The sequence below is a fragment of the Lytechinus variegatus genome, chromosome 2 (genome assembly GCF_018143015.1).
Source record: "Lytechinus variegatus isolate NC3 chromosome 2, Lvar_3.0, whole genome shotgun sequence".
NCBI lineage: Eukaryota > Metazoa > Echinodermata > Echinoidea > Temnopleuroida > Toxopneustidae > Lytechinus > Lytechinus variegatus.
This window is the reverse complement of record NC_054741.1, coordinates 4,898,749-5,021,884: the sequence shown is the minus strand read 5'-3', so window position 1 is coordinate 5,021,884 and position 123,136 is coordinate 4,898,749. Positions and strand designations below refer to the sequence as shown.

The following is a 123,136-nucleotide window of genomic DNA, read 5'->3' as shown; positions in this document are numbered from 1 at the left end:
ATCATATGCACACTTGGATCTTTAACTCCTTTCAGCCAATCAATAATCCCGGTCAATAGCATCAACTCATGAATATTCAACAATGAAATCGTGTCGGATGAGCTCTCTTGTTTTGGGAGAATCGGGAAAGATGGGGATGGACTAAATAAATTTCAGAGGACACAGGGAAGAATATTTTTAGTACTGCATATGTTAGACACCTGAGGAAGCACCCTCTCGAAATCAGGTTGGTGGGGGTAATTAAAATGTAGAAATTTCCCCGGAAATTTTGCATTTTTTTATCGTGAACGCCCCCCATGTCATATGACCCACAGTATGCCACTAACCTCTAGTCATCTTGTTACTTGGTCGTACATCAAAGGCATGTAGATATATTTTATCTCGTGAAATAATCAGAAATCCACGAGCTTCCCCCTTTTTTGCAATTTTTTTCTTGATGCATGAACAAACCAAATAACTATTACCCCAATGATGCGAAATTCATAAAATCTCTACAAATTTATACCCCCCCCCTAAGCCAATTATAATTGTTCCAAGTGATTTAAATAGATGCCCTGGCCCGCTCGTGCGCAGTAACAGGATATGGTTCATTGCAGTCACAAGCTTATTTTATCTGACTTTACCCATCCCAGTTTAACTCAGAAGCCGTACGTGAGTTCCGTTTTAAAGTTCCTTTGTTATTAAAAAAAAATCACAAACATTGAAAGGTCAAGTCCATCTCAGAAAAAAATGTTGATTTGAAACAATAGAGAAAAAATGGCAGACAAGCATAATGCAGAAAATTCAGCAATTAAAGTCGGATGTATAATAAGAAAGTAATATGACATTTAAAAAATTTGCTTATTTTCATAAAATAGTTACATGCACAATTTAGCCACCTGTAAACGAGAGAATCAATGATGTCCCTCACTCCCTATTTCTTTTGTTTTTTAGTGTTTAAATTGTACAATATTAAAATTTTTACAGATTTGACAATAAGGGCCAATTTTATTGAAACATAAAATGTTCAACAATGGTAATTCAACCTGTCATGTTCAGGGAGGATAAAACATCGTTTCACAGGACAATGAGAGGAAAATTAGAATATTTCACATTTTATGTAATAAAATACAAAAGAAATTGAGTAATGTCATCAGTTCCCTCATTTGCATACTCACTGGGATGTACATATAACTGTTTTGTGAAATTAAGCGAAACTTTAAAATGTCATAACTTCCTTATTTTACATCCGATTCTGATGAAATTGTCAGTGTTATGCTTGTTGGATTTTTCTATTTTTATTTAAATCAACTTTTCGTTGGGGTAGACTTGCAACAAAAGCTCAAACTACTCAACAAGGAAGCATTTTCATGTGAGTGTTTTTTAAAGATCACATGACCTCTCCCTAAATGCGTTCCAGCTTGTAGGATCACTACAAGTCCCTGAAATCTTTAAGACGGAAAAAGACATAAATGCCACATTTTAGGACACTTGTCCTTAAATGTAACCACCCCCCCCCCCCATATTAAAATTGAACATTGCTTTCACTTTTTCATATTTCAAATGGAAATAGTCGAAACACTGCTAATATACACAAGTGTGTGACATATTTATGTGGGGCCTTTCAGATTTTTTTCTTTTTGAGGCCGGGAGGGTGAAAACTCTCAATTTTTTAATGACATTTTCAGTGTAATTGCATGTTTACCCTGTCACTGTTTATCAAGTTTATATGTTGAAATGATAAACAGGATACAAGGGCCTTATCCTCATATACTTTGTGAAATTAAAGTAAACAATAATGATGGAAGGGGAAAGTTATTCTAGAAGGTGGGCATAAACGTGTAAGCAGGAATTTCTCCCGGGTGAGAGAGGGGGGGGGGGGGGCAAGATTATGAAAAATGTTTGAAAGGTGTATCAAAACAAATGGGTCAAATACCTGGGCTGTCCATGAGTGTTTTGTATTTTTAAATGCAAGGATTTTGATATTTTGTTTAAGGGTGGGGGGGGTTGCTGGGGCCTACATTAAATCCAAAGCTGATCCGTAGACAAACCTAACGAGATGTTGAGCTACTAGTATCAATGCGTCTTGGATAATTTTTGTAACCTCAGGTCAGGTCAGTGGCGTATGCAGGGGGCAGTTACAAGGGTTCAAACCCCCTTAATTTTGTTGATACCCAACCCCCCCCTCCCAAAAATCATAGGGGGTAGGGAACAACCTAAAATTGGTAGTGAAGATCTTTCCCCCCTTTTTTGGTCAACATATCATTCAGCTTGACCCCCCCCCCCCTCTTAAAAACCCTGCGTATGATACAGGATTAAATATTGGAGCTATATCAGGCAATCTAACATGTGAATTCAAAATCAGCACCAGCATGAACACCCAACTTGAAATCTACAATTGTTCATCTCCCTTATGTCACTTAAAGACATGTAAATTTGAATACATTTCCTGAAATTCTTCATATCATTAACATACAAGTATATTATATTTTTTTTACAGATCTAGTCAATTACAAATTCATTTGTAGTCCCTAATTCACAAAGGTAGTTTCAATTGTACCATGGTAGAAAATTAGTGACTATGCAGATTTTTTGACATTGTGTGTCAATAGGAAAAGCCCAATTATAAATACGCGTTTTGGGAAGAGTGCGCTAAATTAATGCAATTATGAAAAAAATCCGCAATTTGAAACTGCCTTGAGATTTGGGACAAATTCTAACAAGAAACAACCAACCTCAATGAAACATATAGTAAAGCAGCAGAATATAAAGGTATATATATATTTTGCATTTATTTCAATTCATGAGCAGTCTTGATTCAAGAGCTGAAAATGGTAAAGGTTTGATTTTTGGGCCAGGTGACATAAAAAAGAGTGATTGAGCGATGGTCTAAATTTCTATCAACATTGATTAGTATAATCAATTGTAAAATCACCCTCATTATCAAACGCAAAGTTTTATGTTACAGAGCCCAGGTCATAAACTAAGGAGGCTTTCACTAGGTACAAATATCAAACATGTCTGTTAACCTTGAACCTTGATTTGAAAGAATCTGTCGAGTTACTTGATAAAAGGTGGGAATACTTCATTTCATAAATCATGAAATATATTTTTTTCATTAAATAATCAAGATGGAAAAATTATTGATGAAACACATGGGGGAAAGAGTTTTTCAATAGAAATCATACCAAAAAATATCATCGACAGCAAACAGACTTTTTACTAAAAGTGTTTAAGTCTAAAAATGCAAAATTTAGCAAAAAGGAAATACAGAATTTCTGGTTAAAAGGTTATTTTTACTTTAAGAATATTCTGAAAGGCTACAACTCTGTAATATGGTTAACAAACTATATTACAAAGTATTTGTACTGTGAGTTTTTTCTGGTAAAGATCATTAAATAATATATTCTTAAGTCTCTTTTTATGTGTCTTTGATATAAGAAAATAATTTAGTACAAAAAATACTTTTTATTATTACCGGTTATCAGTCTGAAAATGCATGAGTACAATTTTTCTTAAACAATAGCTTAATGACAATTCATTTTTCATGTGGATTTGGAAAACAAAAGTCAAATTACTTTTTACCTTCAGTTGCCTTCAAAATCAATATTATATTAAAATCAACATTCATGTAAAATATCTAGCAATTAAAATAGACCATCAGCATGTATTTCTTCATTTTTTTTTTGCATTATTCTGGTCTCACATGAATTTCATACACTTAAAACTATAGAACCTCATCCACAAGATTTTTGTTTTTCAAATTTCAATATCATTACAAAATGAAAGGATAAATATTTCATGGGAAACTGAATTTCTTTCTATTCTTTGCAACTTAACTTACACACATACCATCAGTTAATTTTTACTCTGTTATGTTAAAAATTTCTCTTGCAAAAGGCATTTCTTTCTTTAGAATCGAATAGTAAACCAAAATTTTGAGTAACTTGATGAAATATCTAGGACCGATTAAAGATCATGTACATGTATATCATGATGTATTTCAAAACAAGACGTGCACTAATGTCACAGCAAGAGTGTGATAAAGGCAGTGACATTACTGGGGAAAACAGAGCCAGCACAGGAAGGGGGCACTAAGCCATGACCCTTCCCAAACCTTACACCAATTAACATTTTCAATTTTCATGACAAATCCCTCCCAGGTTTAGTCTATTGGGTTTCTGTCAGAGCTTAAAAAATATACTTGTTTGGCCTTTTTAGAAACCTTGTAAGTGGCACCAAGGACATGTGTCACTCTTGCCTGTCATACAGATACACCACCGCATAAAGGACAATTACGAAATAAAGGCTTCCATACTTTTTTATGGGGAAGGGGAGGGGGGGGGGTAGGTTAGGGGTGTACAAGTTTAGAAACTTCTGTTTTACTTTTTATTACTTTATCTTGAGAGCACATATTTTATTAGATTAGGGAAATATGTGTTATTGCCAAAAAATAGCAGTTTTTTAAAAAACAAACAAATAGTGTAACATCACCGATTCCCTTATTTCTATATCACTGTGTTGTGCAATGTGCTTATAAAAACAGATTTACAATGTCATGGGAAAATAAAGCTAATGTTAAAGTTTAGACAGCTACCTGCTCCTGATCCCAACAGAGTACCGCAGTGATGTCACCAAAAAACTTTCTTTTAGCATTTCAGCGTTTTTAAAACCATATTTTGGTAGAGTTTGATAAAAAAATCCCACTACCAAAATTTGGTTGGAAGTGGTCAATGGGGGCCTTAGATATAACCTCATGAATACATAATTAGCCCCATTGAAGTCAGTGTATTATTGGCCAGGTTCAAAATGTTAGGAACCAGGCCAATAATACACTGGCTTCAATGTGGGCTAGTTATGTATTCATGAGGTCATATCTTGGGGCCCCCATGAACTGATTCCCACCAAATTTTTGTTGTGGGGGCTTTTCATCATGCTCTTCCAAAATAGGGTATCAAAAACACTGATATGCAAAAAGTGAAAATTGATGACGTCACACTTTGGTACTCTATTTCTCTACAGCAAAACAAACGCTGTACTTTTAATCACACAATGAAAACCATTTATAAGTTTCGGATAAGTGTCCCAACCATTCCAGCCCCTCCAGTTGGGTAGGGGGAGGGGTGGTCATATTTATAAAGCTTCTTGGCACAAGTTTCAGTGTTTGGTCAATAAACAATGATCAAAATAAAAATAACGAAAAGATATATTTCACTTTCACTTCAAAAGGGTTGATTTAATGCTTGAATCTATTTAAGATACTAAACCCTGAAAAAAAAATCAAATTCTATACCAACTTACAAAAATAAATACCACACATATGTTCCAGATTTACACGTATAATTTCATCAGCATAATCTCCATTGAAAATTCAAATGCCGGAATTACTTATGGGCTAAACAGAGGTCATAATTCATCATTATCTTTAATTATAAGCTGTCCATCATCGTCACTAGAATCACTGTCATCGCTCTCAATGTTATTCTGGCCATTGCCTTTGGGACTCTCTATTTCAGAGTGAGTTCTCTTGCGAGCTGCGTTGTCAGTCACGTTACTAACCACCTGAAGCTTGGGAGTGGCAATTCCTCCTTGGCTTGTAGCAGAGGCAGAGCTGGGAGTCGTTATGGTCACGGTGTTACCTGCAGCTTGTAGCACGCCCTGCTGAGCAAGAAACGGTGAGAAAAACACATTGCCGGTGTTTGGTAGAAGAAATGGCGATATACCTGCCAGCTGACCTGCAGCAGTGGCATCCACTGTTATAGTCCTAGGCAAGATGTTTTTCTTAACGTCTGTTGGACTCGAACTCGTCTTCTTCTTTTTCTTTTTTGGTGACGGGGAATGAGAGACATCGCTTGAAGGCACACCAAGCCCTGAAGCAGAGACAGTTATCCCAGTGGGAGACGTGATCTTCCCCATCCCAACCCCAGTAAAAGAAGCAGGAAAACCAATACCACCCATGGGACGTTGACCAATCTGACCAGTGATATTTGACCCAGAGAGGCCTCCTATCGTCAGCTTGGTGGGGGCTGGAGCGATGTTTGGCTTGATCAAAATGTGACGAGACTTGCTTGTGGCTACTCTGTTCTTCAACTCATCTCGTAGGTAACCCTAGTAACAAATATGAGGGAAAAAATCTATGATTAGCATAGACGGATTATCTACTCTTTACACACAAACTTATATATTTTGGGGGGGTTAATATTTCTCTTTAATTATCCTCAAATTCAGGACTGGACCATTATCCCAAAATACTCAATCCTGTTAAGATAAAACATGTTATCAAACAAAGTTACAATAACCGTTAAATGTGCTTAATAAAAATGTGTCCATAATAGGGGCCTGTTTCATAAAGAATTGTGATTATCATAACTTTGCCATTATGGTAATTGTCATGGAGCCTGATGCACCCAAAGTTTCCTAAGGCAGTTAATCAAAACACAGTTTCCATAATCCTCAGATGTTTGTAGGTTCATTACTGTGCTCACCTTAGTCTTGACAATGTTGCCCCATTCCATGGCCACGTTGTAAGATGGATGCTTGACCAGCCAGTCTGAGAGGTTGACCAAGGAGGGGCAATGCTTCCCAGCCAGTCTCTTACCAGACTCCCTTGAGATCATCCCAACCTTTTCTTCACCTGTGATGGCACCTTCATCCAGTCGGACAGGATTCTTCAAACGCTTTCTCTTCTTGACCGGTGTGGTTGAGCTGGGTGTGGCGGACGTTGTGACTGCACCAGAAGCTCCATCGTCCTGAGATTCCTGAGACTAAAGGCAACATAGGATAGATTCAACATGGGGTAAACTCATAGCAGTCTTTAAGTCAAGCCTAACAAGACTAGCACCGCAGTTTTATTGAGTGCTTGTTGCAACTCATTCACCAAGGTCAGGAGACCTTTTCACAAAAGTTGTTATCATACAAATCTTCAATAATTCGATTTGAATGGCTCAAAGAAAAAATGTTATAGAGATTGTTGATTTGTTATAACAAGTTCTTATGAAACTGGATATTCAACCTAGCATTACAAAGTGCTCAAAGGAATGATTTTGCGACCAAATGGGAAGAAAAGGTCTAAGTACAAAATGAACTCTGATTCTTTGGTATATTAGCTTTCTCATAAATAATGTGCCAAATTATTTTTAATCTAGACTCATAACCCAAGTCACATTAAGAGAATGATATCAGGAATGTTCTATATGGCACATACAAGTAGCCACTTGACATTTTCTCCTGTGACAACTGTTTCCATTTTGATTTCTAATAATAGTAATTGGCATTTATATAGCGCTTTATCAATCTACGACTCCATGACTTTTTCTCTAAAATGATACTTTTTCAGTCAAGGATTATGTGAGAATTAGGGTAGGGAACGTTAAGGTTAACATGCCTATTTTCAATAGAAATGATTGTCGCCATAGCAACTATGGATCTGAATCTATCCATACCTAAGTATGATTTTCACTTTAAAAAGAACAATTAAAACATTGCAAATTCAGCTCTTGCTGCTACTATAATAAACTGAATAACATGAAACTTAAAAAGACACACATTTAAATTTGTGCAACCTTTTAGGTTTTTTTTTAAACTATTGCCCTCTAGAATTAACATAATCAGAAGAACCAGCCTATATACAAACTTGTAACTTTCTTAGCAAGATATTATTTTTGTTGCAATGGTGGCTTTGACGACTCCCAACACAGATGGAAAAGATGGCTGTTTTTTTTTGTTTACAACAATTTTTAACACTGTTGAAGAACTACTTGACATTTATAAGCTAAATCAGGGTATTTTGTTTTCTCCAGAACACTTCCCGTGTGATACTTACTTCTGAAGCAGCAGTAGATGTGGTTTGCTCGGTCGACTGGCCACTTCCAGCACCAACTTTGTGTTTGTGTTTCTTCTTCTTTTTCTTCACCGCTTTCAGAGGATTGTTAGGATCCTGAAGAGAGGAGTTAAACAAGAAATGTAAATTCCACTCCTTTCACAATCTCACTAACATGGATTTCAATATACCTATTAAGTCATAACAGTTCTTAGTGAGTTCTAATGTTACTTGGGTCAATCAACTGTGAATGTAAGAAAAAGGGCATACATGTACAGTAGGATAGTCTAGGACTGATGGGCTTTGTTTTTGCATATTTTCATGGAACTTTTAAGCTCTTTACATCATTGGACCTCTCGGCAGAACAGACCCAATACATCTAAGGATCTGAATCAAGTGATCCAACTCTTTTTAAACACATATATTATATAACATTATCATTTGTTATGCTATTATTATCATAAAAATGTAGTTTTTATATTCATGTGAAAAATAAACCAAACAAAAACAAAATATATTTCTCTCCTTAGGGTAGTAAACTATTATATTTCTATTTTCATCCAAATCAACAAACATGAAACAGTGAGCTTTTGATTTCAGAGTCGATTATTTGCATCCCTGTACTCCAAATTGTGAATGTAATTGTTCAATGAAAGCAATGTAAAAAATGATGTGATTTTTTGGATTACTTTCGAATTAAAGGGGCAGTTCACCCTGACAAAAAGTTTATTGTAAAAGTAGCAAAAAAATAATAAAAATATTGCCAAAGTTTTGAGAAAAAGTTATTAGAATTTCAAGTATTTGATTTGTGACATCAAATGCTAGCAGCATTCCTACGTAGCGAATGGTAAAAAATCAATGAAATGTATTTTTCTCAGAAAATAGAAAATGTTTTTACTGTACCTTTTGTATATCAATAGACAAATCATTTCACACCCGATCATGAATAGAAAACAAAATCAAGTCATCAGGAACCATACAAAATTTGAAATTCATGCGTTTTATATAACATAACACATGGGACAGCTGCTGGTTTATGACGTCACAAATCCAAAACTTTGAACTCTAATAATTTTCTCACTCTTTAACAGATTTTCCTCAAACCTTTACCAATATTTTTTACTATTTTTTCAGCTATTTTTACAACAAAGTCTTCTTCATGGTGAACTTCCCCTTTAAGATGAATTCTGATCATTCATTCATTCTGAAATTTTATCTAGAACTCAGATGACCTACATAGAGTTTGCTTTTTATTAAGATTACTGAAATGATTTGTAAAGACTGCCCAGTCTTAGCTTTCTGAAAATAAACTACAATACAATGGAGACATCACAGACATTGTAAGCTAAGTAAGGTCACTTTAAAATAGACTATTCTCTTGTACATGAGTAGAGTCCATTCAATTTTCCTAAAGTGTGACTTCCCTATTCAACTACAACCAATAGGACACAGCAAACAATAGCATAGAACATAATGCAGTCCTGGATTAATCTGATATCAAACTAAGATGATGGAACAATGGATTAGCTAAACTATCAAAAGATAGTGCTCCTCAGTGTAAGCTTTTGTGTGTGAGTGTGTGGGGGGGGGGGGGGATGGCTAATTTTCTTTCAACATTGACTTTTGAATGGGTGCATAAAGTAAGATGTGGGCTTAATATATGATGGTATGTCTTTTTCTCTACTAAAAAGTAACATAAAATTCGCAAACTATGAAATAAAGTCCAGGAAAGAGCAATATTCTCATCAGAACTTCCAAATCCTTTTTTTTAGTTCTCCAATTTCTGACACAACTGCCAAAATGGCATGTGCTTGACCATGAATGAGCAACCAAAGTAAGGGTAAAATAGCTTTATAGATGAAATCCACATTGAGGTCACATTGATTTCAATGGAAAAAGTGAAATCAACAGCAATGACAATTTCTTAATTATATCAAATTCAAAATAAGAAGCATCAATTTGAAGTGTGCATTATTTAAAAAAAATAGTATGGACTAGGAAAATTCTTTTTTCCTTTTTTTGTTATTGAGTATGAACCACCCCCTAAGGGAGAGCCCTGCAGAGCTTAGAATGTTAATAACCCTCTTCTCTCAGTTTCTTATGCTCGGTTTCAGTAGAAATAAAAATGACCGACTATCACAAGTCAGGTACTACTTGACCAAGGAATGAAATCACAATCTTCAGACCATGAGAAAAATGATCTTGGCCATCTTGCCAAATCTCAACAAACATGATATGAAAGAAAAGTATTTACTACTAATTGACTGGAGCAGGAAAATCCAACAAGACAGAACAACACATAAAACTGTTATTAATGAAGAAATAGCCATTAACCCACTATATAAGACTAAAATTCCATTGTTGCTAGTGGTAAAGGAATATCTATGGTTCAAACAACAAAAATAAATTCATAAAACTAAAAAAGAAATCTTCTCACCACAGGTTTCTTGATCTTAACCAGCTTGCCATCCACCTTCACTGTATGAACCTTGACCTTCTTTTTCTTCTTCTTCACCATGCCCTTCCCACTCATGTCCAACACGCCCACCACACGCCCCTCCGCTGGTCCACGCCCTTCCCTCACAAAGTCTGGCACCGCTTTGAAGACTGTATCATGGATGTGATAGCTGGAGGATGGGGTGGCGCTGGGAGGGAGGGAGAGCATGGATGTAGACTGGGGTGGGGTGTTGTTGGCCAAATCTGCGATGGCTGAAGGGTCTTCTTCCATGGCTCCAGGAAGAGCACCTCCGCTTGTGAAGGCGGCCATCATGGCTTGGTTCTGTCGCATCAGAGCTGCAAACTGGGCGGCTATTTGCAAAACAAAACAAAAAGAAGCTTTTTTAATTCTTGGTGTAAAAGAAATAGGATAATACAGTAATTCGGAAATCAGAAATGACAGTTGTTTTTATAGCAGAACCATTTGACTGGTTGGAAAATGGAAAACCAAATAAGTGTCTGTATAATAAATGCATTGAGAAAGAGTTGTAATATGCATATGCAAAGTACTCTTCAAAGATACAGAAAGGAGTGCAAACCGATAGCTTAGGTAAACCACATGACATGATTAATCAAAAGCTATTAAAAGAAAATAAAATTAAAACTTAATTTTTAAAATCACATGTGCATTCTTCATCCTTTACAACATAAATTACATTATCCTGTTATGGGTGAGAAAAGCAATTTGGGGTAAACCAAAAAATGAATGATTAACAGTCTCGATATAAGGTTTGCTATTCATGGATACAAAGAATAGTGTGGAATTATGGATGAATTCAAAGTTCTGGAAAAATGATAAAAACAAACTTACCTCTTTGTGCATCTAACATGAGCTTCTTCTTCTTTTTCTTCTTCTTCACAGTACCATCAGGATTCTATAAAACAAAACATCAAAAACAAATGATAAAGGGTAACAGCATTCTCCCTCTTGTTGACATGATAATCATCACCATCATTAATCATTATCACCTTCATAAATATGCACATCATCAAGATCTAGAACTATGTCATCCCCATGACTGTCATCATGTCACCACCAGTGCAAACAGTAAGAGTAACCAAAGCTCAGTAGAGTATATTTATATAGTGGCTGCGCTATAAAAATTTATCATTTTATTCATCATTACAATTATCTTTTTTTTTATTGAACACAAAAGGTAGAATTCAAGCGAGATTAAGTAATGGAAAAAATACAACTCCTGTGAAACATTCTCTTTTCCAACATTGTTAAATGCTATTTCAAATGCATTCAATTTTTTTTCCAAAAAACATAATAGCATACAGATAGAAGTGAAAAAATTAATTTTTTAAAGTCAATTATACACTATTTATAGTCTGCTTGCCAGAGGTTACTTCATGGCACTAACCATAAACATTGTTAAGAATCCAATAATACTAACCAGTGCAGGCGCAGCTCTCTTGCGACCAGAGCTCATCCCTCCAGCATAGTTGTGCTCTAGCCCTCCCCTAGGACCAGGGGAATCATTGTCATCATAAGGGGGATCAAATAAGACTGGATGATGGTGACTCTTACGTCCTGGCCACTCATCCTTTAACACCAGGTGACTCAGCTGCTCAAGTCTATGGACAATCACACGATCCTGGAGAAAGAATAATCATTAGCAAGACGTTTTTGTATTGAAAAATTTGGAGACCCTCTCTGGGACGTGCATTTGAATTGGGTGGAAGGAGCCACTTAGAAAAGCAATACAGAATGACGAAAAAGAAAGATTCAACACATACATTTCAACACAGACACTGTCACAATGGTCACAAGGTAATGTGCCTTAATATCATACTAATGGTCATTTGATTAAGACAAGACTATCAAACTTTAAGGTTTCTAAAGATTATCTCAAGAGCCATATCAACAAGATTCTTGCTAACCACCAGTGTAGCTCTGAGAAAGACAAGCTGAGATACAAAGTATGATTACAGCTTGTCCTTTCTAACATCAACATATTGCTTTTCATATGACTTACCTTTGGCCATCTGAATGTTGGGACAACAACTTTAGGTACACCTTCCTTCTTCTTAGTACTGCTTGGTTTGGCACTCTTCCCTTGCGGCTTTCCTTTGCCTTCTCCACTCTCCTGTTTGACCAGGCCAAAGTGGTTCCCATCACCACCTTTCATGAGGACCTGCTGAAGCATAGATAGAGGTGGTGGCTGCATACCCATTGGCTGCTCAGGATCACCCAAATTGCTGTTGTCATCGGACATGTTTTCATACTTTGTTTCTGTCTTAATCAACTGATCACCCGCATTGCTATTGTCGTCAGACATATTTTCATACTTTACATCCGCCTTGGCAAACGGCTCACCCAAGTTGCTGTTGTCATCGGACATGTTTTCATACTTCACCTCTTCTTTAAGCAATTGCTCTCTTGATTCATAGTTGTCATCAAGGCTTTCCACTTTAACCCCAAACAAGTTTGACCCTTCATCATCTATCCCTGAGACTTTACTTGTAGTGTCTATGTTATCATAAGGAGAGTCGAGAGCTCTGGAGGAGTCATTGATCTTGTGCTCGTCATCGTCATCAGAGCCAAGTCCCTCATCGAGGTCATCATTGATACTGTTGGCATCCTGACTCATGTCTGCACTGTCAGGTCGTGATTCCAATTCATCCTTGATAAGCTTTGAGGTATCCAAGCTGTCCTCATTTGTTGCTTCCATCAATCCTTCCTCCTGGGCCCCCATAGTCCTTTCATCCTCACCCTCTAGAAATTTCAATGGACCCTCTGCTGCCTGAGGTGCAGAGTTCCCATTGTCCAAACCCCCTTTCCCTTGCTCACTTTCCAAAGGGTTGTTCTGACTGGTGCCCTGGGCAGCACCACTTGCTTCATCAGGTTTATCTGGTGGTGGTTTCTTCTTCCTGGGTACACCCTTCTTTGGACCAGGTTTCTTGAGACCAGGTCTCCTCTGGAAGGGACCCACTGCAGAGCCTGGAGTGGAAGGGTTGGTTACAGGGACAGGCATGGCTGCAGCTGCCTCTGGGAACTTCTCTTTGAGCTCTTTGAAGCACAGGTTTTCATCGTTCATCATAGCATGTTGGGATTCCTGCCTATTGATGCCATATCTGTAAAGAATGAGAATCAGTAATGCACCGGGTGTTAACAACTAAGAAAACACATTAACTTTAACAGCAGCATGGGATATCCAATAGTGTGAAACTAACATTCCTCTGGATGACCACCTTTATCTTTAAACAATGTCTCAAGCAGTCATCTTCAGCAGCATTACATGAATATCAAGGAATATGCGATCATCATATACTGTTGAATGACTATGGCATTCTAACACAGAATGAGGCTTTGGTGAATAGAGATTAACCTTCCTGGTGGCAAGAATTGCTATTTTAACCTGCATGTTGTGTATTTCCATCCATACAAGCTACTCTAGTATCACAACATTTTTCACAGACTTACCGGCAGACGCCTACTATGAGATCCTTGTCATGTCGACCAAGCTGCCACCAATCCGGAAGCTCCATGCTAGGACGACACTTCTTAAGCCTTTCATCAAGATCAGGGTGGGGCAGGATCTGGGTGCGGATCTTGTTGAGGAGGTCTATGCGAGAGAGGCACTTGCTGGCTCTCTCCTCTGTGATGTCCTCAATTGTGAAGTTATCAGGTAGGGGTGTGGCACCTGTACAGATCGAGATTTAAACAGTGTTACAATGCTTTCATTTATCTAGTGGAATATATCTGTTTAATAGAAGGCCTATATCTGTTCAATAGGAGGGTTCTTGGAATGAGATACAATAAATGAATTTTATTTCAGCATAGAGGAAGAAAAATCTACATCCTAGCCCAATAACACCATGCAGGATTATGACTGGCACCTTTAGGAGCTCTGAAAAAATTTAACCAAGTAAAAATACAACAAAAACAAGGAACTTACTAGCTTAAGGGGAACTAAGGTAACATTTTGCCACCTATCTCCATCATCAACAACACCATGACAATCATCATCAACCCCACTGTCCTTGTATTTATTGTCCTCCTCCCATCATGCCAATCATTATCATCATCGTAAATGGAAAAATAAACAGGTAGGGCATGAATGAAAGGACAGCCAAGAAAATCAACAAATTTCTTATAAGAGAGACAAGGCACGCAATATTTTATTTTTCTTTTTACATTGATTTCTAAACAAGTAAAATGAGCTGCAGTTCACACAAAATGAGCACTACTCGTCAATTACACTTATGCTATTAAATTCAAACTAAAGTGCCCCCATTCCCACCCCCCAAAAAAAATTGTCAAAGCCTAAGGCAACAAAATGTGGGCAAAAAAGCGGGGGGGGGGGGGGGGGGGATCAGAACTCACCATATCCTTCTGGAATTTCTTCAGCCTTCTTACACACCCTGAGACACATGGCATAGTAATGCTGATAGAACTCTGTCATCCTATCATCATACTTCCTATCTAGCTTGGCTAGTCTCTTGAAGCGCTCCCAGTTGAACTTTCCCGTCTCCTGGTCCTTGTCCACCCCAAAGGCCGTCAAGATGCGGTAGAAGTCAGCCTCCTCCCTCCTCGACCATCTAAAATTGGCAAATGGAATGTAGAAAGTTCATCATAAAATCTAGTGATATCGGGACTACTCATCTATACTGCAATAAAGTCAGTTAGCTAGAATATGATAAGTGTACAGCCCCAAATCCCAGAGTGCATATATCTTTAATGGGAAAGCTAGAATCCCATGATCAGGGTAACAATATATCTGTAAGGCACTTAGAAATTTAATGAGTGACTAAATGCATTTCAGAGTTTCATGTTAGAAATGTAGATCCTTTATTCGATGTCAATTTCAGTTGTTAAAATGCTTATCAGTTCAAGCAAATGAATCAAGAGCACATACCAATATTCATATCGCGTCTCTTCTTTTATTTGCATATTTTGTATGAAATATTACAAGCATTTTTATGTAACTATGAAATAATAAATGGGGGATAAAAATTAAAACTTTTAAACTGGTATGTATTTATGTCATCATGACTGTGTGATTCTCCACACAGAAGATTACATCTACAAATACACTAATACTCGCACTGGAGTTTCTATCCAACTTACTTTTGGGCATTTTCAATCTTTCTCAGCTCTCTCTGTCGCATCTGTTCTTGCAGTCTCACCATCTTAACCTGTTCTTTCTGTTTTATGAGATGAATAAAAACAAGACAATAAAACAAATGACAAATCTAACTGTACAGTTATAAATTCCAATGTCAAAACTGATCACGGAAAAGTAATAACAATTTCCATTATGAAATATATTTACAGCATGTGAATATAATTATTGAACCGTTTCATGCAACCAATTATAGGAAATATTTCAGAATGAAGCAACAATTTTTGTTAATACCACCATGCATTTCATTCATGAATTGTCTTACCTTTTCTCTCTTTTGTTCTTTGATTTGTCTTTTCTTGTGTTCTCTCTGGTAGGCAGCGACCAGTCTACGAAGTCTGGTGTTAAGGTCTGGTGCTGTAGGAAACAGGAGCTTACCAGGCACAGCAGCTAAAGGGGGGGGGGGTGATTTGAAGTTTAATATTGGTGTCGAATGCATGAAACAGGCTGTTGGGATGAGATCTGAAACTAACTTTGGGCATTTGGAAACACAAAGAATTACTTCAGGCTTAGTGTAAAGAGCTTTGAAACCGACTTAAATATAAGAGAAACAATACAACACCAAAGCTAACTTTTTAGTTGGTGTTAGTATTGAAGGTATGAATCAGACTGTTGAAATGAACTATAAGTGCCTGGACCTGAAATGAAGTATGTCTTTTGCTGGGACAGCGAGTCACTGGCTATACAACTGTAACTGCATTGGCATCAGCGAATAATCATTGACTCTCCATGAAAGTTGACATTCTATAAGGTTTCCAGTTAGGGTTTCCCCAATACCCTCATTGCCACTTAGTTTATCTGAATACAATGGGCTTACAATAGGCATGTTCTTACTTGGTATGATGATAGATGATATCTTTAGCTTTGGTACTGTCTTGGCGGTGGAGGTTGGTGAAGAAGGCCGGGTACTTGATGGTGATATAGAGTCATCCTGTAGAATGGTTAGTAAGAGATACATGTACATATATGTTGATATGAGACCTTTCTGGGTCTGACAAGGAATGAGGGGACTATTTCACAAATTATTAAATCATGGATTTTGGGGATATTGCAAGAACCTTGCAATCATTTACAAGTTGATTTTAGGTCACAAAATTAATGGTTAACTTCTAGCAAGTAAAATAATAAAATTGTTATTCTATAGTCAAAATTGATATCATCTGCTATTTGCAATATTACTTAATTGCACATTTATTTCTTGGAAGACACTTTATAAAGTTTGACATGTAATTTGTAATTGCATTGGTCAGATCAAGCCCAAGGTTTCCATGATAGAAGTCATTAATAAAATATGCTACTAAGCATGATTTGAATTCAAAGGAAACATTCTCCCCCCCCCCTTAACAAAACTCAGAATTTGAATGCTCTATCAAATATTTTTTACGTGGAAAGTTTATCTATCTACTAAGCTCTTGATCAGCATTGCAGAACACCATCATGTAGTCAGTAGGTTGAGATATATGTCATCATTTCAAGAGCTATTCTGTATAAGGGTAATAACATCCTTCCTTGAAGGGATAAAGAAAAAAAAATTGACGATGAGAGCGATGGTGGTGGTGTAGAAGCTGATGAATAAGTGAAAACGGAAGGTGGTGATGATAAAGACCATGAAGATGGTGAAGATGACAATGACGACGATGATAGTATTGATAATCAAAGAGTAGAGAATGAGATACTTACATCAGGATCTTCCTTGAGATGCTTTGGTATGGCCGATGGAGCAATCTCCATACCCTCATCCTTACTACCCTGAGAGTCACCTCCTCCTCCTTCTCCATCCCCTAAATCATCTCCTTCTCCATCATCTACATCTAAACCATCTCCTCCTTCAACGTCCAACTGACTGTACATGCAAGATAAAAATGATCCAAGTGAGATCTAAAGACATACACTTTCCAAATAACTACACCCAATTGTACCGATTTTGTTGAACAACAACAAAAAAACAGAAAATAAGAGTCACCCAATTGTATTGAAAAAAAATTAGCTGTAACTTCGAGTCAATGGTAACTACCATGAAAACATTGGTTTGGATTGACTGTTTGGTATGGTTACCATGGTAGATAGCATTGATTGTAGATTTGCAATTGATGGTTGGTTGTATGCAACTATGACCCAGGTGTGGCCCTTCATAAACACAGTATTCTCTTCTTAAGCCTCTAAGAAGCTCAGTTTTGGAGAGAAAACACCCCCAATATAATCTCAAGATTTGTGCAATCAAGTGTATTTACACAATTCTTGTGTCATTGTTCATGGGGAATACCGTAAGTAACGGTGTATTAACCGCACCTTTTTCTCAGCGGGATAGAAGCAAAAGTCGGGGGTGCGGTTTATACACGGTGACGGGTCCGAGCCAGCCCGCCGTAACCCCTCCCGTACATGTACGATGTCTGCCAGTTCACAACACATCGAGTGGCCGGGCGTAGCCGCCCAGGCAATGTCGTTTAGAGGGGTATGAGCCGCGGGTAATGGGAAGCGAACGATCTTAATTAAATGTTGTCCATAACAAACGCACCCACCTTCATGACACTAATTTTGACTTTATTCTCGATTCAAAGTTGTGAAGTTCCCTGGCTAATTTAAAAGAGACGCCAAGCATACTCGGTAATATTTTTGTCACCGATGAGCGAGAGTTGAGTGAGCTAGCGTAGAGATTGCGTTGGAATGTGGTTATAGTGCGACTCAAGCTGGCGCTATTCAAAGTCCCGTTTCGCGCCAGCTTTTTTTTTTGCCTTCCTGTTTGCTTTTCATAAGATACCATGTAAACCACGCACGAGAGAGACGGCACGAAGCCGTAAAAAACAACTGGGCAAAATGTCAATTTCTTTGTTTCTTTAACCTTCCTGTAATCCCGTATCCAAAATTCATGCTAAGACATCAAATTTCTGAAAGTGATTGTGAGGTTGTGATGCAAGAAATGTGAATGTTTCTTCCTCCTACGCTGGGAAAGACACAGATCATAATTTGATGTACTGGCATGACTGGTACTGTATCGTAGTTTGCAATGTAATGGCAGTGCTGTGTGTGTGCGTGTACACTGAGACTGTGAGCCCTGAGTGTGTAAGTTGCCAATATTGTCGGGACCGTTCTTTCTTTCTAACATTTGTAGATGAATTGATCAAGAACAGCAGATTTCCGCATACCGGTAATCTCTTTGGATACTTTGAAATCTTAAAAACTTAGATTTTGTTTCTTCGTACCTGAAATATACAAATGTAAGATTTTTTTTTTTTTTTTAGTCCAAAGTTGGGGGTGCGGTTAATACACGGGTGCGGTTAATACACCGTTACTTACGGTACCCCCTCATGTTCATTATCCATTTACAGGTGTTTTAATTACATAGTGGAATTGACTAGTACCACCACTTGACATGAGGTCAATGGCACTTTTTTTATTCTTGCCTAATAAGGTATAGTCATTATCTCCCAATCCCTGGTTCAAAACTTGTCAAAAGGAGCAGCAATGGGATGTTTGTGATCTGATTTAATAGTACAGAAGAAATAGCTGAATCGCAATTATGTAAGTGTGTTACAAACATTTAACACACATTGCTTTTCATCAATCTGATGTCATCAAATTGTATATCTCATCAACGGTCAAGACTGACCGATTATAACTATACCAAGAAATGGATGATGTGATTTGGAAGTTTTTAGATGGGAACGGAAGGAAATTTCATTGCCCTGAGAGTGCAAGGTTTCCTAATGCTAAATTGCAATTGTGTTCTGTGATCAGTGGGTCGGAGACTACACGCCTCCTTTGTTATGAAGAGCTTTCAACTCACAAAGTTCAATGAACCCTGGAAAGGGCAACAAACTTTCAGTATTAGCATGGCATATCATCATATCACAGAAATTCTAACACAGATACCAATATTGACAAATTCTAAAAACAATTGAATTTTGTATAAACAAAATTGAATTTTGTATAATCTCCATAAATTGTCAAATTTGATTATTATTTTGTAACATTCAGTTACTTCAAGTGATGTATTGTTGCAGTTATCCCCACATAAACATGAACTCGAAATCACCAATTGTAGTAGGTTCCATACCTTTCATTGAAGTCTTCATTCTCCTTGGCCTGAGCAGCCATGATTTCTCTGTGGTCAGGCACACCACATCTCTCCCTGAAGCACAGGCAGGGGTCAAGACGAATTCCTGGGTACTTTTCATAACCTAAACACATAGAGAGATACATAATGAAGTTACTACTGAGACTTTGTGGCTATAAAAAAGAGCAATTTAGTAAACCAAATCTGTGGACTTTTGCTATATTGTAAGTTTATACACCCGTTAGAGCTCTTATAATATGCCCTCTAACTGGCTAGGACTCGTGATTTTACCAATTATTTTAAATATGTTGTATGATTTGCACTTGATCAGCATTGCAGAACACCATCATTAAATCAGTGTGATACAAAACAATGTCATCATTTCAAGAGCTACATAAAGGACAGAAAAAACAAATGAAGACCAAAAATCAGAGAATGAGAGAAGTGAGGAGATGGTATGAAGAGGAAAATGTGAAGAAATGAGTGAGAGAGAAGAGAATAGAAAGCCTTTCCCACCCGTCCAAGATAAAGGAAGAAAATGGATTTAAAAGAATGTATTCTTTGAATAGATAAAAATGGAAAAGCTGATAAAAATGGAAGAGCAATTAAAGAGATCAATATAGATCAAAAGACAGCAGAGAGATAGAATAGAGATTGAGGAGACATACCATGTTTGTATACACCAATCAACAAGGAATGATCAGCTTCTTTATCCCACCAACCTACAGGTGGGTCACCTTCCGGTACAGGCACCTCCATTGGTAGCATCCTGCAAACATCAAAAATATATTCGTGACAACTCACTATTCTATCATTATTTTACATGAACAGATCATAACTTAATGTTATGTTACATTTATGTTAATGGAATTAGGTTTCAATGTATTAAACATGGTCATCAATTCCCATTTCTCTATTTGAAGTGCTTCATCGTCATTACTATCATCATCAGTGTGGTGAACACTATGAACGGTGCCAGTCTATACCCTCCATCACTAAAAATCCTGATCTACACTCAAAGCAAGATCAGTGTCACACCTTCCCGATCAGCACTACTTTAAAAACTGACAAAGAAAACGAATTGATATTTACATTGCTAATGTTAATACTTTGAAAACGACTAGTTTTTATCTCCCTCAACCCCAGTGGCAAGGCTTCATTAGCAACAGAACCACCATCATCACCAACACTATTACCGGGTGGGTGTTTCATAAAGCTGTTCATAAGACACAAAAGACTTTATGCACGACTGGTAACCCTTTCTCATGCCAAGTGATAACCCTATGTAATTGAGTTAGGACCTAAGATCATGTTCCAGTCGTGCGTAACTTTACGAACAGCTTTATGAAACACCCACCAGGACAGCCATCATCATCGCCACCATCACCACAAATCAATTTAAGTAGCGTGACTCTTGGATGGCATGCAATATCTGTTTGACTTACTTGGCATGAACCATGTTTTCAATCTGCTCAGCAAAATCTCCAATGACTTCTTGTTTCAGATAGTAAAGTAGTCGAACACGTAGCAGTACCCTGTAGAGAAACAATATAATTTCAGGTAAGGTCGAATACCACTGAATGATTCAATTCTGTACAAATTCAATTCTGTACTGATTTGAATGAACCTACAACTACTTCTCATTTACAGTTTTGTATCATGATATATAAATCTTTTATTTTGCACATGACACCATAGCAGGATAGCATTTTACGTGTAAATTTATGACAGATTTTGAAGTAGCTCCTGATCAGCATTGCAGAACACCATCATTGATTCAGAAGAATGTGTTAGGTACATGTCATCATTTCAAGAGCATACAAAGAAAGTAAATTTTTAATAAGAAGATATGAGGAAAAAGTCGCTTGGGCACTTAATAAATGACTGTGCCACATCTCTTAACAGGGATCCTACCAAGCATCTTTTAAAATGGCATTCCTGCATTATTGAATGTATTGTCTATGGTGAAGTACTAGGATTGACGAAAAAAAACACAATTGCACGATTTCTGCTGAAAGACCCCGCTTAAATTTCTCTTGGTGTCATTGTTGACTTCAATGACATTGCAAAATGTCCATCCAGGAATAAAAGTAGTCTGCGGGTCCAAGGTGACAACAAATCATACCCTACTCCTCTCCATGAAAGTTAAAGACAGACTGACTATACTCACTTGTTACAGTGTCTCTTGAGGTGATTCTTGTAGCCTTGGTCTGTCAGTAGGTTATCCAGGTTATGTTCCTTGGCTGTCATGTCATAGCTGATGTGAGCTGCCTGGGGATCCCTCTTAGGTTTCTTGCCCTTCCTGCCTCGAGGAACCGGTGCAGACAGTCCTAACAATAAAGGAATACATTCCAAGTAAAGAGATTGAATATACATCTTGGCAATCTCCATAGACATTGTATTTTCTTTTATTTTATCTTTTTAATTTCCTCTCCTACCAATAAACACACAAATCCTCTGTTTCTAAGCAAACTCAAAAGTACCAACAATTTTTTTTGTTGGCTTCAGAGTGTTCAGTAGATACAAATGAGTATTTAACTTGACTTCATTATTTTACTCATATACACATAATGTTACCTTACATCACAAATTGATGGTCAAGATTTGACTGTAGAAATGCTTCTGATCAGATAGAAGGTATCATCCAAATTGAATCAGATTTCAAATGTCTGCAAAAAATTACATCACTTCAGAAGCAGCCTACCAAACTATACCTTGACCTTCTTTCACAACTACATGTACATTAATGGTAGCTTTGCCACCAAACATACCATTGAAATATCACTTCGCATTCAAATAAAAAAAAACATTAACAAATGGGATAAAATATATGGGAACAAGAGTAACCATTTATATTGGTCAGAAATATTAACAACTTTTACTGAATCATGGGAGAATCTGTGATAAATGAAATGAATCTGTTGCTCACTTGATCTGTGTTGTACTTCACAGAGTGTATTCATGAAATGAGGCTACTGACCTTTGTGATTCCTGCAGTCTTTGACCGTTCCATCAGGTGAAGGAGTGACCAAGTCCCAGATAAAGCTCTTGATGTTCTCATCACCCTTGTAATGCTGCAGACAGTACATCAACTACATAGTGAATGGAAGAAAGAGATAAGCATCAATCAGATGTTTACCATGTAGAGTACATATAGGAGGGAATTTTAAAAAGATAGAAAAGTAACAAAACCTGACAAATAATGCCTGATCTTGCATATTTATCATAAATATCAGAAAATGCCAAGCACACACAAGACCAGGGTGAAATTACATAGTGATAATAAAACAATCATCAAGTCCACTCTGTAGAGTGCTCAAGGTGCACATGAAGCGGTATAGATACAAATTGAAAAGGAAATTCTTTCGGATGACTTTTAATAATACACATGAGAAAAGGGGTCTTCCAATCAGCCACCTGTCAACAAAGTTAAAGTTTTTCAGTTCCGACAAATCTGTCACAACAAGACAAACAAAAAGTATTCACATACAAAGGATGTATTTTCATTATTTTACAAGACAATAAATTACTCAAAAAACAAATGAAGGTTTCAGTTGGCTTACCATAGTTCTTGCAATGGATTCTACATCCTTCTCACCAAGTCTTCTCTTGAACCTTGTGGTTGCGAGGATATCGTCCCATCGACCCCAACTAGGTACAAATTCAAGAGAATGATAACATATCAAACATAAGCAATGGCTCATTGACGACCTTTCTTCACTTTTTCTTTTGCACAATGTATATATGGCACCTATTTCATGTCCTTGTGATAATAAGTTAAAGAATTTATTAATGTTGAGAGCCCAAATTTACAATTTACTATCTTGAATGTTGCCACTTGACGGTAACTGCCATGGCAACAATGTTCAACAGCCAATCAACATCAAGGATTCTATGAAAGATACCATTAGATGGCAAAGTTACCATTAGAAAATATATTAAGTTATAGGGCACAGTTTATATTTCATCCAAGTTCATTTCATATACTCTTGATGACACATCAAACAGAAAAAGTGCAATATCAAGTGAATGGAATACCAATGGAATATCACACAAACTGAAGGATGAAATATCAACATCTCTAGAAGTTTCTGATCAGAAAGAAGAAATCATCCAAGCAAAATCAGATTTCAAATGTCTGCAAAAAGTAGCATCATCTCAGAAACAAACCAGCTTTAGCAAAAAAAACCTTAACTCCCATACATTACCCCTTACTTTATACCCCATATCCCCTCTTATAATAATACGAGAATAATATAAGACCAGATCTTACCCAAATGTCAACAATCCCTTCTCCACTCTGAAGCACTCCAGACGAGTCCATCCACATGGCATCTGTTTCTTTGGTGGTCTCTGTGAGGGCTCCCTCTTTTCTTTGGTCTTCTTGGTTGTGTTTGTCTGAGGCTTGGTAGGACGCTCATCCTCACTCTCATCTGAGGTCATGTCAAGGACCTCGTCCATGCCTCCGAAGCGCTTGGTCTTTGTACGTTGGCGAGGGACATCGATAATGAAGTCCTCCTGGAGATGAACAATGTCAAAATTACAAAAATTTTATCCTTTACGTATTATAAAACAAAGGCATTTAGAAAAATGTCAAGACTGGTTGTCTTGAACTTCTTAACAACCTTCTTATGATTTTTGCTAAATTTCAGTTTGGAGATGTAAGCAGGTGTCTTAACTGCAATGGACTATAAAGACTACTTGCTCGTAAAGACAATCGTTCTTGCCTCAGTTGAGTGATCTTCATATACAGGTTTGACTAGTGATTGAAAATGGGTATGTTTGTCCAGATTTCTTGTAACCTAGATTGATTTGTTGAGGGGTAATAACTTTGAGTAAGCATATAAAGTACTTGACATACAATGTAAGTTGGTCTTTCTTTTAAACTGGGTTTCAAAAACGTGTTGTTGCATATGAGAACATTTGAATCCATCAAACATGAGTATCTTTCAACCAATCACTCACCTTGCCTGTTTCAGGATCAATGTCTGCTCTCTTTGCCCACTTATGCCAGAAATCAGGATCATCAATCTTGATGTCGGTATGATCAGAGTCTGTTGTGAAGCTTGCCTACCAGAGGAAACAAGATACATTATTGAATCATTTTTTTCCATAAAAGATATCAAAGGTTATATACAACATTTCATCAGCAATTCGATGAAGAAATTCTTTTATTGAGCACAAACTGCATCAATACCCAAAGGATGAAATTTGAATGCCAAAGTTCGTTGATTCGATTTTCAGTAACTACCTGTACATGCTTTTTTTTAGAATCACAACAAATAGAAAACTATACTAACCACTGTATCATTAAAATATTCCCTAAACAATAAATAATTTAAGGACCATGTTTTATATATCAGAATGCATCAACGCGTAAGGGGAAATTGCAAACAAAAGCATACTTCACATAGAAGAAAAAAGTTTTATGAACACAGTGACAATGTACATCTGTCACTGTAAAGAGACCTCTCTGATCCATCCAATGTTTATACATATCACAGATTTGAAAATTGAGCAGCTTATTTGCAGGCTTGTTTTCCTGTATGGTAAGAAATTCCCTTGCCAAGCAAGAGGTTTTACATAAAACAATATGCCCTAGTCAATATAAAAACTAGAGGGTGTGAACCCACTCACCTTGGCAAAAGATGATCCCTTCTGGCCAGGCTTGTGCTTGATGACCTGGGTACGCCTCTGCAGAATCATGTCAATGTCTTCAGCACAGAACTGTGATGATTGGTCGTCGTCGTCCATGATGGCCCCGTAAGCTCCTCGTCGTAGCAGATCCTCTATCTCCTTCTTGGACAGGGCCTGCTGCTGCTGTGTACAAGTTCAGAAAAACATTCTAATGAAAGGGTAAGTTTCAAATGGTGGTGAAGCTAACGCCATCAATCTAGTCCAACTCTTGCAACACTAAACATTAAAAAAGGTGGAGAATGCAGCACCTGCTTTTACGCCATATGCTTCTCCGCTAATTTCTCTGAAAACATAAAGTGAGGGTTAGGGCAGTGATAGGATTTTTTATTCAAAATGTAGAGTATTAGGATTAAAATTAGGATTAAGATGAAGGTGCTGCTGGGACTGAACTCACTAGGTGTTGAGCGATTGGTATTATTTCCATACACCCATGTTCAGTGTTCAGGCTCAATAAGACAACCCAATTCACGCTCTCAACACAATCACCAACACTCACACCTCATCACCAAACTTGAAATCGTGCAATGGTTTACTTACAGGGTTGTATGATGAAGCTTCTTTATCCCTCATGGATTGGAGCACAGCTTTATCAAGACCAAGTTTCATGCTAGCCTTATCAAACATCTCCCTCTCATAGGAGTTTCTTGTGATGAGGCGATAGACTTTGACAGCTTTCTGCTGGCCGATACGATGACATCTTGCTTGAGCCTGGAAAGGCAAAAGAAAGTCACTGAATTTGTAATAAGTGCATAATTAAAATAAGAATTATTATGGATAATACACAAAGAGAAAGATAGACTGAGGTGAAATAGAATACTCATCCTTCTGCTAATTTCTCCAAAAGTCTTTCAAGGGGTGTGCATATTTACACTCTCAGATGTACAAACTTGCCTATTTGTCTTTTAACAATTAAATATAAGGCCTTGTATACCTTTTCTTGACCAATTAATATGGAGAATGGCTCTGATGCAATATGTAAGCCCTCTGGTAAACCATAATATGAAATTTGACTTGGTCAAGGTAATACCATCATCCTCATAATCATCACCATCAACTTTTAGTCAAGTCATCACATTCATGTCATCACCATCATCATCACCATCAACATCAACATTTACAGTCATGTCATCATCGTCATCACCATCATCACCACCAACATCCCCATCATCGTCATCACCATCATCACCACCATCATCATCATCGCCATCATCACCACCATCATCATCATCACCATCAACATTTAGTCATGTCATCATCATCACCATTAAGATTTACATTCATGTCATCATGTATCGTCATCATCCTCACCACCAACCACTATCATCTCACCACAGCCATCATAATCATCAAGATCACCATCAATAATATAACACTTTTCATGGTTACTTGTCTTACCTGGATATCATTCTGAGGATTCCAATCTGAATCAAAGATGATACAGGTATCAGCAGCAGTCAGGTTGATGCCTAAACCACCGGCTCGGGTGCACAGTAAGAACACGAACCGATCTGAGTCTGCATGAAGAATAACACAACCGTTCCTTTCAATGCCAACTGATCTACTGCACTGGCTATAACTTTAGCCTGATTTCTATTTTGAAAACATTCAATAATGTGGGAACATAACAAGACTCAACAATAACTGCTTGCATGCTGTTTTAGAGTGTAATGCTGTAATCCTGTCTGGAGTATCCTGTCCATTACATTAAATTGCGTGTATACATTGGTCCAAAGAGTCAGTGATCAAGTGATCTTTGTATTCATCCTTTGCAAACCTCTGACAGTGCCTTAACCCAACATACAACAGTACTATATATGCATAATCAAACAACATTTATCTGATGTAAAGAAGGTAAATAATATTCTTGACTGTGCAATGAACACTGACCTGGTTTGCTGAATCTATCAATAGCAGCTTGCCTCATGTTGCCTCTTACCCTGCCATCAATCCTCTCAAAAAGATATCTGCCAAAAATGAACAAAATTGAAACAAATATTGATATGCTTGCTAAAACTATGCAAGCACGAGACCAATGATTTCATTTTTAAAAGAGGGGGGGGGGGCTGTATCATAAATCATCATGTACATTTTTTATGACAGACTGGAGTATACTATGCTATACCACAAGCCGATGCACAGGAAAATGTGGGAGGTGTGATTATTCACACTGAAGATACACTGAAAACACACCTACAATTTCTTTCGTTTGCAGTATTTGTTCTTGATCAGATTTGGTGGAGAGTCACCAGTCTTGAAAGTAAGAGCAATAAACATCATCATCTCAAGAGCAATATTCTGCACTGTACTAGATATTAAATTACAGATACAACCTGACACTTCACAATGTTCAATAGCTACAGATATGGACTTAAAATAAAAGTCGCACTTCTTCAGGATGTGGAAGTTTCTATGATGTTCCATTGAAAATAGAACCTCAGAATTTTCATTGAGGTACAAACCAATTCTGCAATCCCAACTTTTCTGCTTTTGTCGGGAAGACATTCAATATCTAGCCAGCTTACAGGCTAAAGCTATTGCCTTGCATACGTTTGTGATCTGCAGCTGGAGCATCTCTATTTTTGCATATTCCTATATCCTCTAGGGGAGGCAATTTGAGACTATGACGTCATACGCACAAGGTCCATACTTATTCAATACATATCTACTATTGCACTTGGAAAAATTAAATGATTTCCCATTTTTTTAATAAGGTAGTCTTAAAAGATATCCAGAATGACAGTTGATTATCTCGGAAAAGAGCAAGATCTTACACCCACCCACTATTACACTTAAAAGCTAAAACCATTCACCTTTTCTGGATGAGGTAGTCTTCGAGGATATCCAGACAGCGGATCATCTGGGAGAAGATCAAGACCTTATGGCCACCATCCTTGAGCTTTGGCAAAAGTTTGTCCAGGAGAACCATCTTACCAGCTGACTGGATCAGAACCTTCAAATGGAGCAGGGGATTCACATGAACACTGATGATGGTTTCATCTGGCATTCGTTCAGCCGTTCTGAACTCTTTGATGATCTGCTCTTCACCGCCTGTGAAACATATACAACCATGACATTAGATTTGATACAAACAAATGAATTCTGCATGAAAACCACATCTTCAGAAGTTAGAACCCTATCCAATATTGGAACAAGCTAGTCATGAAAGAAATGAAGACTCTACCTAACCCCTTCGTCAAACACCTGCCCAAAGTAATCTATTGTACAATTTTACCATATCAGCACCAATATCATAATTTACTTAAGTCAACATTTTCCCCACTATAAAGTGTACTATAAAGATTGTATGACAATAAATTGGTGTATTTAATCTTTATTGATCAAGAGTGTTTTAAACAACCACATAACCCCAACAACAACATACCTTATCCCTTTTTTTGATTTCAGGAACACCTTACCACATTCTTGATACATATTTCAAAATCCCTCTGACCTTGTTTTCTCATCTCATCTTCTTCTAGATCCCATGCTGTGCTCATCAGATCATCTTTTGCTTTTCTCAGGAAATAACCAATCTCAAATCAATCTCTCTTTACTTCTTCCATCTCAAATCCTTTTTTCGATCCATGACCTTATTTGTATCCTTCCAAATAGACACTTTTACACATTCTATTTATAACACGATTGCACGAAACTTATAAACTGAGCCACATCAACCGTCCTGTCAGCATGAACTTCACTCACCATTGATGAGGAATGGATGATTACAGCATTTCCTAAGCTCCATCATCGTATTCATGAGGTTGGGTAAGTTTGATGTTGACCCCGCCCCTTTAGTCAAGAAGCTGAAGTTCTTCTCCAAGATGGCTCGGTAGTAACGCTTCTGAATGCTCGTCATCTCAACCTACAGCCAAATATATGTGACACACATATTTTTTACTGTCTAGAGTATGTACATACAACAATATCTTCATACACTTGGTGTGTCTTTCCTATGAAAAGAAACTACATTTTATATAGAGATTATTTTCAACCTACTTTTGTCCATTCAACCCCCCCCCCTTTTTTAACAAAACTTTTGTAATGAAAATAAAAATTCACAATAGAAATCTGTGGATTCTTATGTCATTTACACACCATATATTTTAAACTTTGAGGGTGAATCACCCTTGGACATTAATCACACTTAACAAGCATAGCAACAGATTGTAATTTGTTGATTAGTTATTTCTGACAACCCCATAATACACATCATTTATTCTCGCACAAACTGGAAGCCAATTTGCAACATTGCATAAGCTGAAGAGTAAGTGGTTAAATTTTTTTTTAATACACACAATAAAAGCTAAACCCTTCTTTGAATGTTTCCATGTTGATAATGATAACTATTCATAGGTGTTTGATGGTATCACCATGTTGTTATTTTTCTTGAACAAGGAAGAAATAGAGACAGACCTAAAGGAACTGAGAATCTATCTTCCGTTGGATTTGTGGTCAATATATTCATAACCAATGCACTTGCCGTCATCAGAAGTCACATTCTCTAATACAGCTGCTAAATTTCTAAGCTTCTTACAATGATGTGCTACAAGACACTTTATGCTGGACGTCAAAAGGCCAACAGTCATTAGATCATTCGGTACTAGTGTACCTTTGTTCTTGATCAGATTTGGTGGAGAGTCACCAGACTTGAAAGTAAGGGCGATATAAATCATCATCATCTCAAGAACAGTGTACATGTTCAATGAAGTACTGCATAGAAGCATAGAGTTACAAGTTGGTCAGTATTCCAAAAATTTTCAATTCAGTACCGGTATTCACCTCACACTAACAGCATTTACCCACACCCCATCTGACAATGCTTGGCAAATGAAACCAATATTAATGAATATATTCTCACCTCAATGATTGTTTCTTCCTTAGGAGCCAGATTCTTCTCTACATCTTCCTTCAGACGACGAAGCATCATGGGTCTCAGCAGCTGTAGAGATAAACATGAATCAGATGTTTCATATTTGCTTACAACGTAAAATTAAAGTAGCTATAGAAACCAATACATCTACAGGTAGCTATCATCACGTAGATTTGACTATTAAGCAAACTGACTCATTTATAGGGACTTCATATAGAAAAAAAACTTTTTGAAATCATGAATTCCATGAATGTCATCAGTGATGACTCTCAAACATTATCAAACAGAAGATGAGTACAATTTTAGCATTTTTAAAATGTCAGATCATGAGCTTTTTGCAATTGCCTCAAATAGTTTTTCATTAACCCATTCTTTGTAATGATGTTGAAAAAGAGGGTATTTTATTCCATACCTGTTGCAGTTTCTCAACCTGCCCCTCTGTCTTGAGATCACCAAAGTCTTCAAGGAATTGAGAGCTAGAGCGGAACCTGCCAGGCTCCAGGAAATTTAGCAAGCTGAAGAGCTCATCTACATTATTCTGGAGTGGTGTGCCTGTCAAGAGAACACGATGCTCCTGGAAAATAAAGGAAAGGAATATGAATGGAAGAACAAATGAGGTTGTGTACAAGCCGTAGGTTAACCCTGCTTCATGCTTTGGAAACATGTTTACTATAAAGACATTTATGTTTAAAATTTAACATAATCATGATTGTAAATAGCATCCTCAAACAATGAAAAGGATTGATTGTGATATGTGATTGATCCTTTACAGTGTCTGGCCGTGCTTGAATGCCAGAGATCTCAATGATGTTTGAAATATATGCTGCATTGTCAAAATAATCTTGTACTAATGTGGTCAAACTTCCCAGTTTGCTGACCACACATACACAATATCACTTTTTCTTTCTGAAATCATCAATTTGTTCTCTATATTCTTAGCAATATGTACCACAAAGGCTGCCAGATAAACACATGTACCATATGGGAATCAAAACTTAAGATTTATTTATGTTCTTGATCAGATTTGGTGGAGAGTCACCAGGCTTGAAAGTAAGGGCGATATAAATCATCATCATCTCAAGAACAAAAGTAACGCTGAGTAACTGTAAAAGAAGGTACCCTAGTTCTAGGATCACCAAGTTACACTTGTCTAGGTTGAACCAAGATACACCTCTATACCATGGAGCAGAACAAGAAAATGATGCTGCATCAAACACAAATGAGAGGACTTCTTAGTTTTGAAGTTATGTTCTTCTTCATTCAGAGACAACTGTATTGTAGGGTTTGGAGCTCACTGGGTAAGTCTCTGGACTTTGAACCACAAGGCGCAGGGCTCAAATCCCACCATGGCGCTCACATCCTTTGTAAAGGCACTTTTCTACATTTGCCAATCTCCATCCATGTGTAGTAAATGGGTACCTGGTAGAAGAAATTCCTTGAATACTTCAGTACCCAATCAAGGTAACAATGCTAAAGCTGGGGTAATATTTTGCAGTGCTTAGAAATATTGTTAAGCGCTACATTGCATATTACTATTATTATAATTTTAAGCATTTCCCTCACCATATCTAGGATCTTGAGTCCCTCTAACAACTTGCAGTTCCTGTTCTTGAGTCGATGTGCCTCGTCAATGACCAGGACCCTCCATTCAATCTCACTCAGTTCCTGACAGTCCGCAAGCAGTATTTCGTAAGTGGTGATCAAGATCTGGAATTTGTAGACGTCTGGAATCCTCACACCCTGTTGTCAAAATGATTGAAAATGAAGATATCAGTGACTACATCTCATTTATTTCAGTTATAAATGTACTCATCTCTGTCGAGACAGAAATCTACATATTACAGAACAAGCAATTATGTTCCTAATTTGAGGTACTTTTGTTCACCACAGCCCATTGAATTCCTTTCTTACCAAAGTTGCAACTTCTCTTTGGCTACTAATTCTTATCATGATTTCATTTTCTGACCTCTTCACTGTTCCGACAAAAGAAAATTCACTATCATATACTGTAACCACTGTATATCAACGTCATACATGTACTCTAACCGACAACATAACCTGTAAGACCTTCCACAAAGTTGAATATTTGATCTTTGACCTACCGATGCATCTTTGAAGAACATTTCATACTCTGCAATCATATGCCTGCTCTGGGAACCACCATGGTACACAACACAGTTCATATCAGTCCAAGACTCCACCTCACGCTGCCAGTTAGCGATAGTAGAGAGTGGGGCCAGGACCAGGAACGGTCCTTTAATGCCAGTCTTCTCAATCTCTTGGAGGAAGCCAATGGTCTGGATGGTCTTGCCGAGACCCATCTCGTCAGCCAGGATGCAGCTTTGACTGTTACCGGGAGAAGGAATAAATACATAGGGAGTTGGTGAACAATTGGTTGAATAAGATGCGGTGCATCACTCAAAGAAGAAATTGCTGCATTTTCTGGGGGTAGAATTTGCAAATTCTCATCTGAATAGGCACCATGAATATTGCATATTTATTACATATCTAATAGAAGACATACTTATAATTGATTGTTAGGAATTGTCCCAAAGATTGAATGAAATGGCAGACATTCACTGATCATGTGTGCCAATAGTGAATACACATACTACTTTTTTTAGATTTCACTTGACATGTATGGCCACGGAAAGTGACCATTTACAGTATGGAAATCAAGGTTTATGCATTCGCGATTCCTGTATTCAATGAGGGAGAAAACATGCACTGAAATTACATCATTATACAGTAGTTTGCTGTATAATGATCATATATGAAAGTCAAATCATAGTCATATCATATATGAAAGTCAAACAATTGATTTCATATTCATAAATTTCAAATTAAATCTACCCCCCCCAAAAAAAAAAAAAATTAGCTTAGATATTTACTTACCCTGTACACCAACTAAATGTGAGCCAATTGACACCTTCTAACTGGTATTCACGCAGTACATTGTCATCTTTGTAATTGGGTGACTTGCTAAGCTTCTTCCATTCACTCTTACCAGGCCTGGATTTGCGCTGTGCAGGAAATAAGGAGGAAAACAATATGAGAATGGGCAGTCTAACTTGCCAAACAACTTTTAAATAGATGAATGCTATGACTGTAGAGCAATCCGAGTACACATTTTCTCTGAGGGACCTATATCTAGTTGCACAAACAGAACACAACACAAACACAACATTAAAATCAAGTGCAAGTCCCAATCCAGTTTCTGATTTACTGAAAGTTACGATGAATTTTATACATCAACTTGTGTTTAAATGCAACAGGGTACTAGCAGAATAGAATTAACGCCTTATCACCGACTGTATTTATTGAACTAGTCGCCAGACCAGATAGACTGCATACATAGCACCCCATGTGTTTAGTGTATCCACAGAACATGTAATGACGTCTAAGTGACGTCTTAAAAAAAATTGGACTAATATCAGAAACCTATTTTATGGAAAGGGTTATAGTCATAATTACGGCTCACCAACTGATTTCCCACTTTTTAAAACCATAATTTCACTTTGGATGAAACAGTATCTTACAGCTTACTAAATACCCGATTCTGACAAAAATCCAAATGCAAACTGAAAAAAGTCAGCACTAATTCTATACCCAACACAAAACAAAACTGCCATTCTTATCCAACAGTAAAATCAAAAGAAACTTTAATCGATAACCAAATTACAGTCTCTTAAACCAAATCATTTCTTTGACAGATATAACAAAATTGATATTGAAATTATCAGGTCTCCTTGATATTTTGTACTGAGCCCCAACTCTAATTCATTGAACTAACTCCAGACAAGTGCATTAATCACTGAAAGGGATTACATTCTGGGCAGTGGGCAAAGATGGAACAAGTATTAAAATTTAGAACCTCAATGCTAAAAAAAAAATCAACAACATTCAAGAAGATGTTGTTTAAAGGTTTGCATGGTGGCATGTACAATCGCTGATGTGGTTTACGGTACACCATGTGGAGTGTTATAGAAACAGTGGATAGAAGAAAAAGTAAATGGATAGGCGAGAAAGTGGAGATTTGAGAGTAGAGTATTCTTACGTACTACATCCAAGAAATAGTACGAAAACATGTCTTGCAACTACAATGTACATCTCTTTACCTGTCTCTCTGACTTGGAAGGTAGCTTGCTGCACTTCTCATAGATCTTTTTCTTACCCTCATCCACGTCTTCAGCCAGTTCCCAGGTGCTTTCCTCATAAGGGAGACTGGCCCACTTGACCAGGTAGTGGGTCACCATTTCATCAGAGTCCTCATCCTTGGTGATAGCCTTGTCCAGGATACGATCCACAACAATGAAATCAGGGTTGAAATACTCCCCTTCATCAAACTGAATACAAGACAAGATCAAAGTTGTTGATTATGAATTAAGTTAATCACATGATAAATGGACTTGATACATCACTCACACTAGAAAGATAATTCAATGTGATATGTACTTTCTTGGATAAAAGTGCATAGCCATGTATACTTTTTTGGATGAAACTAAATCCCACTATCTTGAGCAGGTAAGATTTGATCCGATTTAACCCTATCTAGGCCGGGGGGGGGGGCCTCGGAGGCCCCCCCCCTCAACAAATCGCGCAATATTTTCGCCGCGTGAAATTTTTTGACCGCGCCACTCGCTGACTTTTTACTTTCAAGTCTTGCGCAACTTTTGAGACCAACTTTGCGTCCTCCGGGTACGTGGTTCCGAAATTACGCAACATTATGTAAGTGCATGTCAGACCGAAAATTGCTCAAAAACGTGATTTCGTGTACAAAGTCAATGCAAATTGTGTTTTCAACCAAAATTCATAAATGTATGATTATTTTTAGTTTTGCTGCTCTAAATGTATTTATTTTATGCTTTTTATGATCACAGAAGAGTCCCCAACAAATTTCATTGAAAAAACAATGAAAAACAAAAGGTCAAAAAACAAAGAAATACATAAGAAATTGAAAAAAACAATAAAATACATAAGAAAATGATTTGATATCGCAATTTTTTTCACGTACACTTGCTAAGAACACCACAAAGAGTTTCTATACCAAAAATTAGTACATTTGGAGCTTTATTTAGGGAGTTAGAGGAAAAAGTATGATTTCGCATACTAATTACGCATAAATTAGCATAATCACTTAGTAGCGACTCGCACAAAAAAAATTACTATACAATCTTGGAGATTATGTCCCAGGCAACCAGCATGCCAATTTTCGGCGCGATCGCGCGGTCGACGGCCGAGATCTTAGGGGGGGGCCTGGGAGGCCCCCCCCCCCCCGGCCATATGAACTCCCAAAATACCCCGGCCTAGATAGGGTTAATAATAAAAATAATACAGGATATTTATATTGCGCACATATCTAAGGGATTTGGTTCTGAAAGATAGATACATCCACATCACTTTTCATTTACTCAGCAAGCGTTGGACAATGTATCACTTCTCCTTGCTCCTTTTTCCAGTCTAGACTTTTCTGAGGTTGTTAAATTTTTTTTTCTTTACAAACTATATAACAAAAGGATTGAATTTGTTTCTTGATGGATGGCAATTACCTCTGAAACAAGACCATAGTTGGCCTGCTGCTTGAGCCGGAAGCGTTTGATCTTCTGAAATATTCTAGGATCAGCTGATAGCTTCTCAATGGTAGCCCATTCACAATGAAGGTAAGAACTGAAAAAAAATGGCAAGAAATAACAACTTATTTCATATATCATAGAAAACATTCAGAGCTCAAAATATACAGTACAACTTTATGGGTTTCACAGAGTAAGGGAGAAGGAACTATTTACTTATGCATTCTTCATACTTAAAAACAATGTTCAATTTTTATTTTTTCAAATTAACTCAATTTTTTCAAGCTTCATATCTAATAATTCATTCATTCCTTTCAATGAGGCAGAGGCAAAACTGAGTAACCAAAGATATTTTTAGAGTCCCAAATAATATCCCGATACAACTTTTTATTTTCAAATTTGTATTTATTCTATTTTCCCCTTTTTTGTTATTTCAAATATATTTTTGAATGTTTTTTATACACTGTATTTTTATTAAAAAGAGAAAATAAATTTGAATTGAATAAATAGGTACATGGGTACCAAGCAAGATTAATTTCTTTAATGCACTAATAAGTGCCTTTAGTGCCTTCAACAGCTAGAGTTATAGCCAGGGTAATATAAAGTGCACCATTGAATATGCAACAAGGTAGTGCTTTATGATATTTTCATTATCAAATTGAATGACTTACAAGTTCCTGTACTTGACATAGAATTCCTCAATCTCTCCGACCTGAGCTTCTCCTGGTATCTGAGGTTTCTTGGTGATCCTGGAAGCCAGGATCTTCTCAATGACATTTGCCTGTGACTCATCAGGATTATCCTGCAGTATCAAAGACGACATAATAAAGACATGAGAGAAGCTCTTCAAATTTTAAGGGGATTGTCATCTGTTTTCATGGGGAATTTACTCAGCAAGATATAAATTACACATGGTCAAACCATGATCGATCAAGATTATGACTAGCAGGCATTATGTAATGCCACTGGAAAATGACTTACAGTAAAGTCATTATCTCATTTTCTCTGCCCTGACAGTTGCCCAAGGCTTATCAGACATGGTGGAAGAATTTCTCGCTGGTTGAGTTTGCTTTACCCAAAAGATGACTCTGTTACAGGTACTTCTACTTCTAATGGGTTTCCACAAAGTCAGGGTTTCAGCAAATAATTTATTTCCCATGAAAGCTCATGCCCCTCTGACATTAACAAGAATCACACAAAGGTGGTAAGAGAGGCATATCTTAAAAAGAAATCTCTCAGTAAAGAATATATCATGATAGTCACTTGTCACAAATTTGGTTTTGTCCCTGTTGAACAGGTTGGCCAGATTCACCTGACACTAACATACAATAAAAATGTGGTTTAATGAGTATGCATTAGCTCTACGGATACATTGTCATTGTTTGTCATTTCTATGAACTCGGGGAATAATTTTGCTTTACAAATTTGAATAGCATTTTTGGTCATAAGAGAAAAGCTCTCAACTAAGTAATGTACAGTCCTATGTGAATATATGCTACACAAAAGACTTAATGCATAGCAGTCTTTCAAAAATGTGGAGCAAATTGCGATGCGAAATCAGGAAAATTATTCCCTGGAACTTACTATCCAAATAATACCAACTTACAACAAAGAATTTCGCTGTTTCTGATGGCTCAAAAGACACAACATCAATCTCTGAATTGCCTTCCACATCAACATCTTCATCCTGTTTATCTTGCTTTGCTTTTATCTTGATCATCTTTGGTACTACTGGGACCTTGGCATCATTTTTAGCTTTCTTCTTCTTCTTGTCCTTCTCCTCATCGGATGAGGAATCATCGTTGGATGTAATGTTGAAATCGTAATCCTCAGTGTATCGCTTGCGGTTAGTGTTGCGGGCGGATCGGCGTTTCTAGAGAGAAGGAACAGGGGTAAAATCCAAACTAGTCAGATAAAAAACTATACTACAGCATTTTGGTTTTAAATCCAAAGTAATCAGCCCTAGGCTTGGCTGCAAGAAGATTTCTGTTTAACACAAGGCAAAAGCAATTTTGAGTCTCATCCACTTATGAAAAATAACCAGAAATATTGTGATTTGCGAGGGCACGCAAGAGAATTATACTGAAACTTCATTGTGAAATGACTGGGATGGAATAACATTTGTCATAAGAGCCTTGCACATAAACTTTAATGTTGACCTGAAAATGACCTTTGACCTTACCATGTGACCTCCGACTGCAGCATAACATGCAGGTCCCCCAAGTCCATCTACCATCCAAGTTTGGTTGAAAAGCGACTTACGGTTGCGGAGTTAGGTGACATAAGAGAGTCTAGCATGTAAACTTTAACGTTGACCTGAACATGACCTTTGACCTTACCATGTGACCTCCGACTGCAGCATAACATGCAGGTCGCCAAAGTACATTTACCATCCAAGTTTGGTTGAAATGCGACTTACGGTTGCAGAGTTAGGTGTCATAAGAGAGTCTTGCATGTAAACTTTAATGTTGACCTAAAAATGACCTTTGACCTTACCATGTGACCTCCGACTGCAGCATAACATGCAGGTCCCCCAAGTCCATCTACCATCCAAGTTTGGTTGAAAAGCGACTTACGGTTGTGGAGTTAGGTGTCATAAGAGAGTCTTGCATGTAAACTTTAACGTTGACCTAAAAATGACCTTTGACCTTACCATGTGACCTCCGACTGCAGCATAACATGCAGGTCCCCCAAGTCCATCTACCATCCAAGTTTGGTTGAAAAGCAACTTACGGTTGTGGAGTTATGTGTCATTACAGGTTTGTGACGGACGGACGACATTTTGATCCCTAAGTCTCGCCTTCACCTCTGGTGGGCGAGACAAAAATCATCAATAGGGCTAATAACAACAAGGGCCTATTGCATAAAAATTTTGACAAAAAAATCTGGCAAACAAAATTATGCAATTGAAACTTAAACAAGCACCCCCAACAATAAACACATCAGGGAACTTACCTCTATACCAGGCCCACTGAATTCGTCTGGTGGAGGTGAAGGGGGAGGCGTCTCATCAAGGTCTGAGCTCTCACCACTGAACTCGCCATGCTTACGCTTCTGCCGCTTCAGCTTGTTGATGGCCGCTGCTGGCAGCTTCCTAACAATAGACACATTAGCATTGACATTGTTGCTTTACAGAAGACAGGAAATTCATGAATTAGTAAATATTATCACCCGTATCAGACATCTCAGCTGGTCATTTACAAAACCGTATTGCCCTACATTTTCAGAATATCGGGAAGGGTAGGTATATTGTTTGTATTTTCCTCGGTCTCAATGCGCGTATTTACTTTGCATGCAGAGACGAAGCAAAATATACCTTTGTATTTTCCCTGGTCTCACATCCGGGCATTTGTGGATGCGTATAAAGAGATACGCTTCATAAGGATCCGCCCACCAACAATGTACGTCATAATAAAGACAACGCTGAATCCGAGCGCTTGCAAGTACGTCATAATGGTTAAGTGCAGAGCCTAGACCGATATTCACATGGCACAATAGAACTCTATTTTGAAAAGAAATATCCCCATTATCATGATTTTTGCTCTAGATATCTGATTTGGATGATAATAAAAATATTGACTGGCTCTTCTTTCGGGGAACATCAAATATATTGCCCTTAAATGACCCATATTGCCCTCGTCTAAAGACTCGGGCCAATATGATTCATTTGCTGGCAATATATTTGATGTTCCCCTCAAGGCCAGTCAATATTATATAAATATTCAATGGCAACTGTAAAATGCTCCTATAAGACTGTCATCTGATCAGCTGAAAGAAAATTTGTCATTGAAAATTCACCTACAAGATTATTCATGAAGCGATTCGTCAATAATTATCACTAGCAACTATAAAATGATCCTGTAAAGCTTTCATCTGATCGGCTGAAAGAAAATTTGTCAGTGAAAATCATTGACAAGATAAATCACTTGAAACACATCATTGTCACTTAGTATCTGTTGTATTTTATAAAATTCAAACGGGCAGTGTCGAAAGACTCACTTGATATGACCGCTTTGAGAGGATTTCTTCTTGATTGTGAACAACTTTTTCTCCTTGACTTTCTTCTCTTTGGTTTGCTTAGAAGATTTCTTCGACTTGGAGCGATCCTTTTTGTCTTTTTTCTTCTTCTTTGTTTCTGCCTCCAACTCTAATTCACTGATGAGCTCTGCAGATATCTCTTCATTGTCAAGGAAGACCTATGTCATAGGAGATTTTAAACCAGGATATATAAGGTAATATAGGGGTACCTTGAGCACCTAGCAAGGTTGATACATGTGCTATACAAATCCTCTATTATTATAAATTATGAAGAACCTTTTATTCTTAGATACAATCAAAACAAAATCACTATAAAGTCAGTGCCAAAATCATTTACACAAATGCATTGTAATATCAACTACAATCATGAGTTTCATCTTATTCAAAATATGAATTATGAACATGTAACAATTGAAAACAGTAATTGAATGCAGTACCTCTACAAAACAAAAACCCCATAGAACTGTCAACTATTTCACATGATTTATAAAATTACTTAAAGGGCCAATGTTGCTCAAAGATAATTATGTAATTATGAACTGCTAAGAAAGCCTGGAAGACATCTAGGAGAGGCTATTTTCTACACAAATATGCTTTAATCTATGGCCTGAAAATATTTGCTAGATTTTGAATTAGACATATGCCTCATATGCTGTAGCTATGAACTTTGGGTTCTGATTTTCCATTTTTAGTGATCACTTGCAATGTGGAAAGACGCCTGTAAGACCGATGCCCAAGCTTCCTTGAATGCTTCCTTGAATCAAAATATCAAGTTCTCATTCAGTTGATATCATACCTTAGGAATGTCCAACTTTCCAGCAGCTCTGGCCTTGGCTACAGCTTCAGCAATAATACGATTGGCTTTGTCTTGCAGCTTTCTTTGTTTGACAGCCTTCTTCCTCTCCTTCTCATTTGTAGGGAGAGGCTCATCAGCATCTTGGTTCTGAAAAATTACATTAAAAAGAGTAAGGTTATACAATAATAAAGTCTGATAATCATACCAAAATGCCAAGTTTTAGGTAAAGGTAAGTAAATGTGGGTGCTTGCCCCTCAACGTGAAAGGACAATCTGAATACAGGGACAGTAGCGGATATAAGGGGGGGGGGGAGGGGGTTAAAACCCCACCTCAGGCTTCCTCAAAATAATTTTAAAAAGGAGTGTAGGATCAAACTCCAACACCCCTTCCCTGTTTAAGAGAGTCGCACAAGCATAACAGTGGCAGATCTACAGGAAGGGGGAAAGGACACATTACGTCGCAGCTCACCATTACTGAGTCAAACCAACTTGTCGACCCCCCCCCCCCCAGCAAAAAGGTAGATTCGCCACTGAGGGACTGGAGATAGACCATGCCTGTTTTGTCCAAAGCCTTTTTTAAAGAGCCGTTTGTTGCAAAGTCAAAAAGAAAAAAAAAGAAAACTGGAACGGCTCTGGCATTCTTGCTCGCATCACACTAATCAATATAGGCCTAGGTAACCAGCAGTGCTGACTTTGAAAACAAATATTGAATAACTATTCACAAACAAGTGGAGCGCCTCTGGCTTGATTCAATATAGCAGCAGTGCTGACTTTAAAAACAACTATAACATAATTATTCACAAAATATACAATTTTCAATAATGATACAACACTAAGTTCAATGAAAATATATGACATTTGACCTTGATCATGCGACCTAAGACTTGTCAGTGATACTTGATTACCCCTATATCCACATTTTATAAAGTATATCTATAAACTTTGAAAATTATGACAGCAATCTAATTACCTCCAAAATGGCAAAAGTTCATTGACCTTGGTCATATGACCTGAAAATAAGGCGGGATGTTCAGTATTACTTGATTACCCTTATGCTCAATTTTCATGAACTTCATCCATATACTTTTTAAGTTATGACATGACAAAACTTAATCTTGATTAAGATTTCATTGTTGACTTGTCGCAGAAAATTATTGTATATGCAATGGTGCTAAGAAGTTAGTGAACCCCACCAGAAAATGAATTTTTTAAGTGTTCAAATTCTGCCATCTTTTAGATATTTAATTATGAAGTCAGCAGACCTTCATTTTTGAGAGCGCTATCGCGCCGGCGCTCCTAAAAAAAAACAACGAGGACAGAATATCACGCTACTAAAAAAAAGAAAAAAACCTTCACAAAGAGTTGCTGAAATTTCACATTTTACATCTTTATATGAAATAGGCATCTGTTTTCCATAATTCCTTGAAATTATTTTGATTTAGCTGGAAATTACTGAAAAAATGAAGAATATTCACCTCTTTCCTGACTCTGGTTTGATTTTAAACTCGGTAAATATTGTAGTCCCATATGTAGACTTTCATGTGTTAAAAAAAAACACAATGGAAATCTACATGTGGGACTACAATATTTACCGATTGTAACATCAGAGTTAAGGAAGAGCTTCATTTCACTGATAGTTTTCAACTACATCAAAGTAATTTCAAGAAATTGTGGAAAATAGATGGCCATTTCATGGATTTAAAGATTTTAGCAATTTTTGTACAGCTTTTTTATTTTCTTTTTTTTCTTTTTTAGCAGGAGCGCGATATTTTGTAAACACATTTACCCAGGTCTAGTTTCAACACAAATTCATAGCTACACAGCTATTGCATTTAAAATTTTAAGAAAAATCTATAATTTATCATACATGTATTGTATTGATTTGAGCTCCTCAAGTCAAGGAGAGCGATTCTGAGGAGCTCAATTGAGCTCCTCAAAAAATAAGGAGAGCGATTTATTGAGCTCCACGAAATTATAAACGTGAAGGACTGAGTCAGGTGATAAAATATTACATTCAATAAAGTTTGTTTCTCTGAGTCACCTGACATAATAGCACTGTTGTCTAGTCTACATTCAACACTCAACATGGAGTGCATTTTCTGGCAGGGGTCACCAACTTTTTAGCATCTCACTGTATACCTTTTTTATTGTAATGGAATGTTGAACCAGGATCCCATGAATATTGAAATGGTATTCAAAGGCCTAATAGGACTCGATAAAATACTATTTCCTTGTGATAATCAGGATACGATGCTTCTGATATCAACAATACCTTGCCCTGTTATGTTTTTATACATTCCTTTGAAAGTTTCAGAAAATTGTCAATGCAGAATTATTCATCATTTTCTCTACTTTAAAGTAGATTGAACATTGGTTGTAAAATGATCATATCCTGGAAAAAATGACTAATGAAACACTTTTCTCAGACTACACAGAAATCTTAGTCAGCATCATCCTTGAGACAGCAAAAAACATACCTTGGCCTTGGCAGACAGTTGTGCAGCTACTTGCAGTTTTTGTAGACGGGCCTGTAGCTGCTTCAGCTTGTCCACAGTCTCTTGGGTCTTTGGTTGGTTCTGAAGTTTGTTCAACTCTTCCCCTCCAAAGCAAATACAAGAAATACAATACATTATGTGCGACTGCTAGCAACCTGATAGAAGTCAATATTGTGGGCATCATTATACATTCATAGAGATAAAGCTTTTAACTATATCAAATAAAGGTTTAGTGTTTAATACATCTTTTTCTACAAAGCATACAAAACTTAAATTTGAACACCAATCTTGAAATCTTTGCAAAACTGACAACATAAAACTCTAGGACAAATCATAACATGGATTTCAACAATATTTGGCTTTTTAAAGTTTCAGTGGAGTGTGGGGGGGGGGGTGTCAAGCTATTATGAAAATTATCAACAAGACTAAATCTTGCAAATTGCTTTTAATTGATTATTCTAATTTATGCATAAGTAATATGCAAAATAATACTTTCCATCTAACTCCCTAAATAAAGCTCCAAATGTGCTAATTTTTGGTGTACAAACTCTTTTTGGTATTCTTAGCAAATGAACATAAAAAAATTGTGATTATCAGATCAACTTCTTATGTATTATTATATTGTTTGTATTTTTTTGCAATTTCTTATGCATTTTTAGTTTTTTTGACCCTTGGTTTTTCATTGTTTTATCAATAAACTTTGTTAGGGACTCTTTTGATATAAACAACATAAAATCAATTCATTTAGACCAGCAAAACTAAAAATAATCATAGCTTTATGATTTTCGGTTGAGAACACAATTTGCATTAACTTTGTACACAAAATCACATATTTGATAAATTTTTTGGTCTGAAATGCATTTACAAAATATTGCGTAATTTCGGAACCCATCGCAAATTTGGTCTCAAAAGATGCGCAAGACTTGATAAGTAAGCGATGAGGTAAACAAAATTTGCACAGCGAAAATATTATGCAAACCCCTGGCCTAGATAGGGTTAAATCTAAATCCTTACCTATCTCTTTGACCTCCTCTCCAATATTGGCAGCTGACTGGTTCACAAGAATGACCAATTGAGTAGGTTTCTGGCCAGCCTTAGTGGGAAGGATCTTCACTAACTTTTGTTGCTGTGAGCTGGTGCTAGCACCAGATGTTGATGCTACTCCGGGCACAGTATTCACAGTCACAGTTTTATCAGTCTTTTCCCTTGAAACACCTGTCTTAGGAAGGACAGAAGCAAGGTTGATCACCTTCTTGTTGATAGTGATTTTCTGAGGACTAGTGCTTGGCACTGTTGAAAGGGACTGGGTTGTGACTGTTGGTGCCAATGAAATGACTTTGGAGGTGACAGTTTGACCAGTGTTAGTCAGTTGCTTAATGCTACCTGCAGCAGTGGTAGTGATGGTAGTAAAAAGCTTGACTGCAGCACCGGAAACAGGTTTTCCCTGTCCTCTTGGAGAAAGGGACACCGTCTTAGGTGAAGTGACACATACCGATTGCACTCCAGGCTTGGGCTGCATGGCTGTTGAGTTTACCACAGTGGCAATTTGTTGGCCGCCAGCTCCGGAAACAATATGGACCACTGTGTTTCCTTGTCTTATCGGAGAGATCCTATTGATAGCTGGTACGTTTGAAGAACCAGGTGACTTCGGAGATGAAGCTATTGCTATGCTCTTTCCACCAGTACTAGAAACAGTAGAGGGAACTATGATACATGTTTGTCCCTGTGAGCTTTTTACAGTGTTTCCTCCACTACTTTGTATAAGCTTGACTTGTCCTTGATTTAGTGTGCTTACATTAGATACCCGAGGAATTTGCACCTTTTGGTTTGCTAGAATCTGGTATATATTCTGTGCAGAAACTGTGGTGGATGCCTTACCATCTGCGGACTTGGATGCATCACCAACTTGCGATTGAGGGGGTATAACGATGCGGATAGTGCCAGGCTGGGAGATCAGGGATGACTTCCCTGCAGGACTTGTTGTAACTGCAGCAGTAGTACTTGTAGATGAACTGGGTTGGGAAACCACTACTAGACGTGTACCCGCACCAATGCCTCCTGGTTGTTGCACAACAGCAAACTGGACAGGGGCCTTGTTCTGTGGTTGGGAGATTTGAACTGTCTGTTGCGGCTGTGTTTGTGGATGTACTTGTGGTTGTCCTTGGGGCTGCATTTGAGCCTGCTTCGGCTGCTGCAATGTTATCACTTTCTGCAAACCCTGCTGTGTTTGGACCAGCTGGATTTGTCCCGCATTGCTATTGCCAGCAGAGGATCCTGGCAACACAAGACGAATAGGTTGCTGTTTCCCATCACCTGGCTTTCCTTGAGCCCCTAAGGTCATCACCTGACCAGATTGTTGCAGCTTTTGCAGAATAGTGCTGTCTTTGACACGCAATTGAACTTTCATTGGTTGCGATGTGTTTGGCTGCTGAGTTGGACTGGTTTTTGTCACAAACTTTATCTGAGGCTGGTTTTGCTGAGTCACCATGATGGGTTTTCCTGTTGCTTGTACTGTACTGGTGGTGGGAACAGTGGAAAGGATGCTGGTTCCCATATTGGAAGATGGCTGCTGAACACTTCTGCTGGTAAGTAAAACCTTCTGTCCTGACTGGCCTGCTTGCAATGTGGTAACTAATCCTCCACTTGTTTGAATTAAGTATGGCTTGCCAGCAGATGAGGTCTTCAGTTGTACAGGTTTCCCAACAAGATTTCCTGATGTTGCTGGTGTGGTTATGTAGAAGGTCTGAGCTCCCTGCTTAATTGTCTTCCCCTGAATGTTAGAAACCTGCTGGACACCAATAGTGACCTTGTTTTGACCCCTCGGACTAACAGACCCCGCTGATCCTCCAGGTGACATCACAACAGCTGCGTCGGGAGGAGCAGCTGGACCTTCACTCTGTGATACAACTGCAGGAGAGGCCAGTTTTGCTAGGAGCTGGAGACCATGTGTATTTGGAACAGAATCATCTTTGTCTCCATCTCCAGAACTTGATGGGGTCCCAGCGGGTCCTGGGTCTTCATCCATGGTTTGAGAGGGTGTTGAAACTCAATACTAGGACTAGGTGCCTACTTCTAGATGAATGATTATGGCTAGATGTAACAATGAAATGACCTGCAAAAAGAAAATTTGAAATTAAAATTTAAAATGTTAGAAGTTTACACGAACAAAAGCAATAGCATCTAGGACAGTATTGTCACTATGGTGGTCGGCACCGGGTGGAAATTTCCCAGTCAGACTGCAGGTCCCTATGCTACTGAGCAAAAAAAAAATAACTCGTACATGTAGCTGAATTCACATTAAAGTTTATCAATATTTTGTGAAAACAGTTATATGCACACCGTCATGAATATTCATTAGGTGGGCTGATGATGTCACATCCCAACTTTCCTTTTTCTTATGTTATTAGGCCAAGTAAAAAAAGATAGAAGTTGATCGTCCGGATTTTTTGAGAGCAGTAATGAGGGAGGTCCTTACTATTTGCTATCTATTATTTATTTTTAAAACAAGGAGGCATTTTCTCGGCCTGATTTTTTACATCAGTGATGAGGGAGGTCCTTACTATTTACTTTTTTTTTGCTATTTTTTATTTAAATGATCGTCAGGCCCTGTCAAGCTCGAATTATGTGATCGATGCATGCTCAATATTAATAGTGAATGAATGAAATATAATATCTATATATATATCTCATATATTGATTGGAAATCTACATGGAAAATGTATTATGTGATAAAAAATCTATTGATGTATTACTGATGTATACTGGTACTGTACTGTTGTAAAATAGAATGTTCATGTCAAGTGAATAATTTAAACATTCTATATGCAAGGGTAAAAAAATGCATTGGGGGGGGGGTCATTTTATTACCATTTAGCCATGTTCAGTTTTCCAGTGCCAATCTCCTTTTTAGCTCTGGGCATGGTTTCGCATTGCAGTTTCCAGCTGCTTGTTCGTTTACATAATGTTCAATACTGTTCAATTTTCATTCATTTTTTAAATTGATATTGATATTAAATCCGTAATTGAATATTAAATGCATTGCCTGCTGACATTAGAAAACTTGCCAGAAAATTCAATTCATTTCACAAATTCACCTGTCGTACCAGCACATCACATCATCCCAGCACACATGCATTCACCCAACAGAGTCACAATCACACAGACAATCACCATAACACACATCTAAGCACAGGAGCTATCACTCACCAAAAACCCCCCCGCTGAAATACAAATTACGTCATTAAAATTGATTTATCTGCACCATATTTCCAAAGCACGCGACAGATTAGTTCAGATTAAGGAAGCGGGGTCTCCGAAATGCTCTAAAAATGAAGAAATCTGTGATCTTTTCCGAGTTTGAAAACTTTATTTTCTCGCTAATTTATGATGGTGTCTTCAAAATTCCAATAAAAAACCAAATCAGATTTTTCTTTCTTGCAGTTACGGCGATATTGGACTTTGTAATTGTTTTTAAAGTTGCGAGAGAGATCCCAGAGCACATGAGAGCAAATCGCTCGCCAATCTTGTGAATTATTTCCGCTATTCAGCAGCCATAAAAATAGTAAATATCAAGAAAATTGATGCTGCAATCAAAAAGGGAAGAGGGCGCGGACGAGAAACATCACAACTTTTCTTTTTTTTTAGCCAATCTTTTAAAATAGTAAATAGCAAAAAAATTCAATGCGGCGGCCAAAATTGATGCGCGCGACTCGCGCGAGGACGATCAACTACTTTCTTTTTTTACTTGGCCTTACATGAAAACATAATTTTTTTTATCATACAAGTGTAAATGATGTGTCTCCATAATGATGAAATAAGTTGTAGCAATAATAACCAATGCAATTAATCAGTTGTCAATCCGATTGTTTAGATCTTGGTAGAATTTTTTAAATAAATAATAAACCTTATTTCATATTTGGGCTATAAATGGGTGATTTTTGGTTTTACTGCGGGAACAGTTTTTTTGTGTTCCTTTTACCTTATCTCAACATGAAATGACAATATTTTTTGTCTCGGGTCCGAGAAAAAAGTGTGCCGGGCCAAAATCCAAAATGGTCGCCAAAACCCCCCAAAATCACAGTTTTGGCCACAACTTCTTTATCTGGTGGTCTTTTTCTCTGGTTTTGGTGTCTATTCATATGTTTTAGGGGGCAGGCAATTTGTTTTTCCTATAATTAGCATTTTTAAAACCATTATTTGTAGAGTTAAAAGGTAATTATACCTAAATTTTCCAATTTTTATAGCCTTTTTTCAGCCAAATGTAGGTTTTATCGTCCTCGAGTTCTTGGATATTAGATGGTACAAGGTCAACAATAGCAAGCAGCTTCATAGAGCTATATTGCTTTTATTCCTCTACTATGGGTTTTACGGATATTTGTGAAATACATCTTATCAAATAAAAAAAATTTAATTATCGATAGGGGCAATACAGTATACAATGTACTGTTACTGTACATACTACACTGCATATTTCCATGCATTGACCACCATGACATATGACAAGGCCTGTATATAAACTATAGTGTCATAGAAATAAGCTCCTAAGGTTTAAAATTAGATTGTGAATTTGCTTGCTTGTCAGTTGATGAACATGATGAAACCAGCAACGTAAATTGCACATAAAATATCACACAGGGCCTATAGCCCGGAGTTACCCTTCCTGGTGGAGGACTTCAGGGAATGGAACTACAAGATACAAAATATCATCCGTACATCACATATCTACATGTAGCCATATCTTCTTCATTTGGAGGCTTTTTTTACCTGGTTGTGGTGTCTATTAAACTGGCCTATGTTTATGGGGTCAGGTAACTATATAATCATGGTAACGTTGATCAACAGCCAATCAGAACCATGGATACCATTAAGTTACCATTAAGTTAACGTAATGGTAAATTTTTATGCAACGGGGCCCAGAATATCTACAGTGTAAATGCCATGATATGGGGTTAATTATCTTTCTCCGCCCCCTGAATTAGCATATTTGACAAAACATACATGTATCTTCAATTTCTGAGGCATCTAATTCTAAACCTAGGAGCTCATTTCTACATGTATAACACTATAGTTTATACGTACCTTGTCATGGTGGCCAATGCATTTATGCAGTGCAGTATGTACAGTACATTGTATACCGTATAGCCCCTATGGATAATTAACATTTTTCTGTATTTAAGATATATTTCACAAATATCCGTAAAACCCATAGTAGGGGAATAAAAGCGATATAGCTCTATGAAGCTGCTTGCTATTGTTGACCTCGTATCATCTAGTACAGTCAGTCCGCAGCCCGTCCGAAAGTGCTCTATTTTATTCAGCGGTATGCATAGCCGTCCGTGGTTATGCATACGTAATGAGCTGTGAAGACGAACTTTCCGATCGGTGTTTTTTGCTCTTAGAATCGTTTATTCCTCACAAAATTGGTCTTATTTTATAGATAAGGCTTTGAAATTTCTGATCAATTGAATAAAATGCACATTTGACGTATTTTGAAGACCGATATTTAGCTTAGAAAAAAGGATTTTTTTCAAGAAATATGTATGAATAAACGGAGCGTATTTTTGCATAGAAATCACACTTGCGTCAAATTGATATTATAATCAATGTAAAGCGTAGCCATTCTTCTTTACGACTAAAAAAAATTATGAAATTTCATGATGTAGCAAAGTCAGGAACCACAAAAAACCACGGCAATGTCCATCGCAAAATGATTGGAATTGCAGTACAATTGCCGACGCGTTCTGATTGGTCAACAGCGGCGCACAGACTTACAACATTTTATATAGCATTAAAAACCCGGAAGTGGTACGAAAGCGATCTGTGGCGACTTGCGTAGACACTAGTTTGACGTGTGCAGGGACCCTGGTTCAAACCCGACGGAGTGTTTTTTTTTCGCGGGGGGGGGGGGAATATATTTTGGCTTTTTCTTTAAATCATATTCCTCCCCCGTTCCTACCCAGCTTTATTCTCTTTTTTTTTACTTTCATGTGAATTTCTATTTAGGGCTGTATTATTAAATCATGGAGCTATGAATAAATCTTACTTCTTCTTAATCACTTTTGAATTTCAGGTTCTTGATTACACTTATTTGGGCAGAGGTGGGAAGGGAAGTGAGTTAAAGGTCAAGTGCACATCAACAAAAAATTCTTTGAATAGAGAAATTTCCCTTTTTTAACACAAAACAGTTATATACACAAAACAATGGTATGCAAATAGAGTTGATTATGTCATTCACATCACATTACTTTCTAAATTTTGGTTGCATTTTATTATATCAATTTTAGCAAATTTGTTATAAAAACTCTTCGAGTCACAATAGGTTACATTCATGGAAACTACAAATGTTAATGGAGGAATTAAAATCTCTCAAAATTTGTCAAAGAAAATGAGAAAATCAAAATAAAACATACATGTCATGAACAGGTATCGAACAAAAAAATACACAAGAAATTAGAGTGTGTGTGACATAATCAGTTCTGTAATTTGCACCTTGACCAAGATGAGCATATAATTGTTTAATGAAATTAGGCAAATTTCTAAATGTCAAAATCATAATTTTTTAAATTTTGAATCATAATGTTTATTAAATTTTCTGCAATACTTTATTTTTCTTTAAATTCAAATTACTTTTTTGTTGGGGTGGACCTCTCCTTTACTCTTTGCATGGAATGTAGGGAATGCACATTAATATTTATCCACGAACAAAATTGTCTTAAAGTGTGCAAATCAGTAATTGGACACATGTTCACTTTCCTTTCATCCAGGCCACTCCCTCACATCCACCAGGTTTACAGTCTTACAACAAAAATGATGAATTAATCATAATACCATCACACCATAGCTCCATGATCAAACAACATTCACACAGTGCTTCGCAACAAATATTTCACTTCTGTTCACACATGCAATAATTACTGTGGAAAACAAAAACAAAGCGTAACCACATTCGAATACCGTCCACGTTTAAAAGGACAAATATATTATAACTTTTGAGAAAAAATTGTGAACATACATAAACACTTAACCTTCAGCACATTGGATAACATTAACAGAGTTGCTTGAGAACAAAATATAATTATGGGGCATTGCAAGAAACTTATGTTCAATTGCAAATCAACTACATGTTTGTGTTTAAGCAAAGGACTTACCCTTGATTTTGGAATGTGTGAATGAGTAGAAAGTTTCTTGCAATGCACCATTAGTAACATTAAAACTGTTCTTTGGTTTTAAATTGTGTATTCTTATTTTTGTCAAGCTGTATTCCTGTCAAAGTCAGTATTCTTAGTCCTCTCCAAAACTGTGCTCAAATTTTCTTGTTTCCAATATCGATAAAGATCAATTTTCTGTTGTATCATTATCACTTCAAAATTTGCAAATGAAAAATGGCTTTGTCCAAATCAGTCCGACCAGTACATGATGGATCATCTCCCAGAATGAAGTAGCGAGCAGGGACCAGAGTCAGCAAGTGTGCAGATCTGTGTGTAGAAGAGAAAAAAAAGAGATAAATAGTCTAAATTACTAAATAATCATTCAAAGTACATGTAAGATGCATGTAAGAGACTAATACACGTAGTACTGTACTGTCTGCGACAGCCACATTTTTTTTATTTGAACAAAATACTGAGTACGGTAGTACCAAACTTTTTAGTTGACTTTAAATTGTTTATTTTCTATAGAGTAGACTGTCTAAAATAATCATCATTTCATTCTTAACCACAGCCTGTGGCAAAAATCATCATGGGACTCAACTTCGACTAGGCCTAATTATTAAGAAAAAGGTTAACTTTTTTTAAACATAAATCAAGAAATATCTCAATCTATAAAAGCTTGATGGAATTCGGAAACCTGATAATCATTAAATAAATTTTAGAAGATATCTACTTATTGAGCTTCGTTTATATTAAGTCTTAATTACAAATAAAAACAGGTCCACCGTCCACAGTCACATAAATAATGCGAGCCATCTGTCATCATTACAGAAGTTTCAACGTATGGGACCAAAGACGAAATCCTACGTGTACCAACCCGCGACGAACGCAATTTTAGCATTATTTCGCGCCATCGTAGAGTGAACGCGAAGGTTACTTCCGGGTAAAACGTAAATTTCTTGATTTTTAGGGTATCATTTTCTCTAAAATAAAAATATAAGGTGAGTTTGCGTCAAATTGGTTCTGACATATTTTGAACAGTGACTTTTCTTCTTTATAAAAAACCCCGATCAAAACAATTTGGTTATGTAGCAAAGTCAGGAACCAAAAGTGAAATTCCGACTACAAAATCGTAGTTAAAATATTACTAAAATGAGCATCAATTAAACAGGTAAAAATGGTAGGTTGAAAATGTTGAAATATTAAAAATTATATATCAAAATGTAGATGAAGGCCTTGAGAATAACTTACCACAATTCGTTTCGACGTAAACTGAAGTTAGCGACCAGTACAGAGCTATAACTTCAGCCCCTCCAAATCACTGGGAAAATCAAGCCAAATTGATCGCACGTTTTCCTTCGGAGACCGCTAGAGGGCCGCTGAATAAATCTTCGTGAATATGCTCATTATCGCGCGAGCTGCGGTCTGACTGAATATCCAAGAACCCCAGGACGATAAAATCTACTTTTTGGCTGAAAAAAGGCTATCAAAATTGAAAAATTTAGGTATAATTACCTTTTAACTCTACAAATAATGGTTTAAAAGTACAAATTATAGGAAAAACAAATTGCCTGCCTAGGGACAGTGATTTTCCGCGATCGCGGAAAACGGACGGAATTCACGGAATCGGCTGTTTGAAACGGAAAGTGGCTTTTCAAACGGAAAATCACGGAAAACACGTTTTTTCTCAAAATGCACAAAAAAGCAACAGAAATTAATCCCAAATCCTCAACAAAATACTAATATCAACTGAAAAAACACGATCTCACTTTGCAACAACAATCATGACAATCAACACATCGTAACTACACTCTCCATCACTCGATCGTATCCAAATTAGTTTACACTATAGAAGGCAGAATCCTGCCGTGTGTTGCTGCCCTCTGCGTTCGGTCATAATATAATGATCACGGTGATTCATCAAATCCAAAATGGCGGATATTCGGAAGTCATCGACTGCTCCAAACGATGTCCGAAAAGTCCCCAAATCAGCGATAAAATCCCATTTAACAATAAAATAATGCTAATAATATGAAAGGTGAGAATATATTTATGTTGATTATGTTTCCCTAATTTCTTTTTTAGCTCGAATCTCTTCGATTAAAATGGATTTTAAAGCGATGTTAGTACATTGGTAGATGCAAATTTTGAGCAGCGCTAGCATTTTGACATCGCTACCCGTTGCGTATTGGTTTTCTACGTAAACGGAATTGTCAATTTTTCTTGTACACAAAGTCTATGGTGAAACGGAATTTCCGTTTCCAGACATGCTGAAACGGAATTTGAGATTTTCTGAAACGGAAAAGGCAATTTTTAGAAACGGAAAATCACTGCCCCTACCTGCCCCCAAATATATATGAAAAGACACCAAAACCAAAGAAAAAGACCACCAAATAAAGAAGTTGTGGCCAAAACTGTGATTTTGGGGGATTTTGGTGGCCATTTTGGATTTTGGCTCGGCACACTTTTTTCTCGGACCCAAGACAAAAAATATTGTCATTTCATGTTGAGATACATTACAAGGAATAAAAAAAAAAACTGTTCCTATATTGAAATTACAAAAAAAGTATTTTTGACCCATGTATAGCCCACTCCTCATATAAAATACAAAAGAACAAGTGGGGATATGACATCATCAGCCCATAATGAATATTCATAAAGACATGCCTAGAACTGTTCCAACCGAATAATGCAAATCTTTAAAATTCAATACCTTTTTATCCAATTTTGATCAAATTTCAGCATTTTGCTTTGAGAATTTAACTCTATTTATTGAAATAAAGATATTTCCAGCCTGCACCATCCCGCTAACAGATGGACAGAGTTTGCAAACTTATCGTCAAAATCTTCAAAATTACCATTAAAAACCAAATCAGAATTTTTTCTTTATTGCACTTAACAGCGATATCGGACTTAGCAATTGTTTTAGAAAGTTGCGAGAGATATCTAGAGCACATGACACACCTCCAGTTTAAACACCTTTATGGCGTCTTTTGGAGGATTCCTACCTAGTAAGTATGAGAGCTAGAGCAAACAGGCAAATGGCTTGCCACTCTTGTCTTGATCTTGTGTATTTCTTTCACTTTTCAGCAGCCATAAAGATTAGCAGATCTAAATTTCAAAAAAATTGATGAGGCATTCAAAAAAGGGAAGGGGCGCGGACGAGAAACATCTTTATATATTTTTTAGCCAATAGGCAATATTTGACAATAGTATTTTGTCAATTTATTTTTATAACAATTCTTCCCATTAAAATCCCAATTACACTACAGTAACCTCATTCTTCGGATGAGTGGGTCTACCGAGTACCGGTACGTTGAATTGGGACAATTGATTGTGAATAAATTTATCCAAGACAAGTATTATCATCAAACTCCCAAAATTGGCTTTACCATGCTGTTGGCAAAGAAATGAAGGTGTCGGTACCAGTCCGGGTAGTCAGTGTCAAGCTACCGTAAATTATCAAACCAGCCGCCTCTGATGACGGCGGGGTCAACAAGCAAAGCACCGTCATCCACGAGTAGTGTGCACTGCGCAGTGTACTCCAGCCCATGCATGCCTCTTAGCCAGCTGTACACACACACAAACACACGTCCATTCACATTAGGAAATTGCACACACAAACGCAGTACACAGAACGTCTCCTTTTCAACACGGGTACTGCAATGCCAAGCATGTATGCATTCATACGTACGTGTACGTAAACGAGCCCTTCTTCACTGAAAAAATGTCCGACAATGAAACAAAAATCAACCGTAAATTTCACCATTCGTATTACTTTTTCACAAAAATACGTGAATCAATGAAGGCCAAATTTATTCCAACGCATTCATCAACTCTTCACCTCAATAATACGAAATTACTTACAACCATGACATGGAAGAAAAGTGGAATTTACTGTCAATAACAGCAGAAAGATCGCCAGTAAGTGTGCACATACTGCACACAAAGTACCAGTATCATCTAGTTTTACAGTCTACCCATAGCAGCAGATATGATTGGACCATGGCCAAATAGAGATATGATAACAAAAAAATAATAAAAACATGAAAGTGCATAATCGATCCGAATTTTTATTCCTATCCTTACGCCTATGGAATAAAATGACATATTCTGAATATTCGAACAGCATTTTTTTGTATCGTTATCTTGAAACCCGTCTTGAAATCATGACAAAATATGCATGATGCGTCTAAAGAATTTTAGGGAAAGAAACCAATCACTGAAGAGCTTTCATAACGGTGCATGACATGCACGGCATGGCCATGGATTGTCATCCAATGGAAAACCAGTCTTCTTATGACGTCATATGACGCTTCACAAAGGATAAGTTGGCAGCTCATACAGCTACAGAAGCTAATACATGGGATGATAAATAAGGAAGTGTCATGAAGTGCAGAAATATTGATGGACCCCGGGATGGACATTGGCGGCGGAAGCCAAAAAATTTCGGGGGTCCGCCAGAAATTTTAGGATGGACACAGGTAAAAAATTTGACAAGCAAAAAAATAAATAAAGGTTATAAAAAAAAATTTAGGGGGGGGGAACCATCCCCCACCTCGAATTTAGGGGGTGGGGGACAGGTCCCCCCCCCCCGCTTCCGCCGCCTATGTGATGGACCCGGGGTGATGAATAGACCTAGCAAATGTGTATATACAGTAAAACGTGCTATGCTGCGTGGAAGTAAAAAACAAGCTTTGCTTTTGACATTGATCTATTTGGTGTTCATGTTACCATAGTGCACAAGCTTTTAACCATGAAAAGAGTCCCCAAGATTGTGTATAATACCCTGGCCTGTTGAGTCGTCATGCTCCTGAAAAGAGATATTCCTATTGGTGTAATGTTTTACCTGTACAATCTGTTATCTCTAACTGGGAAAAAATACATGTTACCAATTTTTTTTGTACAATCGATTCAAAATTAAGATCATTTTACTTCAAAATGTTCCATAAGACTATAGCTCTCAATGACTTTTTACATAAAATCAAATTAAGAGACTAGCCAATCTGTTCATTTTGTGACAAACAGAATGAAAAATTGGTTCATTTATTTTGCGAGTGCGACAAAGTCTCTCCGATCTGGATTGACATGTTAGATGTCATTTCCCAGAAATGTGGAAAAAGTGTTAATGTAACTAATTTTGAAAAAAAATGTTTGGAATTTGCAGTGATAATTTTCTTTCATATTTGTTTTTGCTTTTGAAATACTACATATATACTTGTAAATTCAAAGGCAATCTTCCAAATTTTATTGCACTTAAATGTTTTGTCAAGAAACAAAGGGAGATTGAAAATATGTCAGCCAAAAAGAAAATTAATTGCCAATTCACTTTAAGAAATGGCGTTTCACCTTTTAAACTTCCTGCATATTCGATGCATTACTAAGTTTTTTTTATTATTTATATCCATACATTTTTGGTTACTTTGTGGATTTTGATGCTTTATCTCCCTTGTCAAATACTTATAACGTAACTTTCGAAAGTTGAAATTCCAGTCATAATATTTCGCCTGCTATTGTTGTGCATGTACGGTTATACATTCACTATGCTTTCATTGTTCTTTATTGTTATTTATTCTTCCTAAAAAAAATTGGCCTATTACTTCGATTTTCTGCTACTTGTTTATTCTTTTTTTATGTAACTTTTTTATTTTTTGCCAATCAGACAATTATTGTTTGTAAATTTTGTGATTTGATATTGATTTCCTAATAAAACACATAATAAAAAAAGAAAAAAAAAGCTTTGCTTAGGCAGTACCATTCCGGTTGACTCTTTTAACAAAATCATAAGTAAATTGAGACAAAATCAATTTATCATGATTTTCATGAAAAAAAAGAGAAGGGCAGACAACTTAATTAGTTAAGAACGAATATGTGGCTATGATGGAAAGCGGGAGTGCTTCAGCACCCCGCCCCCTATGATTTTTGCTGTGGTGCTTCGTAGTATTAATTGGCAGCACCTCTTGGAATTCAGGTTGGTAGCTATGTTAAAAATACATATTTTTTTTACCACAATTACCTTAATTTTTGATCGATTTTTTTTGCTAGTAATTTTTTTCCCTCACCAAATTCACCTTTCATTTTTGAACGAGAACCCGGACGAAAACTATTTTTTCACGGACCAATCAAAATAACACTTTAAAAAAAACAATAACCTTTTTTTTCTTGTCTATTTTATTTTTGCCAAACCAACACCCCCTACACAAAAAAAAAATGTTCTCAGGGTCCTGTTTTAGAAAACATAAAGTTGCATGTCGATCAGCGCGGGGGACAAGTCGGGGCATGAGGAAGAAGAAAATTGACACCTCTAGTTAAGTTACGGTTCTCAAGGGATTACCAAACTTATTATAGGGCTATATAGAATGGACTCGGAAAAGATCGATAAACGACTGGAAAGCGTATAAAGAGGAAAAGAAAAATAGGGGGGGGGGGATCAAGTCTAAATCTTGATTTTTTCCACTCGCGCTTTGCGCTCGCATCTATCCTGTTTACAGGGGCGGATCCAGCTCCCGCCAATAGAGGGGGGGGGGAGACCGAAATTTTTTCACCCACATTTTTCTCCGATCAGCCGCTCAAAATAGATTTTTGTTTGTTTCTTTGAAGGGGTTGTCTCAGAAGCGTAATGAGCCAATATTTTTGAGGGGGCTCGATACGGCATATCGTGTAAAATTAATAAGAAGCTGCAAGCGAGCGAAGTGAGCGAGCAAAAATTCAGACATTGTAATTACAGAATCAAAGTTTGTAATAGATTTTGACATAACATTTGAAAAACTATATAGGCCTTTATTTCATACTTATACCTTTCCTTTTCTCCCCATTTTCTTGGTCGTGATTTTTTATTTTTTACTTATTTATTTATTTATTTTTTTTTTTTTTGGGGGGGGGGAGAAAAGGAAAGGTTCGTTGTTCCGAAGGTTCGTATTTCCAAAGGTTTGTTATTCCGAAGGTTCTTTAATCCGAAAAAGAAATGAGGTTCGTAATTCCGAAGGTTCGGTAATCCGAAAACTAAATGATTAACTAAACTTTTTTCGTTTTCGGATTGACAAACCTTCGGAACATCGAACCGTATTTCGTTTTTTCGGAATAACGCCACAAATGTTCGGATCAACGAAACCTTTTACATTTTAAGATTAACGAACATCGAGGTATAGGCAATTTACGTGTTTCGGAATTACGAACCTTTGGAATAAAGAACCTTCGGAATTACGAAGTGTAACCCAAAACGCTGATGTCCTATCAATCATTTCTTAGCTTTTTATAAAACAACATAAAAAAGATGTAATAATCTCATAAGCCCTATTTAAATAGTGCGAGCGCGAAGCGCGAACTGAAAATTTTTGGAATTTCATGTATTTTGTCCTGAAAATTGAATATTCTGGCCAACGTTAACTTTGTAGAACCTGAACAAGGTGCGTATAATGACTGCGAGAGCGAAGCGCGAGCAGAAATTTTTAATATGGGTTATGGCTTGATCGAAAAGGGACCTGTTAAGGACTATTTGCAGTTGGCCATGAGACGATACATATTTCAACTTTTAGATAATTTTTTAGACATTCCGACCTAAAAAATTAAAATAAACACTTTTTTTTTAATAAACGGTATAAGGTATAAAACTAAACAATTGATGAGAGCGCAAAGGTGGGGTGGAAACATTTGAGATTTCAGACCTAAAAATGGGACACTCTATTCATGTTTTGTAAATCATGAAAAAAGATGGGTAATTTGGTATCTTCCTAAATTAATAATGCGAGCGCAAACTGGATAATTTTAGCTCGTTTTTGAATAAAGATCAAGCTGCGTATCTCAAAAAACATGTATGTGCGTATTTGAGAGACAGACAGCATCTTGGAATTCTGAATACACTTCATTTCTTTAACATGAAAATCAATAATGTGAGCGCGAAGCGCGAGCGGAAAATATTTGAAATTCCGGTATGAAAAGGGTGAATTTAAGCACTAAATCTAAAGTTCTGTGTAGGGAAATTGTGAAGTGTATGTGGATAGCACCTAAATGATGCGAGTGTGAAGCCCGAGTTGATATTTTTTTTAATCTAAAATACAGGATCTTGACAGTCTATAGGCCTAAGGACGTTTTGTCATCACATGAAAATGGTGACTATCTTCCTATTTCTTCATACTTCTCCTCCTAAGCGCGTTATGAAACTTGTCGATATTCCTTTCCGAAAAAGGGACAAGTTATTATTCATGAAAATTTCATTATCATATTTATTATGTAATAAACCTAATGAGTGAGTGAAATTTGTTGACATTTGAGGCCTGGAAACTAGATATTTTAAGCACTTTTGTAATCATGAATATATTAGGATTTATGAGTTGATATATTTTTAACTATTAATGCGAGTGTAAATTTCGAAACGATTTTTTTTTATAAACTGTCACAAAAGGGGGATCTTCAGTAGTTTGTTACAGAATTAATATATTAAAAATATCATGGAATATGTAGGCCTACTTGGCAAATCAAATAAAGCTATATAGCGCATAGCGCAAAAAGCTGCAAATGATACAAGCAAATTTAATAAAGTGACATGAAATATTTAAAATAATTTTCCAAGTCTGTCCCTGACCTTATTTTATTCACTCCTCTTATTTTTTCTCTTCTTTTTCCCCTCCTTTCTTTCCCCGTCTTTTTCTTCTTTTCTTCTTTCTTTCCCCTTTCCTTTCCTTTATACGCCAATACCGGGGGGCCCGGGCCCCTCGCCCCCTGGATCCGCCTATGTGTTTATGCTTACAAACAGTGCATAGAATGCATTTAGAGGTCGGAATGTCAAAAATTTTCAGCTCGCGCGAGCATTATTTTTATTGTTGAAATATCTTCATGGTGTGTGTGTATTGAGTTTTTGCCCAGGAGCGGAAATCTCTCCCAAAAGGTAGGGGGGACAAGGGGCTGGAAATTTGACAAGCAAAAAGAAAAAGAAAAAAAAGAAAAGGTTATTATCATCCCCAAAGTAAGGTCATATCTCGTCCTATAAAGTACATGTTTTATTTCGATTTCGAATGATGTATTTATTACCATCATAAAAGACCACATAGGCCTTGTATAGGGGGACGTTATTTTGAGTAGGGGGGACTCTCCCCTGGGATTTCCGCCCATGGTTTTCCAGTGTATCAATCAGATGATTATTTTCGTCTGCTTGGGATCGACCTTTAACGTCACCATCCGAAAGCCCGGGTCCGAAAGCGTGACCTGGGGGGCGTTTCATGAAAGGACTTGTCGGACGTTTATCCGACAAGTCCCATTTTATCCGACGGTTACCATAGGAACAGTGCCTCTCAGCCAATCAAAATCATGGAAAGATGTCAGATCTGACAACTTGTCGGATGAAAATATTGATGAAACGCTCCCCAGGGCTCGAACCTCTGCCATTTGACCTCTGCATCAATTTTGTAACTTCCCCATTGGCGGCGGAAGCCAAAAAAATTTAGGGGGTGTCCACCTGAAATTTTGGGATGGAGACAGGTAAAAAATTTGACAAGCGCCCCCCAAAAAGGTTATCAACCTAAATTTTAGGAGTTGCTAACCAAAAATTTTTGACAAGCAAAAAAAAAAAAAAAAAGGTCATCAACCTAAATTTTAGGGGGGGGGGGGACAACACACGTTTCAGGAGGGGTCCACGTGAATTGAGGGGGGACGCAGGAAAAAAATTGACAAGCAAAAAAAAGAAAAGAAAAAAAAAAAGGTTATCAAAAAAAAATTTAGGGGGGGGGGAACGTCCCCCCAACCTAAAATTTAGGGGGGACACGTCCCCCCCCCGGTTCCGCCCCCTATGAACTTCCCCACAGCTTGGATTACAGGCGCACGCCACAACGCCCAGATGTGGGCTAACTGCAAACAGTACTTGACAGGTCCCTTTTCGATCAGACTGAAACGTGGATTATAAAAACTGAATTTTGCTCGCAAGCTTCGCGCTCGAAGTAATTAGTTGCATATACACATCTTTTTTCAGGATCACAAACATTGCTAAGAATGTTCGAATTTAAAGATGAAATACGCCTACACGAAATTTCCAAAAAAACATTAGCTCGCGTTTCGCGCTCGCATCTACACAAGTCCCAAGAATGTTCTGTAATCTGGTTAGTCCAAATCGGAACCCATGATATTCAGTGGCGGATCCAGAGGGGGGCGCCCCGGGCGCGCGCCCCCCCCCCCTATTTTCGCCGGATTTTTTTTTTTTTTTGGATGGTTATAATTACTGGATTTGTACAATTTAGTCAATTTCAAGGGCTAGATCTAGTCAAATCTATATTTTAACTTACGCTCATGGCCTTTGTGTTCGCACCCAAATGCACCTCTGTCATACTGTATTGCGATATGTAAATTCCGGAATTCCAGGGCGCGCAAGTCGATTGGTTGGAAAGTTGCACCACTTGTAATCGGGAGTTGCAGTGCAGTGACCAGTGTGAAGATGTTGGATTGGATATCATTTTTTCCCGAAATTTTGTTTTTTTTTATGCGTTTGTCCGTCTTTATGGCAAATACATGTAAATTGTAAGTAACAGATCACGAGAGAAAGTGTCAACGATGCGAATGATAATGTCTATCCCCGAGATTATTCGTCACTCAAAGATGAAGCCCTATATCGGGCGCCAAGTGCGCAGCATTATCATTCTGCCTTGGTCATCAGGGGCGGATCCAGGATTTTGAAATAGGGGGGGGGGGGCGCCAGCGGCGAGGGTGTGGGAGGGGGGATACCCCCCTCTCACGGCAAGGACTTTTTCAAAAAATCATGTCCAAAAGTCGTATTTTGAGAGCACCTTTAGAAGAAAAATGCACACTTAAATCACTGTAACTTCATGAATAAAAGACACATACTGACTCATTTAGGAGCTGGTTTCCAGTCACACACCGTATAAGCGGTCATTTATACATTTGGCAAAGGCTCTTCACTTGCTTGCATCGTGTGATTGAAACGTCAAATTTAGATGATACGAAACTGAGACTATAATCATAGCGGTGTCACATCTCGGAGAGAAATGACAAAAGTTATGACAGAGTTACAGAATACCACCCCTGGGGTAGTATTCTGTAACTCTGTCATAACTTTTGTCATAAATTTTGTCATTTCTCTCCGAGATGTGACACCGTTATGATTGTCACAAATCGGTATTCTGAACATTGTCTTTTCCCTGTCATATCTCTCAAAGTTCCCGCCCATCTTTTCGGAAGCAATCCAATCAAAATCATCGTTAGTTCCCAGTGGGAGCCCTTCTAGCCAATAGGAATGCCCCGTGACAGGTAGGGGGTATTCCCAATTCTGTTGGTGGCATCGCGCAACTACGCGAATATTGATGCGCTTAATTACAAAGAGAGACAGGGAGCTGTGAAGGATTTTAGAGGAGAAGTAGAAAAATAAGGAAAACAGAGAAAAAAAGAGAAATTAATATGTAGGGCCTAACTAATTGTAGCATGAAAAAATAATTTTAAAAATTGTCGTGGATGATGAGTGAAACTAATACCACAATCTAATCTAAATGATATCGTTATATGTTTGACATTCAGTCGGCAGGGTATCGGGATATTTGGTACTAAAAGATATGACAAAATTTATGACTGCTACCCCCTGTCATAACTTTTGTCATATCTTTTGCTTGTATAAAAGGATTACGCGCATTAAAGCCGCGTATTTTTGGTTCGCGCCAAAGAGATAAGACAAAATTTATGACAATTTTTGTGACAAAAGTTATGACCAACGAACGTAGAGGGCAGCAACACACAAGCGTGTTGCTCTAAGGAAGGTCAACTCCGCTCGAATTTTGTGACCACTCTAAAAAATAAGGGGGACTTTTCGGAAATTTGTCGAGTTGATTTTTTTTCATTTGTTAATTTTTAATATTTTTAATGAACAATTATTAGGTCGGTTATTCTAGGTAGAAATATTAGAAATATTACTTTTATTTTTAAAGAAATTATTTAGCTTAAATAATCATGATTTTGACATTTTTTCTCATTTTGGAATATTAAGTCTATGACGAGGATACCTCTTATCTCTTATTTTCCTCTGCTGAATTTCGCTGCACCACTAATAAATGCATAGACAATTACCGTAATAATCGAGGTCAATTTTCTGGCCTGGGTGCGCCGAGTCTGGGCCGGTCGCGTAGCTACTAGTAACGTTGATGATGCGCTGGGGCTTCAGTCGACTCGTCTTAGATCTTCTAGCAACATACACAATGACGTCTAATTTGCCTGGTCTGATTTGAAGTGCAATTGCTTCAGGGCTGATGTTTATCAACGATGATTGTTCAAGGTCAGATTTCAAATTTTAAATTGCATTTTACTTTTAAGTCTATAAATCTTCATACAAGGCGTCGAATCCCCGAAATCCGGGTCTAAATTTCAACTTCGAGTCCGATACTATGGACGGCGAAAAAAAACCTCATGCATCGGATGCATTGCATTGGCTGCGCGCTGCGCTGCAGCTGAGCTGCACAGCCAGGCGCTGGCGTCGCGTCGAAGGTCGATAATCATTGAGCAACCAAACTTCCAAAGCCAAATTAAAGCTTGAATAAAATGTGAACATTTTCCCTGGTTTTCTTCAATAATTTCTAAGAAAAATCAGCCAATTGTGGGAAATTGATTGCAATGTTACATCGTTTGCAGAGTGCCATCATCGTTTTGCGTTAGACCTTAGTTATATTTAGATCTAGGCCTAGACTAGAAGAAATGGGAGCTAGATAGATTTTACACCATCTTAATTTATGATTTTGGGCAGTGAAGTAGATTTGATTGACAGCATCCATATCTTAATTTGACCATTGATTCTGTGCAATCAAAGACTTTTACATAATTTGTTTGCCATATTGCAAGAATTGGTAAATTTTCCTGGGCCTGCATGGCCTGGGCTTGGCTGGCAGAACACGTACTTTTTTGGAGAAATTTCGAAAGTAAAAGAGCAAAGTGACTGAGCTCGTCGTGATTATATTTTTATGCATTTTCTAATTGAATTTTAAAGATTTCATGCCTAACGGTAAGGCCTAACGGTAACTAGCCCATGCAGGCTGGCCTTAATTGAACCAAACTTAGCTTGCATGGACCAACCCTCAAATGGTCTAGATTTAGGCGTCCTATACTATAAAGACAATGTGGAATTCATCTGTTTTTAGTTTATTATTATTTTAGTATTTTTTATTGTTGCATAGACTATCTCATACCAACAAGTCGTGCTAGATCTATATTCTAGATCTACTTAGATATCCAGTGTGGAACAACATCTTCAACAAACAGATCGAGACTGGTCAGAGCATTTGTCTAGTTAGACAAATAAAGTTAGATCTTTAGACTTGGTTTATCGATCAACTAGACAGGAATAACCGTCGTTTCTGGGGATTTATTCAACAATTTCTGACATTTTACTATAATCTCCATCGGTGAGTGAGCCAGCGCAGTTCAGCAGAGCAACCAAAATACAGAGACTGAAGCTTTTGGTTTATCGATCAACCGATCAAGATCTAGGTTAGATGTAGACTTCACTTATTACTGATTGGAATGTATTTCTAAATTTATAAGTTTTGGGGAAAATGGTGAAAAGAAATGATAACATACTACTGATAGATACGTGAATTATTTTTTTAATACCCATTGGCATTGCTGCCCGGCTGCTCTAATAAATAAATAAATGAGTCACGGCCTATATGGACTGCAGATAAATGCTGATCGACGCCTAGCAGAACAAGTACCAGTGCTAGACTAGGGGGTTGAAATCTAAAGCAAGGTTTCCACTTTGGCGAGTTGGAGTTGCGAGTCATACGCGAGCTGCGCGAGCTCTAACTCGCCTTAGCTCGCACAAGCTCGCGTGAAATTTACATTTTTTCCTGGAATTTGCTCCAGTGACGAAAGACTCAACATCGAGTTCACTACGCTCGCTGTACGAGTGAACCGAGCGCGAAACGAGTCAGGCCGAGCTTAGTATGAGTTGCGGTGACCTTTATACGACTTAAAGCGAGCTATGAACGAGTTATCAAGATTTTGTTACGAGTGATAAGAGTTTCATACGACCAAGGGGTGGGATATGCACATTTTTGGCACTCAAAGATCGATGCCGGCGGCGGTGGCGTCAACACCAAATCTTAACCGAAGGTTAAGTTTTTGAAATTAAATGGCATCATAACTTAGAAAGTATATGGACCTAGTTCATAAAACTTGACCACAAGGTTAATCAATCATTACTAAACATCCTTCTTGAGTTTCAGGTCACAAGACCAAGGTCAGAGGTCATTTGTGGTCAATGAACTTCGACCATGTTTAGGGAATCAACATCAAAATCTTAACCTACGGTTCAGTTTTTGAAATGTCATCATAACTTAGGAAAATATTTGAACCTAGTTCATGAAACGTGGACATAAGGTTATTAAAGAATATAAACATCCTGCTTGAGTTTCAAGTCACATGACTAAGGTCAAAGGTCAATTAGGGTCAATGGACTTTGGCTAATTGGGGGTATTTGTTAAATTAACATTATAACTTTGAAAGTTTATGAATCTGATTCATGAAACTTGAACATAAGAGTAATCAGGTATCACTAAACATCCTGTGCGAATTTCAGGTCACATGTCCAAGGTTAAAGGTCAATGAACTTTAGTGATGTTCGGGTGATCTGTTGAATTACCATCATAGCTTAGAAAGTTTATAGATCTGATTCATAATACTTGAATATAAGAGTAATCAAGTATTACTGAACATCCTGTGAGAGTTTCAGGTCACACGATGAAGGTCAAAGGTCATTTAAGGTCAACGAACTTTGGCCATGTTGGGGGTATTTGTGGAATTACCATCATAACTTTGAAAGCTTATGGATATGATTCATCAACTTGGATATTAGAGTAGTCAAGTATCACCGAACATTTCATGCCAGTTTCAAGTCACATGACCAAAGTCAAAGGTCATTTAAGGTTATTGAACTTTGGCCATTTTGGAGATTAATACTATATTGCTGTCATAACTTTCAAAGTTTAGATACAGTTTATAAAATGTGGATATAGGGTAATCAAGTATCACTGACAACTGAAGTCTTAGGTCACATGATCAAGGTCAAATGTCATTTTATTGTCAATGAACGTAGTATTGTATCATTGTATGAATGGTGTTTTTGTGAATAATTATTTTATAGTAGTTTTCAAAGTCAGCACTGCTACTATATTGGATAGCGTGATGCAGGTTAGACTGCCAGAGGCGCTCCACTTGGACCTTGTCTAGTTTGATGTCTTGTTCTTTTACCTTGGCTCTGCTCGTCATTGAACTTTTCTTCCGTTTCAATTGTCTCTTCCTGCACTTCTTCTACCCTTGTTTGAATGTCATCTTCTTTCGCTGTTTCCCTACCTGAATGGCCACAACTCTTGGATCTTTTGGATCGAGGCATATTTCTCTCCTTATTTGTTTAAAGTTGTAATAATGCAGTGGCAACAGCCTTTTTAAAAGTAAGTGTACAGTGCGTGGGTCAGTTAAAATGTACACTTTAAAATAAACTCCATCCTCGGTTTTAATAAATATCAATTGTTATTACCCCCGGTAATATCAATGATTAGATCATCTAATTTTCTTTAAAATGATACCCTACATGATATGATTATGGTTCACATGGAGGTGCAGTGCCTTGAAATGTGGGGCAAGGTCAAAATTCAAAATTAAGTTGCAAAGTGACACAATAATGAAAGTCACTGTTCCTTTTTCCGTGGTGATGAGTGAGTTTTTTAAGCGGTTTCTTTTGAGTTTGATCGGTAATCCCGCCTCGGTTTTAGTAAATATCAATGAATAGTTCATTTAATTTTCTTTAAAATGATACTTTCCATGATGTGATTTTGGCTCACATGGAGGTGCAGTGCCTTGAAATGTGGGGCAAGGTCAAAATTCAAAATTTGCAAAATGACATATTATTGAAAGTCACTGTTCTTTTCATCCATGATGATGAGTGAGATTCTCAGCAATTGTTTTCATGCACCTTAACATCAACATTCAAATGGAATCAAACATACCTCTGCACAAGCAAACACACAACAAACAAACATAAACCACAAGAAAACATTATGAAATGAAAAAGCAGGGCCAATGGATTTTCATCTGTATTGACACAGACAAAAGAATCATGTTCTGTATTGACCCTCCATGATTATTTCTGCTCGTTTTGCAGCTTTTTACTTCAGACCTCATCCAACACTTTTCAATTTTGCTCTTTTTTGATGGCATGATAATAACAAGCATGGGATCATTTTAAAGGGAATCAAATGATCTTTTGAAAGATATCAAATATGCATTGTGTAAAATTTGGAGTCGGGAGAAATTAATGGCCAAACTCAGATTTCCAAACTTTTTTGCTCGTTTTGCAGCTTTTCAATTCAAACTTCATCCAACACTTTTGAATCCTGCTCTTTTTCGTGATGACATGATCATAACAAGCATGGTATCATTGTAAAGAAAATCGAATGACCTTTTAAATGATGTCAAATATGCAATGTGTAAATTTTGGAGTTGGGAGAAATTAATGGCCAAACTCAGATTTCCAAACTTTTTTTGAGGGGTTTATATGTGGGGAAAATATAGATCACTGGACATTTATCATTCAGCTGGCATGCCTCTGAGCCCTTGCCACGCACTCGGAATAAACTCATACGAAACTCGCTGTAACTCGGGGTGCTCGATCTAAAGTCGCGCTAATCTCGTGGGCACCTCCACTTGACTCGTAAAACGATCGCAATGCTCGTATCTCGCTCTTGAAAACTCGGAACGCACTCGCGTATACTCAGATGTGGCGAGTTATTACGAGTTATTGTGAGTTTATCTCGAGCTTCTTACGAGTTATTACGAGTACTGCGAGTATACAACGAGTTTAGGTGAGTTCAGCACGAGTTACAGCGAGTTAGCAAAATTTTTGAACATGTTCAAAAATTTTGAAACTGCTCACGACTTCAAGGAGAGTTGTCCCGAGCTTGAACGAGCTCCGCCGAGTCATGCCGAGTTGTCGCGAGTTATCCCGAGTTTCATGGTGAGCTTTATGCGAGTTATCGCGAGTGCCTCATATTGGCAACTCGCTGTAACTCGCCATAACTCGCGATGTTAACTCGCCAAAGTGGAAACCTTGCTTAAGCAGACGACGGAGCATAATGTAGCTTATGCATAGAATGATGATGGGTTCAGCGAAGAGCCCAGAGAAAATAAGGGGGACATATTCAATCCCGAAATGCTTTGCGAGTGGTCACAAAATCGTCTCGGCGCAAATCACCTAATTCAGCCGTCTGGTGAAATCACTGATAACAACAATCACCGATTTGGTAATGATTTTAGTTTCCTGAAACTTGCATTTGTAAAGTTTTAAATATCAAAGTATGTTTTCATATTTATGTATATCCTTCAAAATATTTTTTAATGTTATCTTTGATATCGTTGTAGTCATATTCTTTCATATTCGTTTCTTGATCACTACTAATTTGTTGTTGTATTTGATCGGCATTTGATTTCGTTGTCATGAACAATAAAATATGCGCACAGCTCAGTTGCATGCGCGTATCGAGTTGACCTTCCTTAGAGCAACACGCTTGTGTGTTGCTGCCCTCTACGTTCGTTGGTTATGACATCCACCAGAATACCGATTTTGTCATATCTCTGAGATAAGATAAAATATGGAGATAAGACAATGTTCAGAATACCGCCCCTGGATCCGCTCCTGATATTCAGCGAATTGCACCAGTGTTGTAGTGCCTTGATGCTCGGCCTTGGCCTTAAGGCGCCTTAAGGCCTATTTTTTCAAAGCCTTGGCCTTGAACATTCAGGCCTTGGCCTTGAGAGGGCCTTGGCCTTGAGGATTTTGAGCCTTGAAATTTTAAGGCATTTTCAAGGCATTTTCAAGGCTTTTTCAAGGCATTTTGTATTTTGTACTTTTCATTTGTTTTATACAAGTAATTATAAATGTTTCAATTGTTCTGTACATCTAATGACACTAAATACTACCAGTCAGCAGCAGCAGAAGCAGTATGTGTACCTAGCAGTGCCATCAATTGCAATTATCATCACATAATTATGTAACAAAGAGAAGTGATGAAAATTAATATTATTTATTGGTAATATGACGTAATCATGACTAATAAGGATAATGACAATATCAATAATAATGATAATAATTACGATTAGGATTATAGTCAATGGCGTAACTACAGGGGGGCATGGGGGCACGTGCCCCCCCCCCATCGGCTGACTAAAACTAGGAGGAAAAGAGGGAGAAAGAAAGAGAAACGTAGTGGGAAAGAAGACAATGTTCATTATAATGTTATAATTATGTTATGTTACATTACATAAGAAACATTTTTTTCATATAAATGAAACATAATTTGCTCAGGGCATATGTCTTCATTGTTCCTGGTGCTCCCATTGTCTGTTTACCGAGATATATAATCCTGTTATACTAAAACCTCCCGTTTTCAAGTCAATATACACCAAACTACCAAATATATTTCCTCGCACTTCGAGTTATTCTTTTACATGTACAAAAGTATGCTTCTTTTTCATGAATACTGTAAGTGATTGTCCCATTTTAAGGTCTTAATATAAAACATTTCCTGTCCGTGCTTACGTTCGCAGTAGTGGATTGGTGAAAGATGTCTGCTCTCCATCAATTCCTAGAATGAGTCCTTAAAATCTTCCTTTTTCTGTTTTCTGATCTGAATATCAAAAATTTTCAGCTCGCACTTCGCGCTCGCATCATTTGGTTAGTGAACTATGTAAGTCCTTCTTGAATTCCTACAAACAAGCCTTAAAATGCCCCTCTTCAGGTCTGAATTTCCTAAATTTTCAGCTCGCGCTTCACGCTCGCAAGATTTGATTAGTGAGATGGGTATGTTAATTGTTAATCATGATTACAAGTGCTTTATGTGCATGTTTAGATGTAATTCTAACAAAATCAGCAAGCGCTTATTGGCACTCCCATTAGATGACTATGGTGAGATGTGTATAATCTTAATAGATAAAAGATTCCTAAAATATAGTCCTTAAAATCTTCCTGTTTGGGGTCAATATCTACAAAAATTTCAGTTCGCGCTTCGCGCTCGCATTATTTAACGAGACAGGTACGTATCATGATTACAAAAGATTGATTGTAATGTCCCTTTTTAGGTTTGAATATCAAAAATTTTAAGCTCGCGCTTCGCGCTCGCATTATTTGACTAGTGAGATACATGTCTGTTTATTGGCACTGTCCTTATAAAACTATCTATATTAGTTCAGAATACCTGGCAACTGGGAGCGCTTTGCGCGCTCACTAGGCAATTCCAAGTTTTTGCTGGTGCCCCCAATGCCGTGACCAACGAACGTAGAGGGCAGCAACACACAAGCGTGTTGCTCTAAGGAAGGTCAACTCGATACGCGCATGCAACTGAGCTGCGCGCATATTTTATTGTTCATGACAACGAAATCAAATGCCGATCAAATACAACAACAAATTAGTAGTGATCAAGAAACGAATATGAAAGAATATGACTACAACGATATCAAAGATAACATTAAAAAATATGTTGAGGGATATACATAAATATGAAAACATACTTTGATATTTAAAACTTTACAAATGCAAGTTTCAGGAAACTAAAATAATTACCAAATCGGTGATTGTTGTTATCAGCGATTTCACCAGACGGCTGACTTAGGTGATTTGCGCCGAGACGATTTTGTGACCACTCGCAAAGCATTTCGGGATTGAATATGTCCCCCTTATTTTCTCTGGGCTTTTCGCTGAACCCATCATCATTCTATGCTTAAGCTACATTATGCTCCGTCGTCTGCTTAGATTTCAACCCCCTAGTCTAGCACTGGTACGTACTTGTTCTGCTAGGCGTCGATCAGCATTTATCTGCAGTCCATATAGGCCGTGACTCATTTATTTATTTATTAGAGCAGGCAGCAATGCCAATGGGTATTAAAAAAAATAATTCACGTATCTATCAGTAGTATGTTATCATTTCTTTTCACCATTTTCCCCAAAACTTATAAATTTAGAAATACATTCCAATCAGTAATAAGTGAAGTCTACATCTAACATAGATCTTGATCATGTTGATCGATAGACCAAAAGCTTCAGTCTCTGTATTTTGGTTGCTCTGCTGAACTGCGCTGGCTCACTCACCGATGGAGATTAAAGTAAAATGTCAGAAATTGTTGAATAAATCCCCAGAAACGATGGTTATTCCTGTCTAGTTGATCGATAGACCCAAGTCTAAAGATCTAGAAAACTTTATTTGTCTAACTAGACTGTAGACAAATGCTTTGACCAGTCTCGATCTGTTTGTTGAAGATGTTGTTCCACACTGGATATCTAAGTAGATCTAGGCCTAGAATATATATAGATCTAGCACGTCTTGTTGGTATGAGTCTATGCAACAATAAAAAAATACTAAAATAATAATCAACTCAAAACAGACGAATTCCACATTGTCTTTATAGTATAGGACGCCTAAATCTAGACCATTTGAGGGTTGGTCCATGCAAGCTAAGTTTGGTTCAATTAAGGCCAGTCTGCATGGGCTAGCCGCTAGGAGGTTATGATTTTTTAGTCCGTTAAATGCCTACATACAGGGTAAAGTCTAGATCTAGAACTAGAAGATTATATGGTTGACAAGTTACCGTTAGGCATGAAATCTTTAAAATTCAGTCAGAAAATGCATAAAAATAAAATCACGACGAGCTCAGTCACTTTGCTCTTTCACTTTCGAAATTTATCAAAAAAAAAAACGCATTCTGCCAGCCAAGCCCAGGCCATGCAAGCCCATGAAAATTTACCAATTGCAATATGGCAAACAAATTATGTAAAAGTATTTAAACATTGATTGCACAGAATCAATGGTCAAATTAAGATATGGATGCTGTCTATCAAGTCTACTTTCTACCCAAAATCAGAAATTAAGATGGTCTAATCTATCTAGCCCCCATTTCTAGTCTAGGCCTAGATCTATAACTAAGGTTTCTAACGCAAAACGAATGTCGATGATGGCACTCTGCAAACGATGTAACATTGCAATCAATTTCCCTCAATTGGCTGATTTTCTTAGAAATTATAGAAGAAAACCAGGGAAAATGTGAATAGGTGGCCGTTTATTCAAGCTTTAATTTGGCTTTGGAAGTTTGGTTGCTCAATGATTATCGACCTTCGACGCGACGCAGCACCTGCATGGCTGTGCAGCTCAGCTGCAGCTCAGCTGCAGCGCAGCGCGCAGCCAATGCAATGCATCCGATGCATGGGTTTTTTCTTCGCCGTCCATAGTCTCGGACTCGAAGTTGAAATTAGACCCGGATTTCGGGGATGCAGCTTCTTCTATTAAGATTTATAGACTTAAAAGTCAAATGCAATTTAAAATTTGAAATCTGACCTTGAACAATCATCGTTGATAAACATCAGCCCTGAAGCAATTGCACTTCAAATCAGACCAGGCAAATTAGATGTCATTGTCTATGTTGCTAGAAGATCTATGACGAGTCGACTGAAGCCCCAGCGCATCATCAACGTCACTAGTTAGCTACGCGACCGGCCCAGACTCGGCGCACCCAGGCCAGAAAAATGACCTCGATTATTACGGTGGTTGTCTATGCATTTATTAGTGGTGCAGCGAAATTCAGCAGAGGAAAATAAGAGAAAAGAGGGATCCTCGTCATAGACTTAATATTCCAAAATGAGAAAAAATGTCAAAATCATGATTATTTAAGCTAAATAATTTCTTTAAAATTAAACTTAATATTTTTAATATTTCTACCCAGAATAACCGATCTAATAATTGTTCATTAAAAAATATTTGAAATTAAAAAAAATGAAAAAAAATCAACTCGACAAATTTCCGAAAAGTCCCCCTTATTTTTTAGAGTGGTCACAAAATTCGAGCGGAGTTGACCTTCCTTAGAGCAACACGCTTGTGTGTTGCTGCCCTCTATGTTCGTTGGCCGTGACCCACGGTACGCCACTGATTATAGTGATTTTATGACAGGAATAATTCTGACAGATCTGACTACAATTTTGACAACAATTTTCATACTCTAAAAATAGCTTACTCTAAAGAATGATAACAAGGTTGATTTCTATTCCATTAGGTTTTCCTTCTATTATTTTCTTTGACCAACAAGAATGTTTTAAGTCTTAATGATATTCTGAAAAGATTCGGTAAACTTGAACACAAACTTCAATTTCGTCATTTCCAAATGGGCTATGGGATCAATGGCATGATGAGCCAAAAATTTTGAGGGGCCAAGCATGGCATAAAGAGCAAAATTTTAGGTTTCAAAATCAACAAATTTTGGAGTGTGCTTGCATAAATTATTGTTAAGTAAGGTTCGCATTCAATTTACACAAAAAAATGCTTAGAATGTCTAGTTTTTAGATCGGAATATTACAAATTTTTGAGCTCGCGCTTTGCGCTCGCATTTTTTTGATTGGTGAGTTATCTATCCTATTTATGAGTCACTAAATGCAGTCCAGAACAGCTTCCTTTTCTGGGACCTCACTAAAAATTTCTGCTTGTGTTTTGTGCTCGCGTTAATTTGTTTAGTAAGATGCACACCTTTTTCATGATTACAAAAACAGCTCAAAATATTTAAATTTCATTTCTTATTACAACATCTCGCAAGGATGCCCTTTTAACAGTGATTGGCACCATTAAATTGACCCAAAATCGAGTTTTACAACTTCAAAATTGATTTTTTTTTTCAAAACCACTTGCTCGCTATGCTTTCTATAGCGGGAAATTAAAGCCTAAATCAAAATATCTGTCTTATCAATTAGAAATCACTTAAAAAAGCTTTGCTGAACTGCACCAAAATTCTCATTTTGACTTATACTGTAAGTGCCATTTTGGCTTTGACCTCCCCCCCAAAAAATACATTCTGCCTCCCCTGTCCCAGGTAGAGGAGAAAGACATGTTGAGAATGGGCATGCCATGATCAGATCACCTTGGTAATAATAATTATTGCAATGTGAATCGCCTAGAACAATAATGAATTGTACAAATGTAACTATATGCTGATATGTTTATTTTAATTTGATGTCTAAATCTACATGATCTATCATAAAATTATTTTCGTTTTAAATGTACAAGGGTAAAAATTTTTGCTCGCTCACACCTTTTATACATTTGGTCCTGTGTGTCATGTATGCCGCCTAAGCATTGTTGTCTTTTTTTTCCATATATTGTACAATTGAAATGCCTTGGCCTTGGCCTTGGGTTTTCATGCCTTGGCCTCAGCCTTGGTTATTGAAGCCTTGGCCTTGGGTATTAAAGCCTTGGCCTTAGCCTTGGAGGTTTGAGCCTTGACTACAACACTGAATTGCACTACTAGTATTGCATCCAAAATGCACTATCCTGCACTAAGGCTGACGTCATACCAAAAGTAGACTATCCTGCACTCTGACGTCAGAGTGCAGGATAGTGCGAGGTCTGGAATTATCTATAATTTTCTAGAATTTAGATCAAAATAGCATGCGGGGCAACTCAGATACATGCATGGATGAAAAGAATGAATACCGGTATCTCATTGTGATTGTTAACATGGACATGGTCATGCAGCACCTCATAGGATGGGGGGTCGGGTGTCCGGACACTAAAAATATGAATTCAATAGTTTTAATCATCTTCTATTTTGTTCTCTATAATATTTCCTAAGATTTTGTACCAAAAATTGATGAAACTTTGCTTGTAAATTTTCCAAATGATCTAAAATTGATCGTCCGGACACACAACCTGTCCGGACACACAACAACTGGGTACTTTCAAAACCGTTCGGCAAGATCCCGTCGCGTCAGTAATTTGTTTTGCGAAAAGTCACAATCCCCTATCTAGCTAGTTCTAAAGACGCGCGCGCGTGAAACCACCTGCACCGCACGCCCTTAAAGGCCCGTCTCAGCACGCGCACACCGCATACAATACAGCATATAATTCGAATTCGAACATGCGCAATAAAACGCGCACAATCTAAGTACGCATATTACGCGCATGCAAAGCGCAAGCTTAAGCGCGCGCATGAAATCGATCATCATCAGCTGTTGCGTCGAATTATTATCGAACAAAACTTTACTACACGCGCGCACTGACGTGATTAATGGTGATTTCAACACAAGTTAAGTCTTTACATATAATACGCGGACCACTGATGAGACGTCTGAGACCCGGATCTGAGATATATTATTTTCACTCTATTTTCGAATTTCAGCCAAAAGGGGAACGGTGCTGAAAGGAAGAAAAATGTCACTGAAAATACCACGGTTTAACAACGTCAGTTGCACAAATGAATCGTCCTCGATCAATTGCAATGTGAATGCTTTTCCAGGAAAACTTTGGAAGTTGGTGAATGATCCCAATTATAATTCCATTCAATGGAGCAGCTGTGGCACAATTGTAGTTGTAGATGCACATCACTTCAAAGAAGAAGTGCTCAGGTCCGGCGAATACAGCATTTTTAAGACTCAAAATTTCTCTAGTTTTGTGCGTCAACTCAATCTCTACGGATTTAGAAAAATTGCTTCAACCGCCAATGTCAAATTAACTGATTACAAGATGAGCATGAAACGCAGTTCTATTTCTAACCAGCTGCAATGCTTTGCTCACAACTTTTTCGTCCAGCATCGCCCCGATCTCCTTCCGAGAGTCAGGCGTACCAGCTCCGCCAACAAACGTCGCCCCAGTTTCGGCCAAAGTCGAGGCGAGACCGCTTTCTACGACTACGGGCATAACGGACCAAATAATACTGGAAACATGTTTCAGATCTTGGGTAGATGTGGACAGAGTCAGAGTGCGACACCACCGACTTCGTTCACTGCCGCTACTGGGACTGTCATTGGCAATGGCAATAAGTATGCCAAATCAAGACCTATCCACTGTTCACAAACTTCGTCCTATGGGTGCCAGTATGTTTACTCATCTTCGATATCATCTTTAGCACTAGCTCAGCAACATTTTGTGCACCAAAGGCCGCACCACAAACTTGAACACTCGGCATGTGCTGATACTAGACCTCCTCCAGATTCAGAAACAGAGTCATCTGATGCTGACGATCTTGGGGAGGAATCTCCGAATGCTTCTGCTTTGTTGAAAAAATCAAGTGCAAAGGTTCTCTGGGCACAAGGGCAGAAATATTCTCACGTCAAAGGAGACACCTCAAGTGAAAGTAGCCCTTCTTCGCAGTCTTCTTCCAGCTCAAAGTCCAAACTCATTTCAAAAGCCAAACAACTCCTCGAGGAAGGAGCCCATTTGCCATCAATGCAAAAGTGCATGGTTTTCCAGCAAAGTCCAAATTTGGGAATGCCTCCAAGAGTTTACCCAGAATCACCTTCTTTAGGTTCGAATGCACTTAAACTTAAATCACTATTAAAGATTTTCCTAGTAGAAGTGTGCGATCAATCATCAGTTCACTATCATACATGTATATAGGGAGTGTCTGAAAGCATCTTTTGAGACTTGACTATTTTTTTTCTAAGCAACCCCCAAATAAATTTTATTTTCAATTAGAAAGCCTTTCTCTCATTCTCAATTTGGCAGATTGTCCAAAAAGTACAGGTATGAGGATTTAAAACATCAATTTCATTGATATTGTTTTACAAAGTAGGCCTAATGTTTGCTCTTTTTCATGCATATTCATTTCTCTGTTTTTTCTTTTCTGCTCTACTCCTGATTCACAGATTATGCAAACATCAATCAGACACCCAGCACATCATTTTGGTCTCCTGTCTTAGGATCTAGCTGCTGTTCAAGGCCTGCTGGGATGGAGCAAGAAATGTATGGTTATCAGCAGGTCCTGGACTTTTCTGCTCATACAGTTCCCTACATGAGTGCTTATCCATCAACTCCTGCCATGCTGTATAGTCCTACTTCTGCCCTTCCTCCAGAAAACATGATGTCGAGTAATTATACGCTTTATTCTATTGGGCTAAATTACCAGGTTAAATCGATCAGTTTTGACAATTTAAGTACTTATTGAATTTTAACAGTGAGAGAAGTGAAAGACTGAAATTAGTGGTTAAATGTTTATAATCATCTAATACTTGGTCATTGATGATTACAATACTGGTATTCATAAGCAAACTTCAAAATGAATCTACAACTTCTTTGTGTTGGAGCAGCTCTCCTTTTTATATATTAAGACTTTTCATATTATAATTTTAAGCAAGTTCCCATGCCATTACTGAAAAAGTTCACAGGGGGAGTAGTAGATGACATCAGACATTGTATGCAGTAATTGTATAGGTGACTTGGAAAGTTTACATGCATTCCCCTCCATACACCACGGTTACACTTCGTAATTCCGAAGCTTCGTAATTCCGAAGGTTCTTTATTCCGAAGGTTCGTAATTCCGAAACACGTAAATTGCCTATACCTCGATGTTCGTTAATCCGAAAACGAAAAAGGGTTCGTTAATCCGAACATTTGTGGCGTAATTCCGACGATTCGTTATTCCGAAGGTTCGATAATCCGAAAACGAAATAAGGTTCGTTGTTCCGAAGGTTCGTTAATCCGAAAACGAAATAAGGTTCGTTGTTCCGAAGGTTCGTTAATCCGAAAACGAAAAAAGGTTCGTTATTCCGAAGGTTCGTTAATCCGAAAACGAAAAAAGGTTCGTTATTCCGAAGGTTCGTTTTTCCGAAGGTTCGTTAATCCGAAAACGAAATAAGGTTCGTTAATCCGAAAACAAAATAAGGTTCGTTAATCCGAAAACAAAATAAGGTTCGTTAATCCGAAAAATGAAAACCGGGAAAGCAGAGGCAGAGGCAAGGGGAGGGGGGCGGGGGACACTGTTGCCGTTCAATTATCATATGAGGATGGGAAGGCGAGGGCGGCCGAACGAATTTTCGTTGGGGTAAAGCCAAAAAATGAAACTCGTACATTAAAATGGGATATTTTCACCTTAAGATTATCATCTGCTTGAAGTCATTGTGTGTTTGATAGTGATTAAGAAGGGAAAAACTTTTTTGAAGTGACTTCTTATTATGGCAAAATGTATATTTAGGCTTTATTTTTCGGGAGAGAGTATAATGAGCGAGCAGCTTGGTAAAACAAATTCAAAGGTGAAGTTGTATAACGTTTTTTGTGGTCAATTATTCTTAAAATTGCATTATTGCGAGGTCTTGCGAGGGTGAATCACAAGCTAAACTTTAGGTTATTTCAATAAAAAATGAAAATTAGCTTTTAAAATCCGAGCAGATTTCTGCTGTCATTAAAAAGATGTGCATCTAACTAAAGAATTAACACGAGCGCAAAACGCGAGCTTAAACATACTGACCAGAAAAGGAACCTGTTAAAGAAAGCATTTAGTGACCTCTTTAGGATGCATATTTCACCGATCGAATGAGAGTGCGAAGCGCAAGCTGAAATTTTTCAATATTCCAGCCTGAAAACTTAACTTAACTTGTACAGTGCGTCCCAGAAAAAACGAAACCGAGATTTAGCGATGATTTATCATAACTTAATCATAAATAAAATAGACAAATGACCTATCAATGTAAAGCTTAGAATCTCCTCTTTCATCTGGTATTACTTAGATTATTTCTCCTTCACGCATGAGTGAGCAAAAACAATTTGAAAAGGGGATACCAAAAAGTCACTTGGCGGGCCGTATCTGTGTTTTAAAAAGAAAACCACATTTTTCAAAAGTTCAATATCTGCTCTTTAATTTGATACCTCAATTACAGAAAATGGTCAAGAAATAACAAAGTTCTGGTTATTTGAAATAAGGCTTGAATTTCAATAATTTCAGAAAATGAAGAGGTTTTACAGGCTAGCGTTCAAACTCACTCGACACTCCGTTTTGTTGACGATCAGCCATGCATGAAGTCTTTTGTTACCGTGCGATAGCTTCTGTGGGAAACCGGTTAAAACAAGTTTATTTAATGAAATTAGGGAAATACAAGCATTGTTTCGAGGGATCATAACTTTTTTAATTCTCGACCATTTTCTGTGATTAAGGTATCAAAGAAAAGAGCAGATATTGAACTTTTTAGTCATGTGATTTTCTTTTTGAAATTCAGATACCCCCCGCCAAGTGAGTTTTTGGCATCCTCTCTTCGAATTGTTTTTACTCGCTCATGCGTAAATGAAGAATAATCTAAGTAATACCAGATGAAAGAGGAGATTCTAAGCTTTACATTGATAGGTCATTTGTCTATTTTATTTATGATTAAGTTATGATAAATCATCGCTAAATACTTTAAAAAAGAGTAATTTATTTCGAAAAAACATGAAAAACGGCATATTCATCTTTGAAAAAGGAACTTTCCCATTTTTGAAAATATTAATTCCCCTGTTTTTTATTCTATTTTTGATGCCCCCTGTCTCCCTCCCGGCGGATCTAACTTTCGTCAAATAGAGGGGGGGGGGATACAATATTTGTTTAGCCATATTTTCCTTGATCGGCAGTTTAAAGTTGATTTTTGTTTGTTTCTTTGAAAGGGTAGTCCTAACAGTCAATAATTAACTTTATCCTTATAAAATAAAGTAAATATGTAATAACATGATAAACCCTTTTTAAATAATGCGAGCGCGAGCTATATATTTTTCTTAATATGATGGGCAATATGTTTGTGATCTTCAAAGCGAGATGCCTGTGTAACTAAAATTAGATAATAACTGCTAGCAAGAAGCGCGAAGAGCATTTTTAAATATATAAGCTCTGACCTGATCTAAAGGGGACATTTTAAGAACTTTTTGCAGTTAGCCATGAAGACGATGCGTGTTTTAGCCAATGGCGGCGGAACGTATTTTTTTTTTTTTTTGGGGGGGGGGGGCAAAGCAAAAAAAGGGCCAATAGGGGCAATTTGGTGCAAACGGATATTTTCACCATTAGATTATCATCTGTGTAAAGAGGTTGTGTGTTTTGTAGTAACTAAATTGAGCACAATTTTTTAAGTGATCACTAAAGTTATATATTTACGTTTCATTTCTGCGAGCGTAGAGAGCAAGCGGTTTGGGGGAAAAAGTCAAATCTGAAGATGTAAAATTCATCTTTTTGGTCAATTACTGTTAAAGGGGCATCCTTGTGAGATGTTGCGAGCGAATCACGTGCTCAAACTTTTGGAAATTTCATGTGGGCCTAGAATGATATTGATATAGATATCATTTACCCAGGGAAGCCACTTCAGTTCTGAAAACTATTCTCCCAGCTATTATTATTTTTTTTACAAGAATGCTTAGAATGTCCAGTTAAGGGGTTGGAAAATCGGAAAAATTTGGCTCACGTTTCTCGCTCGCATCAAGTATTGTTTACTGAGGAACTCATTCTATTCTTGGTAACAAAAAAGAAGTATGAAATGTCCATGCAGTTTTCAGGTTGGAATATCACAAATTTTAAGCTTGCGGTTCGCGCTCTCATTATTTAGTTCGTGAGATATATATTCTATTCATGAGTCACTAAATGCAGTCCTTAAAAGATTACTTTCTGAAGCCTGTTGCATAAAACTTTTTACCTGAGAAAACTCTGGTAAAAACTGAAAACTAAGGTTAGTCTGATTTCCGCCAATGACTTTAGCACAGGGCAAAAACTCCTGTAAAAACAACCTGAGTTTTCTCAGGTAAAAAGTTTCATGCAATGGGCCCCATGTCAGTATATAAACAAATTACAGCTCGCCCTCGCATTAATTCTTTAGAAAGATACACATCTTTCTCACGATTACAAAAAATGCTCCGAATGCTCACTTCACGTCTTGTTACATGAAATGTCTACTAGTTTCAGCTTGCGATTCGCGCTTTCAACATCTCACAAGGATCATTATTAGTATTATTTTTATTTTTATTACCAGCAGAAGCTGTTATTAAAAATGACATCCCCTCCAATACAAATCCTATTATCTAGAGGTTGCTCGCACGCTTCCAACACACTTGATCCCCTGCATCTTTAATTAAACCATTTGCTTATAGGCAGCAATTGCTCAGATAAAATCGAAATTAGCCTATGCTTGATCAGGGAGCCATTGAAATTACATGCTTTGACCCCAACACACGCATGTATCATCGATCGTTATTACTATCATTGCATAATATCGTGTAATCTTGTAATGACAACATCGTTTTTGTTACCAAAATGAATTATTTTCATTTTCGGAAATACGAACCTTATTTAATTTTCGGATTAACGAACCTTATTTCGTTTTCGGATTAACGAACCTTATTTCGTTTTCGGATTAACGAACCTTCGGAATTACGAACCTTATTTCGTTTTCGGATTAACGAACCTTCGGAATTACGAACCTTATTTTGTTTTCGGATTAACGAACCTTCGGAATTACGAACCTTATTTCGTTTTCGGATTAACGAACCTTCGGAATTACGAACCTTATTTCGTTTTCGGATTGACGAACCTTCGGAATTACGAACCTTATTTCGTTTTCGGATTGACGAACCTTCGGAATTACGAACCTTCGGAAATACGAACCTTCGGAATAACCGAACCTTCGGAATTACGAAGCTTTGGAATTACGAATGTATGCGTACACCACTGTAGCTTACATCATGTTTAAATAGAATAAGGAACATTAGTAAATTGGAGCAAGTATGATTGTTATGCTGTTTGTTATGCTTTTTTTGTCATTGTTGTTTGTTTGATACATTGATAGCTTTTCTTCATTTTCCAAATCATAACTTGGTCTACTGCGGTGTTTTTCCTTTACTTTAATACTACATTTTTAGTCAGTCTGTTTAAGGATCAATAATATAGTCCAATTACAGAAATTTGGCATAAAATTTCTTAACCCCCCCCCTCCCCCAGGTTTGAGGTATCCATAAATCAAACAAGTTATGAACAGTCAAGTAAATCTATAATTATATGTTTCTCTGCATTAACAGTGCCATATCACCCAAGGTCTCCTGCTATCCATAGGCCTCAGGTCAACTATCCAAGCCCTCCTTTATGTAACCATGGCAACAGCATTGTGAAGGATGATAACGGAGAGAAAAGAGATGTCACAAGGGAGACTTTTAAGAAAGTAGTGGTCAAGCATGAATTAGAGGAGATCCCTCGCTCATATTCAGCTTTGATAGAAGTTGGGGAGGAGTCATCCCCCTCCCCCCAGCAACCACACCGTCGGTTTGTGTGGAATGATTGTGATAATGAGAGAGAGAGGGCAGAGATGTATGCCAAACAGACTAAACAGTCATTTTACACAACAGAAGGTTGATCATCAAACTTACATTCTTGGCGATACTTGCCATCATTTACAGTCATGAAGCTACCAAAGTGTGTGTAGACTGTGAATTGCATTTCCATGTTGATGGCAAAAATAGTACTTTACTACCATACTTTAACATTTAGAAACATTAATAATGTAGAGTCAGCCTCATGTGTAAATGAAGTGAACTAGGTGAAGTTGAATTAGTTCTAACAGAGCTATGGGCGTACTATTAATTGTACTCAAAGTATTTACACATTGCTGTTGTACATGATAGATTGCATTGAAAACTTGTATTCTACAGTATAGTTGGTTCAATCTTCAGAGGAATATCATTATTGCATCACAACAAAGGACAATATTTCATTGACATTTATTTTATCTAATCATTAGAAATATTAATTGTGTTTGAATGCTTTGATATTTGCAATGCTCTTTTCTGGAAGAGAATTACATCAATTAGAAACAATTTTTTCTCAAGTTAGTAATTACAAACATTAGTGTTGTATTTCCCTTTTTTGCATTTTCTTTATAATGATACTGTTACATGTTTCTATATTTTATGAATTTCTGTTCTGGGCTTTATTACAATTAACATTATTCTATTGAAAATGAAAAGTAGTTTCCATGAAACATGTTCTAGATTAGAATTGTTTCTTAAATTTTTTTGAAGATGTACTCTGTTTATGTTATTTTTGTGAAAAAATGTATTCTTTTTTGCAGTTTTTACACTGATATTGCATGTATGATTTAGTTTTACTTAGTAGATGACAGGTTAATTTGGAAAATTTAGAGTCAGAGTTAATATTCTTAAACAAAGAAATATACTATTTGAAGCTATTCTCATAGCTATTCTTATATTTCTTATATTTTTGCATGCTTCATTTGGCCTTTTGAGAGTTGAAATAGCTATATTTTTAGTTGCAAGCAGTTCCTCAATAATGTGGTATGAAAACCTATATATAGCATTAACATAATCAATGCTTTGAGCATTGTGGCCCAGTGTGGATGAGTCTCTAGACTATGAAACGGAGGGTCATGGGTTTGAAAACATGGATTTTGCATTCCGTCAGCAAGAACCCAAGCCATGTATTTTGCTTTCCCTTAGCAAGAATCCAAGCCATGTATTTTGTGTATTCCTTCAGCAAGAAATTGATCCACTTTGTGCTGCACTCATCCCAGGTTACATAAATGGGTATTGATCAAATTACCTTTGTTATGGACAAAAGTCATAGGTCAGAACAGATTTTTTTTTCAGTTTCATAAAGAATACCTTATGGTATCTTTGCCATGTTAACAGAGCTCTGCAACCAATCAATCTGATAGTATTTATGAAAATGGACCCCAGTTCATCCCATGCCACTATCTCTATATTGCATGCCGTGTTGGCCATCCTCGCAACTTACATAAATTTCCTTTGTGTTTCGACATTTCCAAAGTGGGGTGTATTATAAAATGTTTAATAATGGTTTAACTTGGTTTCAAACATCTTCAATGCACTGTATACAGATATATCTTCTATTATGGGCTGTATTGCATTTTCCCACTGTGTCACATTGCTGATATTTGGATCTAAAGATTCAGAAAATAATCCTAAAACAATTTCTTTATACAATGGGTAATTTAAGTTAAGGTGTTGAAATTTGGTGCTGGTGTTGTGTGTTGAGACTTCTCACATAAAGTTGAGAGGTTCACCAGCTAGAGGCGTGATGTCTTGAGTTATCGAAAACAAGATCGGTATCATTCTTCTGAAACCAGCTCGGTGTTGGAGCTCGGTTCAGCAGCCTTTCTATGCTCTCAAGGCTAACACCAACGCTGAATGTTTATCTTGAAATCACCCATTGTGTCCTAGAATTATTTGGTCTGTGACTTAAAAACGGCCTTAAATCGATATAACAAGCAGTAGAGCAATTAAATAAATGAATTCTATCTCACTTCAAGTCCGTTTTGGTTGTAACTTTTGGAAGCAAGTCCCATAGCACAATGGTTTGTAATGGATTTCAAATAAGAACAAATTGTATTATAGGTGATCTAATTTTGCCATTGTCATCCAATTATTGATTACGAGCCTTCACGTAATGGAATCTAGGTTTTGTCAGTGTTGAATTTCACCTTGAAATGCTTTAAAATCCTTGGCTATGCAACTTTTGAATGCCATTACCGTAGTGAATGATAATACTAAATGTAATAAAATTATATTTCTTGACATTCCAATTTCGAAGTCGTCTTGCCTGGCTTGTAATACCCCTTCGCAGTGATCAAAATTCACAGGATAACCACATAGGCTAAAACCATTTGGTCTATAATCAGTTTTGTCTTATTGGTGTTTGGTGTGCACTGCACTTGATATAATTCCTACTTAGTACAATTCTCATGTAGTCTAATGCCCAGATGGTGAACATTTTTTCACTTCCATTTGGTCATATGAAAATTTGATTCATAAAACAGCATCTAACCATAAAGACTAAATAGTGTTTGACCAAGTGAATATTTAGACGAAATGGGTAGAACCTAGTTGGAAATTGGACAAAGTTGTAAATGGGCTATCAAAATGGTAATTACATGTAGAACAAATGGTTAGTAAACTAAATGGCTTTAAACTAGGATTAGACCATGTTGGACAAGAGCGATGGAAAGTAGATGAAGCCGGTGTCTAGACCAATATGCCGCCAGTTTAAAATCCACAATGACTACATTTTTTTGCAATATCTAATTGTTTCTGTTTGTCAGATTTTTCTCAAGCTTCACTTACCCCTTTTCCTTTTTATGGAGAACAGTAGAATTCAGCACATCTAATGAACAAGATCTCTTTTTAACATATCTGGTTTTGGTGACCAATTTTAATCATCTTCCATGCCACAATTGTTATTAATCAGATCAGATATACAGAGAAAGTACATAGAATGAATCAAAATGCATACATCTATCTAATTACTAGAAACAATACAGCACGGGTAAGATGAGCAGCAAAGTACTTTTAAGAAGGGAGGTTTAAAATCATCCAGCACATTATCTATATAGGTAGACTAAATGAAGTCTTATCTACAGTAGGCTCTAATGTTGATACACTGAGAAATATAAATATATATATCTTTTTTAGATTCTTAACTTCAGTGAGTGACACATAGTTGGTGGATTGTTGTATGAGGTTCTTTGAACTATTTCCATAAATTGACAAATCAGCTTTTTCCAAGCTGTTTTGCAAAAATTCTTAAACTTGAGATATGTTTTAGAGCCACAGAGTGACATAGCTTACTCTTTTTATGAGTACTTTTACAGAACTGCTGAAAATTGTGTTGACATAACTACTTTAAACTGGAAACAAAATACTGGTAAGAATAATCCAGTCTTCCTTTTTTTATATATAAAATCTGAGCCAGAGGATGCAAGTTCTTGTGATGCTGATTAAATGTGACATGTTTAACTATAGGAGAGACATACTATACATAGAAATATGTTGGCATATATTAATATATATACATATGTAGAAGTTTTAAACTCCAGTACACATATATGCATACATAGTTGTAGACGTTAACATCCGATATATGTTTGTGCAGTGCGCTTAAACCATTGTAATACATGTATACGCGGAACAGGATTTGAGGGTCATAGAAATTAAAAATATAAAGGAAAAATACAAAAATTTGAAATATATTCTCAAATTAAATTGTCACATATATCTTAGAAAGAGCTTTCATCAAGAGACTGAAAATTAACACAATTCCTTTGAGAAATGTTGATAAATAATGCATTATCTCCCATGTATGTTCATTATCTCATTAAGACGTTATCCACATAATTTACATTTTCAAACATAAGTACAAAGGACAGAGTGATGAACAAATTTGATTAGATTTCAAAATCAACATATTCATTTTAAAAAGCATAAATCTACTTTGCCAGAAGGCTTATACAAATGTGTGCTAAAGAAAGAAAACAATAATAATACTTATATTGATTGCACCTATAAATATATTACCTTTTTCAGTTGGAGAAAAAAAATCACTATAAATTCAATGTCAGACAAATCACAGAAGAAATATGGTTGACTTATCTTTCAATTCAATTATTTTTCAGAATGGAATTATGCCACTTTGACAGTGAGCTTACGGAAGCTTGCTTTAAACAATGATTGAGACAATAAATTTAACTGCAAGCCTGAAGATAGCACAACAAAAAATTGGATATGAAAATATATGAAAATCCATATACACAAACAATCATGAAATTGTTTCGATATTACTGATCACTTAACTTTCAACTCGGAATGGATGAGTATTTGCAAGATCACATTTGCTGCATGTTACAGTGGGCAGAAATCCCCTTATGGAATCTGCTTATACATGTTCTTGCTGAAAATACCCCCACAAAAAGAAAGAGAAATTATGTTTTGACACTATGAATATCCCATTCAAGCCTCCTTATTCCAAAACAATGATCAAGAATCTACATTGTCTAAATATTGTCTTTGCAGGGGTTTAGAAATATGTAATTGTCATAAAGAAAAGTTAATTTCAATTTTCTTTGCCAATCATTTTTTCTAAAACCAATCATGTGTACAATTAACTTATTTTTATTCACACAAAGAATGTGCACAACTCTTCATTTCAACCAGTTACCAAGACAAAACAGTAACACTGTATACATACATTTTAAAAAATAAACTTGCATGTGTATACCTAAGTGTTTATTTACAAATTAAATTGATGTTACAGATCCATACAATATGATCAACGACATTGTACTCTTGTTTACTTTGATAATGAAGCTAACACAGTTCTCACGAGTGTATACCCATTGCATAAAGGTCTTGAAAAGAAAAAAGTCAGGACAATGACAACAAAACCTGAATCCATTCCCCCTACCACAAAGTCTATGTTCAACAGTGCAGGGCAATATTTCTCATATGATGGGTGGGTGCAGCGTTTCCAATTTCCATCTAAAAATATGTAGATTCTCCTTAGGAGTGTTTCATCAATATTTTTGTCTGACAAGTTGTCTGATCTGACATCTTTTCTAGATTTTGATTGGCTGAGAGGCACTGTTTCTATGGTAACTGTCGGATAAAACAGGGTTTGTCGGGTGAAACGTCAGACAAGTCCTTTCATGAAACGCTCGCCAGATTCCCACTGGGAGTCCTCATGCCATTTCATAAGGCATTTATCCTCATTACCAGGTCATGGTTGCTTGTTTACAAGAACCGGTACTCATGCTGTCTTAGCAATCGGGTAAAAAAATCATTAAATCTACAAATCATGAAGTCTCATTAAATCTATTACAAATTATGCCTCAATTTGATTGATGGAAGTAAGAGCTAACCTTGTCACTTTGCATCTGTGCAACTGGATGACCTGTGTTGTATCAAACATTGGTTGCTAATGATGAACTTATTTGTGGTCGAGAAGATTTATAAGATTAATGGTACTGAAATATCAAATTTTCATGCTCTTATGTATAGGGATAAAATGTGGACATTACATTATACAAAAATTTTACAAAATAAAATTGGTTGGGAATGGGGGTGGGGTCGATCCATGCACAATGATAATCATATAAAAACCTTGTTGAAAATCAGATGGATTTCATGCTTTCTTGTGGTTTTATGATACACCCTGTACCACTAAACACCATGGTATATAAACACAAGGCATTAAGTACTGGTTTAATACTAACCTATCTGTTTCATCATTCAATTCATGAATATCAAATAGAAATTTTTACAAAACGTATCGAATTGATGAATGTAAGCCAACAATCCTATATTATTGTAAACATGGAATTTCACAAAGTGGACATTTTGTTGCACTTCTTGCAGTGTAACAATAATGCACACCCTAAAATAAATAATGGGCACATGAATGCAATAACATGAAATGCCTGTAATGTGTGATGAGACCAAAAGCATCAACTTTTTTCAGATAAAAATATTCCGTTATCTGTCGCTGATGCTACACTCAGACTATAGTATGTCCGGCTTCACTGTCCACAGAATTACATATGTAGAAGAAACAATGGCTGTCAAAAAAAAACCCATCAAACTGACAGACTTGGCTGTCTATGATTTCCTAAGTGTTATTGTCCATTTCCATTTTTCCCCAGATAGTCTAGCCTCAACCTAGCCATACTAGACATGTAATGCATATTTCTACCTCTAAACTGCACAGACATTGCACAAAAATTAGGTGCACTTGATCACTTGCCGACTTACCAGTACTCTGTTATATGACTTAACATCAGACCCTATATTTCTCATCCTATCCAAGTATAAACAATCCTTCTGAAAAACTTAATAACATTATTACTTACTAGTATACTCTAGAATATATATATATATTCATTACAATTTTGTTGTTGTCAATGTCTGGGAGGCAAATTTGATATGTTAATATAACTTTAAAGAAATAATTTATTTGATGATCCACATAACCAGATAAATACCTTTTCCCTATCTCAATCCATTAATATAATAATTTAATAAATAAACACATAAACATCCATGCTATATACTAACTATCAAAGAAGTTCCGACTTCTGGCAAGTCCTACTCCGCGATTCAATACAAGAAAGATTTAACATTTCGAACAACACTTTCATGCCAAAAAGAAAAAGAAAAAACACTCATAGAAAGAATTATTTGAAGTGATCTCAAATTAGTCAATCGGGGAGGATTAGACCAAAAATAATTTTAAAAAATTAAATATATGAACATTCGAGTGAATTGCATCTCCAATAAATGAAAAACCAAAATATCTGATACTTAATTTAAAAGAGTGGCATGAAATTGTAAAACTGATGATGTTCCATCTCTCAAGCAAGGAACCACGAGTACCTCCTTTTCATTTTATTCAATCATCTATTAACCAGCTAATAACAAACACAAACTTGAGTGAAAGAGATAATCACATTAAAAGAAGAAATATATCACTGATAAATACAGAGACACTCTATATGGAATGCATGATAATATATCTCTGTTAAATCAATTTCATTTCTATTCGTTTCTAGTAATCATACACACACAAGTTGACCCCTCCCCCCTTCCTTCCCAAAACAAAAACCAAAGAATGGCCATTTTTTTAGCACTTTGCCAGACCCTACATGAAATCAAAATAATCAACCAATACTGATTGATGATACTGGCATCATTTGAATTTGAAGTAAAAATAAAAGATAACAGGTAAATTCAGATTTGGTGGAAGTTTGCTTTGAAGGTTGACAATTCTTCTTTGGGGAGGGGGGGGGGCAACTGGTAAAATCTAACTCTGGTATTGAAAAAAAAAAAAAACTAAAATCAAACCATCTCCAGAAAAACATCTTGATAGCATGACACCTTACTAATACAGAACACTTTGGTTTATCTGGTTCCCTCTGTAGCAAGATTTTCTACAATCTTCTCTTATTCCTACACTCATCAATATTACTCTTGTGACACTTGTGAATAATCATGATCATTTGGCAATCGATCTGTTGCTTAAAAAATGAAAGGATTTTAAGGAAATTAGGTTTCATTCATATTCTACCGATGACATGTACATGTAGATAGGCTATGGATCAAATAGGATTCACATGTTAATTTCTTAATATTTCTTGCTAGAAGATGTTGATCCCTTATTCACTTCCCCAAAAACCTAAATTGCAAAATGAATACAAAAACTGTATCTTTTAGGTTATATAGATTTCAGTATATGGATAGGGTTGCTTTAGAATTACCTTCACTTTATTTTTAAAAGTTTGAAATGATAATATACTGTTTCAGATAATACTTCATTAAATTTGAACATTCATTTAGTGCTTCATAGATGGCTGTGTGCCATGAGAACATTATCAATGTGATCACATATTAAAACATACATTTCTTATCATGCTACAAAAAGAATCTAGTAAAATTTCCAAGAATGCACAGTATTACCAGACCACTTGACTATTATATCCACAAGTACATGGCTATTTACACGAGAGTAACATCTCCCCAAGAGTATTCTGTTTAATAGGGCTCTTCAATATATATTTACTTCTCCCCTTCATATCGCAATAAAGCATGCCATGTTCATCAAATCACAATGTACACATAATCTACATGAAGTGCACATTTCAATACATTGCAATTTTAACCCAGGGCCGTCGGCAGACACGTATCAATAACCCTGCTCCATTGGCGCCTGCAGATATGTTGAACACGGCAAGGGTACGTGGATATGACACGGCCAGGGGTACGGGGAACGGGCGTTTGGTGATAGATAGGAGAGGGATGGACTGACCTACCTAGGAAAGTCATCTCTTGCACAGAATAGGAATGGCTTGGGCAGTAAGGGATCCTGAGCCCAAACCATCTATGGTCATAGACGGGTACGAAAGGGAGAACGGCAGAATACTAGCAGGCAAGGGCTGGGGACTTGAGGTTATCCTACATGGAGTGAGGAGCTCCAGATTAAAGGAAGGGCATTTAAATCCAACCAAAGGGGGTTGGATTAACAACATCCCTGGCCCCCTTGTTGTCCTCTATCACCCGATGGTTGTGCTGGGTTCACTGTATTATGCTGAGGCCCAAGTTTGATTCCATTAGCCTGCATTGGAAAAAAAATGTATTGAAGAAACTTTTGAAATTTCACTCTCTTATTCTGAAAGCTTTTGTTTTTTTCTTTGGTTTTTTTTTGTTGAAACTTATTAGTGAAACATATCCAATCATAAAATAAAATGAAGTAATTTGAATCAGTAAAAGCAAAAATATTCATGCATATATATTTGGCTGAAAGTACAATTAATGGTTTTGAGAAATTTTTGGCAAGACATGCATCAGCAAAATTATGCAAACTTGGTCTTAATAGATATATGTAGGAGACTCAGAGGAAAAACCTCATAAAACATAGCACCTAGAGCTGTTGGCATTGCAAACATCATGCGCAAAATGTGGAGGGGGGAGCCACCTCCCGTTGGCGATGATCTTCATCTCGGAACTTCTGGAGAACGTTCCATCATCATATTTGTTATCTGACAATATTAATTGATTTTGATTGGCTGAGAAGCACCATTGTCTGACTACTGTAGGATAAAACAGACTTTGTCCATCACTTAGTCATTTCATGAAACGCTGCCAAGTTATCATAATCATTGCTCAAGTTATTAGCTTAAGAACTTGATGCCTTGGCAGTTGCCAAACATTGCTGGATCCATGATATCCTGGGGTATAATGATGTAATTTTGGTTGGACCAAGTCAAACTGAAACTCCTTGTTGTGTAAGGTATATCAGACATCACAGCAACTGATCAGGTCATGCTCATGTAGTGCAAATTATCATGATAGTCCAGCAATAAAATCAGATATTAAATACCAAATACTATTGCCACTGAAACTCTAATTAATATTATTCATATTTTCAACCCAGTTTCCTGTTTATAACAGCCATGTTTGTGCCTTATATCAAATTTAGTTTCATACAATAATATATGACCCAAACAGCATTATAATATCAGACACTTTCCTTGAAAATATCCTTGACAAAAAAAGCCCACATAAATTCAGAAATCTATCATATCAACCATCCCTCTTTCCTTAATTTCATGTTTAGAGATGCTAACTGATAGCTCAAAAAAATCCTGAAAACCCAGGCCGGGGGTCCAGGGGCCCGCCCAGGGCCCCTGGCAGGGTCAAGGGCGCGCGGGCGAAGCCCCCTGAAGCTGGAACATTTTCTTATTCTTTAGAGGGCTGAAATCATTAATCTACAGTAGTACATAACAAATAATTAATGACATAATAAACTTCATATCATAGGCAAGAAAGGTGCTCAAAAAAAAAAAAATCATGTAACCCGTACTCATTACGGTACGGGTTAACCTGCTGCGGGTTAATATGCTGCGGCCAATGGGTGCGACTCGGGACGGGTGTATGTAGCAGCTGGGGTGCCCTTTTTCACTCACTGTACTCATCAACAAGACAATCCTATACTATTGAAAATCCATAAATCACAATTTCTATCAAAATGATGGATAGTTCACACATATGAATTGATGAATACGCACCAGAGAACACATATTTCATGGTAGCAAATAGGTTTTCAGCTGAAATCCCGCGGCAGACAACCAATCACTCACGCAGCAGCAGGCAATTGCAGCCACACCGGGCCGTGCTTCGAGCGGTTCTACCGGGCGATCGCCCGACTGGGATAGCGCTGACACCCGTATCCCTGCAGGGTATAGGGCGGCGTTTGCAACTGCTACAATGTATTGCTCGCGCGTACCGTGCAAGTACAGTACCAGCTAAACTTCATGCTGCGCACAACGCTAATAATTTTCCGTCTGCGCAAATTGGCCATCCAAAATTGAAATTGCGCTCTCCGTAGCGAACTCCGTGACAAGATTTGGAGGGGAAATTTTTACGGATTTCACTTTGACAATCAATTTTTTTTTCCGGAATATTTTTCAGCAAAGGAAAAAATCCGGAATTCCGGAAAAATCCGGAAAATTAGCAACTCTGATGTTTATATTTCCTACATACACTGGACAATGGAATTGTCAGTATCTCCCAGATGTGATTACCTCATTGTTGATGTCGAAGACACCTTCTTGGATCTTTTGATAGATCTCCTTGGCAGTGTTGATGAAGGCTTCCTCAACGTTAGCAGCCGTCTTGGCTGAGGTCTCCATGAAGATGAGACCATGTTCCCTGGCAAACGCCTCACCCTCTTCCTTCTTTACATCTCGTCTTGCTTCCAGGTCACTGTCAGGATGAAAAGTCAGTTGTTCTTTATGTTAATCAACCAATAAACAGTACAATGCTGTAACCTTAGTAACCCTGGATTTAGAAATATGATCTAAAAGCTTGTATTCACTACTGTAATATTTTCTCTATAAACATTAAATCAAACACATGTAACACATGAAATCTGAGTAAACAATGACTTAAAACATGGATTCAAATTCACCTTTGAAATGATAACTCGACATAAAATACCGACTACTTATGCAATTAGCTCGTAGCAAATAGATTTTCCTGAATTTTGGCATAACCTTTTTTCAGGTGTAGCATTGGTACATACATGTATACAAATGGTCCTTCACGAGGGTGAACACTGATCTCAACACATCACCATAATGATCCAATGAGATTTCCAATATTATTATTTTCTGATGAGACAATCGGTAAACAATAAACACATCAATATAACGTATACATGTCAGTACATTGATATATAACTCTTGAGTAGTCTCAGTCTTACATTTTAATACCTTTCCTCATACCCTCTTCAACTTACCTCTTATTACCAATTAGCATAATAACCATGTTTGAACTTGAATGTTGACGAGCATCCTCCAGCCATGTGGTCAGGTGATTGAATGTGTCTCGTCTGCAAAGAATAAAACAAAGCACAACCTAATCACTTTCATCTTGGCTACAAAAAAATATCTTCTCATATCCTGATCTCAGAATCTTGTTCATTTCCCCATTTCAATATTTAGTAGAATAATCGAAAGGAGCAGAATTCACGATAACAAATTCTATCTCAGATTTGCTAATCTAGTTATTTCAGCTTTTTTAAACAATATCAAACTTCATTTTCAAACAATTTCAGTACAATGAAACAGTGGAAGAAGGATCATATTTGTAATGTGTGAAAGTTCGTAATTTTGTTTCCTTTTTAAATGCTTTCAAGTTATTGTTACCCATGTATGGAATACAGCATTCCAACCAATAAAAAAAAAACTGAATATCTGGAAAATAAAAATTAAAAAAGGCATGACTAGAAATTTATGAATTTACTTAAAAGAGAACATTTACCTAGTGATATCATATACCAAGAGAGCTCCTGCTGCACCCCTGTAATACGACCTTGTGATGGATCGGAATGATTCTTGACCAGCCTACAACATGAATAATTGAAGGGGAAAAAATGGTAATATTATTGTAATATCTGAAAAAGATATTGCTGAATAAAAAACTACAATTTGGATTTTGTTAGCTTTACATATTTGCAAATGATATAAAAGAGATGTGACATCTTGTAGAAAACAAAGGGGAAGAAGAAAGTGGGTAACAGTGATGATGATTAGTTAGGATTTTGATGATGGTAAACATGAGGAGATGATGATGAAGATGATGATGAGTATGATGAAGATGATGGTGGTGGTTGTGATGATGGGAATAATTATGAGAAATGATAATGGTGGTGATGGTGATGTAGAGATGGAGAGGATAAAGATGATGATGATGAGATGATGAAGATAATGATGATGATGATGAGTTAATGATGATGATGAAGATGATAATGGTGGTGGTGATGATGGGAATAATTATGAGAAATTATAATTGTGGTGATGATGGTGATGTAGAGATTGAGAGGATGGTGATGATAATGATTCACATGCACATACATTTGATCTGTAAATCAGTTTGATCCACCTACACAGTATATAACTTGCTGAAGGAACTATGACTATTCTACTTTGGACGGCTGTAAAATGACATTTTCAACCAAGTATTAAATGACGGTATAGAAAAAATAGTGGGAAATTCTGTAAATTGAACTACACACCGGTAAAATTACTCATTTGATTTGCACGTAATCCATTACAGGAAATAAAATGAAACAAAAATAATGAAAAATTGTATTCAAATTACATGTTACAACATGAACATGTAGAAAATTGATATCCTGTCACTCAATGGGAAGTTAATATAAAATTGCATTTGGGAGTAAAAACCCATTTCTAACAGGAAATCACATTGAAATCAAAAGTGAGGAAATATCTTCAATCTAATCTCAAATGATAAAACAAGTGGAATGCCTCTGGCCGTCCCACCTGCATCACGCGGTTCAATATAGCAGCAGTGCTGACTTTGAATACTACTCTAACTCGCACAAGATGCTCAGTGATACATGGTTACTCTTATGTCCACTTTTTATGAACTAGACCAATAAACTTACAGAGATATGATGGTTATTCAACAAAAAACCCCAACATGGCCAAAGTTCATTGACCTTACATGACCTTTGACCTTGATCATGTGACCTGAAACTCGCACAGGATGTTCAGTGATACTTGATTACTCTTATGTACAAGTTTCATGAATGAGATCCATAAACTTTCAAAGTTATGATGGTAATTCAACAGATACACCCAATTCGGCCAAAGTTCATTGACCTTTGACCTTGGTCATGTGACCTGAAACGCGCACAGGACGTTCAGTGATACTTAATTACTCTAATGTCCAAGTTCAATGAACTAGACCAATAAACTTTCAAAGTTATGATGGTAATTCAACAGATACCCCCGATTCGGCCAAAGTTCATTTACCCTAAATGACCTTTGACCTTAATCATGAGACCTGAAACTTGCACAAAATGTTCAGTGATGCTTGATTACTATCATGTCCAAGTTTCATGAATCAGATCCATAAACTTTCGAAGTTATGATGGGAATTCAACAGATATCCCCAATTCGGCCAAAGTTCATTGACCCTAAATGACCTTTGACCTTGGTCATGTGACATGAAACTCATGCAGGATGTTCAGTGATACTTGATTAACCTTATGTCCAAGTTTCATGAACTAGGTCCATATATTTTCTAAGTTATGATGACATTTCAAAAACTTAACCTCAGGTTAAGATTTCGATGTTGATTCCTCCAACATGGTCTAAGTTCATTGACCCTAAATGACCTTTGACCTTGGTCATGTGACATGTAACTCTAATAGGATGTTCGTTCAGTAATACTTGATTAACCTTATGGCCAAGTTTTATTAACTAGGTCCATATACTTTCTAAGTTATTTTCAAAAACTTAACCTCAGGTTAAGATTTGATGTTGACGCCGCCGCCACCGCCGCCGCCGTCGGAAAAGCGGCGCCTATAGTCTCACTTTGCTTCGCAGGTGAGACAAAAATCATGTCTGTTTTGAGAAAACACTTACCGTATCCCATATCTGTAACTTGATTTGTTTGCCATCAATATTGATCATTCGTGCACCAAATTCAACGCCTATATAACAGGAGTAAGTCAAATACAAAAATACAAAATGATCATTAATTTAAAGAAATTAATAAATTGATAAACACAAGTGTCTTAACCCTAATACATGTAATACAGGGGGGGGGGGCATAATGGCCTCCCCCTCAAGTTAAACATTTTCTGCGTAAATCTTAATCCATCTTAAATAGTAGAAATCTTATCTTAAATAGTAGAAATCTCATTTTCTGTTTTCATACACAAAAGCTCCAAGAATAACTGAAAAAAATATTTGTCAATATAGAAGAATTGTGTTTTGACAATTTTTCTATTTCTTTTTCATTGTTTTTAGCTTGTTTTTTGACAAAGACATTGCCAAACTTATTCTCCAATCAATTAACAGCAAAGAAGAATGTTCTAGCTTTAATTTGATACCAAATTTGTAGTTTTCACAAAGTTTTCACAAAAATATGAACGTTTACTTTAACCCCAAATAGCACAAAATATTGAAAATCCCCATTAACTTTGTACAGGTGGCACCGCTTCTGGCACCACCCCTGGTGCTAGTACTACCTGGTGCTGTCTAAGTTTAAAGATTTATAATGTAACTCAACTTTTCTTTACCCTAGAGCAATGAAACTTTCTACATTATTAGCCAATGAATCCAGCTTTGAAACGATACCAAACATTTTGGCAAAGCTACTTGGGTTTTAAAAATATAATAACTCAACAAATCAACCAAAATATGTAACAGGCACAGCAGCATCCTTTTTGGTGGGCGACCTCATGACACATACATATACAATCTTTGGTCAGAAGCTTTACAATATCCAATTACCGGTATCAAATGTATGAAGTGCTCAAACAGACATTTCAAATAAATACATTACCAATGAGAGGGGGGGGGGTGGTGCTAGATTTCAATTCATATCTAGCGGCCATGAAAAATGCCATAGCTTAATTGTAATGGGTAAAATATTCATTCAACAACTGATACTTTATCAAAGCTAAATGCTTTAATGCATAATCACATTGAGTAATGTAGAGTGTCCCTTCAATGTAATCTGACCAATGCGGTGATGTATTATGGTATAAACCTACCACATGTAACTGGAAATTTACATGTCAGTGTGACTTATATTTGCAGCCCCCCCCCCCTCCCCTCCCCCCGATTTTTTGTTCATTCCTTGAGTATTCTTTATAAACCAGCTGCAAATGCATTCTTATTAAAGAGTTGACATACCTATTGTGAGATCATGGACTGGCTGGAATCGTTTATCTGTGAACTGGAGTAGGAGGCAGGATTTACCAACACCTGTTAATGGAATAAAATGTAAAAGAATGCATTAAATTGAAAGAACATTTTATCATTGCATCACAATTCTTTTATTTCAGCTTTATAAAGGAACGACATGCTGATTATACAAAATTGCACACTATACTGTATACACCCTTATTTTGTGTATGAGGTTTATGAATAAAGAGGAAACCCACTTTTCAGAGGGTGTTTCATAAAGCTGTACATAACTAAAGAGTGACTTTAAGAATGACTAGTGAACCTCTCTTACCATCACCAATGAACATTTTGATTTAGGCCTATACCATTTATTACCACAAGAGTATCACTAGTTGTTCTTAAAATATTTCTTAATTTACAAATAGTTTTGTGAAACGTCCACCTAGATCGTCAATGAAAGTTCAACTTCTTACCATTCAAAGATAGATATGACAATTCAAGATCTAAGACCAAGCTTCAATACTCATTCTAAACATGTAAATTAGCATGTTGGTTCATTTTTCCTATGAATCTAATTGGCACACAAGTGTGCCAATGAACAATGGAATTCATGCATTTTGTCTTTGAACATTACTTTAAAAAAAAAGTTATTTTTTTCGCATTTGAACTGATTACTCAATAAGTTTGGAGCAGAATTTTTTTCTTCAAGAAAAACAAAAACTGATTACAAGACAATACGTAGTGAAATTTGGTAACATTTATGATCAACATACTATTAGGATGGTTACATAGAATGCACCTTTATGAAAATCTTCCCTTTCACTGGTTAAAAAAAAAGTTATTTTTGCATTTGAACTGATACTCAATAAGTTTGGAGAAGAATTTTTACTCCAAGAAAAACAACAAGTGGAATGCCTCTGGCCGTCTCACCTGCATCACGCAGTTCAATATAGCAGCAGTGCTGACTTTGAAAACTACTCTAACTCGCACAAGATGTTCAGTGATACATGGTTACTCTTACGTCCACTTTTTATGAACTAGACAAATGGCCAAAGTTCATTGGCCTTACTCCTTTGACCTTGATCATGTGACTTGAAACTCGCACAGGATGTTCAATGATACTTGATTACTCTTATGTCCAAGATTCATGAATCAAATCCATAAACTTTCAAAGTTATGATGGTAATTCAACAGTTACACCCGATTCGGCCAAAGTTCATTGACCTTGGTCATGTGACCTGAAATGCGCACAGGATGTTCAGTGATACTTGATTACTCTAATGTCCAAGTTTAACGAACTAGACCAATAAATTTTCAAAGTTATGATGGTAATTCAACAGATACCCCCAAATCAGCCAAAGTTCATGGACCCCAAAATAACCGTTGACCTTAATAATGAGACCTGAAACTTGCACAAAATGTCTATTATTGTTCAGTGATGCTTGATTACAATTATGTCCATGTTTCATGAATCAGATCCATAAACTTTCAAAGTTATGATGGGAATTCAACAGATACCCCCAATTCGGCCAAAGTTCATTGACCCTAAATGACCTTTGACCTTGGTCATGTGACATAAAACTCACGTAGGATGTTCAGTGATAATTGATTAACCTTATGTCTAAGTTTCATGAACTAGGTCCATATATTTTCTAAGTTATGATGACATTTCAAAAACTTAACCTCAGGTTAAGATTTCGATGTTGATTCCTCCAACATGGTCTAAGTTCATTGACCCTAAATGACCTTTGACCTTGGTCATTGACATGAAACTCTATTAGGATGTTCAGTAATACTTGATTAACCTTATGGCCAAGTTTCATGAACTAGGTCCATATACTTTCTAAGTTATGATGTCATTTCAAAAACTTAACCTCAGGTTAAGATTTGATGTTGACGCCGCCACCGTCGGAAAAGCGGCGCCTATAGTCTCACTCTGCTTCGCAGGTGAGACAAAAACTGATTACAAGACAATACGTAGTGAAATTTGGTAACATTTATGACCAACATACTATTAGGATCATGTTTACATAGAATGTAACTTAGTTGTATCTTTATATTCTTCCCTTCCACTGATTTTCATCTTCCCCAGGTAAACACAATAAAGTTTTCTTTTGTCATTACACTACAGCATCCAAGAAAAAATGTTTATCAGGGAGACTTATGCTAAGTATGGAAAACTGCAAGCCTTCTCTATCATATGCACAAAACAATAATAGCAAAATCATTAAGACATTTATATAATGTAAATACATATTGCTATCGGGAAAATAACAAAGCAATCTTGATCTAAAGGAATACTCATAAATATTCATGAGTCTTGACCCGCAATCCCTGCGCATGCGCAATTTGCGTTTGCGATGATTTGGTTCGGCAGTTTATAATACATGCAAAGAAATAGCTACTGCCTACTGGCTGTAAAATCACCAACTTTGAGACAGATCAAGCATGGAAATTGGAAAAAGGAGTGAAACAGGGTGGAATGTACGATGAGTTGTTATAAATCAATTGTGAGGTCATTTTGTTGCATGAATTTTATGTTTTCCCACATAAAGTAACACCGTTGTCACTCAGAGTATCAGAGCGAGTTATGTACCCTGATGGTTCAAGTAGGTGTAGCGTGAAGTTTAGCGAAGGCTGTGGAGCCTACACGAACCATAACCTGAGGTAGAGGTACCAATGCCTCGCAAAAATTCCAAATGTATGGTGTGGGTTTGGGCCCAGCTTCGCCAAGTTACTCGTCACGACGGGAAGAGTCCTGGTGAGTAACTTTAGTTTAGATCCTACCAAGTTTCGGCAAACATTAACTTGGTACATGTTCATATTGTTATGAAGCAATGTTTACCAACTTCTAACAAAAATCCACTGTGAAATCACGTTCCTAGTGCGAGGTTAGTGCTGTAACTAGTGTGTGCAATGTGCATGGCATACATAATGTTCCCATGGGTGGTTTTCCACCTCTATTTTTTCATTGCGTACGTCAGTGGCGTCACACTCTCAAATCACACATGGCAAGCATTGATTAAGTCCATGTAGTGTAACCTTCATTCTCTGATGGAGAACACTCCATCCACTGGAAAGGACGCAAACGTTGGTCCTATGTCACTCAAGGGTTAATTTTTATTCTGCCTGTGGGGAATCTACAGGTAGGACTATGGTATGCTAATGCTATACACAGCACACACTTAAAAAAAATCATTAAAATATCACTTTTGTGACCAAAAATACTATTTTCCTAACAGTTGCAATTAATTTTTCATTAGTAACTTGGGAGTAATTTTTGTATTCACCAGAGTGCTCGAAACAGGGATGCCACTAGGTGTCCTCCAAAAATACTGAAACTTATCGCGGGCAGGGACAGTGTCCAGACAAGGATCAGTGAATTGGGGCATTGGCGGCGGAAGCCCAAAAATTTAGGGGGTCCACCTTAAATTTTGGATGGACACAGGTAAAATTTTTTTTTTTTTTTGGGAGGGGAGGGTATCCCCCACCTCAAAATTTAGGGGGGGGGGGCAAGTGGCTTCTTACCTTGTGATCGATGACATTGAAGCCAAGGTTTGAAAAAACTGACAGTAGTTAGTTGTGTGTTTCTAAAGTAATAGAACGCTAGACTAGAAAAAGCTTCAGTCTCTGTATTTTGGTTCCTCCGCTGAACCGCGTTGGCTCTACTCACCAATACATAGACTGAAGAGTTGTTGGCCTGTACATAAAGGCAATCAGCTAACCCAGTACCAGGGAGCACCGGCTAGAGAAGCGGGCCGCAGCTCCCTGGGTTATGTACCGTATCAGCATGCAGCTGTAACGTTAGATCCAACAAAAGGCAACATTCGGCAGACCGATTTTTGGATCGTTTTTGGTACATAAAATGTCAAATTATGAAAAAACAATCACATCCGAATTCACGAGAAAATATATAAAATTCAGAAACATCGTACCTTATACAGCAGTTACCGCTAATTCCTTTCAAATTATGATCAAAACTTAGTCATCGTCCATCCTTTCGTTGGTCATTGTAAGTTGCCATCTCGGATGACGTCATCATCTTTACAGACGTATTTACCAGTCGCTATTATATCGCGATTTGTGCCGCTGTTTTGCGCTTGTCTATGTGCATCCGTTCGAAACTTGTCGCTCGCATTGATTGGCCAGGATATTGAGGATTCCAATCGAAAAGCCTTGATAAAAGCATTTAACTCAATGAACGTAGTGGGCAGTGCGCGCGTTTCAAAATTATGCAATGTATAAAAGCAAATATCTCGGGGAAATATCTTTCACTCGGTCGATCGACATGCATCGCGATCGGGAGAGTTGTAGGGTGAAAAAAGGAGGACTTTCCGACTTTTTTTAGTCACAGAAAACAGGAAAAGTCAGAAATACGGAAATAAGACGGAAAACAGGGAAAAAGACGGAATTCCGTATAAATACGGAAAAGTGGCATCCCTGTCGAAAACTTGAATTTTGGGCACATTTTTGTGTACGCCCTCTATTGGTGAGAAATAATATGGCAAGACAATTGTAGTTTTTAATCTATTTTTAATCAAGAAATAATAATTCAAAGAATCAAATTTACTTAAGAGCCAAGTTATATGATGAATAGCTGTAATGGAACCTGACAGTGTCCAAACATCAAGCATTTGTCCCAAAGAAAAAGACAAAATAAGCCAAACATTGCCAACCTTATTTCACCACACAGGGAGGAGTAACAGAGAACAAGTGGTCCTATGTATAGGAGAGTCACAACCTATGCATGTTAAAACCAACACTATTCGTCAAAGAGTAGGGCACTGTTCACCCGGTGTATTGCACCTGCCGGTCCCAGCAAATTCAGGTCAAGTTCTCGATGCGTTTTTGTCCAGGAGGGCCGTGCATCATCACCCATGGTTTCAAATCATCTCGCGTGTGAAGGATTCATATGCACCTGGTACACGCGATTCTTTCACACCTTTTTAGCTCAAATAACTATGACTTTACATCATAGCTAAGAATTCTAATTGTGCTATGACACTGACTTACCGAACCATATGGATCGTTTGTTGACTTCTCTTTGCTGTTTTTTTTAATAAAATAAAAGCATTTTTTCGTGATCTTCACATAGATGCCTCTTGATCAGCGTGGATATCAATTTTTGCCTAAAGAGGGGGCGCGATACTATTCACAAGCCGGTTTGTTTACGGTTCTGCAGCTTGTACTGCTACATGTAGCTGCATTCTAGGCGATCAGCATTATTTTCTTGCTCATTCAATCCACTTTCATCATCTTGTCAAAAGATGGCGTACTTTAACTATAAGTATATGTATACATGAGATGCAACCTGTTGGTTTTGGTACAATTTCCTATTATGCACAGACGACTTGAATCGAGAATGTTCGATAGGAAAAATTGAATTCCGAATGTTGTTTGCGCAATTTCCACCGCAGTATTAAGGATAACTAAGGACGGATCGAAAGGAGTATCCTGGTTGATATTTGGAGGTAAGCGATAAAAACACTTTTGTAAATAATTTCCAATTCTTTTTTAAAATGAAATTAAATCATACGATCAAGATTAACATCACAGTACGACAATACGCCAGACGGTGGCCTGTACTTTATATAGAGAAGAAGAAAAGAAGTGGAGAAATATTGAAAGGTTTGGCGTGTTTTATTCCCTCACATTCGTCACTTTCGTGTGATGAATGAAAACGTCAAAGTCCACTATGAAATTACATGCGTTGTGCGAGGTTAGTATTACTAACCTCGCATGTTGTGTGAGTGGTGCATCATATACATCCAGATCCAGAATACATCAGCAAATTTTGCTACCTATTTCCGTCCGCTCCGAGAAAATCTGATCTTCTCGACAAGCATCAAGAAATCACAAGTTTGCAATCAGCAGTAGAGGCGCACGGCCAATATGGGAGACTCTCTCCAATATGGGAGATTGTCTCCCATATTGGAGATTTGCTTTGCAAAAGGACAAAAGAAACAACACCAACAAAAGCATGATTTTTTTCAATCAAAATGTTGTCTCACTGAGGTCAGAAGCCCATTTGTTTTGTGTGTGATTGACAACAAAAATCCTTATCAAAACAAAAGTAGACGGTGAATTTTTAAAGTAGACGGTGAAAAGGGGTAATTTTTCACACGGAATCTGCTTATCACATTTTTATTTGCCGCCAAGGTAATCCTTTTGTCGCAAATGTAAACAAAGGAAATTGGTATCCAAAACTGGAGACTGTCTCTGAAATTGGGTACCCAAATTCTTTACAAAAGTCTCTGATATTGGAGATAATCTCCCACATTGGAGACAGTCTCCAATATTGGCCGTGCGCCTCTACTGATTAGAGGTCTCCAAATTCTAAAATGTGGTAAAATTCTAAAATTTGTGGCGTTTTAAGTTTTAACCTCTCTTCTGATATATTTACCAGTAATTATCTTACCTTTGCTTTGTCTGCTATCTTTTCTAAAGCCTTGCAAAACCATCATGTGCAAATTAATTAAGATCACACTTGTTTATGACACCTTTTCAGTCGAGCGCACACTAAATCTAGTCGATCATTGTGGAATTTTGGGATCGCAATGCTTGCGAAAAAACCTTGACCTACTTTATAATTCCGTCAAGCAAATTTGACTTTGGGATCTTGCCTTCCGTTGAATGGTTTGGTGATTTTTGATATTGTGTGAGCAAAATATTTTTGATTGAAAATCATCTTCATCATGATCATGATAGGCCTAATTTGTAAAATGTGCCCAAATTATGGTCACCACATCAATTTGATGACAACATGATGATCACAGCAGAGTTGGAAACCCATCCAACTTGGTAGCATCCAAATTACAACATGGCCATGGCATTGGCCATTGCATTGGCAATCACAATGCATTTGCCATATTTAATTGTTAGCATCATCATGTGCATGTCTATTGCAGCAACGATAACGTTATGCGTTTGAACGAAATCTGCGAATGCATTGCCAGTGCCAGTGGGGCTCGACATTAAAACCATCAATTACACAAGTGTTATAGTTTAAAAATCAACCAGGTTAAACAAAATGATCAACCTTACCTGTATCTCCTATAATAATGTACTTGAATAAATATGCGTACGACATTTTGATGGAAAATCGTGAATTTCTGTGCAGAATACGACTCCCAGGCTGTGTACGGCTAATGACGTCACAAGACAGTTCAACGTGAACATAGTGCATTGCGCCTGCGCACAATCATTAAATCCCAATTTGTTGTTTGTTTACATTCATTCTGCGCGATGCAAAATTGCAAATTATAGATTTTTGAGCGTTAAAACGTCTTCCCCTGTAGGAATAGACTATGACATTCAGTCTCAAGAGACTGACGACAAAGAGAACAAAGAAAAACGTATTGAGCGAAACCAGTTGGGTAATTAAAGTCAAGTCACCATATGCTAGTATTTTACATTTCTATGATGAACTTGGATAGCAATTAGTGCATGTGGCCTATTAGAAACACAGTATATATTTTCCCCATATTTGGTGCCCGATTCGATGCAATAACCACCTATAGCGTTTACATTACTTATATTAAGGGGATAATAAAGAGAATTGATAACAAATCATGATTTGACTGTTTGGGTAAGGTTTTATGCCCTTACAGATGAATATGCTGGCTTACCTAATGGTAAGTTTGATCTTTATTTATTTTGATCTTTATTTTCTGTTCGAAATTAGGTCTATATAATTTAAAAGCCAAGGCATAAGAAAAAAAAATGCAAAACATTCAAATAGTCATATGCAAAGCAAATGGTAATACGAAGCATTTTTTTTATAGTAAACTGTACTGTACTCCTGAAAAAGGAATACTAGTATATATTATACATAGATGCCCGTGAAAAAAACAAAAACAATTAGGACTACACAATTCCCTTCACCCAAGTCAGCTTCCCGCAAGAAGGGACTAAGAGTAGACTAGAGGTAATCTTTTTTATTTTTTTATTATGCCTCTTTTTAATTTATAGTAAAATTAATAAGAAGTTACGAGCAAGCGAAGCGAGCTAGCAAAAGTTTTGACATTTTTATTACAAAAAATGCAAGTTTGTAATAGATTTTGACATAATATTTTGGAAAATAATATTATATTTCACTCTTATCCCTTTCCTTTTCTCTTTTTTCTTTCTTGATCGTGATTTTTTTTGGGGAGGGGGGTGGGGGCAAAACGCCCATGTCCTAACAGTTTTAACATCTTTATTCTTATAAACAACATAAATGTGTGTAATAATTTCATAAGCCCTATTTAAATAGTGTGAGCGCGAAGTGCGAGCTAAACAATTTTGAAATTTCATGTATTTGGTCCTGAAAATTGAACATTCTGGGCAATGTTTGTGGACCTGATCAAGATGAGTATGTAACTAGATAATTACTACGGGCGCTAAGCGCGAGCAGAAATTTTTCTAATGCGTTCTGGCCTTGTCAAAAAGGGACCTGTTAATGACGTTTTGCAGTTAGCCATTAAGACGATACATATGCGAGCGCGAAGCGCGAACTGAATTTTTTTTGACGTTCCGGCCCAAAAAGTTAACGTTCTATGCACTTTTTTGTAATCATGAACGGTATAAGTATATAACCAAACAATTGATGCGAGTGCGAAGCGCGACCAGAAAATGTGAGATTTCAAACCTAAGAACGGGACACTCTCTTCTTGTTTTGTAAATCCTTAACAAATTTTTGTATAATTTGGTATCTTCCTATATACATTAATAATGCGAGCGCAAAGCATAAGCAGAAAATTTTTGATATTCTGATCTGAAACTGAATATATAGGCTCATAATGATTTAAATAGAGAACAAGCTGTGTATCTTAATAAACATGCGTGCGCGTGTTTCAGATTTTGACCTAGAATCTGGGAATTCTAAATATCTTTTTTTCATCATGAAAATCAATAAAGCGAGCGCCAAGCGCGAGCTTAAAATATTTGATATTCCGATCTGAAAAAAGTTTTGTATTTCAAGCACTATGTAGGAAAATTGCGAGGTGGAAATCAATGACAGCTGAAAAAGATCTGATATGTTTCATTATTATTTGACATAGGACAGGGACATTCTAAGAAGATTATGTCACCATATGAAAATGATGACTATCTTCCTATTTCTCTTCCTAAGCGGGAAATGAAACTTGTCGTTATATTCCATTCTGAAAAAGGGTCAATTTGATTATTGAATTGATATCTTATTTATTAATCTAATAAGCCTAATGATAACGAGAAATCTGTTAATTTATTATGGCCAGAAAACTGGACATTCAAAGCACGTTTGAAATTATGAATAAGATGCACGAGTTAATATATTTTCAACAATCATTGCGAGCGCAAACCGCGAGCCGAAATCTTATATCAAATCACCAATCAAAATGCGAGCTTGCAGCTGCTACGCTTTGACAATTTGACCTGAATAGGGATATTTGAGAACATTATGGAATAATATGTACCTGACAAATCAAATGTTAACATTCATAAGATAAAGCATAAATTTTTACAGAGCACTTTTTAAAAATCAATTTTTAAATCAAACAAAATAATGAAAGTTCGATTTCAGAGCTGAAATATGTTTTATATATTGACTTCAAAATATGATATTTAAGCTCCTTATCGGAGCAAGATATGCCAATGGGAGGGGGCCGGGCCCCTCCGGCCCTCCGGATCCGCCTATGATGTCATAGTCTCCTCATTTACATACCCCAGCCAAGATGTGCATATAACTGTTTTGTGAAATTAAGCGAAATATCATAACTTTCTTATTTTACATCCGATTTTGATGAAATTTTCAGTGTTATGCTTGTTGGATTTTCCTCTTTTTGTTCTAATCAACTTTTTGTTGGGGTGGACTTGTCCTTTAATTTAACACCAGCCTGGTATCTATATCCATGATATCAGTCCACACCAGAGAACAACACCGATTTTGGCGTTAGGCTAACACAAAAATGGGGTAGAGGACCTCTACCCCATCTTATGGATCATCACACGACCCCTTTAAAACTGTTCATCGGCCCCCTTATACACGTTTGGAAAACTGCTGACTGAAATGAATTGTTTTACCTGTCAATTATCTAACACTATTTCAATTTAGATTCTCGAATTTGAATCTTTAGACTTTCATTTTGATACCTTTTTTGGATGTTTTTTTTTCACTTAAGTTCATCATGACTTCTTATCCTATGTTGTGCCTGTTTGTTTTAGAGTTATGCATAATTCAGGCAAAAAAATTACATTAGTATGTGCATGTCTTCGTGAATATGCAATGAGGGATGATTATGATCCCTATAGGCCATATTTCTCTTTGTATTATGATATTCGAAATTGTATTTAATCAAAGTTTAAGCTACCCTCCATGAAACAAGTTTGACTATTGATTTAATTATGTATAAGCTTATTATTGAAACTTATATATGTTTCACACTTTATGAAAATATGAAATAATAAATGGGGACTCTGGAGACATGGCATCATCAGACCGCCTAATGCATTATGACCACATATTTTCACAAAATTCACTGACTGCGATGTCTTTTTTTTCGGATTTTGATGAAGTTTTTTTTTGCACTTTGCTCATTTATTTATCCCTTTATTTAGATATAATTATCTCAATGCTGGAGTAATACCCCTTTCATTGTTTAACTGAAAAACTAAACCAGTTTAGCTCTATATAGATATTGGTTAAGAATGAAACAGTAAAATATTTTATGAATATATAGGCAAATTATGCAAAAAAGAAGCCTTCATTCTAATCAATAATTATTGAAACTGAACAAAGTCTTCATGCTATTTAGAATTACACCGAAAATATTTAGTTAAAAATTTTCAGACATGAATGGTTTCTTCTTTTTTTTCAATTTTTTATTTTGTCTGTTGTTGAAGTTGAGTCTAGTTTCCGATCAGTAACAGGATAATCGTAGAGAGAAGTGGGCCATGATCATAAACCACCCAAGATTTTTTTGCATACTGACCTCTATCGACAGACACCGCATACATTCGTAATTCCGAAGCTTCATTATTTCGAAGGTTGGGATATTCCGAAGGTTCGTTAATCCGAAAAAGAAATGATTAACTAACCTTATTTCGTTTTCGGACTAACAAACCTTCGGAACAACGAACCTTATTTCGTTATCGGATTAACGAACCTTCGGAACATCGAACCTTATTTCGTTTTCGGATTATCGAACCTTCGGAATAACGCCTCAAATGTTCGGATTAACGAACCCTTTTACGTTTTCGGATTACCGAACATCGAGGTATAGGCAATTTACGTGTTTCGGAATTACGAACCTTTGGAATAAAGAACTTTCGGATATATGAACCTTCGGAATTACGAAGTGTATCCGATGAGCTTTATCCATTCGGATATTTCATAACCCCTATAGTTAAAATATACTTGTCTTTCTATGGATTTACCCAATAAATGCATATAGAAGCCCGGAGAAAGACTGAAATCCTGCGCCTTTAAACATTTTTTTTAATCCAATGCATTGAATCAATTGTCAATGCAATTTTTTCATTCTTGAAGGACAAATAATTTCAAATAGTACACAAGAACATGAGATCAAGTTAGGATATGACATTATCAATTTGCTCATTCATTATATACTAATGCAAATCATCAAATTGTCATAACTTTGTTATTCCTCGTCCGATTTTGATGAAATCGTCAGCGTCTATAGTTTGTCTAAAATTTCGTCATCTGTTTAATACATACATTTTCAGCCCGGTGTATCCCTTTGATTGCGACTTTTTTAGCACATGATACTTCTTCGGTTGTTCACCACTTTCGACTTTTGATTATTTTTTTAATTTCCCTCTTTATTCATTATCTGTCATTCTTTCGCCTTTTATTTCTTATTTGTTTAGCGCCCCCCCCCCCCGGAAGCGGCACCGTAGGAACGTGCTACTTTGTCGGCTAGTCATGTAGATACGCCATTGAATAACTGAATTTTTTTTTACAAGTCGGTTGGGGTGACCTCATGGTTATCATCTCTGTTGATGGTAACCGCCTCCACCCCCCCCCCCCCCGATCGTATAAGGAAAAAAAATCACCAACATGGATACACTAGACTTTTTTTTATATAAATATCTAGAAATATTGAGAGAAAAAGAATGCGATAATTTTATATTCAACCATTGTCATATTTCATTATCAATCTTTAAATCTTCCCATTAATGTTCTGCTTTTGGTAAAAAATAACATTATTGCTTTTAATATTGATATCATGTCAATCTACTGTAAATATTGTGAATCTTGGTGATTTATGAAAAAACCCCGTAAAAGTAAAAATGTATCTACCAATATAAAATACTGGGGCAGTTCCACAAAGGTGGAGCAGGGAATAGTCCGAAATATTAAGGTTTGTATAATGATCTAATTCTTACTAATTCTAAATTATATCATTATATAAATCTTAGACAAAAATTGTATAACAAGACAAACAAACGAATTATTTATTTGTCCTTGTTGGCAAATCTTTTTTGCCAGGAAATGGACCAATTTTTTTATAATGACGCCGCGTTGGGCATACACTTCATGTACTCGAGACTTATTCATTTCATGTAATTAGCATTCGTTTACTATCATCATTTTCAATGAAATAAATGTGTGCTTTCATAATTTGAAATCTGCCCTGCGGACCCGCGGACTTCTGTAATGCTGAGTATGTGGGAACGAAATAATTGGATTTTATATTTAAAAAAGGGGCCGGTATCAAGTACATACATACAATTAACTAAAAAGTGGAATATCGCTTGAAATGAACTGAAAGACACCGACAGAAGATACCGATATTAAGATTTCAGGGTTAGCACTCTTATACGACGAGGAAATGGTTGTTATGAATTTGTTAATCTCGAAAATTACTTGAGTTAGATGAGGAAGGGATTGAAGTGGCAATACAATCCATTGAGAAACTATAAGCGGTATGGGGGGTGGGTCACAAGCAAAGATTTTGAGTCACTCAGTGAGTGCGCGAAGCGCGCTCAGTTGCCAGGTATACTGACCTAATAGAGACTTAAGGACAGTGCCATTAACCGGATATGTATATCATTGATTAAATAATGCGAGCGCAAAGCGTGAGCTGATTTTTTTATATTCTGACCTAAAAAGGGACATTATAAGCAATCTTTCTTTTATCATGATAGTATCTTTCCATTGCAACAAAAAAACTATGCGAGCGCGAAGCGCGAGCTGAATTTATTGTATAATATATTTACTCCAAACAGGGACATTTTAAGGACTACAATTTAGGAATCCATTAAGAGTGTACATATCTCACCATGGTCATCTAATGCGAGTGCCAAGCGCTTGCTGATTTTGTTAAAATTACATCTAAACACATGAAGCAAATTTTGGATATTCAGACCTGAAGAGGGACACTTTAAGGGTTGTTTGTAGGAATTCACGAAGACTATAGTATTTTACTAACCAAATAATGCGAGCGCGAAGCACGAGCTAAAATTTGTGTGTATATTGACCCCAAACAGGGATATATAAGCAGGGCCCGACAATTTTACAAATTACGGGGGGGGCACAGTCCTACATACACAAAAGTACACAGATACTTATACCTCACTCACATTTGCACTCCGGCGGCTGTACGGTGAGTTGAAAACAGTCATTTTCTTCAAACCGCATGTAGCTATTACCACAACAACAAAAGACGCCCTTTGCAGAACAAATGTGACTGAGGAACTACACGAACACAATACAGGATAGAGCAGAATGGGAAAGATGATAAATAATTACAAAAGGATATCAGAAATTCAGAATATTTTCATTAGTTGTATAAAAATGAAATAGGCCGCCTATATTTCCACCATCATACTGTGACCCCCCCCCCTTCGTTTCTATGACCGACAAAATCTAGTTGTGTATGTCCGTAATGAGACCAAATTTGCCAGGAGCACCAATCTGACGGAGAGAGAGAGAGAGAGAGAGAGAGGGGGGGGGGGGAGAAAGACTTCTATGTTTGCATTTTTTTAATGCGCGTGTTGGTGTGTGTGGGGTGCTTTTGTGCATATTATAGAATATTTATTCCGTTAACTTCATTCACGTTTGAAAGCCTGCGAACTTAAATGATTTCTTGCATCCATGGACTGAAACAAATCTCTATGATGTTGTTGAACTGTATACTACACAACTTTAATACAAATCCCGAACAAATCTCATAATAGGTCTATGCCGTTGAGGCCAATTCCGTGTGTACGCGGGGGGGGGGGGTGGGTAAAGCAAAATTTACAAAATTGATAACAAATTAAAAAAAGGGTCAAAATAACTATAGATCTATATGGCAGTCTAATATAGTTCTGTGTGGTTTACAAGGGGGCAGGAAGCATGTACTTCAAACTCTTTCAAGTGTGTGCCCATTTCTTCTTTTCCCTCTCTCTTGTTTTCTAGGGGCAGAATCCTTTCATCTTAAAGCGGACTTACGGGTGAAAAGGAACTCAGTTAACCCCCTACTTGTGCATACGATTTACATAAGTATCGTCCTCCAGAGCCCCCTTCGCCGCATGTGTCCTTACCCATCACGGACCCGCGAACAATAGAAGCCCGGATGATTGACACCGGGCTATTGTCCGTGGAACAATACCAGCGATTCACCCCCATTCACAAGTGTCTGCTTCGCCGTGTGTACGGGGGCTCATTAGTGCGACTCAAGTATATTCGTCAAGAAAACAAGCGAATCTCATCAGCTGGGTTCCCTTTTATAATGACCATTCTTTTTCTCTCTCCCTCTCTGCTCTCTGCCCACACTTCCCCCGTCTCTTGACCATTCAAAGACTAGATGAATAGGCCAGCAGGACACTTCAGAAGAAGATAACCATTCATAGTATCACACATATAAAAACCAATTCTACGCACCAGCTTCGCTCTCAGTACATCTTGTGGCGCCTGCAATGTCAGCTTGGATTTTCAGATAGCTTCGTTTCATAAATCGCATTTCATTTTTTTTCGCTCCGAGTATATATGCAGAGTCAGATATGTTAGCATAAATTCGCCAGTAAACATACATCCCTCAGTTTGAACCATTCTTTTATTCTCTTCGTGGATATATCATCATTCTTTAAAAATGTTTGGATTAGTCGATCGCTCCGCATACCTCTTCATGCTCTCATCACTGCTGGCAATATCATCGGTTTTAGGATATAATGCAAGTAAGTATAGATCAATTTATATCAAATATGTATTTCATCCCCCAAATATCGTCTTTTTCATGATAAATTGACTCTGCACTGTTTATGTGAAGTGGGGGGGATGGCTGTATAATTAACTGTATTTCCAGTATATCCAAGATCATTGAGAACAATACCTATTAAAATATTTCATTTTATTTGTTTTCGTTAATTTCATTTTCCAACGATAATGTTTGGTTTATATCTTGAAATCGATAACTAATGAATCATAGGAGCAGACAGATAGGTTGGGAATAGAGGAGGCTGCTATAATCATGACATATCCGTCATTAGTTTGATTGTCGAGTAATATTTCAGGACGTCTCTCGCTCATTACATTGCTTTTCAGTCATTTAGACTGTCTGAAATTAATTTAATGTCTTAAGCTTCGTTGTTGACCGACGAGGCATCCCGGTACACCATGCATTATCTCATGGACATGTCTCTTTCGTGTTAAAAGGGCCACTATATTAAACTCTACATATGGTGAATGAAATTATGATTAACATCTTATTTCACCATATTAATCATAAATAAATTTGACAACCTAAACGTTTGTTAACTTAAGCAACCATTTTTCGTACAATTTGCTATAGACATGGCGAATTAGTTTCTGTATTATCATAGTATTATATACACCCGAGATCCAACAAGTATTATGGTATCATTGTTTACTTGGATGACTTGATGTCAGAATCTGCAGATCTTATTTTCGTGTGGATTAGGCTTATACGGTTTTTTTTATTTAAGAGTACAGCGTTGTATTTAAGTTTCATCACTTGAATAAACAAATCCTCTCTTTCCATTGAAACGGATTTGTGATTCGTGAAAATGATAAATGTTTTGACATTGATTTATTTCAGTGGCATTCTATTTTTGCACCTGCATCTCATGTTTTTTTTTTATTTATTTATTTATTGCAAGGATAACTGTATTTCATAAAATCTATCGCTTATCTTAGTAATAAGTCCCTGGTAACTCCGGAAAAAACATCATTAAAGACTATCAGATCCCCCCATTATTGTGTGCATTTAGCTGTTTAAAATGACATTTATTAGCCTGTGCTGCAAAAAAGGACACATCCGCATACAGACACACCTATATATAGGACCCACGAACAACGCCCCCCCCCCCCAAAAAAAAAAAAAAAAAAATCTTGAAAATTTGAAATTTTGGATGTTATGCATCGCACTCCCTTTCCACTGACATGAAAATCTTTAAGCTTCAACATAAGTTTAAAAAAAATGCATAAGAAGCAGTCTACAGATATCTCTGACAACATGGGGAGTTGACGAAGCACTATAATTTGAACATTAGAGTGATTAAAGAACCTTGTCATCGGTGTTTTTGTTACTTCAATGTTCCTTTGAACTAATCCAATACTAATGCCCTGTCACTTCACGGCTCGGACAATAGGAATGGACATCTCACCGTGGTATATATCCGAAGACTATTGCCCAGTAATGACCCGGTGCATACGTCACTCACGCGCGTGAAGAGATGGGTGAAGTGGGTCCCAAGAAGGAGAAGATCGGGACGTTCGTCCGGGAAGACAAAAGATTCTCGATAGGCCTTTCTTGCGTTTCTTAGATATGTTCGTATTGTTAGACATAATCATTATCCCAGATCCTTGAGAAAGGGAATAAAAGATACTTTGCCAATCAGTATGATTGACATGTCTTTGATATGGTCTAATAGGGTCCTGTATAATGGGACCATACGTGAGCTGTCTCTATAGAGTTGGAACTCGGTCTTAGTACAAGGACCAGCCCACGTGCTTCTGCAGGCAAGCCGGTCAGTGTCATAAGGCCCCAAATGCAAACTTTTTTTATATGCTTTTTTGCTTTTTTTTTCTTATTCAATTCTGGAGATGGATCAAAATTACTAAACCGACTCGGTATACGGAGACCTCCTTAAGCATGTTAAGGTTTCCATGGCGAAGAATGAATTGATGTAGAGACTCCAATAAACACGGTACAAAATATTATGGTGCTTGCCATGAAACCTCTACACCCATGCCGGCACCCATGATACCAATAGATGAAGACAGATATACATTGTGTTTCCCCATGTCGCCTGATAATGTCCTTTAATGTGACATAGAACAATACCTTATTGAAATATTCATTGACTGCAGCCAGAAAGTGATCCTATTCACCAGTTCATTGAAATTCAGTCTGTTAGTGTCATTGGTAGTGGCCAACCTATATTGGTCCTCGAAATCATGACACAAAATCAATACAGCAATACCACGGACCATCAAATGGCTCGTTGGTCAGCAATCGACGAAAATCGATGGAGACTTAAAATTTACCTACACATAATGTGCGCCGAAAACAAGTGTAGACGTTTTTAGACAGATTGTCGAATTGTTTCTTTATTTTTACGAGGTTATTTTGTGGTTTCATGCCAAATTGTCTGTAAATAAATGAATCCACATTATGAACCGTGTGTTTATGATTGATGTTTGTGGATAGGTAGTTGGGTTGTATAATAGGGATGGGCCTACACGTGTCTCAGAGTTAAAAACAAGTGGACTTATTAACGATTAATGATTAGTCACTTATCATCATCATCATCATCTCCACCGTCATCATCATCATCATCATCTCCACCGTCATCATCATCTTCATCATCACCATCATCATCATCTTCACCCTCATCATCACCATCATCGTCATCATCATCATCATCATCATTATCATCATCATCATATCATCATCATCAACATAATTATCATTATAATTTTTATCAACATCATTGCTATCCTTATTATCATTGTGTAATTTTGATTATCATTACTATTGTATTGTTGCTTTTGTTATTGTTATTATCATTATTGCTATTGTCATTATTATTATTATTGTTGTTGTTGTTATTCTAAGAAAAGATAAAACATTCTAAGAACAATGAATTTTCTTCGAACATCATCAATGAGTTTTATCTTTATAAATCATAATAGTGTTAGTCATATATTTTCTCTCTCAAATAATCTCATATAGGTTGCGAAAGGCAATGTCATTTCGAAAACGAGAGAGAGAGAAAAAGCAACTAATTGAAGTACCTCTCATGTTGAAAATGATACACTTCTCAGTGCAATTAATTATCACAACAAAGAATAGACTCGGGCAATATTATTAAGGAACTTTTTTTTCCTGAAACGCTTGCCGGCATTACTGATTGCCATGGTAAACGTACTTATAATGATACCAACATAGAGAAATGAAGAGGGATATAATAAAGACACTCTTCATGCTCTTAGTAAGCAATATGATTCGCGTTTTTTCCTTTGGGAGAAAAAGGTCGAATGATAATTAATTTCTCAATGAATACCCTCGACCATCTTCATTTGCTTGAAAATGTTACATCATGTACATGCATTGAAACGGAAAAGCTGCAGTCGAGGTCATTATACTTTCTATGAATTCAGATCATGGATACGGAAATCAAAGCATGGATTGAGAAGCAATAATATAAATGAAAAAAATATTTTTAACTGAAAAAAATACTTTTAAGATATTCTAATATATCGAAAATTCTCAGCATTGCAAATAATTTGCCCTTGTGGAAATGTCGTTCATTTCATGGGATGTATTTTCCATGAGTGCACTAAAAAAAATGATTCACAAATTTCAGGTGATGGTGATCAACAACAGTCACACGAAACGTTATCGTCTCCCAATTTTTATGATTTTTTAAAAATGAAATTAACCCATGTGATCGCATCTTTAAGCAAAGGTCTTTTTCAGTTGCTTTCCAATTCCATCGTTCAGAATGACGGATGATTTGTTTTCTTCTGGGTTACGATTCAAGGTTTTCCCCTTCATTTTATTTCGTTTACAACATACAGTAATCTACAAACACGAAACTTGACTATCACTAAAATTTAACTTTCATCCATTTCCTCCGACAGCATTTCTTCAGCGAGAGGTCAACGGCAAATGCAACCATCTCGTCCATCATAGCAACGGCCGCATCATTTCGCACCTGGGTACAGCCCACTATGCTGACAACAAGGATTGCCGGGTGACGATAAGCGTTGCACCGGGCAAACGACTCTTCCTCCGATTCGACCGATTTGACATCACCGACTCGGTGAACTGCTTTCAGGTGAGTAGATGTTTTTGTTAACGACGCATATACCACTTACCATTGGGAGGTAAGACATCTCTAATGAGCAAATCTTGTATAACATCGTAGATTTAGTTGGCCTGGGTATATGGGGTATATTTGATGTTTAAATCCGACGCAAAGGTGACATTCTCTTTGTGTGATATTAAAATACTAAAATAAGAATAAGGAAATAATACATGCAATGACACATTATTTATTTCGTTACCCAATGTAAAAATAGATTGTCAGATGATAAAGATTGTAATAGAAACAAGGAAATTTACAAAACACCACAAAGTATGAACCAGTCGTTCAAAAAAGAAAATTTATTTCATCCCTTATCAAGTGTTTCAACTTATGATATGTCAGATTGAAAGCAATGATATGAGTTCTTCGATTATGATATCCATTCTGTGTTTTGTTTAAAACCTTTAACATGTTATAGTTTCAAACTGGTGATGTGATCTTACTGAATCCATTATGCGCTACTATGATAATTCACCTTCATCCTAGTTAATAGTGTGCTATGACTCATGGTAATTGTTACAATAATTGATAATGAACTTGAATCTGTGTAAATACAAAAAGTGGATTCAAAAGGGCTTAGAGAGTTAGAGCATAAAGTCTGGAAAGCAAACATTTTAGGACCTCCGAAATAATCTGATTATATTTGCAGTCCCAAGCACCTCACCTAAGACATGACATCAAGAAAGAAAAGCTATTCTTAAAGCTAAGCATGCTAAGAGACCTCAATGTTTACATTCAGCCGTGGTCCTTATTTGATCTGGAACCATGTAGAAAAATGTGGAAAATAGAAGCGGAAACGAAATTGACAAGGTCAAGATTTGAGAACGTGTTTGATGTAAAGAGATCGGGTATTCTTGTTGGAACTGACATATACTCGTTCTGTTTACACTTGCTTTGTTCGATGGCGCCATCTATCCGAAGACTGGCAGGCAAATCTTTGTGACCGTTATTCGACTGCATCCACACCAACAAACCGATGAATGGCATGCCATTGGGAATATCGTAATTAATTTGGTCGGTTGAAGTCAATGTGACTGTGGCATGACAATAGTTGATAGAGAAAAGGAGAATGTAGTTTACATTTTCATCAATGATGATGTAATATTCAATATTATTAATCTGATGCCGTTGTCCATTAGGATGTTTTCTTACAAATTTGCATTTTTTGTTTGTTAATAGATATAACTATATTTACGAATTTATCTACCAAAACATTACGTCGCTTGTGAATCAGACGGTATCCAGCATTCGCGGTCTCATTTAGAATTAATTTATTCGTAAATTCATTTTTTTCATTCGTCTATCCATCCATCTACCCATCCATCCAACCAACCATCCTTCCTTCCTTCTTTCCTTCCATCCACCCATCCATCCATCCATCCTTCCTTCCTTCCTTCCTTTCTTTCACTCCCTCCTTTCTTTCTTCCTTCATTTATTCATTAATTCATTCATCCATCTCTTAGCCTGATGATGTAGACGAAACATTTATGATAATCCCAACTCTTCTTCGATTGCAGGACGAAGTCTTGATCTACGATGGAACGAGCATATCCAGTCCTATGTTGACCGGTCGTCTCTATGGCCTGTGTGGATCTCTGCCCCGTCAGTACAGGACCATGCACTCAAGCGGCAACGAGGTCACAGTCAGGTTCATTACTGATGACGTCACATCGGACAATCAGGGCTTCGCCATCTCTTACGTCAGCTACGTACCCACAAGCACTGCTGATACAAGTGGTAGGTTTTCGAGTTAACTATTGTGATGATGACGATGAAGAGATAATAAGGGTGACGATGATGGATTTTCAAGTTAAAAGAACGAATAAATCTGTAGGTCGAAGGCAAATTTTGAAATCGCTTCATTTTTTTGTGACTGAGCCACACAGGTCAAACTACTTTACTGTAGAGAAGAAAACTATGTCTTGGACTTTAAACTTAGACAAGTCTCGTCTGGACGCATTTGACAGACGAGCAAGGAGTGACAATTTGATTTTTGACTAGCATGAGGGACAATCTGATATTTGATTAACATGATCAGATCATATTTATTTAAGCTGTTCGTGTCAGTTTTGACGACTACGTGATCATACATGACATGCTAATACAATGCCTTCTCCTGGCTACAACATTATTGCAGTCCAACAAATAAAATCATAAATCAAGTTTCTAATCATATTTACGCTAATGGAGTTGCCAGTAAAATTGTCACCATCGTCAAAGTATGGCTATATTGTTGGAAATCTTTAGGTTCAAATTAGTCGTACGATTAAAATCGTAAATTATATAAATATCAAAATCGGGGTTTTAAAGCAACTTTTCATTTTGTATGATAAAATAATAAAAACAATGAAGGGTGACGAAAAATATTTACATTTTTAAAATGGAGATGGAACAAACATGGACCATTTAAATGTCTTTAGCTATTAAACAGATTTTTTTTTTTTCCTTTCGATGTAGATTCGAACAACTGCTTTCCTTGCCGAGAGAGTTCAATGTGCATTGATCGTCATTTGATGTGTGACAACCTATGGCACTGTCCTGAAGGCAGCGACGAGTCATTCCAGCTTTGTTATGGTGAGTTTGAAGAATAAACAAAAAATTATATATTGACTGCTGCAATCGACAATGATATCACAAGCCCAATCTTTTTATGATAAATAACTGGTGCCTTTACGATGGTTGATGATTATTTTTTTATTGTTTTTTTTTCACGTTGCTAGAGGTCATTGATAATAATTGTTAAATAGCAGGAGCCTAAAAATATCTACGAAATGTGCCTGTCAATAGCGCCATCTTCTGTCGCTGTCGTGCAAAGGGTGACTTTGAGTTGCATGCCCATGGAATTGCTTTCAGCATGGTTTTAACTCCAGGGTTATCTCATTCTGATCTATTATCTCACTCTAAAATGGATTTGTTAAAACGTGCAAACGAAGATAACGCACCAATGTGATGGTGCATCAACAAAAATACTGGTTAAAGATTCAAGAATTTATTGGTTAAACTTTCGGTACGGAATTTTGGATTATTGTGAATACTGTTTTTAATACTCTTATGTTTTTTTTTATTACTTTTCGATGGAAATTGTCAGTGACACTCTTTTAATGATAAATCACATGAAATCAATTGATTTTAATCCTTGAAAGTAAAAATAATGGTACATTTATGAATAAATATTGTTTATTCATCCTCTACAGAATCACCAGAAAATGAGGAGGAGGAGTCGGATGGCAAGGGCTGGTTATCATGGACAGGGACCCACATCGCCATGGCATTCGCCGTCGCCGCGGTTCTCTTCATTATATCGTCGCTAATATTTTGCTGCTGTTGCCATCAACCGTCATCAGACTCCCTCGACGACCCATCCCCGCACGTGATCACCGACGCGAACATGTACTACATCCAACAAGCCAAGCCCGACGTCGTCACCAGCGCTCCGCAAGTAAACCACGGAAAAGGTGCGTCGCGGAGCCGCAGTACCAGCAACCACACCGAGCACCGCTATGACGTCGTCAACGCCGATGCATCGGACCCTATGATTGGCTACCAATCTGTGAGCGAGTCCAGTGCGCCCAGCAAGGCGAACTCTGATTGGTGGGAAGCTAGACGCAGCTGCGGTGACGGCTGCCAATCAACAGTGCCGATAAACTATGAGGTTTACGAGCATCACCATCATTTGTATCCAAACGGTGTCGAATACGAGTCAGAGACGACGTCACCGCTCACGCAAGATTATTACGTCACTAATATGTCGTTCATTGAGCAACAAGAATTAAGGTGGCAATATCTGACGGGTCAACACCACACTCATGTTTCTTTGCCACCGCAATGAAGACAGTGAGTGACTTTATCATTATTTATGAATATTATTGGTATTATTAGCACAACGTTTTAAAATTGTGAATTTACCGGCAACAGGGTAACATCTATTGGCAACACGTGGTAACCTTGCATCTGCAAAGAGTTCTTGTCTTGCAAAATATTAATCACTAATTTCACCGCTATATGCCATATTTGTTCAGTAATGTTAGTGCAAAGATTGGATATTTTCATTGTATCATTGATGTTAGACACTCGCACCAATTATATGAGATAGAGATATGTAAAAAGCAGATCATACATATAAAAATTAATTAGATGAAACGCTATCTTTACCAACCAATCTGGTTAAAGATTTTCTGTCAAGCTACTTGCCTTCCGCTTACCAAGTTGTAAATCAAAGTAAGTTTAATTGTATTTAATAGGTCTCAAATTATAAAGATCTGCATGTGATTTAAATTCATTCAGCTCCAATATGGAAAGCCATTCACTACAAATTTCGCCATCTCACAGTAACGAACATATTGTCGAATTTACTATTCATCATACAATACAATGAATTTAAGTTGTCTAATTTATATTCTATTAAAGCTATAGAGGGTTCTAATCATGCTCATGGAATAGTACAACTTTTCAATTCAATTCAATTCAATTCTTTTATTTCAAACTTAAAGCATCATGAAAAATGACAAGTGTTTTCACCTGAGTGTTGGTAATTTTGAAATACACTGTAAATTCAAAATCAAAATGTGTTATTTTGAATAAAGAGTATATATTGTTATATGTGAAATAAATATATTTACATGCCAGTGATTTTGACCCGTTTTTGTGATGATTTTGTTCATTGTGTTTCGCAGAATTCGCAAACGATACGTGTGTATGCGCAGTACGTTCTGTGAGAGGGGGTATTCCATCTAAATTTACCCTCTAGAATTCGTAATATTAGTCATACAATATACTGATGACTTAACAAAATATTAGCCGGTTGACCGAAAATGAGGTTGCCTTTAGGTGTGTATCTGCACAACGCCGAAATCAATTAAACAACACTTGGCACACCATACACCAATGTTTGGTGAACAAATGTTTCATTGTCGCGACGTTGCCTATTTCAATTTTGAATTACGCGGAATGAGGATGGCGCAGTAAGTCATTTGGGAAGAAAGGGATAAATAGTATGGCCTCTAATCCATACAAAAGAATATTGACATTGATGATTTATCATCACTGTCATTTAAATGCGGAATTGGGCGCTGGATTCTCCCAAAAGTTCCATGACAAAGGGAAAAAAAGAAAAGTAAGGAGAACAAGATATAAAAGGAAAGGGAAAATGATGAATAATACTAGTAGTTGTCAAAAACTGTCAAAAATTAGACCTTCCCTTTTGATAGGTAGGTAGAAAGAAAGAAAGAAAGATAGAAAGAAAGAAAGAAAGAAAGAAAGAAAGAAAGAAGGAAGGAAAGAAAGAAAGAAAGAAAGAAGGAAGGAAAGAAAGAAAGAAAGAAAGAAAGAAAAAAAGAAAGAAAGAAAGAAAGATAGAAAGAAAGAAAGAAAGAAGAAAGGAAGAAAGAAAGAAAGAAGGAAGGAAGGAAAGAAAGAAAGAAAGAAAGAAAGAAAGAAGGAAAGAAAGAAAGAAAGAAAGAAAGAAAGAAAAGAAATAAAGAAAGCAAAAAGATTAGAAAAGGTAAATAAAATAGTGAGTGAAATAAGAGAGTGAGCTTGAGAGAGAGAGAGGGGGGGGGATAAGATAAAAAGATAGATAGATAGACTATAGGGAGAAGGGAGACCAAAAGAAGGAACGAGAGAAACGAAGGGCGACGGAAAATGCAAAGAATAAGAATCATAAGACTTTGTACAAAAAGGAAATTCGATAAAACAAATTCATAGACAAGGGGCAGACAGGATGAGATAAAAGTTTAATGATCATGTTAATTGATCGATTTTTATATGTTGATGGAAGCAATATACAAATAATGAAATGCAAAACTCTCATGAAAATATCAATCCAAATTGATGTCCAAAAGTTGTAGGTTACCCCCCCCCCCTCCATTTACGAAATTGTATGTAAAGCATACACTGTTAAAAAAACGTGATTTTACAGAAAATAAACAGAAGATTTTGTAAAAAGCAATAACAGAATCATTCTGTAAATTCATAAAACAAGAATTTTTCTGCAACTTAACAGAACAGGTCTGTCTAAAAAAGGGGAAAAGGGTGTTTTATTCAAGGAAATTTGTAAGATTCCATACATCAAGTACCAATTTCCTGTAAGATTACGCAATTCGGTAAGATCACAAGTATTCTCGAGACTCTGCTGCAGGAACTTTTTTTATTTTTTCTAACAGTGTATGATCACAGATTCAAGTATATAAAATGATTCATGAAAATGATACTCTCGTGATGCATTGGATTCAACTTTTGTATCGAGGTTCTATATGTAGGGATATCTCAGGGCCCAAATATCTTCAAGCCATAGAGAAAAGATTAGGCGAGAGAGCGGAGAGAACGAGTAGGAAAATTCGAATTAGCGAGTTAAAGTAGAATTTAGACGATTTAAACAATAATACCAATTGTTGGATAATTCAAAATTGAATTGTCCCCTGAAACTTGGATATCTGTTTATGAA

General features: G+C 36.9%; 4 protein-coding genes across 5 annotated transcripts; 2 read left to right on the top strand and 2 right to left on the bottom strand.

The window, feature by feature from the left end:
* Positions 1–2,754: 2,754 nt before the first annotated feature.
* On the bottom strand, positions 2,755–55,094 carry LOC121407126 (chromodomain-helicase-DNA-binding protein 8-like). 2 transcript variants are annotated; one of them, XM_041598057.1, is made up of 42 exons: positions 54,960–55,094; positions 43,960–46,057; positions 42,928–43,049; positions 40,452–40,598; positions 39,617–39,813; positions 38,573–38,711; positions 37,224–37,490; positions 36,289–36,419; positions 35,597–35,714; positions 34,166–34,393; positions 32,943–33,070; positions 32,150–32,393; positions 31,611–31,787; positions 30,460–30,621; positions 30,036–30,116; positions 28,880–29,039; positions 27,988–28,225; positions 27,065–27,141; positions 26,573–26,691; positions 25,715–25,885; positions 25,118–25,300; positions 24,446–24,550; positions 23,754–23,998; positions 23,044–23,131; positions 22,461–22,572; positions 21,651–21,810; positions 20,926–21,015; positions 20,149–20,249; positions 19,481–19,604; positions 17,107–17,269; positions 16,261–16,357; positions 15,692–15,816; positions 15,372–15,448; positions 14,628–14,842; positions 13,725–13,944; positions 12,277–13,375; positions 11,695–11,895; positions 11,106–11,169; positions 10,236–10,606; positions 7,802–7,915; positions 6,465–6,743; positions 2,755–6,087 (listed from the first exon to the last, which is right to left on the bottom strand). In XM_041598057.1, the coding sequence occupies exons 2-42, from the start codon at positions 45,968–45,970 to the stop codon at positions 5,386–5,388; spliced, it is 9,852 nt and encodes a 3,283-aa protein (XP_041453991.1). In that variant the 5' UTR covers positions 45,971–46,057; positions 54,960–55,094; the 3' UTR covers positions 2,755–5,385. The 2 variants fall into 2 exon arrangements, with proteins under 2 accessions (XP_041453991.1, XP_041453992.1); XM_041598058.1 differs by having other exon boundaries at positions 25,118–25,297.
* Positions 55,095–75,304: 20,210 nt separating this feature from the next.
* Positions 75,305–84,409, top strand: LOC121409345. Its single transcript, XM_041601280.1, has 3 exons — positions 75,305–76,397; positions 76,738–76,959; positions 81,890–84,409. The coding sequence occupies exons 1-3, from the start codon at positions 75,305–75,307 to the stop codon at positions 82,219–82,221; spliced, it is 1,647 nt and encodes a 548-aa protein (XP_041457214.1). The 3' UTR covers positions 82,222–84,409.
* A 3,200-nt stretch (positions 84,410–87,609) lies between these two features.
* On the bottom strand, positions 87,610–104,580 carry LOC121407125 (ras-related protein Rab-2A-like). The gene is made up of 7 exons (XM_041598056.1): positions 104,437–104,580; positions 97,399–97,470; positions 96,121–96,188; positions 93,989–94,071; positions 93,465–93,557; positions 92,749–92,929; positions 87,610–90,779 (listed from the first exon to the last, which is right to left on the bottom strand). The coding sequence occupies exons 1-7, from the start codon at positions 104,576–104,578 to the stop codon at positions 90,684–90,686; spliced, it is 735 nt and encodes a 244-aa protein (XP_041453990.1). The 5' UTR covers positions 104,579–104,580; the 3' UTR covers positions 87,610–90,683.
* Positions 104,581–112,001: 7,421 nt separating this feature from the next.
* Positions 112,002–120,900, top strand: LOC121407124. The gene is made up of 5 exons (XM_041598055.1): positions 112,002–112,536; positions 116,468–116,664; positions 118,212–118,431; positions 119,152–119,268; positions 119,889–120,900. The coding sequence occupies exons 1-5, from the start codon at positions 112,452–112,454 to the stop codon at positions 120,521–120,523; spliced, it is 1,254 nt and encodes a 417-aa protein (XP_041453989.1). The 5' UTR covers positions 112,002–112,451; the 3' UTR covers positions 120,524–120,900.
* The last annotated feature ends 2,236 nt before the right edge of the window (positions 120,901–123,136 follow it).

Bases quoted from the DNA above. Each gene is read 5' to 3' on its own strand.
- LOC121407124 (XM_041598055.1), top strand. From the start codon at position 112,452: ATGTTTGGATTAGTCGATCGCTCCGCATACCTCTTCATGCTCTCATCA. The intron at 112,537-116,467 runs GTAAGTATAGAT...TTCCTCCGACAG, and splicing joins GGTTTTAGGATATAATGCAA to CATTTCTTCAGCGAGAGGTC. The intron at 118,432-119,151 runs GTAGGTTTTCGA...CTTTCGATGTAG, and splicing joins AAGCACTGCTGATACAAGTG to ATTCGAACAACTGCTTTCCT.
- LOC121407125 (XM_041598056.1), bottom strand. From the start codon at position 104,578: ATGCACTATGTTCACGTTGAACTGTCTTGTGACGTCATTAGCCGTACA. The intron at 96,189-97,398 runs GTATGTCAACTC...CCTGTTATATAG, and splicing joins AGTCCATGATCTCACAATAG to GCGTTGAATTTGGTGCACGA. The intron at 92,930-93,464 runs GTAAGTTGAAGA...TCATCCTGACAG, and splicing joins ATGCTAATTGGTAATAAGAG to TGACCTGGAAGCAAGACGAG.
- LOC121409345 (XM_041601280.1), top strand. From the start codon at position 75,305: ATGTCACTGAAAATACCACGGTTTAACAACGTCAGTTGCACAAATGAA. The intron at 76,398-76,737 runs GTTCGAATGCAC...CCTGATTCACAG, and splicing joins CCCAGAATCACCTTCTTTAG to ATTATGCAAACATCAATCAG. The intron at 76,960-81,889 runs GTAATTATACGC...CTGCATTAACAG, and splicing joins TCCAGAAAACATGATGTCGA to TGCCATATCACCCAAGGTCT.
- LOC121407126 (XM_041598057.1), bottom strand. From the start codon at position 45,970: ATGGATGAAGACCCAGGACCCGCTGGGACCCCATCAAGTTCTGGAGAT. The intron at 25,886-26,572 runs GTAAGACAAGTA...TTGCCTTTCCAG, and splicing joins ATCCTCAGAATGATATCCAG to GCTCAAGCAAGATGTCATCG. The intron at 15,817-16,260 runs GTAAGAACATGC...CCCCCCCTTTAG, and splicing joins ATCATCTATCATCATACCAA to CTGCTGTGCCTGGTAAGCTC.